Source organism: Numida meleagris, chromosome 2 (genome assembly GCF_002078875.1).
Source record: "Numida meleagris isolate 19003 breed g44 Domestic line chromosome 2, NumMel1.0, whole genome shotgun sequence".
Taxonomy (NCBI): Eukaryota; Metazoa; Chordata; class Aves; order Galliformes; family Numididae; genus Numida; species Numida meleagris.
The window spans coordinates 96,847,264-96,991,442 of NC_034410.1; the positions used below are offsets into that span (position 1 = coordinate 96,847,264).

The 144,179-nt window shown below is 42.2% G+C and overlaps 3 protein-coding genes across 4 annotated transcripts in view; 1 reads left to right on the plus strand and 2 right to left on the minus strand.

Annotated features, from left to right (window-relative positions):
• APCDD1 (APC down-regulated 1) lies at window positions 5,299-36,440 on the plus strand. Its single transcript, XM_021387691.1, has 5 exons — window positions 5,299-5,634; window positions 14,407-14,590; window positions 15,923-16,454; window positions 29,411-29,732; window positions 31,992-36,440. Exons 1-5 carry the CDS (start codon window positions 5,577-5,579, stop codon window positions 32,441-32,443), a joined length of 1,548 nt encoding a protein of 515 aa, XP_021243366.1. The 5' UTR covers window positions 5,299-5,576; the 3' UTR covers window positions 32,444-36,440.
• Window positions 44,561-72,572, minus strand: VAPA (VAMP associated protein A). The gene is made up of 6 exons (XM_021387343.1): window positions 72,231-72,572; window positions 56,214-56,366; window positions 50,675-50,778; window positions 48,965-49,045; window positions 46,350-46,526; window positions 44,561-45,355 (listed from the first exon to the last, which is right to left on the minus strand). The coding sequence occupies exons 1-6, from the start codon at window positions 72,304-72,306 to the stop codon at window positions 45,197-45,199; spliced, it is 750 nt and encodes a 249-aa protein (XP_021243018.1). The 5' UTR covers window positions 72,307-72,572; the 3' UTR covers window positions 44,561-45,196.
• The window catches only part of RAB31 (RAB31, member RAS oncogene family), a 58,052-nt gene continuing 2,724 nt past the window's right edge, over window positions 88,852-144,179 (minus strand). For both annotated transcript variants that reach the window (XM_021387669.1, XM_021387668.1), the window contains exons 2-7: window positions 122,250-122,329; window positions 119,285-119,366; window positions 108,559-108,630; window positions 107,038-107,144; window positions 102,980-103,089; window positions 88,852-93,201 (exon numbers count right to left, since the gene is read on the minus strand). In XM_021387669.1, coding sequence (XP_021243344.1) covers window positions 93,104-93,201; window positions 102,980-103,089; window positions 107,038-107,144; window positions 108,559-108,630; window positions 119,285-119,366; window positions 122,250-122,329 — 549 coding nt within the window. In that variant the 3' untranslated portion in view covers window positions 88,852-93,103. The remainder of the gene's footprint in view (window positions 93,202-102,979; window positions 103,090-107,037; window positions 107,145-108,558; window positions 108,631-119,284; window positions 119,367-122,249; window positions 122,330-144,179) is intronic.

Genomic DNA, 144,179 nt, shown 5'->3' on the forward strand with positions numbered 1-144,179 from the left:
CACTTTCTCTGCCAAGTGGAAAGGAAGACCATGGGCAGTGCTCTGCAAGGTATGGAAATCCCATTTCCCAAATGGCTTTTTATTAACCCAGAGAAGCATTGGCCCCAGAGGGACTACAAGAAGAATATAAACTAAGAAAGTGACTCCCAGGTGCTATACAGGAGCTAGCTGTTACTTGAAAGTCTCATGTAGGCCTGGCCAGTCACATTAATCCATTTTTCAGTTTGGAAATGAAATCTGTTTCTTTGGATAGTTTATAAAAAATTGCCAGAACTTCCATTTTCTCTGAGAAATTAATCAAAATAAAAGTTTAATTTTATTCTGAGAAAATATAAGCAGTAACGAACAACGCTCTACTTGTGTTTAAATTTTTCCAGAAGTTTTCTTTTGTCTTCAGAAATGGAAACAGCCACTGGTCCAATCAGTTGCACAACTCTGCAGAGCAAGAAGATATATGGAAAGCATTTTTGTCCAGACTGTAACAAATTTTCAATTGGTTAGTTTGGCCGTTGCATTTTTTTTTTAAGTCACAACATCAGAAAGCCACTGTGAGAACAATAGAACACATAATGTGTACAAAGGCATTTTTACCACACTGGTTTTTATGACATCTGAATGCCATGAATGAATGAAATCAGCAGTGCTGGGGAGAGTGAGAATGGCTTCTAGAGCATACCCGCGATTAATACCTTCAGCCCCCATTTTCCTTGCTTCCATATGAATACTGCCAGTGTACAAGCATTAGCTGTTCCAGCTGGCATTGCCAGCAGCCTCCTCTAGGGCAGGATTAAGCTCTCAGCACAGGCAAAGGAAAGACCCCTACTGGGTTCACTGGAGCTGCAGCAAGCTCCAAGGCTCTGGCTGCAGGAAGAGTCCCACAAAACTGTCTGTGCCCATAGTGAAGCAATTCTAAACAGAGAAGTTGTGCCTTGGCTCTGAACAATCCAATCACAAGCACATTTCAAGTGCCAGCAACAAGTGAAGATGCAAAGAGGGGAGTGTGTTTGAGTCCTTTGCTTCTTTCTTTGATTTCACTCTGAGGTATTGTCCGAGCTCTGCAGGGTCTGCTCTTCATGTTTTGTTTTTTTTTTCACATTCTTATTACCACAACTTTACAAACTGCTCTAGGAAAATTGAAAAAAACCTGCTTCAGATAGCCACATTTTTGTGATTTTTGTGAAATCGGTGCTCTCTCAAGCAAGCCTCTTCTAGCAAATGGATTTTGAGCGGTGCGCATGTGCATAAGCGCATGTCTCTGCATGTATATAAAAAATTAAAAATATATATTTTAAAAGGAGGAAAAAAGACTATGAAGACCACAAGACCTTCATTTTCACTGCCTGGACTATATCTCCTGAGCCTATTTCTAGCTAACAGACCTTCAGTGTGTATATTGTATCTTATAAGACTAAAACACAATAATTCCCAAAGCACACCTCTCAGGCACTGTGCCTACCTAAACAAGGAGGAGCAACAGAGCACAGACCTCTGAGGCAACCTGCACCACCTCACAGATGAGACTCACCCTCAGAGCCACAGTTTGCAGGTGAGCATCACCACAGGTTCAGGCCTGAGAAACTAAAACCAGACTCAGTGTCCTTAAAAATAATTGTTATGTTCCACAGGCTCCATTGAAGATCAAGCAGCCAAAGGGGAAATGTGAAACACTCTGCACAACTTCATGACCAAACATTTAGAAATTACTGCCAAAGGCTCTGTCAGTTCCTTTTGTTAACAAAGAATGAGAAGAAAAAAAACAACAACAAGCAGGTTATACATATTATTCAAAAACATAAAAATAATAGATGCAGTAACTGATAGCTCCTGTTATATCCGACAAACTGTAAGTTCTTCAGTCCAGCTTGAATGAAGAAACAAAGCAACTGACATTTGTTTTGCACTGTAGAACAGTTTAACTTCTCCCTCAAACAGCTGAAGCCAAAATCAGACGTCATATAGTGTATTTTTACGTATCAGACAAACTCTTGGCTGATCTTGTGGATTCCAACTTGAGCTGGGCATGTAGCAAAACCTCCAAATCTCCAAATCTTCACTTGTTCTGATGAACTTGTCATGGACAATCCACAAACAGAAACCTCACAGACTTCTGATTCCTTGTCAATCAGTCACTCCACTCCTTTCCAATAAATTTTTACATTCCACTCTTTTGCCACATTCAAAAGAACATACTGTCTTTCAAAAAACATAATTTAGCCATCAGCTAGTTGCAGTTGTGGCACTGCCAAAGTTATTACAGAGTGAAAGAGTGCTACTCCATTCCATTTTTCTCCATAGCATAAAGCATCCCACTCGTGGCCCCCATTCTTTCCCATCGTGTCTCTGCTTTAAATGTCTTTCACCACAAGACTGGCATTGGCTGTCAGCTAATCAGTCTGAGCCTGAGCTAGACAAGTGCCAAGCTGATCAGTCTAGGTCCTTGAAGTGTCATGCAACAAGCCCAGCAAATAAGTTTTCTTCCTATTTTAATACTTTCGTAGAGAGCCTCAGCCCCAAAGTACATTTTCCATCAGGTTAGTTTCCTAAATGACCACTTTCTGTGCAAATTCTGCTCACTTCCTTTTTTTAAATGCTTTTGCCTCTATGATACTTTCGAAAATACAGAACCACAGATTCATTAAGGTTAGAAAAGACCTTTAAGATCATTTAGTCCAACTGTCAGTGTGAGATGTCTTTGTAAATGATCTTACTTTATACCCACATTAAGCACATACCCTGCCCCAGGAGCCCAAGTTCACAAAGTCATGGTTGGATTGGTTAATATAATTTTTAATGGGCATGGATGTGACATGCTGCTTAGATCAAAGCGCAAGGAGCTGTTATTTGTCACTGCTTCCTGTTACAGCAATAGTAAATGCAGAAAACGGGCACAGTAATGAAACAAGTAGAATTAAGCTGGGCACACTTTCAAAAAAATATTGTGCATCAGTTTGAAAAATCCCATGTCCTTAAAATATCGCAAAATAAAAAAGGCTAGTAAAAGACAAAGTATAGTCTGTGTTGTTTTTGGAAAGTTCTACCGCGTCTGGGTCCACTGGGTATTGATTTCATTTCATTTCATTACCACATCTGAAGCTGTGCTGATAGTAAATCACAAGCAGGGCCTAATTTACAAAGTTGGCTGGTGGAGCAGAAAAGTTATTCCCTTTTCTGCTTATGAGAAGCTGTTGGTGATGCTGCTGGGGGGGATGTCCCTTCCCAGGGGACAAATCTCACACTTCTTGGACAGATGTTTTTTTGCACGCTCATCTTGCAGATCATTTTGTTGCTTGATTCAAAGATGGCAAAATAGGTTATGTCCACAGGAAAAAAGTCTCTCCTTTGACATGTTGCTATACTGATATCATTACACTTCAAAACTGCTCACTCTTCATTACTGGTCACAGTGGCGTTGGCTACCTCTTACATCCTGGGTGCACATTTCTGTTATCTCCTTCTGACTCATTGCTTCCTCAGGTGAGGCAGAAGGCTGGATACGTCAAGGGACCCTACAGGAACACATACATGGCTTTTCAGGGACATAAACCTATCAGTTAGCATTAGCAGAGGTCTTACATTAATAGAGCCTTCCTACACAGCTGCCAAACAAGTAAGACTCTTTGAGCTTGCTGCTTCTCAATAGGCAAGACATCACTAAAGCCACTACTCAGCCCAGCCACGGGGCAGCTCACTTTCCCTTGTGCACTATCTTCCACATGCCACAGAATCATAGAATGGCTTGGGTTGGAAGGGATCTCCAAGATCATCCAGTTTCAACCCCCATGCTGTGGGCAGGGTTGCCACCCACCAAATCAGGCAGTAGGTCAGAGTGCCCTGGGCCTCATCCATCCTGACTTTGAACACCTCCACAACTTCTCTGGGCAGCCTGTTCCAGCACCATGTGATATCATGTCCTGGTATCACTGGTCTGCAGCCCAGCATTATCTCACCCATGATTCTGGCAGAAGCTTCCCTTAGTGGAGGCAACCACCATGCACGTACATGAAGTCCTTCAGGGGTCCCCAAGACTCATAAACGCAGATGCTTGTACTGAATCTAAGTGAACATCACTGTCTTCTTTGGCCATTGGATCATTCCTCTCAACTGGTCATTGACCAGATATCCACCCACTACAGCCTTGTAGAGACCACCACCAAGTGCTCTGGAAACTGTCCCTTCTGGCCCGAAAAACATTTGTTTGAACGAACGAGTGTAACCCTGAGAATCCAAAGCACCAGAGCTCGCATTCTGACTCACCACTTACTTGTTTCTGTCTCAGTTTCCTCTCTGTATAAGCAAGGAAGATTAAATTTATTCTTCCTTCTCCAGGGAGTTGGAAAGAGTCATTATTCTTTGTATTTCTTTTTAATCACGCAGCGTGTAAACACTTTATCTTAAACCATTCAAAACTCAGTTATGTTGATTTTCTCAAAATTTTCCAATTTGTTACACATTCTTTGTCATGGGACGCTACAGCTGAGCCTACAGATGCAAACAAAAACTAGAAAATACGATGTTTGTGAGCAGTGGGCAGTATAAAATAAAGGCCTGCACTCAAACTCAAGCACAAGTTGTTAACACGCACAAGTCTAAGAACATGTGTTTCTATGACCAGGACCTCAGTGGCTGAGGTCCCTGGGTTTGCTCAGCCCAAAGCAGAGGAGCTGAGGGGAGGGCTCATGGCGGCTGCAGCTCCTCACAGGGAGCGGAGGGGCAGCGCTGAGCTCTGCTCTCTGGTGGCAGCGACGGGGCGCGAGGGAACGGCATGGAGCTGTGTCAGGGGAGGGGCAGCTGGGGGTTAGGGAAAGGACCTGCACCAGCGGGCGGTGGGCATGGAACAGGATGCCCAGTGGTCATGGCCCCAAGCTGCCCGAGTTCAAGGAGCGTTTGGACACTGCTCTCAGTCATGGGGTTTGGATTTTCGGTGTTCTGTGTGGAGCCGGGAGTTGGACTCGATGGTCCTTGTGGGTCCAACTCACGACTGTTACGGCCATGGGAAAACGCGCGGAGTGCAACATCAAAGGCGGTAACTCAGACGCCTGCTCTTTAAAACGTCTAATTTAAGTGAAGAAACGCGACCCAAGGGTTTCCTCTCCTCGAGTTCTGTCCCCCTGCCCACGAAGGCGCACAGCCGCTCCATACCTGTGGAGAACCACATGGCAACACTCAGACCGCCCCACGCATCCTCCCGCGCCCCGACCCGCCCCCACCCGGCGGCGGGCACCCCACGGGCCGCCCCTCCAGCCCGCCCTCCTCCCCTCCCGGCGGCGGTAGCGCGGGAGTCCCCACCTCCCGACCCCTCCTCCTCCCGCTGGAAGGGGAAATATGAAGCGGAGCCGCCGCCGCGCTTCGCGGATACGAGTGCGGACGCGTCAAGAGGCGCGGGGGGCCTGGAGCACCGAGCGGAGCCGGAGCTCAGGAGTGGAGGACGGGTTCTCCGAGGACAGGCGGCGTGCCCTGGCCGGGCTGCCGCCCCGCCAGTCGCCCGCCCCCTAGCGCCGGCCATGGGCTGCCCGGCGCGGCGCTGAGCACGGCACGGCCCGCGGTGCGTGGTGGCGGCCCCGGCACGGAGCGCGGAGATGTCCGTCCCGTACGGCAGCCTGATGCGGTACCTGTTCCCGGCCCTGCTGCTGCACGGTGAGTGCGGGGAGCCCGGCGGCTCCGCGGGTGGGGACGGGGCGCGGGTGGTGCTCTCGTCCTGCGGCGTGGGTCCGGCTGAGGGGTAGGAGCGCGGCCACGCAGACCTCGCCCGCTCCGCCTCGTTGGTGCCAGCCCTGGATAAAACTTCGGAGCAGCAGGGTGCAGGTGAAACCATAGGGCGAGCAGCCGTGCCTCTGTCCTGCTCGGCTGGACACCTTTACGTGCCCGGCTTTAGGACGGAGCGGCTGGATGGGCAGCTGGCACAGCCATGCGTCGGGCGTTGCCGAGCGAAGGTCCGACCCTGCCAGACCCTGCTTCACCTGCGGCCGAGGAGGAGGTTTGTGGCCGGGAGGTGCTCACTGTGGCGTTTGCCGGCGCAGGGCACCGGAGGCTCGGGGTGTCACTGCCCGCCGTTCTGCTAAGCCATGGACTGACATGTATCCAAAACCCCAAGCAGGCAAAAGTTCGGTGCCTAGTGTATTTAAACTTGTGTGTGCTGCATGCAGCGTGTACATCCAGCTCGTTTGTCTAGAATCACGATGTTCTTCAAGAGCGACTTCTGAAAGGGAGGCTATTTAGTTAGCTGCTTCAGTATGTCTAACATTTGGCAGCCAGATTTGAGAAATCCGGGCGAGATATCGTTCTCCAAGAGTGACTCAAGCTCCTCAAGTCACAGCATCGTTTCAAAGCACGTTCTTAACTCGAGAGTACTTTGTAGCATCCAGACTTCTTCCGTTAAGTTTCCTAGGACCCTGATCTGGCTTGTAAAAAGAGGAATTTGCTTTAGCTGTTAGAATGCAAGTAACCTACATGGATTCAGGGTGAGATCTGTAAGTGGGGATAAGGGTTTCAGAGCTATTCCTGGGATTGATTTTGTGGAGCAGAGATTGCCTCTCTCTGTGTTTGTACAAGTGCTAAGCACACAGATGGTATTCGATAAATAATAAAGAGCATGGACTTCTGATTGTGTATTTTGTTTTGAGAGACAAAGAGCAAGAGACCCTGTTCCCCAGGAGGGGGCTTTATACCCTTCTTACAGCTCAGCAATGAAATCCAGAGAGAGCATAAATGTGTTTAGTTAAGCCAGACCCGCTGGGACGCCAAAGGTGTTTCTTAAAACTCTTGTGATCTGAGATGTAAGAGTGAAAATGGGAGGCTTGGAGTTAGAGGGTAAGGAGAGGAGGTGTAATTACAGGGTTGGACTGCCCAGCTCATCTGCTTGGAATTACAGAGCAGTGCTGAACCCTGGCTGGAGCGGGAAACAAATCAAGGCTGATGATCAGATCAAAACAGCAGCTGCCAAAAGAGCACGAAGTAGGAAAATAGTCTATTTTTTTCCATCTGTGGTTACATTTCACCAAATAAAGTGTACCTATATTCTTGCAGAACGATGCAGCTCGGTGGCTTGTGTGTAAACATCTACACCTCAGCAAAGTAGCAGTGACAGTTCGGATCTGAGCTTTGAGTGTGGGGAAATTGCCACCCTTAAAAGCTTGAAAATGCCGTCAGTGTCACCCGGTGGGTTGAAGTTCAGCCAGTCTGAATGTGCTTACCCTGTTAGCTTTAACTTGGCCTGGAGCTTTCTGTGTGTGCCGTGGAATCAGTAGAAGCATCCTTCAGCCAGTGGCCAGCCCGAGCTGGTGATGTGTAAGAACAACCAGCGGTCCCAGGGGATCGCACCGTTAAGCCTCTTTACACCATGTCATGTTGTCTTCAACTTTTCTAGTGCACCTGGCAAATTAAGAGTTAAAAGTGAGTGAGAGGGTGTGCGTGTGTGTATTTAGGATTTAAAGCTTTATAAAGCAAGTTAGAATGTCCTGTAAGACTAAAGCTTATGCTTTCATTATGTTAAGAAATGCCTACTTTAACGTCGCTGAATTACTATTTGGAAAAACTTGTGTTTCTTAGTCAAAATAAAACCTGTACAATGTCATAAGAGGTTTGCAGCTGGAAGTTGTCCATTATCGCTGTTTTCTTTGCTTAGAGAGAAAGCCACAGAAGTTTCAGATGTCAAAAGCTAAGATCGTTCAGCTCCAAAAGACCTGATTAGTAAGAGTCACCTCCAAGAGGGTTCAAAATAAATATGGCTAATTACTTTTGGAAATGTAAACTTTTTTTTTTTTTTTACAAGTACAGATGCTAAGAAGAAACCTCAGCTTATTTCTGATTATGTTACCGCTAGAATAGTGAATTAGAAACCCTAACTAAAATGATTTGTTGATAACATCGTGGAAGTAGCCCTAATAAAGATGATGAAGACAGGACTGCTGGGCTTTTCAAAGCAAAACTGTTTATGCTTTTAAAAGTTAACTGGCAATGAACTTAAATTAGTGTTTAATTTCAAAACCTGTTTATGGAAAATAAGTAAGTGTATACGATGTAAATACCCATATCTGTAAAATGGACCAAAATTGCACTCCATGCTGGAGGCATGTGAGATCTGTTCCCTCTGGAACATGCTTCATTTGGAAATCTGGAAGACAATGAATAAAAGCGGAAAAGAGGGAGTTAGCAAGCAGAGCTAGACTCAGTCTTATTAACAATCTCATCAGCGTAAATTCAATTTCACGCATGTCTGTAGCTTGGCTGTGGGCTTGCAATGATAGGAGTTGGTGGTGGTGAGCAGTCTTTGCGCTCCGTAGTATGTGTAGGAGACAGGCTGGCAAGCGATGGAGCCCAAAACTGATATACAGCATGCTGATGGCAAGTATGCTCAGCAGTTTAGATCAGTAGTGTTTTATTTATGGACGCAGTGCTCTAAGTAGGGTTGCTGGAGGGTGCGATGGCCCATGGCAAGCTGGTTAGCGCTGTCTTTGCGCGGACGCGAGGCCCACCTGAACAAACAGCCACGCCGTGTGTGGAGGACGAGCCATGGCCTGCAGGCCGCACGGCAGTGTGCAGATGTCTGTGATGGAGACCAGATGTCGGCTTCAAAGGGGGTGAGACCCAACTACTGTCGAGATTGGATTGCACTTCAGCACAGGGCTGCCCCGTGTGGAGGTGGGCTTTAATTAACCCTTTGCGACTCTGGCAGAAAGCACGCCCACTGGGCAGAGGTGGCTTTGCTCTTGGCGTCGGGGGCTGCGGGGATCCGAACTGACAGCCATGCCCATGCTTAGCAGGGCTTCCCAACTGCACAGCTGGTCAGTGCTGGGTCCTCTGATCTCCAAGCAAGGACAGAGCTGTAAGATAGCAGAGAGTCTAAGCCTGGGGCAGCTAGCCTTGAGGAGCTTCTTTCTAGCTCTCCCATCTAAGGACACTTTATCTTCCTCCAGGCCCTTTCACGCTCTGCAGTGCTTGTTTCCCTCTGTGGGGGTGTGAGGCTCTTTGGCAGCTGTGCCTGAAAACCCTGCATGCACAGGAACATCAGCGGATACCTGTTAAGGGAAGTCATTGTCCTGTCTGCTTTTATGACCAGGAAATTCAGCTTTCCTTTCCCGGCCCCTTTGTTCACAGCTGCTAATTTAGGTCCCAATCCTTTGAGGACCGTTTGAAGTTCCGAGCACGGAGAAAACACTGGTAAACACAGACAGTGGCTTGGTAACAGGACATTATATTCCCCACTGTAATTACACAAGTTTGCACTGCAGCCGAATGCCTGTCACGGGCATTATCTAGCACTCTCCCACATCAAGAAAGAGAGTAATCCAAATGTGTATTTATTTAATTGTGCAGGGCGACTGCCCAGATAAGAACTATAAACTTAATCCTGCCAATTATCCTTTATCTGTGGTAAAGTTTTTAAAGTTTCAAACAAGTTCAAACTTGAAAAGGGCTTGGAGCAGAGCTGCAGCCTGAGTGTTCAAATGTCATCATGTGTTTTGCACTTGGACTACCACTTGAGATTGTTTTAATTTGTAACAGAATGGTGCTCTTCTGGACTTAAACTGCTATAAACGAAAGACCAAATGGTTCCTCCTGAGCAGTCCCAATCTAAATCCAGTTTTTAGTCCTACTTTTTGTTAACATTTATTCTCCTGTTAAGCCAAAGGTGAGCCTGCTGAAGGTGTAGTAGCTTTGAGCCCATGTTTTGAAGTGCTCCATTTGGCCATATTTGAAGCCGTGGCTTCCATTCTGGTAGAGGTGTTTGTTAATTAAATTGATTTAAATCTAAACAGTTTAACCTTTAAGATTATTCGAGCTCTACTTTTGCAATCTTGCAAAGTTGAGAACAAAATTTGCCTGTGGTGTCTAGATATGAATTAAAAGATTAGAATTTGTGCTCAAGCACATTACTTATCATTATTGATGGTGCAATTGTACATTATTTGCATACTATTTTTCCAAAAACTGAGCCATTGAGAGTTTTTCACAGAAATGTTTGTGAAGAGCTTTTTGTGAGCAACTTTTGAAACACATTTGGGTAACCAGCTGCCAGCAGATTGCCCTTTCAAGATCGGTATTTTACTTGCAGCTATGTGCAGAAATCTTTGAAGAACTTGAAAGTAACCCATCTTCCCTTCCAATTATTTTTATCTGCAGTGGTTGTTCCCACATCAGATAGAGGTTTATGGGTGAACCCCGAGCCTGAAGCCCTCACCTTATCAGCACCTGGTGTAGTGGGTGCTGCCAGCTATGCATTCTCACCTGGCAGCTGCCCACACCTTGCTTTCCCACTCCAATGGGTGTTGGATCTACCTCTCTAACAGTTGATCTGTGGGGCACTGAAGGGGATTCCCAGCTGGGAGACAGAGCTGCAGCACCTTGTGTACTGTCTTCAATGCAAACTTTGGTGCTAAAGCTGTATTGCAGTCTGCACTGCTAGATCTTGATTATGAAAGTGAAGCTGGTTATCAATGCATCAAAAATGCATTTGTTGTTCTTTGTTTTGTTTTTCTAGGAGGCATTTTTAATGGGCTCTGGAATTTTCTTTTTTCAGTTGGACTTGCTGCTGTGAATAGGCAGCCACTATTGGGAGGGTGATACAATCTTATGGCCTATGATCATGGTGTAGCTACAGGAAGCGTTAACCAGAGGCTTCACAGAAGTATTACCATTAGCCTCATGCAAAGAATGGGTTTTATTTGAAGTCTGTCACACTTTTGAGTGATTACATGGTGGACTGTCTTTTTTTAAGAATGTGCAAGATTCTTTCGTATCACATCAAAAAATTAAAAGTAAGTGTCAGACATTGAGTCTGAAATATGTGGCTTATCATAGAGGTTCTGGAGCCTATCGTCTGTCAGTGTTATAGGGAATTGCAGAGCTGGATCCCTCTGAATGAAAGCAGTGGCTCCAAGTATGTTGCAACCATGCTTGGGCTCCAAAGTGGGCTTTTAAGAGCCGTGAAATTCTTTTCCCAGTTTTGTGAAAGCACATTTTAATTGTAAGCCTTCCAGCAAGCAGTGTCCAACTTTGAACATCGCCAAATGGATCTTTTACAACGAATGCCATCATCCCCACGAGGCCTCAGTTTTGCAGAACACTTCAGTGTACACTGCCAAAGGGAAGCAGGGGACACTGTGCTGCTTTGAATTATCCACGGTGTGGAAATGCACAGAAGACAGTGTTCGGCTTCATGCCCTCCACAGAAAGTACATCACCAGCCTTTGTTAGGGATCTTTAGGTACCACAAGGGAAGTTAGGGCACCTTTGACTGGAATTCATACAAGCATATGTTGTTATAAACAAAAGCGTTGAAATTATGACTCAGTGAGGAAGAAGGCTGTGCTAAATTAAGTATTTCCTTGCCTCAGCAACACAAACATTAAAAAGTGTAGTGAGCAAGGTAAGGGTCCCATCATTGCCTTTTAATCTTACACCATAATCTGCATTCTGATAGTGAGGTCCAATGTATGGGATGCTGCCTGACAAGTGTGCATCTTCTACATCTCTTCCTCCATCTCTACGGTCTTTCTTATGTTCTCATGCTTGTCTTGACTTAACTTCTTCCCATCATCATTTGTCACAGTTTGATGGATGAATCATGAGCACACGCTTGCTTCTCAGATACAGATCTCTGTGGCTGACAATGCAAATCTCCCATCCACTGGGTACAGTTTGTTGTTTGGAAGACAGAACTACATCCAGCCGTACTTCCAGGGAGTGCTAGAGGCCAACTTACTTTTAAGCAATATCAAAAAGACACTGCATAAAGTCATACAAAGTTTCACTCCTTTTCAGAAACCCCTTCTTTTCACCATTTCCTCCAGGGAATAATTGGCAATGGATAATGCGGTTACTGCATCTTTTCTTTGGCTTTGTACATATACAAGATGGTATCCTTCTGCAGGAAGATTTTTGCTTGGAGAAATTAAATGCCCAAATGTGTTTAAATGAATAAATCATTCATTTTCAAGCGCATCTGTATTCATGAATCGTATGACATGTATTATGGAAAGCACAACAGCCTACAAGCAAAGTGCATGATACATATGCCTTGGAAAAAGTCACTTGAACCATTTCAAAACCTCCTCTTAATGGCAGATTTCAAATGCTTAACAACTCCAGGCAAAAATGTAAATTTTCAAAGGCTTTTTCAATGTGAGATAATTTCTTTGCAGAAGACACCCTGATAGCTGTGTTTCTGTTGAAAGAGTTAGTAGTGACGTCTCCAGCATCCAGTGGGTACCTTGCAGGAAGTATCCTTTCTGACACAAAAGAGCCATGGATAGGAGCACTCCATTAAATAGAACGTGCTGAGGTTTTTGGGTGTGTAGAGATGTAGGGATAGGAAAACTTGTTAAAGGAGAGGGTCTCAAACATTAGCTGTGGTTCATAACAACAGAAATAAGTGTATGGTAAATTCCACTGGACCTGGCCAAACTTGTTCTTCTGGCAGTGTGAGGGCCTATGACATCAACCCCATGCCCACAAGGTTTCAGATAAACCTGATAAGCTCAAGTTTTTGAGAGCTGAGTTCTGTTCCAGGTGAGCTGGGCTGCCAAGAGATGCAGAGGGGCTGGCTTAGGGCCAGGAGGCTACATCCATGAAAGACTGAACCTATCTACTAAATCCTGCCTCTCAAAAGATTGTCAGCTTCAGGAGAGCATCATCCTGGTGTGGTCATACTGCTTTGGAAGTGGCCCTGCCATTTCTTGCTTCAAAACAACTGTTGTTTGGTGCACAAGTGAGACTGCTCAGCCCTGTAGAAAGGCCTGAGAAGGCTGGCTTTCAGAAAGAAAAAAATACTGAGCCTCTGAAAGTCCTTTAAGTGCATCTCAGATGGCATGCTCAAATATCAAAGCATCTCTCGTATTTATTACCCTTTAGAAAGGAAGGCCATAAATTCTCATTCAGCAGGAAGAATTATTTGTAAACTGCAACAAAGCTGCTAGATCTTCTAATAAAGACCGTGAAGTTGTATCCGTTAATCTCATTAAATCTTAAGATCATTCAGCGATAAGTACTGTTTACATTCGAGTATTTATAGTCATGTTTCTGATCACTTTTTACTCTGCCTACTGGAAAACTCCTTGCCTTTGTTCAACATAGAAATTGCTCTTTTTAAATGGGTGACATGTATTTGTATTTCTAGCAGTGCCATTTTCCCAGGTGTTAACCCAAGTTTATTCCAGAAGACGTAAAACCTAGTCAACACCGTGAGTCACTGACACAGTTTTCTTTTAGCAATAGGAAATGGCAAAGCTTGGAAATGGCATCTATCTGAAAATGAATAATGCTGATTTTCTTGTATATGCATGGTGGGACTGAGCACAGCCTTAAAAGTGGGCTGAATGACAGACCTTACATTTAGAGGCTGCTCTTCATGCTTCATGTTTTGATGACTGACCGGCGGAATACAGAGCAGGGTCTAGTTTGGTGGCTTGGGCTGCATAGGGTGATCCAGAAAAGCCCAGTTCCAGAGCCGAGTTCGGCAGGAAAGTCATCAGAAGAGAGGGGACAAACCCTAGCCCTTACCCCTGGGAGCACGTGTCATTGAGCCTTCCCTCTCCCCAGAGAGCCAGACTGGCTTCGAGGGCACACCCCGTATTCTTTTCCTAGCCCAGAGGTCCTTAAATTCCTTTTGGCAAAGTATTAACGGTTTCCCACCCGTTATGTAAGTTTCATGTTTTTCACCTCTTAACCTCTAGATGTATGCTTTTCTTTTGATCCATGTTTTCCAACATATCTAAGAGCGCTCGGTGCCTAAAAGAGTAAAGATGCATTCCTCCTCAAGCTACATATTCATTTTGTCCAATTAATATTGTGTAGAAAGATCGCTGGTGGGTTTTGTATGCATACATTACTAGAAACCAAAATTACTGTGTGATGGAGACAAAATTAGCTTTTGAAATTCCTTTTCCCCTTTAAAATAAAAATAGCAGAATCTGCCTCTAATTGACCACCTCAGTCATCACAGAGGCTTCCTGTGTGCAGAGGCTTTGCTTTTAAGATCTGTTTTCCCTTGGCTTTCAAGAGTAGTCTTTGTTTGCAAGTTTAGTATAGAAGCGTTCAAATTAGAAGGGGGCTGAAACCACAGAGTTTATGTCCAGATCTGGATGCAGCTTTCTGAGAGTTCCAAGGCCCAGGTTTCTGATTGTCCTGACCAGAGATTAAAGAGGTGTCTGTAAAATTTAGCTCTAGAGCCACATCACTGGGTGTAGAAATGCAGCACTTCAGTTCAAGCCCTTGTAGAGTTACAGAGAAGAAGAGCATTGCGTATTTTTTTTTCATTTTTCAAATGAGACAAGAAATGTAACCTCTTCTTTCCCAGACACATAACATAATGAACAAGTGTCATTCATCACAAGATGTTCACAACCACCTTTATCATGTTGAAGGCTCTCTTACTAGGATCTCTGGATGATTTCTGCTTTTCTATTGCAGGGCTGGGAGAAGGTTCTGCTCTTCTTCATCCGGACAGCAGGTCCCACCCCCGCTCCTTAGAGAAAAGCGCGTGGAGGGCTTTCAAGGAGTCACAATGTCATCACATGCTGAAACACCTCCACAATGGGGCCCGCATCACTGTGCAGATGCCTCCCAATATAGAGGGACACTGGGTCTCTACCGGGTAAGGAAAGATCAAATGAGGTGTTTTGAGTGGTGTGTGTGGAAGAGGAAAGGGGAAGGAAGTGAAGAAGGAAGGGTGAAAATTCCCACTTTAACAAGCAGGGGAACTACTTTCTTTAATATGGTGATGCTCCAAATTCCAAATGCTTTATATGTATATATGTATAAAAGAAGAAGGAGCTGTGTTATGTACATAGGAATAGCATACTATAAAACTGTCTTGATGAATCAATTTGTAGTCTGGATTTTAAACAGCACGCTGTGAAATATCTTTAAATCTCTTTTTGAATAGAAAAGAGACCATCGAGTTGCCAAAATGCTTATTCAAATGTAACATTATACTATCTTAGACTGCATGCATTAGATCCATTGAATGGATCCTTACTTTCAGAGTGTTTGTCTAGCACAAGTTTTTTTTAGCAAAAGAAATTAAGAAGCTGTATTTCATCAGTTCTGTTTCTCTCCATACGTGATAACTTTTAATTCAGAGAGCTATTTTGCTTGCATGTCTCAGCAGGCAGTAGTCACCCATTTATTTCAAGTGAGTTGTAGAAGGAGAATCTTGGGCTTTTTAATAGAAAAGTATTTACATTAAGCAGTGCAGTTAACAAAAGAGGGGAACAAGTTTGAAGGTACAAAAGGACTTTCTAGAGAAACTGGAATTTAACTGCTATTTACACCTTCAGTAAAAAAGAAAAAGAATCATTCTTCATTAACAAACCTCAGTACTGCATGGTCTAAATTCAAGCCAAGCAGGAGTTTTGCATTAACTGTCAGAAGTCTGCATTAACTGCCACCCCTCTTGAAACGTTGAGCGGGAAAGCTGAGGATGAGATCCTGCAGGTCCTCTGCAGACCAGACTGGGCAGCGCACTACAGTGAAGCCTTTGCAGCAGCTGCAGAAACCAGTTCCTTGTGCTGTTCTGTGGATATTTGGCATTTCACTTTCCGATGTTATCAGTCCTTTTGCTAAATCTACCACGCAAAAGAGAAGAATAGATCTTTAATAAGCTGCGACTGTTTTCATAAAATCAGTCACGTGGTAGTCTTTAGACAAAAAGGAAAAGCAAAATATGACTCAAAGTATTTAAATCTACAGCGAGTAAACCCGTAGGTAGATACAATCACCACAAAGCAGTATACTACTGTAATAGCAGAGGAAATTCTTGGTAAGTTGGCAGATCATAGTTACCTAGTTCCTATTTACTTCAGAGAGACATGAGTACCCAGATATTTCCATACCCACGCAGTGTTGCTCATTCTTGTCACCTGTAGTGTACGTGATGTGCCACCTTGCTAAAATTTTGTTTCTGTCACTTTTTGCCTTCCCACAGCTGTGAAGTCAGAGCAGGCCCAGAGTTCATCACAAGATCTTACAGATTCTATCACAATAATACATTTAAAGCCTATCAGTTTTACTATGGTGGCAATCGCTGCACTAACCCCATCTACACATTAGTTATACGTGGCAAAATTCGTCTCCGCCAAGCATCCTGGATCATCCGAGGGGGTACTGAAGCTGATTATCAGCTGCGCAACGTACAGATCATATGCCACAGTGAAGCAGTAGCCAAAAAGCTAAGTGAGTTGGTGAACAATACATGTCCTGGATTTATACCAGAAGATAGTCCCTGGGAGCAGGATGTGAGCTATGATTTGCTCAGAGAAGAGAATGGCTGTGAATGCACCAAGGCTCTGAATTTTGCCATGCATGAACTGCAGCTGATCCGCGTGGAGAAGCAGTATCTGCATCACAATTTAGATCACCTCGTGGAGGAGCTATTTCTTGGAGACATTCATACTGACGCTACCCAGAGGAGATACTACCGACCCTCCAGTTACCAGCCTCCTCTTCAAAATGCCAAGGTATGTATGTGTATATGCCATCTTGTTAGGATACTAGTGACAAAGCTCATGTTATTCAGCTCTTCTGAATCAGCGTACTAGTGTAATCTAAAATGCAGATGTGGTTCTAAAATAAGAGATGGGTGGTGGCTTTGCAGATGATGCAGTCAATTACAAAAAGATCACAGAGCATATTTCATGAAAATAGTAACTCTTTTGTGGTTTATGAGACCGCATCAAATGCATGATAACTGATGAACTAAGGCCAATAAAGGCCACTCTGAGTCTGAAAATGGTATTGAAGACCTCCTGCAGAGGTGACAGTTGCTGGCTGGGACTGTGGTTGAAGGCTAGCAGCAGAGAAGAAAGGAAGTTTGATACAGGACTGAGAAAGGGCTAGAGAAACAGGCATCAGTGGATGCTTGTATAGCTGCAGGAGTGTCAGGGAGAGAGGAAATCAGATTGTATCAACATATGGAATTTGGGTGATCCATAATCTGAAGAGAAAAAGAGGAAATTGGAAAGCAGAGACATGAAAGGGACAGCATGAAGGGAAAAAAAGCAGATGGACTGTGCAGGTCATGGATCCAGAAGCAGACGCACACATTAATGAAATGAGAAACAGGTGAATTTAGAATGGGTCTCTAATTCCATTTGATAATTCAGTTTTCAAAGGGGCTTCAAAATGCCTTCAGCTTCATTGGGAACTGATCAACTCATGGTAAATTAAATAAAAATCAAACAGGAAGAGTAGACATTGATGGCCTGTAGCAGGAGGTCTGTCTGTACATCTTTCCTGGTGACATTTCAAAGGAACACAGCAATTGAAACCACATTGCAGGCTGCAGTTGTGATCAGTATGTTCCAGCTAGATACTGCTGCAGGATCACTTCCAGCTAATGAGTTATCACCATTTTTAATCATCTCACTGTGTGACTGGTTCAAACAGCAGCTACAACTTATCAGCAATAGCAGGAAACACAACAGGGGAAATGAGAGTTTCAGTGAGAAAGCCTTGGCTCTCCCTTCCATTCAAAGCCACTCTGTCCACCCTGTGTCTACCTCTTCTGAATATCAAACTGCAGTAGTTCAGGACTTTACATGATCTGTCTGTGATCATTTTAAAAGCTTGTCCTGGTGATAATTTCAATCCCCAGCCAGCTATGCCTCCATACAAAGACTGCTGTTACTTCTTTCATTCTTATGTTGTCTTCAAGTGACATGGGACAAATTTGCTTCTTGTTTATAAACATACATCTTCTTAAAATGGAGAGTATCAGCAGCAGCAGACGAACCACAGAACATTCCTCATCACAAGTGCTGGATTCAGCAGTTTTAATTGTCTTAAATTAATTCAAGCTAACACATCTACTTTGCTCATTTGGGATTGAAGGGTCTTTCCTAAATCTGTGCCTTGAAAGAGATGTGTAGGGTCAGATTATCTGACACCAGCTACATTACATCTGTTCAGTAAATATGGTAGATCTTTTTCTGGCCACATGGAACAGAGACAAAAATCTTGATTTAATCCACCCAGCTGATTATATTTTCAGATCTATCTGTTCAAGTTTAGTTATCCTGTTAGGGTCTGATAGATGACACAGTAAATGCCAACATTTCCACCATTTTGATGGTGGTAAATGCCACCATTCCACCAAAACAATCAGGTGTACTGTCAGCTGGCTTTATGAAAATAAGACTTTGGCCACGTCAGAGTACTGTTAGGAGACGCTACTGACGGTTTTCCTGCCTGCCTCTTGTACTATCATAGCATCACTTTTTGCCTTTAAAATACATCGCTTCTAAAGTGTAATGCACAAATTAAAAGGATTAAATCTTGCATAAGAAGGTCTGTTTCTCAAGCCACGTTAACTATATAAATCGAAAAGGCTTTGCAGATATCTGAGAGCACTGAAGCACTCATTTACACTCACAAAGCCCATTATCTCAGGCATGATATGATCCATTCTGACGTCAGTGAATGACATTATGTGGAAGGTAAGAGCAGTCTCAATCGATGAGCTGTGGCAGCATGGAGGGAGCCTGTCTGAGCCCCCCCTGCATGCGTTTAGCTCACAGCCCCACGTGTCATGGTGGGCAGATCTTGTCCTGAGGTATGTGTGCACTGAAATCAGTGACAACCTGTGATGTGGATCCCAGAGGAGGCTCCCGTACTATATGTTTACAAGAACCAGGGGAGTAGAAGGGCATACAAGCCAAGTTGTCCATTGGTATTCATGAAGTGCAGTGCTTCCAAATAAGACTTTTGGTAGCCAGATCTTGGCAGGGGCTGAATCTTGAGGCTGAATTTATGACACTGGAATGCCATTCATAAGAGTTCTATTTATTGGCTACAGGAAGTGCTGTTACTGTAGAAAGCAAAAGTTAACTCTGAGTACACCAAAATGCACAAGAATTCCATCTCTCCATGACATAAATTTCATAAAGTTTCATAAACGGAGGCCCCAGGTCCTGACTTTCTGACCTCTTTGTCCAGTTCTAACTTCTGGCAAGTTACTTGGCCTCTGTTCTTCCTCAAGGCTTTGTTTGGACAGCCTGGTAGGCTCCTGCAACATACAGTATTATATGGTGAGAATCTGGATTGCTGGGACAACAGTCTCAGCTGGAGCCTTCAGCTGCAGAGCACGAGAAGGCTGAAAATGGACTAAGTGTCCCACAGCGTGCATTCTCTTCTTAATTTTGGTGGGTTCATCTTGTTCAGATTTGATGTGAAATTTGTTTTGTCTCAAGAGAAGTTGGACTTGCTGGTAGTAGACATTCAGCATGGCACAAATAACACATATCCCTAAAAATGAGCCTTTATATTAGCTGCTTTGAAGGACTTCTGAGTTTTGGCCTGTACTTACCCATGAAGTTCCCTATGCCAACAGGTCCTCAGCCTGGCTGTGGGACTTAGTGTTTGCTGGATGGAGAAAGAATAGTAACAGAGATGCTTTTTTTTTTTTTTTTTTTTTTTAAAGCACAGGCAAACATACTGCTGGAAGGTTATAACCCTTCTTCTTTGAACTCCTTTCCTTTTCTAATTGTTGCTCCACTGGGACCCAGCTGAAAATGAGTTTAAATGCTAAATTGAGTTTAAAACTACAAGTCACAGACTCCTCTGGAAACTGGACACCATGAATAAATAGAAACGTTAAATCAACTTGTTTTTTTAAGGTTTTTGCAGTCATACCAAGAGGTTGGGGAGGCCAGGAAATTACTTCTGAAGTGAATCAGGTGTATTGTGTGGAATCTTTCATTTAAGGCTTTTTTCATTTCCTTTTTATTTATTTTTATTTCATACTTATAATAAAGACCTGCCTAAAATAAGTTAAGAGGATTCACATTTTGAGTTAAATTTATAGTTAAGCCTCTATACAGAAGAAAGTTCCACCCTGCTCAAGAGTTTACACAGCCTGTAAGTTGGATGCGGTAGCCACATTCATTACTTATGTGGTTGAAATGAATGGTAATTAAAAGCAAATGATTGCTGGATATGCTAGGAATGCCAAAGCCACATGATCAGGACTTTAAACAAATAGAATTGGACCTTCTCCAAACTCCTGCAGTGATTTCACCACAGGGTGGTAAATCAAAAGGGCTGTCCAAAAACCAGACAGCTTTATGCTGAGCTACAAATCTGAATAATTTCACAGATTACCGTATCTCAAGTGTTCATATAAAATCAGGGAGCTTTTAAAAATATCTAATATGTCATCTCCTAAAGCTTTACAAATGCTCTGAGATAAGAGCATACCTTAAACAAATTCCTCTTGTAAAATACATGGAAGTTCCTAAGAGCAGCTGATTAATAGATCGCTATATAGATTTATCTTAGCAGTCCTCCAGCCTCGCTCAAGGTAGGAATTAGAGCTTGCTGATGAAGTGGGCTGAATGTCTTTGATGTGCCTTGATGTAGGGAGTTTAGAAAGGGATTCGTGCTAGTGCACGCTCAGGCTCCTTAGCCAGCAGGAGAGCACGCTGGTGGAAGGGGCAGGGTGGTGGAACTGCTTGGCACTCATCGCTTGTGTTTTACAAAAATACACAGATGAGGGCAACACCAAGCCTGGCTGCCTGGTCATAAAATCACACCTTATTTGCAAATTCATACAAGTACTTGTAGGGAAGGAAGGCTTGAATGCAGTATTCGTTCAAAGTGCGTGCCTAAAATCCTGGGAATGTTAACAACAGCAGTACTGGGATGCTGATTTCATATCTAATTGCCTCAGAAATAGAGTTTTGTAAACAAAGAACTCCTTGTGCTGTTTTATCATCTGACTAACAGGAAAGATCAGACCGTGGCTGTGAGGCCAGGTCATTCTGGTTAGATCATTATTTAGGACTAAGGCTGGAGTGGTCTGGAACATCACAAGAGTCCTAAAACATGCTAGAATAACCTTCCTCCTGCCTTTGCCATGCTCAAACATTTACTGGCCCCACACTCTCAGTAAGATTTTCCCATGGAAAAGCAATCCCAAGTTGTCAATTCTCTCTGACAAGTTTATTCACTGTTGGAAGCTGCCTTTGCAGCTAATGCAGATTCCACATATGGAGGCTGGTGCTTGGGTTTTGCATTAGCCAGGGGGTGAAAGAACAAAGTGCTCAAGATTTTTTGAGCTTTTGAAAAATTGGTGTTCATCTCTTTGAAACTCAGTTACTTCAGCTGTAGGGGAATGTGATGTACTGGAGAAGCTCCCAGGCGAGTGCAAGCATAAGTTAATAGATGTTAAACATGTGAAGTGCCTCCGAGAAGTAGGCAAAAGACTATCTCAACCAAAAAGTGTAATTTTGGAGGACAAAAATCCTATGTTTGCCAGAGCAGTGCCACCAGACTTCTGGATTAAGCCAGCACTTGAAGGGTTTCGTTTGTTAATTATTACTGGCAAAAGACTCTTAGGGAAATCATGAGGGGAGCGAAGAAAGAATATCAGAGAATGTTCAGATAGGTTAATTCCAGGTTTATGAAAAGCAACAGTGTGTATGATGCACTTCAGAGATAAGAGAAGCAATGAGCTTCTAGCTAAACCTTCCAGAGCTGTGTTGCTTTCGAAACCATATTCCTGTTCACAGATCACTGTCTGTTCTTTAACTGCAGTAAAAGTCTGCTCCAGCACAAATACAGCACCACAGAGAAAAATTAACTGTTTAAGCTTGCAAAATAAAAGAAGGCCCTTCAGCAAATATATCTAACCTACTGACACCCTGCTTCTTGTTGGCATCTAATCGCAATTACTTTATCTTTTGTAAGCAGCAGTGGAGGACTCGCTGGTGATATTGCTGCGCAGTTCAGAGGCTTACGTATGTTGCTTTTTAAAGGCATAACATGGCTTAACTTTGGAGTATCTGTTCCTGAAGATGGACGTTCAAAATGTTGCTTCATGTTTTCCAGGAATTTTTTTTGATACTTCCCAAAATATTCATGTCACTATAAATTAGTATCATCTCAGTGGGACAGAGGACACGCAAGTAAATTTGTCTCAAAGAAAGCCATTTTTATCTTTGTTCCCATCTTTTGCGTAGACTAAAGACTTTATACCAGAAAGGAGCAAGCAGAGGACTCTCGTTTTTCATTTTGGTTGTATTTCAGTTTTATGCAGGGTTGTGCAATGGAATCGACGCGATAGATCAGACAGCTGTGTAGTGATAGTGCCTTCAGATTCCTTCGCTATCTTTCTCTTCATGGGAGCAGTTAATAAAGGCTGTTCCTCAATATCTGAAAATATACGGTAATCATTTGTAGATAAGTCCCAGTGTATCTCCACCCTCCTTCCTGCATGCAGCTCTTCTGTTCCCCACCAAAAGAAATCCCAAACTGACAGCCCTGCAAAGGAGTTACCGCTCTCCCCAGCATTTCATTTGCTTCAAGATTTTTTAATTAAAGTTTTAAATCTTTGTTATTCTCCATTCCCTTTGGCAGGCTGAATTATAACTGTGTCAACTGTGCTTTTCAACTCCCCAAAGACAGTCTAATGCACGTTCGCCAACTTAGCTTCATATGAGGTCATGGAAAGCCTGCAAATTATCACTTTTGTGGTAGAGGGAGATTGCAGCCATTTGTTAAAGTGCTGTCCTGATCTGCAATTATCTAGAGCGGTGGAGGAGTGGAGCTTGATACTACACTGAACAATTTGTAGAAGTGTCCTTTGGGTGGACTCGGCTCCTTGGCAGTGTCTTTTCTGAATTTTTACTTGAATTGGTACCTTCTCCTAGCTGATGTTTTCCACGGGTTTCCATTTGTATTCATCTCGGGAGTGTGCAGTGACACCAGAATCTGGCCCTAGCATCTCAGGTGGTGAGGCTGAAGGCATCCTGGCCAGGCATGCCTCATTCTGATCCTATGGGCACCCTAGCCAGGCATGCCTTGTTCCAGTTCCGTATGTCCTGTCAGCATTCAGTGAGAGATCAATGCTAAGCATTTTCTTTCCTTTCTTCTTCAGTACTTTTCCTCATGGTAAGGATCAGCCCTAACAAGGAAGCACCCAACACGAGAGCAACATGAACTTTTGGATATCTGGAGCCTAGGCTGCCCCAGTTACTGGTTAGGAGCATATTCACTTTGCTGTGGGGCTTGTGCTAGCCCTTGCCACCCACAATACAGAGTAGATGCAACTCATCCTTTTCCAACCATGAACAAGACTGTGCATCGGTAACCAACGCAAATCAGTGCCGGCTAAAGGTGGTTTTGTGCCAGCTGGGAACCTTGGTCTTCCAAACAAGTTTTCCATGTTACACCTGCACAGATGTGGGTAATAAAACAGCAGGAGCAGAGTGTTGTGGAAATATTTTTAATGTCAGTACGTGACTTGCTAGGGTAGGATACAAAAATCTGAAATACGTGACTCCACAGGGTATTGTCACTGAGCAGGACAGATGACAGCAGCCCCAGCAGACAGAACAGACCCAGGTGGCAGTGCTATAGGAGAAGGGAGGGATGGGTGCACTTAGAGTAGCCACACTGAATATCTGAGTTTGAACAAAAACTGAAAGTTGAAAGGCCCCAAGAGAGATGCTGCAGAAAGAAGCTACAGCTCTGCCAAGGACTTCAGGGTTGGGCTTTGGTTTGACACTAGCATTACTGGGAGGGAAGAGGAGGGTGAGGAGTCCAAAGGTGGCAGAGCCAACCACAAAGAATACATACTGCAGCAGAACTGATGCTGGAATCTTCTAACCAAGTTACAGGATAGGAAGGATGTGCTCACTATGCAGTGGCTTCAGCTAAAAAGAGAAGGTGAGATGATTTCACAAATTCCTTTGGGAAACTGCTATGTAATTTCTTATAAGTTTAAAGACCTTGCAAATGCAGAACTGCTACTGAGAAAACCGCTTGGGTTCACCACTTCTTAAAGTGTTGGCTGCTTTTCTTTTTTTTTGAAGTGAGCTCCAAATAACACCAGCCTCTTGTCTCTCATAGTACCAGGCCTATTGAAAAAGTTGCCATACTTTTGGATGGTTTAGGAGCTTGCTGTAACGCATCACTGCCTTCTAGGCCTTTGTCTTAATGTATCTGGTCTGGTAAAATATCAACCATTTGCTATTACAAATGATGACACAGAGAACTTGTCAGAAAATGGTCAAAATCTTCATTAAAAATATCCAGAAAGCCCCTAAAAATGTTTCTCTCATTTTTTTTCAAATAGACACTCACTTATCACTGAAAAACATGAATACCAGAAAAACAGTTTTGCTTTGTTTCTCTCTTCCTCCAGACTGCGTATATTCATTTTTCCATGTCATTTCAGTAATAATCTAATGAAAAATATCAAATTATTTTTTTCAATCTTTTCTGCTAAGAATGCACCGCATTCTACAGGGCAAAGGTTGAGTTATAGATGGAGCTGTTTCAGACAACAGTGCTTTTAAATTTTTTGATTGAGATGCAGACACATTTTCAGCATAAAAAGTATAAATGGGTAGAGGAGAGAGCAAATATGTTTAAACAGGGTGTTCAGCTGAAAATAACTACATTTTCAACCTCCTCTTTCCTTTTAGTGCTTGTTTGTTTGGTCCCTAAATACAACTTGAAATACCTCCTGCAGGTCCTCTCCTTCATATTAAGCACTGAGTTCAGCTTCTGCTTTAATAGTAAGGGAAGGGTTTGGTCCATAGGTTTCTTGGACAACAACAGGGTTGGAATACAAAGGTGTTCAAACAAAACTGGAACACCTTCCAGAAAGATCTTTCTACGTGCTATTCAAATTCCATTTTACCATTGCAGAGAGCGCATCAGGGTTGTGTGATATTTTTTTTTTTCGTCCTGGACTGCGACGAATACTATGAATTAATGAGAGGAGGGTTAGTCCTAGGTAGCCATAGAATCACATGGAATTTAAAGAGAAAAGATATGTTGAGAAGGTTTGTGTTTCCAGCTATCCACAGCAATTGGGAAAAAGATCAAGTAACCTCATCCTTGTTTGCTCTTTTTTTATTAGAAACCTCCCTCCTTGGCTTCCAGAGCAGCCTGGCCCTGTTACCACTTCAGCTGAGGCAGCAGGAGAGAGGGATAAGGAAAAACGTTGGTGGAAATTTTCAGGTCATAAACTGTTTTCTCCCCAAGTACAAGAACTGAGTTTCCAGCCAGAGATTTGTGCTCCTTTCAACCCACGTGGCCTCATGGATTAATTCATAAGTTGGCTTCAGAGAAGCACCCAGGAGGATGAGGAGTTGGGCCTGCACAGATCAGCTCCAGGAGCTGCATGGAGGCACCTTCCCTCTGCCCTTTAGTGGGCAGCAGCTATTTCATGGGCTGTTCCTTTTAGCAAGACCCCAGTGTTAGAAATACTGTGCTGTACACCTAGGATATTCCAAACATAAAACAGATGTTCATCTTGTCCACTGATCACTTTATTGCTTTCTAGTTTATGTCCTGCCTAAATGAGCTTTTTATTGAGTGTACTTAATCGTGTTTGGACTCAAATGTCCTCTGCCTCTGTTCCATATTTTCTTTGAACGTCTGTTTTTAGAGATTAATCTTTCCTGAGACAAGTGGAAAGGGAGTGATTTGTAAGGCTTTAGCCAGTGTAATTAAGAGCCAAGAGCAGCTGACCAGAAAAAAGCAACAGTGAAAAATACAGTCAATTGATAAGCATAAATTACATGTAATTAAATCCAATTGTCTCATAAGAAAACCAGATCTTTCTTGTGTCTTGGACAAAAATTGTACTGAGGGGTTTTACATGTGGCATGTTCTTCCACTGAGAAGTCTGTAACTCCGTGGAAGATAGTACCAGAGTGAAAAAGGTTTACACAGGCTTAGGTTCAAGCACTAATCTCAGAGAAGCAGTGCGTTCAGGGTACAGCCTGATGAGATACCTGAACCACTCCGGTGTCTCACTGATTTGAAGGGGACACTGCTGCTTCCCCTCCTCACCTCTCCAGCCTCTCCCTGCTTCTGTCCTTTTTGTTGCAGCCTCAGCCCCATCATTCAGGTGCATTTCCAGTAACTAAAAGGTAGGCAGGATGAACCTTTATTAGTGGTGCAGCCAGCCAGGCCTTCACAGCTGGTGCAGTCCTTGGAAATTAAAAGTTATCATAGTTCAGGATACAGACCACTGTGGTCAAAGAACTACAGAGTAGTATTTGTACTGCTAGACTTCACGTTGATTTCTTTGAGGTACCCTGGACCTTCCCTGTGTTTGTCCAAGGAATCCCCTCCACGCACAGCAGTAGCATCAGGAGTGCCATGTATTCCCATTGCATGAGTTCTGCAAGTTTGAGGAAATAACTCCTCCTTATGCCTCAGGACATAACCTCAGTCCTGATAAGGAGGAAGGAACTGCTCACGGTTGTGTATTTGCGTTACGGAGCTCCATGAGCCGCCTTCTACCTGCTGTACTGCTTTCCACAGCCAAGAGACATCACAGGGGACCAAGCAGCTGCACGTAGGACTCATCTGCATCTTCTACGCCCTCTCTGTGATGGAGAAGACATGAAACAGTGATAGTACTCTCTGCCCAGTATCAGAGCCTTGGCTCGTAATTCAAATGGATATTAGTGTTGCAGGGGAGAGACAGAACCTAAACTCGTTGCTCCAGAAATGGCAAAAGGAATATTTATGCTTGGTGGTCCTTCCTGGTTGAAAGTTTCCTTCTTGTCCATGCACTAGATTTGAGAAGCAACAGAGAAATTCCACAAACATCCAAGAGTGACCAGGAAGACAAGAGGAAGGGTTTCTTTTTTTCTTCAGATTTTGACCAAGGGCAACAGAAACACTTGTTCCTGTAATGCTGTCTTTTCCCCATCTTCTTGCTTTCCTTCATGCTGGTGGGACAGTCACAGCAATGAAGTTACTGTGCGGTTTATTAGCTTTTATGGTATTAGAGAGCTGTAACATTCATCTGCTCCACTGTGGGACAGCAACAGTGGAGGAACAAGTATGAGGTAGGCACCTGGCTTGGCTCACTTTAGGTGTCTGTGCAAGGACACAGGCAAATTTTGTAGTTCTGTGAAACCAGACCACTTTCTAAAGAAAGAGACTTGACAGCCTCTAAAGGAAGGTGGAGTTCAACAGATCAGTTTGGTTAAGTCCCAGACAAGGTGGCAGATTAAACCTGGTGAGTCTACTATAGACAAAGTGAAAGGAGGACACCAGGCTTCTGTCAGATTGTGCTTGAAATTTGTTCAAGCTACGTACAATTTTAATTATTTATTTACTTAAGGCACCTAAAATTTCTGCCTACTTTCGGACAGCTCACAGTCTTTAACCTCCTACCAGTCCTAATGTCAAACAGAAAAGCTCTGTTTATTTGTACGAACTGAGATCAAGTCACATGGGAAAGCCACACAAGAAACCCGTAGCAAGATAGAAAGCCAGATGGAATCTTGATTCCCTTCTTGACGATTAGTAAACGCAAATTAAAACTTGCAGTTTCAGATTCTAACACCCCAGTTTCACAGTCTTTGTGCATTACCTGTGTTTCCAGTGTCCAGGAGAACTATATATTTTGCACCAACCTCTGCTTTTAGTTACAATGCCACAAAACCATGCTAACTTCACCAGTTCCAGTTCAACTTACTGTAACGCTATAATGTAATGAAAAGTACAGCGATAGTAGCGGAGGGGCAAAGTCCTTTGCTACAGCAAATGAGGACAAGCCCAAATGCAGCAGCCATGGACACAGAAACAAAGGAAGAAAGCTGCTTACCTTCAGAAGGCCTCAGGTAGGCAGGGACCTGCAGCAAGATTCCCTTGCTTCCACTGCCAACCCTTAAATGAGCTGTGGGAAGGAGTGGATCCTGGCTCCAACCCTTCTAGTCACTCAGGTGCAATGCATGCACCTGAGCACCTCTGGGTAGGCCCTGCCTTCCCACCAGGTGCTCAACCACTGATTCAGGCCATGACTTAGCATTTCTGCTACACTTAGTTAAATATTTTTTGTACTCATGGTCCTTCTATCTGTTTGCAGATGCTGAAACATGAATTTTAAAATTACTTAGCAGGCTCCACAAAGGGAAAGAATGATCCACTTCAGTAATATAGTGACAGGTGGCTCCCAGACAACCATGTAGATTTGGGTGGAAAGACCCTATGGAGGCCAGCAAGTCCAGCCTTCTCCTCAGAGCTGGTCTGTGGGCCAACTCTGGTTCAGGTGAACCTGGCCTACACCATTTAACAGGCACAGCTGTCCAGAGAAGCTGTGGTGTCTCATCCCTGGAGGCGCTCAAGGCCAGGTTGGATGGGGCCCTGGGCAGCTAAGCTGGTGGGTGGCAGCCCTGCCCATGGCACGGGGTTGGGACTGGGTGGGCTCTGAGATCCCTTCCAACCCAAGATTCTATGATTTCTTGTCATTTTGTACACAGACCATTAGTCTACATCCCAGTGAAGCAAGCAGCAGACTTTTATTGATTTTTACTGACAAACATACACACTATTTAATATGTATAAGAATGATGTATTGCCTGAGTCGTGTGTTGATTCTCTGAAGCTACCTATGGTCATATTATTGTGTTATGTGTAACTGTGGATCCTAAGTTGTGCCACGAGCTGAAGATAGCAAATGGAGAAATGCTGACTCCATAATGGCATATGTGGACCTTAAAGTATTAGTGATGATTTTGAGCATCTGTATAATGGGAGGAGCTCAGAGAGATCACAGAGGAGAGCTGGAAAAGGACATGAAGAAAAAGTGTTTGTTCTGTACACAACTCATTCCCCAGTGGCTGCTCAAACTGCCGAGGTGATGTGAGGAAACCTACCAGGTCGCGTTCCTGTGCCAGGGCAGAGTGGGCAGCACTTCTGAGAGGCCCTGTCTGCACGTTGTGAAACACCCTCAGCTCTCACGGACATGGCTGAAAACTGGGACACTTGGCTCCCAGAGGCTTGTGCTCAGCAGAACGGTTCAGCAGCGAGCCTTCATCGAGCCTGACAGACACTGCAAACCCTACTATTGCTGGAAGGAGCCATAAAGCGTTCACTGTGTTCAGCGACACTAGGCCGTATCTGCTTCCTGGAGCGCCACAGGCTCTGTGCAGGCTCACTCACATCTCCCTATCCATGCTGCTGTCAGCGGGGTCATGTGCCTGACACAGAGAGGAAAAGAGGCTGCAGTTGGGACTTTGCTAGATAGGCAAAGGGAACACCTCACAAGCTGGTGCTTGAGCTCAGGAAAGCTGACAAGGCCTAAAATAGCAGGTGGCTCTTCTCCCAGGCTGCTGCCCAAGTGAAAAGCACACTAAGGACAAACGTGTCCATCTGCAGTGCCAAAGCTAACAACTGATGCAAAGAGCTGAACAAGGTAATCATTTCTAACATGAGATTCGTCGGGTTCCTGCCATAGTTAAGTTACAGTCTGACCACATCATGTGTGACATGAAGGATACAGTCAGCCTTTACTAGATTCCATCAAAAGCTGAACTAAAATATTCACTTTAGATGTGAGAATTAATCTCTTAATTCCACTCCTGCTTGAAACAAATGCCCTGGTTATCTGCCCTTGTTTGCAGATAGCACCTGATGAGATTTCCTCTGTGCTTTCTTTCAGAACCATGACCGCACATGCATCGCATGCAGAATCATCTACCGCTCAGATGAGCACCACCCACCCATCCTGCCCCCCAAGGCGGACCTGACCATCGGGCTGCACGGCGAGTGGGTGAGCCAGCGCTGTGAGGTGCGGCCAGAGGTCCTCTTCCTCACGCGGCACTTCATCTTCCACGACAACAACAACACCTGGGAGGGCCACTACTACCACTACTCCGACCCCATCTGCAAGCATCCCACCTTCACCATCTATGCCAAGGGCCGCTACAGCCGAGGAGTGCACTCAGCCAAAGTGATGGGCGGAACAGAGTTTGTCTTCAAAGGTAGGGTGGGGGCAGAGGTGGCCACGTAGTTGGGGACGCAGAGCAGAGCTTGCTCACCGCAGCTGGATGACTAATGACTTCATTCTGTTGTTATTCTTGGGAGTGTTCTATGATTATTCTTGGGAGTTACTTAATGGGAGGCTCTTTTGGAAGGCCTTCTGTGAGCACCCAGCCAAACTGTGTAGCTGCATGGCATTTTGTGCCACTGAGGCCATACTCATTTGAGGCAAAATACTGAGATCTCTAAGTAAGACACAATAAAGTAAGACTTTGTGTCACTACCTGTTGGAGTCCAGCAGCCAGATGTCAAGCATCTAAGCAAAACTCTCGAGATTAGATCCGTGTCCTCGGGCTCCTCAGTAGACAGAAAAGAAAGGGCCTTCTGAAGGCATTTCAGGTCATAAGTGGTATAAATAATTTTCTGGGAAGACAGATATAGCAGCGTGTGTTGTTTCATCAGCTTCCAAGGGGGCCTAGAGCAAGCAGGGATGTCTTCAAAGCCAGCTTTGATTAATCCCATCGCAGTGCAGACTAGATGTATCTAAGTGAACCCCCTCAAGTACTCCAGGAAGCGACACTCAGTGGTGGCACTTTCCAGGTCCCTGCGGCTGAAAAGTCATCTCACACCAACAGCCTCATGGCAGCCTGCTCAGAAAGAGCTCAGTGGTTTTAACCACTTACACAAACAAACATCTCCAAAACACAAAATCCTTCCATAGCACCAGCCTCAGCAGAGCATGTGAAAACCCCGAGCACGCTGCAGGCTCCTCTCCTCCTTTCAGTTACTATGTGAGAAGCATATAGCTTCCTGCATGTCTTCAGTTTAGGAAAGTAGTTAGTTATAAGAAAGGATTTACTCATCTAGGATTTCCATAGGATGCAGGATATCTTTGCCTGTCAGAGCTTTTGCTCTTCTTAGTTGTATGCAACATGTTCCAGCTCAGCTCCTAGTTTTTGCTTGAATTTCAGGTTTATAATATGCCAGGTTACTTCACAGATCAAGGTCACTAATTTTGTTCTGGTAAAACTTTCAGGTTGCTCTCTTATCTCTTATGCACACTTGAACTATTACCATCAAGTGTTGAGCCACTGAGTCAAATATCTGCTTATGAAACCTCAGAATAAAATTCCCAACAAGTATAAAATGATATGTACATTGTTAACGGCCTGCAAAAGAATCTGGGAGTTTGGTGTGTTTGGAAGTATGAGGGTTGGTTATTCGCTTCTGGTTTGGTCAGCAGCAATCCATTCAGAATTTTTTTCTTGATACAGTACTAAAAGCACACAAAGTATAACTTCTGCTCAGCTTCCATAGGCCCATTCAGTTTGGCTTTTCCCAGCTTTTTAAACTCAGCTGAAGAATAAAGTGAAGAAGCTGCAATATTTCTGTTTGATATTGCAGCCTCCGCTTATATAAAAATAAAGTCCCCATCATTCAGAAATACTTAAGTCATGAAAAAAGAACAGGTAATATATAGAGAATGCGGTATTTTACAAATTTTCCAATTGGAAATTATTAATTCCTTAGCTTTAGATATGTTTCAAAATGATACATGTAGGTTATAAGTAGCCCTCCTTCTTGTTTAATAGGGATGTTAAAAAAATGCAAGTAGAGTTTTCTCATTTCCTCTTTAATGCATCTCAACTAGGCTTTATCTGGGAAGGATTGCCTGGAATTTATGTAAAGCTCTGCTCAATCTCTGGCTGAGATATGGAGCCATCAGGTTTTTTCCAGCTGAATTTTTGTGTGCGTGTGCATTCTCTGCAAGAAGTAATTACACCAAAGGTGTATAAAGATGCGAATAGATTTGTTGGCTACACCTGCAATGTAAAAAAAATGATTTAAGGAAGAACAAACAGAGATTCAGAGCTGCTGTAACTCCTGTTAGTTAGCTTAAAGGACAAGCCAACATAAATTCAGGAAGCACTGGTACCTACACAGAGATGTATTCAAAATAGCCTTATCCCCATGCTTTCTAAATGCATTAAGCGACACATCTGACTTGATCCCTCCGTGACATCACTAGCATTAGTCATTAAAAACAGAGACAAAAGGGTCAGTTTCTGAAGGATTGTGCAGTTTCCTTTCCTCAGTGACCGCAGCAGGCATTGATCAAATGCTAAGGTTGTGCCTGCAGAGGACATGGAGCGTGCTGCGCAGTGCAGGCAGTCGAAAGGGTCACAAGGCCGATGTCAGCGTGTCCCCTTCGCTTTCACCTCTGTCCCTCTGCTAACAGGTCCTCTCTTCCTTGCTCACAGTGAACCACATGAAGGTCACGCCGATGGATGTGTCCACGGCCTCTCTACTCAACGTCTTCAATGGGAACGAGTGTGGAGCGCAGGGCTCCTGGCAAGTCGGGGTGCAGCAAGACGTCACCCACACCAACGGCTGCATCGCGCTTGGCATCCGCCTGCCTCACACCGAGTACGAAATCTTCAAGATGGAGCAGGACGCCAGGGGCAGGTACTTGCTGTACAACGGCCAGCGACCCAGCGATGGGTCCAGCCCCGACCGACCGGAAAAGAGAGCCACGTCCTACCAGATGCCTTTAATTCAGTGCGCTTCATCCGTACCCAGATCTGAAGAGTCACCAGAGGAGAATAAAATACGGCTGTATAGCAGCAGGGCACCAGCAAAACATCCCAGCGCCCCAGCTCTTGCTTTGGTGTTGTTTATTTGTACTGTGTCATATTGGGACATTCTCAGCTAGAAGTGAAAAAACTATTTTTCATGACTACAAAGCCAGGATTCCACAGACTGAGGGTTGTTTTTCTTCAGAAAGAAAGGGACGTTTATTTTCTTGATGCACTTGAATGCCTGAGAACTGTTGTTCTTTTCCTTATTTCCCCCCTCCTTGAATCATGAACGGCACTCGTTTGATGTTTGTGCTTTGAACTTCATCCAGTCTGATCCCTGGCCTGACATGACTGCACAAAAGTAATTGCACTTTAGGACTGCAGACTTCTGGGGGGCGGGAGGGGGTCTCCTTTTCTTTTTTTTTGTTTAACTGCTGGGGTGAACATTGTGATCCTGCTTCGTTGTCTTAGCCATTTTACCGTTGTCGTACTGCTCTGCCCAACGCTTGGTTTGTCATCAAAATTTTAACTCCATGGAACAAATTGGTGACAGTGGCTTCCTTTTGGCTTCAGGATTCTGGTAGAGATGTGTATACAGGATGGAAACCCACACAGATTTACCTGGTCGTGATCTCACAGCTCAACACAGAAGGAAACAGCAAATCAACCGCCCTCCATTGAGATAGTGCCGAATGGTCGATATCTCAAATTAAAAGATATCCCAAGTAATTTAAACTATTTTACAGTCATCACATTGTAAAAATAACCAGTGGTTTAATGCTTTCTCATTCAATTTTGTTAGCTGCGTAATTGCATCAACACTTCCTTATGTATCTAGCAAGTGGTTACAACCAAGTCCCTTTCAAGCCAGACAGAAGAAGCATTTTTTCTGTCAGATATACGCAGCATGAGTAAGTTGCTGATAAAAGTCTGCAGTGACGTGCTCCGTTGCCATATTGATGAGGCCTTATATACCCCATGTGCAGTGTTTGTACCTTGGGTGCTGTATCAGCCAGGTGGATGAATGAAAGCAGCAGGTCTAATGTCATGCAGCCCTACTTAGCCACCTGGTTACAGTGATGTAAGTGGCCTTAATAGGAACAAGTGATGGGTCTCAGCAGCAAGCCCACCATGGGCCCCAGTTCTGCCTTTACTTCAGAGAGCAAGAACGCAGCAGGAAGCAGACCCTCGTTGTCTGATGGATGGAGGCCAGCCCTGCCTTACCAGAGCAAAGAGCAGGAGTCGCACGAATGCTGCCACCGCCTCCCCCCTTTTCTCCTTGCTAGACGGTCCCAACATGCACTGTGGTTTCACCGAGCTTGAACCCACATTGGTTTGGGCAGTCACTGCTGACAGAGTTGGATAGGCAGAGCCCTTGGATGATGTGTTCCATCAGCAGCGGCCTGCCCCGAAACCCGCAGATTTCCCCTGTGGTCAGTACATCCTCATGTACATACTGACACGAGTGGAAGGAGAGAGGGTGAGGGAGATGTTTAGGGCCAGGAAGGAGGTACAGTTCGTGGATGAACCATGTTCCCCACATTAATGGGGAGTAACTGAGGACATGGCTCAGCCTTGAGGCCTTTACTGTGTGAGTGTGCTGGCTCCCAGGAGGAAACGTGAGAGATACAGGGAGTGAGGTCACAGCTCTCAGCTGCCCAGTCCTGTGCTACAGGAGGAAGAACCCTCTAATGGGTCATTCCCAGAGTCACAGGAAAGGCCCATGCTGAATAAAGCTTTCAGCTTTACGTAGGTGAATCTCCATGCTGTATGCTAGAGCTAAAGCATGCTTTGGAAACAGTGATAACGTGGGCCTTCCTGGCCGAACAAGCAGGAAAAAGCCATCCAGGCAGCAGATGGCCATACTCAGGCTCGCTGCCTCCTCACAGAGCGTGCCTTCTGCACAGCTTGTTTCAAGCTGGCGTCAGCCTTTGGCAGGGATTTCCACAGAGTGGGAACAAAGTCCGCTCACCCGATTTTCAGGCAGCACGAGGAGACACAACCACAGGCTCTCGCTGCCAGATCAGTCACATCTTTCACACTTGTTCTCAGGCATGAAAAACTGCAGAAAGCCCATGAATAGCTCAGGAGTCGGAATCAGAGCCCAGGATGGCTCAGCAGTGCTCATCCACACACCTGATACCAGATTCTCCTTCAGCCTGATGGAAGGAGCTGAAAGCCAGCAAGTCAAGCCCTAAGAACCGGAAGGGAGCTTGGTTTTCTCGTAATAGACCTCACTCTTGCAGTCAGCAGATTTCCACCAGCACGTCTCCAGATGAATTAGTGAGCTATTACAAGATCTCAGACACATCTCTTCAAATAGTGGCTTAGCCTCTCATTTCTGTTTAAGACATAGCTGCATGAGTGAGCTCCTGTTAGCTCTTACTTGTAAAGATGTGCCTGATGTGGCATTCCTCCAGCCGCACGAGACAAGCTTCTTTCACCACCAACCATTGCCATGTTAGGTGGTCTCATCTCTGGAAAATACAAATATCCGGGAGCTGTTAAACTCTGATCCTTCCGAATGTACATGCCACACACAGCTGAGTCCTGGCTGAAACCCACCCGTCCTGGTAAGGCAGGACTGAACCCAGTGCCAAGGAGCCAACCCATAGCACTATGTTCTGTATTCACCAGGGCAGTGGGCCACAACTGATTACTGCTTTAATTGCTTAATGTCAGGAGTATTACAATAGTCTCTCAAGAGAACTTCAAGCTCAGAGGGTAGATTTAGTTTAGACTTAAGGAAATAATCTTTTGGCGTGAGGGTGGTGAGGCAATGGAATAGGTTGCCCAGAGATGTGGAGGATGCCTGGAGACTTTCAAGGTGAGGCTGGATCAGGCCTTGGGAACCTGATGTAGCTGTGGTGTCCCTGTTCATTGCAGGGGAGTTGGACTAGATGGCCTTTCAAGGTCCCTTCCAACTCTAAGGATTCTGTGATTCTATAACTACCTGTCCTTACCTCAAAAAAGCACATTCACATCTGAACTACAACAGTTAAATCCTTGTTATGAAGCATGGGCTTGCAAAGATCCAGGTTTGCCAAGACATGGGGCTACGCTAAACACAAATGTGACACAATTTGTGCAAACTGTGCAAGAAAGGCATTTTCTTTCCCTATTATTTAGAGATGGTTAAAAAGGAAGCACTAGAAAAAGACCTTCATAATGGCACTGCAAATAATCAAATTCTGGTTTATTTTGGCACTGGATACAATGGCTCTTCTGGTTTATTTGTATTGCTGACTTGAAGCGTAATTCTGTGATCTGGGTTCTTTGCATGTGCTGCACCTTCCCCCCTCCTTGGGCCTATATTTTCCCTTTATTTTGTTGTTAGAAAACAGAAGCCAAGTTGGACACAGTTATGTCACCCTTCAGAGCGCATGGTTTATTTGTCAGTCCCTGTGCTCTGCGAGAGTTCTGCTTGGTTACAGGCACAGAACTAGGCGCTGAGCTCCCCTGATCTTCCCATTTCATCAGGCACTACATTAACCACCACACGGCCTGTGCATTTGTGATACAATATATTCCATTCATTTTATTCCTCCGGCCTGACCTCATGTGCTGGCAGCCCTGACTGCTAAAGGAGTTAAGCTGCCAGTGCCTTAGCAGCAAACTGAGCAACTTATCCCATCCTGAAGCTCAGAAGCTTTAATGTGAAACAATGGATGATGGCGTGCTCATTGATCACCAAGAGAGGTGAACGCTCCCTTCCCCTTAGTGCCACGGTGATGCCCTACTCAAGGACCACCTGGCAGGACCAATCTGAAGAAGCTCTTAGGCAAACTCTTTGAAGATGTTCTGTTTTTAAAAAAGGATAAAAGGGATGGAAACACTTTACCACGTCTTCCTGCTCTGTTTCTGTACCGTTTACACATTGCGCCTGCTGCCCTGGGGTAGAATGTCGTCTTGATGAGCAGAGGTCTGCAGTTTAAGATGTAGTGTCTGTTTTGCTGAGTTGGAGTGTGCTTGCTTCAAGTGCAGGATTTAAAAGAAAAAATCTTTATATTTTTGTAAAGCTATAGAAGGTATTTTTCTTCTCAACTCTATGTTCCAGATTAAACTGCCGGGGAAGTTTTAGCACTTGTTGAACTATTGGTTGAAATAAAAAAAGCCTAATTGAAAAATGAAGGATTCCTTTGCATCCTATGCGTGTCAGTGGTCTGTTGGTTCTCCACCTGTAAAGGATGATACCTGGCTCAGGATGCAGCAGCCAAAATCCCTCCATTCGGGGATCTCTGCAGAGAGAAGCCCCTTTCTTCCTGCCTTTGGTTGCAAACATGACACTGGCAGCAGCCCTAGTGAATGCAGCCGGGATGCCCCAGGTCTCACAGCACATCTTTGTGCTTTGTGAGTGAGGCGAGCTGCGCAGGCTGGAAGCACACCACGAGCAACAACAGCCACGGCACATGAGGTCGGGGCAGCAGCATATCCGTGCAAAGGGTGTGGTTGCCACAGAAAGAAAACATTTTTCAGAAGGGATCTGTGAGCAGATGAAACGGCGTTACTATGCTGTTCGTGTGCCTCACTCTAAGGGCTAGAGCCCAGGGGAGGGAGCAGAAAGGATGCTTTATTAAGGAGAAAAAAGTCCAAAATGATCCAAGAATGGAAAGCAAGGCACGGGATAACAAAAACATCTTTCTTCGGTGCTGCACCACTCCATTGCAACCTCACTTTCATAAAGAGAAGAGGTGCAACAAAGCCAATGGGACTTCCACCAGCAGCTTCAGAAGGTTTGCATCTGAGAAATGACTCAGGATGTTTGGAACCATGACAGCAGATTGCTGCATGATGAGGCTACACATCAGGAAGCATGCCCGCAATTACAAGGCAATGCAAAGGCAGCAGCCAGAGTCTAAGAGTAGGGGCCTTCCTCTCCCTCTTTTGTGTGGCGAGGCAAAGCTGTGGGCTGTGAATCCAAGGCTAAGTGTGTTCCACATGGCATAAATTACCCCTCCTGACACAAAAATGAAGGGTAGGCATTAAAACATAGCACCACTCATTCTGAATTTTATTGTTTGATTCCTTTTCCATATTTTTCCCCTCTGAGAAGTATTTTCCAAGAGGTCTTCGCTTCTCTCTAGCGCTCAGTGTTAATTTAAAAGAAAATTACTATTTGCTGCACGCAGTAAATAATCATAGAATCATTAAGTTTGGAAAAGCCCTCTAAGATCATCTAGTCCAGCTGTCAGCCCACCACCACCATGCCCACTAACCACATCCTCAGTGCCACATCCACACGGTTCTTGAACACCTCCAGGGACAGAGCCCAAAACTGAACACAGTAGTTGAGGTAAAGAAAGCAAATTTCTTGTCAGGCAGAAATAAACACGGCTGAGAGGAATCAAACCACAAGTATCCTCATTAGCTAAGGGAACACTGATTATCTAAGCTGACACTGCTCCCACAGCCCTTTCCCATGGGAACCACACAGCCCTTCCCAAGTCTTTCTGTTGGAAAATAAAGCTGCACAAGGTAGCATCACTTTCAAATAAAGAAAAAGCTGATGGTTTGAGCTGTTTGGAATTGCATCTCCTGGTCTCTTGTCGCTGTCCGTCCCTCTCTGTCGCTCTGCCCTCATGAGGCCCTGTCTGGAGCACTGCATGAAGACCTGGGGCCCCCAGCGCAAGAAGGATGTGGAACCGTTGGAGCAGGTCCAGAGGAGGGCCATGAAGATGCTCGGAGGGCTGTAGCATCTCTCCTGGTGAAGAAAGGCTGAGGGAGCTGGGCTTGTTGGGCCTGGAGAACAGAAGGCTCTGGGGAGACCTCATTGTGGCCTTGCAGTGCTTGAAGGGGGCTTATAGCAGGAGGGGGTCACCTTTTTACACCGTCTGATAGCGATAGGACAAGGGGAAATGGCGTTGAAATAAAATAAGAGAGGTTTAGGCTAGATGTTAGGAGGAAATTCTCCACACAGAGGGCGGTGAGGCGCTGGCACAGCTGCCCAGAGAAGCTGTGGGTGCCCCATCCCTGGAGGCACTCAAGGCCAGGTTGGATGGGGCCCTGGGCAGCTGAGCTGGTTGGGGGCAGCCCTGCCCACGGCAGGGGGTGGGACTGGGTAGGCTTTATGGTCCCTTCCAGCCCAAGCCATTCTGTGATTCTATGATTAATTCCATCACTAACTCAAATTCTGCAACTCCACAGAAAAAGCACGGGCCCAGATCCGTGACTAGAGCATGCTAGACCGATGTGATGGATTTCTTTACATCGAAGCCCAGCTCCCAGATCACGTTTCCCTCAGCACCTAACGGAAAACTGAATTAGATCACAAGGCCGCCCAGCCCTTATCTGCACCGAGCGCCCCACGCGGTGCCGCTGCGCCCGGCCCTGCCGTGCCCGCAGCCCGCGCTGCTTCCCGCCGGGTGGGCGGTAAGAGCACACTGCCACCTGGCGGCCACTACTGAACTGTCAGGATTGCTTCAACGTATTCCGTCCATCCAAGTGTACGGAGACATAAATGGCAACCGACAAATCCGTGCGTGTTATGTATCTATGCATGCATGCATACAGCTTACATGTGAGGACGCTGCTCATGGAATTACCAGCATTTTTAATGAGAAACATCACACATTCACTAGGAGTGCCCCAAGAGACACACAAAGTCCCAAAGAGGTGATACATGCTACAAATGTTACTGAATTTTGACAAACGCTCAATTTGACATATTAGCCTATTATTGGCTCACCTTATGTATTATAAAAGCAAGTGCTTTCCATTTCCCTGATTCCGTGCAGGGCAAGAAGATAACTGAGATCGGGAGGCAGCCGTATGCATACCGCAGGTTACAAAAAACATTCACCTTTGGCTGCTTCACCTCTAGTTCTACAAACGCAACTTCTGAACAGCACTAGGAACAGGCTCCTAACACCACACTTCCCTTTCTCCTAACATCACAGCTCGGAGAGACACTTTGAGCTGCTCCTGTTCCTGGAGAAGACCTGGGAAAAGGAAGCCATCGGTAGAGCTGCTCTGAAACAGCCTTGCTCTTCTCATGACTCCCTCTTCCGACCACCCGGCCTCCTCTCACATGACACCAGCCACTCCTGAGCTCCCACTTGAATAGGAGGCACCTGTCCCACATCTCATCTTTTCAAAGTTCCAAACTAACCTGAGGTGATTAAGAAGGCAATCAAGGCAAATTAGCTACTGCGTGAGCTTTCATCTTCTATGAAGCACTCTTCCATTATCAAAGCTGCACTCATTAGCAGCTCAGGTGAGAGCATTTGACCCAGGTTCAGGTCTTGTTTTCTGTCAGCTCTTCTCCTGAGCTTTCCCAAAGCGTGGTTCTATGAACCACAGACTGTCCTGCATGATGATTTAAAGCAATACCTCAAACGCTACAGAACAGAGCATCATCTTCATCCATCAAGGTAGTTACTAAATCCTCATCATCACTGCTTTTTAAGCCAGCCTTCAGACCAGCGCAGAAGTGTACTGCAGTCTGAAAAGCTGTTGTAACAGCGAGGCACTCCCTAGTTTCAAGAGAACACGTAACAGTGGATCTAACCTCTAAGAGCCTCCTACTGCTGCAGCACCTTTGCCTGCAGGTTTGGGTTTGAAGAGGGTTTGACACTTCTGGAAGAAGCGCCTCCAAAAATCAAAGGACAGTTTTATCACCTGTACTTGGACTATCAACACAGCAATGGAAAAATAATTCGCCACTCCTAAGTGCAGAGCAAGCCATACCATCACCATGGTGGTTGTATAGGTTTAGGACTATTTATTTTCTTCTACGTGACAAGTTTGAACAGCACCAACTCCACAAAAACCTTTTGCTATGCACTCATACGTTCTAATACTGCCAACGCAACGTGCCCAAATGTTTAGGTGGGTTTTAGTTTTGTTGGCTTTATTATTATTCCTGTTAGGTTTGGGGTATTTCTTGGTTTTGGTGCTGTCTTTAGTAAGGTCAGGCTGTAATGTGAGTGAATACAATCCACCATTAAACACCTCTCATAAAGGCATTCTCTGCCTAACATATAGCTTCAGGAACAGGAAAGCAACAGCTAGTTGTTGGAGGTGGTGCTCTAAAAGCCTATGAAAGACTTCCATGCAACATAAAGTAGCATTTTGGAAACCCAGCAAAATTAAATAAATGAAAATTTTAGAAAAAAAAACAATTGGACAACGACCAAGGAAGTTTTGATGATAAACAAGATGGAGGTATGGTAGAGAACAGAGGTTGTGCCTCAGTCACCCCTTCCCAACCAACTGTTCCGACGCTTGTGCCTCAATCTCCCCATCTCTAAAATCAGGATGAGCCAGCCTTACTGACGAACACTGCCATTTAATTACTGCCTGGACACTGACCACCAGGGACAATCTGAATTCACCTATGCTCTCCAACCTACACAAACACCATCAGAAAGATACATTTACAAGAACATCCTGAAGGTTATTTCCAAACTAAAGTTTTTGGTTCTTTGTATAACATGGATGATAAGAAGACTAATAAAAGTCACACTGCCTTTTTCTTATACACAAGATTAGAAGGTAAGAATAACTATTTCAGTCACTTTTGAATTAGTTTTTCACTTAAGCGTCTTGAGCTGAGACTCCCTAGCTATTATCATTCATAGCTGTCTGTCTCATGCCGCTGTGCCTGGATACCGTAACACCCCTTCAAACTTATCTAAAGGAAAGGGAGGGGGATGAAGAGCATTCTGCTGCTGCCAGAAACAGAAGGAGCTACTGTACACACCGGGATTCAATACGCTGCTGGCAGCGTTAGCAGCATTACATAAACTGGTACCAAGCTTTAAATAAAATGCTACTGCAGCATGGCAGGGGAGATGCTCGCATCACCGTTTAAATGCAACAATTTGTTAAACATGAAAAAAATCTGGATTTCATCCGAATCAGTTCCCAAGTGCAGATCACCACACAAACGCATGAACCTTTGTCCTGGCAAGGGAGGAAGAAGCACTAATAGTTTTGCACAGGAATTCATTTCTACACAGCCACTTGTCATCCTTTTTTCCCCTCTAAATGACACTACCACTACTTACGCAATCCCACCACAATCAGCACACAAAAACAAAAGCATGACAGACCAACTGCAATTATATACTTGGTTACATTACTTGATTGCCCTGGAGAGGAAGTTCAGACAGGGAATAAAGAAATCAGTCTCATTTGTCATTCCTAGAGGAGCCCGATCCCTTGTGAAAACTGTCTGGTGTTTAACTCCCCCATCTTGGCCAACATCTAAGACCCCAGAACAAGGCTGCCACAGAGGACCAAGCCCAGCAAGGGCAGAGTCTCCATGGCAGCAGGGGTGTGCACTAGCCCAGGATGTAGCTTCCAGCACACAGTCTGCAATGACACTCACCTGATACCTGGCCATTCACAGAAATGGGGCTAAAAAGACACGATGCAGAATTCGAACCCACCCATAAACACTTAAAGCTGGACATGACAGTATCAATCTTTATGAGGGCTGCTCTGTAACCACAAAGACCTTTCAACTCTTGCAAGACTGAAGCAAGAGTTTGCACTGGCAAGTCTGCTCACAGACGCTTGTGACTCCAAACAGGAAAAAAAAGATAACTCTTTGTCATGATGACTATTGTAAATCAGGCAAGTCATCAGCACCCGCAGTGCTGGGCAGATTGACTGCAGCACCCAATCTCCATGCAGGGCAGTCAGACTGCCCGTAAGGTGGTCCTAGACACAGACCTACATGCACCTACTCGGTACCCTAAAGCCTGCAAAATATAAGCATTCGGGGAGAAGTTTCAAAATAAAAAAGGACACTACTATGTTTTTAATGGTTTATTAACACTTCAGCTTTTAATATCTTTGAAGAAGGCCTGAAAAATAAGTTTTGCTTATTGACTTTGTCTTTCCCCCTTTGCAAGATGTCACCTTCCACCTCCTCCCTCCACCCCTTCTCCTCCCAAGAGGGTAATGACATTTCAAGCTAATGTTTGGTTGCTTCTCAAATGGAAATCAGTTTCAATCAGCAGAAAACATGCAAGCCTGAACAACAGACTCTAAAAGTCTAACAGCTTTTAGAGAATGAGTAGAACTGCACAAATAAACTGTGCATTGATGCAAATAACTTTTTTAAAATGAACTTCATACATATACACATTTTTTTTAATGTGGATTAAATTTGGTGCCCAGAATTACTACAGAAGTTTTATTTTCTATTTAACAAGGCTTCTTCTTCACCTGAACAATCACATTACCCTTTTGTAAAGTGGTAAGATCAGAAAAGCTTTAAATACTACTTTGATACTGTATACTTGCTCCATCTTGTCCTTCTGAAAAGCCAAAATGGGACATGTGTTGTATATTTAACTGAAGTTGCACATTTAGCCTCATATGACTTCATGGGCACTGTCACCTGACCTTATCGTTAGGAGCAGCGGAGGCCATTTCCCCATGCTTACATACGCAAGTAAGCAGGCAGACAAAGTAAGAAGTTCTAACCATTTCAGGAACAAACACAAACAATTTAATCCATATTACATAATTCACTGAATACAGTTGATCTCATCCAAAGTGACTCCTGAGAGCAAAATAGTTTTAGCATTACATTTTATATACAGCTATGCAGGGATTACTGGAAACCGTGACAGTCTCCTTATACCATCAGTAAGTACACTGGTTACAAGACCGCTGCACACTTTCACTTTGAAGACATTACTCAAACCATGACCAAGTTCTATGACCACCTGTTTTGTATTTATGAAAATAATTCATTTCCATCTTATTCTACCATTGTTTATACCTCATTACTGCTGCCAGACATCAAAACCTCAGTTGGCCGCATTGAGCGACGACTCCTTTTTCTGCTCTCAAGTCCTGAAAGCTACCCTTGAAAACCTCTACACACTATGCTGTAAATATTTTGAGATCTCCAGGGAATGTTTTTTTCCTTCTCTGCAGGAATGACTGCTCTGTCTCAGGCAAACTACATCCTGCACACTTATTGCCTTCGTTACGTTCAACATACTTAGTCTGGAACAGGCTATGGAAGTCTGATGCGTTAATGTTCTATTTAAAGAAAAAAAAAACTGGGAGAATTACACTATTTCAAACCAGCAGAACCAAAATAATCAAGACCTTAACAGTGTTTCCAGTCACTGGGATGGAAGGCGACTTGAATGCAGATACTGGAACAAGTAATTGGAAACATCTGTGCTTGCATGCTTAAGTGAAAAGATAAACAGTATTTGTATTTTCTTCATCATCTTCCTTGCACGTATGCAAGATTTTATAAAAAGTATATCACAGACAGCAATGACAAAACATGACGTAATTATAGTTTTCTTTAAAAAAAAAAAAGCACTAGAAATCAAAAGGCAACCAAGATAACATACATCTTCTCTAGAACATTTTTCTCAGCTACGTAACGTGTGCATATACCAAGGTCTAACACACTTAGCTGCACCACATCAAGTCAAGCTGTCCAAAAGCATACACAGTTTCACTTAAAGGAATATATCCCTTCCATAATTTTTCAGTTTACAAGTAATTCCCCGTATTGGATTATGCTTAGTTAAATGTACAGCTATTTCGTTCCATTACTACTGATTGTTTTAGGACATATTCGAAGATGAGGCAAGACATAAGATTAAGTGCAGGGAAGCATTTTAGACCCCCAGAATGCATTCTTTAAAACGTAGCTACACATGGTTAACATGAGTAAGTCTGCCAAGAGTTGCATAAAATGACTTGTTTTCAAGAAGTGAGCAACTAAGGCTCACTCAGCAAATACCAACTCTTCTGCATCACGGAATTCATTATGGGTGTCTGAATCACTCAAATTGCATTTCTGATTATCTACTAAAATGGAATTATAAACCCAGTAAGTTGGTACGTTTGAATTAAGCACCCTTACGAAATCAAAGGAGAATAATGTTGACTCCTGAAAGACACCCAAAAAATCCAAGGATGGAGCAGAAGGTTGATTATTACACTCTTGCACACTGCAAGCAAATTGTTGATACACTGATAACATTCATGTCTGGTATTTGTACCTGCTGGATACCCAAATTATTCTGTCCCAAAACAAGTTTGATAATTATCCTCTCTGTAGCTGAAAGCAGCCAGAATTTTTTTTTTTTTAAACAAACAGAATGGAGACCCTTTTTTTTTTCCTCTTCCCAAGCTTCTATTACAACAGTCTAAGCCAGAGACTTATGCAAATAAACTTCGAAGTCTGATACAAGTAGCAAATTGCCACGAACAATGAACTTGTTATGAATCCCCCTCTAAAAGTATGACACACACAAACAGGCTACCCAGCAGAAAATCTGTTAACAATTTTATTTCTTTTGTTATGTTAAATATTATGGGACAGGATTGTAAGGATGAAGAACTCTCAACAATGCCTCACGAGGGATAAGAAAGAAATTCTGCCATGATATTAGCAAAGTAAGGTAAGGAGAAAATTTACACAGTAAGAGGCACCATTTTCCCCAGAATACCTCTTGTCATATTCCTGAATGAGTGGGATTAGCAATCTAATAAATCATTTTTCAAGAGGTAATAGCAACAGATAAAATTTTAAAGGATTATTAAAATAACATTTACAAGACTCTGAACAATTTTTTGAACTCTTATTAAAACCACAGAAAGAAAGAACAATTCTTTATTTATGAATTTCCATAAAGGACTGACTGTGCAACTGACACCTGCTATTGATGACTTAATGTACAATTTTGTCCAGTAGCCGAACAGTTTGTCTTTTTAGATTGTGTTTTCTAACCGTGCGAGATCATTAAAGGCAAAGCCTGTTATGATGCTGTACACAAAAATGGTCACTTGGGCCATACTACCAATGAAGTGGTAGGTAAACAAATCTTTTTCTGGCCAAGGAAAAAAAAAAAAAAAAACAGAAGCTGCATTTTGCATGCTTCTCTCACTCATTCTTTCTACAAGATGAATTTCCCTAGAAAGAATCCAATGAAAATGGCTGCAATTACAACAAGAAGTGATGGAAGAGAATTAGAGCCATTATCTCTGAGGGCCAAAGCTGTGGGTGATCCAGATTTATCCGAGTGTGCCACCTTTCTGAGCCTCAAGCCTTCATCCTGAGAGGAGAAAAAGATATATAGAGATGAAAAAAACAATACGAAAACATTTTTTTTTTTTTTTTTTTTTTTTTACAATTTTATATAACCTAACTCAAAGGTCAAATTTACTGGTGAACATTTAAATAAAGATAGTAATTTGAAAAGTAACATTATAGCACACTAAACCCACAGAGCAAACGGTGACATTTCAAGTACAGATAGGTAATTCACTAGTCTGCCCATGCTCTGCTTAAGAAAGATTCTAAAATTCTTGCTGGGCAAATAAAGAATCCTATTTTTACTTACCATGTACGAATTAAACAGCAGTAATTCCTTACTGTTAAAAAGAAACATCTGCTTTGTATTCTATTTCTCAAAGTGTTCAAACGGCAGCAGAATTACACGTAAAGAAACATCATTATTTTAGGGATCATTAAAAGGCGACAACTGCCTATAAAATTTTCAGATACCCAAAACCAAATACACAGAAAAGTCACAAAGTCACCTATCAATTAGTTACAAATTACTGAAAGCGCACCTTTACAAGAGGGTACTGGAAAGCAACATTTGCTCACCTCCTCTGGTGAATCAGTTGTCCTTATTCATTAACAATCTGAGATGCTGTGTTACTGATTCGGATCTCATTTACTCATTCTTATGGATGAATAACAAAATGTTATTGTATTAAATTTATTCGCTTGTATTAAAAGCGAATAAGACTAAATCTGAGATGTACAAAGTAGCTAGGGCCACCTTAAGTAGGCCTATATTCACTGCATTTTGAGTAAGCAAACAGCATAGCTCCAGTATCTCATCCGCGACAATCTTGAAGTCTCAATCACAGAGAAGCATGAAGTATACGGGACAGTAAAATTACACTGCAAATCAATCTCAGCATTCCAGCAATTGTACCTAATTTCCAGAATACACATTTCTAAGCCTAATCACAAACCAGACTTCTCAATCAAGACGCATGGAATCATTTCAATATATGCGAGGAAGCAGAACTTACTCTCAGGTGCCGATTTTCTTCCGACAGCTTCATAACCTCTGTCTGAAGTCTTTTGCACTCTTCCACTAGCTTCCTCGTTTCAGTATCATTAAGTGAAACGCTATGTGGTTTTGGCATCGGTCCATCCTGCTTAGATGTATTCTGTACTGGAGCGGGTTTGCTTGCATCTATATCGTTCTACAAATATTAAGAATGACTTGAGAATTTTACTTACCTAGAGAAAAATTATCCACAGCTTAAAACTGAAACACAATCCAGCTACTAACACAGACAGTTATATTTACAGTACTCTGAATAAAAGACTTCTGTTACTGGTTCAGTTCTGATTAGTGAAAGTATTAAAAAGCAAGAGAAGAATGAACTGTTTACATTCCGTGCTAAATGCCACTGAGACAAAAATCGAACACTTAAGCTGCTTCACACTGACTCAGCAGGCACCAAAAAAAGTAACACAGTAACAGAAAATGCACCAAACAACAGTAATTTTCCTACCAAGTTCAACTAAGTGGAAAAGAAGAATTTTTTTTTTTCCCCTCTTCCACTCAGAGGGCAGTGAGGCACTGGCACAGCTGCCCAGAGAAGCTGTGGGTGCCCCATCCCTGGAGGCGCTCAAGGCCTGGTTGGATGGGGCCCTGGGCAGCTGAGCTGGTGGGGGCAGCCCTGCCCACGGCACAAGGTGGGACTGGGTGGGCTCTGAGGTCCCTTCCAACCCAAGACATCCTATGGTTCCATAAGGGAACAGCACAAAGCTGTGCTGAAGTTCAGACTGGGCAATAGACTCATATTAAAATTCAAGCTACACTGTCTACTAGATAAACTACCGAGCTATGTCATCCCTTAGACCACATATTGCATGGGAAGCAGTCCAACCTGAACGTGACAGAAAATCCACTAAAAGGTAACATATCTATCATATCTATATACTATCAACTTTTTTTTTCTTTTTTTGCTAACAGCACTTATTTGGCCTACAGCATCTACTTGCATTTTAAATCTTCAGCAACGCAGCCACAGGCAGCGTAAGAGACATACCCTGCTATTCTACACAGGTACTCCTAACTGGATTTAAAAAGACCAGCCTATTTTTACCATGAGTAAGCAGAGAAGAACTTGGAGCTTTTTTTTTTTTTTTTGATTCATTAGGTAAACTGAGTTCCCTTCGTAGTACTGAAACTTCAGCAGGGACCTACCTCATAAAGCAAACCTCCTTCCACTGCTTTCTAACCTCCCTGACTGGTTCCCTTATGTCAATCTCCAGGCTGTGACCAGCAGGCATCTGAAGAAAGTGGCAGCCGACTGGAGCAAAGTACTTGCACCCTGGTGTAGGTGTATCCTGAGGTGGCATGTAAGCCTTACCCTCAGGTCCTGGAGGATTTCTCATGGCAAGGTTTAAGTGAGTGGCTAAATCAACTGCTAAAACATTGGGTTTTGCAACCTCATGCTGCTACTCAGAGAAGTATAATTATGTGCAGCCTATACTATGAAGGTACCACATTAAAGGAAGTATAAATGTATTTAGTACTACTCAGTAAATGACACCTTAGATATAACTAAGAGGCACACACAGGCAACTTGCACAGCTGAATAAAGGCCCACATCTTCAGTTACCCTTTACCCAAAAAACATGGATTTCCCCCAACACACCTTACAGACTACAGTACAAACTGAACAGTGTGAAAGCTAAAGCCATGAAGTGAATAAGGTTGTTAACAGAAATCCTGCTTCAGCACTCTACCTCACGATGCTAAAAGCAGCACCAAAAAAAAAATTAAGAGGTAAGTAAGTAGGAATGTGCAGTATTAAGATTCCATAAATCAGAAGAATGAGGGTAGAAAAGCATTAATGTGTAAGAACTTCAGTCATATTCCAAAAAGCTAGATAACTGACAGTTAACTGTTATTCCAAACATCAGGTGACACAAAACAGACACCTTCAATCCACATACAATGAAATTGTCATCTCCTATACAAATAGAATTGATTTTGTTTGAAGTCAGAAGCATTAAGGAGGTTTTAGGGGTTTTTTTTTCATCTGGATTATCTGTCTGTACCACTACCTTAAACGATGCACTTAAGGCTCCCAGAGCACATATTCATTTCTAAACAGTACTTCCTTTCCTCATTCAGATGAATTAGAAAGAGAATTTTTAAAACTGAAAAGCATTTAATACTTCAAAAAGCAAATGATTCAATTTGCTTTTCCCTGTACGCAGTACTGAAGACTCAGTTTTCATCTGACAGCAATATAATGCTAAAGTCAGTCAGTAATAAGAATAAGGAAAGGATAATTTTTTTTGCATGAAGCAATTTGAAATTATGGTACCATGGCAAATTATATACAGTAGAAGACAACATTAATTTGTTTGCATTACAACGTGCAGACCATGCACAAAGAATATCAGTATTCATCCTGAAATTTAATATAGTTCACCCCATATATTGTTATTCAGTGTGAGGCCCCGTCCTCCTTTTCATTTAATTTAGTAGAGATTCCAAAAATCCATTTCACCAACAAATCAAATAGCTTTACAAAAAAAAAGTTTCAAACAAATTTCTGTAGGATCCTAACAGTCAGTGTATGACAGTTTTTTTTTTTTCCCCTCTTTTCTTACTTACCAGTTTATCGTTTTCATTGGGCATTTCGAACACACATCTCAATTTGGAATCCATTAACTCATCAGGTTTTGCTTCTTTCCACTAAAACGAGTAATATATAGTTATTTAATAACCCACTCACACAAAAATCTGAACAGCTCATAAGCCTGCTCTTAGAGCTTCCCTGTAACTCTTACAAAGCTGAATACTATCCTTGCCCTAGCTGAAATTTTCAGATTTCCTTTTGAACATTTTTTGTCCACCTTTGTCTACTACAAAAGTACTAAAAGCTAGACACGGTTAAACTTAAGTCTGGAAATGGAGTCAAGTGAACTGAATGTCAAGAGGATCCACAGATTTGTAGGGCCCAGCAAGAGGGACAGCAGGACGGTTTCCATAGCACAATCAGAAACAGAGTATCACTTGAGTCGGTCTATCACTGCTCGGTGTATGTGCTCCTCATATTCTATCTTGGAAGCACCTATTTTAAATAAATTACTCAAAGACGCTTTTAGCGATTCTATACTTAGCTCCAGAGTAAATTTCTTTAGTTCTCTTTTGTCACTGGCATTAATTGCACGCTAACTCATAACTATAATTACTAATTTTCTGCCAGACTTGTTCCTCAGTATTCGATACTTCAACTCGCTGAGAAAGCCGTTATTTGAAAGGTACTTCTAAAAAGGATTTTTATATTCTCACCAAATGCTTGATGCTTCACTTCTCACGCATAACCAAGAGCTATCAGAGCATATTAAGAAGAAGTAAACCAGACAACAAGGAGGAGAGATGTTATTTTTGTAGCTACACGTCTCAAAAGCTTAACAAAAACTTCTCCACTGTTTCCAGTGGAGAGAAATGCCACAATAGTCTCCCCCTTCATATATAAGGGAAGAGAGCCTAAGCCTGCAGAGGTTTAGTGGATGTTAGTGATTCATAAACCTTCTATCTTTACTTTGTCTACCCTCTCCTCCTCCACCTTCAGTGAACACGGAACTGTGTAAATCACCACGTGAACTCAGGGAAGTCTTTAGAAACAGAAGCCTGTGCATCGTTCCCCTGGAGCCTGATATATATGATTATGGGAGCCCATGTATGCTCTAAAGGCCACGTTCTGACAACTGAAGGCTAACCTTCCAATTGCTTCTAAGGTGTCCTTCTGAACTAACAAGCACAAACCTAGCTCTGTTCTTTCTAGATCTTTCATCAGACCAGTCCCACCCAAAAACTGAATACATGACTTGTTCTATTAATAAGGAAAATAAATCTATCATTTGTGCTGTATTTAGCCACTTGGTGTATTTGAGAGACAGAACAGTCCTGCAAATGTTTCAGTTCCTAAGAATACCATTCAAGTTTTCAGACAAGCAGTTCTTAGCCCAAATGCACCCATTTCACATGGCTCCAGGCTTGCTGCTTGCATACACCCTTGATTCCTTCAAATACAACCCGTTTATTCCCTTCCAATGAGCTATATCAGATACAATGCAACAGTAACTTAACATTGAACTGACATTACCTTTAATTTACAACTACTTCAATTCAACCACTCCAATATGTAAGTTCTGAGAATTGAGCTTCTATTTAATATTAAAAACCCTGAATCCACTTATCAGAGGGCGTTCAATTCTCCAAAAATACAACATTTGGAAAACATGATTCACTTAAACTTAAGACTGATTTAAAAAAAAAAAAAAAACAAGCTTATCATCCTATCCCATTTTTACTTACCACTGCCTCCATATCTGAAATATTTGGTGGTGCATAGATTGTTTGTACCATAAACTTGTGTTTACTCTTCTCATTTGGGTCATAGTCAAAAGGCTGCAGCATTACTGTTCAAAAGAATAAAATAAAACATTTAACTATGTGATCTAATCACTGTAAAAAAAATGCTATATACTTTAGATTCTCACTGAACAGACTCATTGAAAACACTATAGATACACACTGTAGCAACAAGTGATGAGAGGAAACACCTTAATAGTGTAGCTTTAAAGATTATTTCTCCACCTACTATAACAAGAAGACATTCAATGTACAAGTAAGAACAAATACACCCTGTAAGACAGAGCAAACAAACACCACAGGACTTTTCTTTGAAATAAACACACTTTATGACTGAGTGAATGCAAGGTAAAAGAACTCTGGCAGACTTCACGACATCTACCCAAGGAGGAAAGGGAAGAGAACCTACATTAGGCTGACCACCAACCAGTAGGAGAAGCTCAACTGACTTCTAAAGGCATACTTACTAATCTCAGCTAGGAGCAAAACTGCTAAAATACTTCATTCAAAACACAATTACTGAAAGACGTAATGCTGCCAAAAGCTTTAAATTTTAATAATTCATTGTAGAAGAGTTTCAACTTCAATTCTTAAAAGATGAAGTGATTAGTTAGAGAATAATTAGACAACACATTTTATTCAGGTTTTGACACTCTTAACCTTAAGTCCAGTAATAGCTAACGTTTGCCTAAAAGCACTCCAGAATCCATATATGCATTTGAATTCTATATTTTATCAGTAGAGAAAAAGGGATGAAATTCAAAGCCAAGCTCTGTAAAGGCAGTTGTAAGTGAAACATTAAATACTTAATACCCTCTCTTTGTATTTATCTGATGCATTTCACCTCTGCCTTTTCAGCCTTTAACACAGCCTAATGCAGATTTAAAAAAAAAAAAAAATCAGCAACCACCTTCCTGAATAAAACCAGACATTTTTGACACAAGCCAATTTGTGCTACAAGTACCAGAGATAGAATATACAAGAAGGGGTATTTTTGTGACAGGACAATTTCTGAATGACAGCTTTCTAAAGTTGGAAATTCTGTTGGTCGAGAATGGAAATGCCCATTTCAAAGTTATTATTCTGAAGTATACACAAATTCAGTGGAAAAATAAATAACATCAACATAACAATATTAATTATCTCCATTATTACTATACCGCTACAATATTTTTAAAGGAATGCTTCAATTACAGGAGTACAGAATCTTCATCCATCCAAACTACACAAAGCCATTAGGAGGCTGGTTTTCTGTTAGTGACGGTGGTTTTGTTTAAAAAACAGCCCAGAGTGGTTGTCAGGTCACTCTGGTACCATTATTTTTGTGGTTTCTTTAGTCCAAAGCGACTGAAAAGCACAGGTCTATAAAACAGACAAGGAGAGCAGAATGTTACAGGATATACTTGCCTACCCACAGGTGTAACGGGCCCGGTATAGGGACGGGCAGAAATATCTGAACACACAAGGTTTGTCATAGTAGCACTGGAGGACTAACGAAGTAGAAGGATGAATACATGGCCAGCACAGTCTACCTCCAATCTACTTCCACAGAGCAGATCATTATCTTTCATGAGTTGATTCAATCCAGACAGGAGCCCAGGACAAGAAAAACTTTAAGTATCTGCATATGCATGCACACACGTGCACTCTTCCAACTTTCTACCAGAGGATGATGATCCAGAGTGAACTGTAAAGGTAAATTATTTGACAGTGCACATGCACTTCTGTTTCACTGAAAGTAAATTCAAGTTTAGTGCATCTTCATGTAAAACTAAGAGAAACGCAAGTAATTTCAGATAAAATGAATTATACCTACGGAGTCCTATCAAGAGCAATCTGTACTGTTAGCTATTTTACAGCAATGAAAAAGCCAGAGTAGAAATATCCGTTTAGCTAGAAAAACACACTGTAGACTCTGAACAAGCTTCCCATATGTTCTCAAGAAGTTCAGTCAGAAGATTTCGATACTGTTATAATTGCATTGTTGGAAATTGTATTTCCCACAAGTCTAAATCTTCACTGGATGAACAGTTCAACACCCCTGCTTTCACACAAAGCAAATTCTTCACAGTAGAATTGAATAGCGTAAGTTTATAAAACAGTAAGTACAATATCAAAGTGATTAACTTTGTCTCTCCAAATTCACTAGTCCATATGAAGTTACTTCTAAATTTAATCATACTGCCACCTAATTTTAGACCCTACGTACTGGTTACGTGTTGCAGATGTTTGCTGCTGGGTGGTTATTTGATATTTTTCCCTGTTGAATGCTGCATACAGCATAATCAAAGGACAATTAAATAATCTATCACTGTATCTAGCAATCTGAATTAAAATAAAGCAGTTAAAGGAACTGTGGTATTTGACATGCTTTCAAACAATCCTGTTTTGAAAGGTTTCAAGTCAGAGTTCCTTAATCGTTGGTCTTACTTTGGTACAAAACATCAATGATTAAACTAAAGGCTTCTTCCAAATATGGATGCTATAGCAATTTATCTCTAAGAATTTTTCTATCAACAGACTACGGAAAGCACGTAGTACTCTTCCTTTCACCAAGGGAAGAGATGGAATACCTTGAAAAATAGCAAAGCCAGCTTCCACCACCTGAGAACTGGCAAAATCCTTGGACAGTTAGTTAAATAACTTTGTACTCTCTGACCACCAGGTAAGAGCTGAAAGCAAGACTGAATTGAAAGCCAACAGAGAAAGAGTCCATGAATTCAGAGAGCTATTAAAAGCTATGTTAGGCTTTGAATAACCACAGAAAACCTCATGAATACACGAAGCCGCAATTTTCAGCACATTCTTGGAATCCACAAACAGCTCCCACATCAGCTCGAGGAGAATTACAACGAATTGTTATGAAAGCCAGCCTCTTGTTAGCAAGGTGGTAATGTTTCCTACATTGGATGGCTTTATTTCCACAGGATACATCTTACAAGAGCCTGAAAACCAGAAGGAAGAACAGCAACAAGTAACAGTACCAAGCTGTGAAGGAAGAACAGTAACATTGTATAACTTGGAAAGAAAAATCAACAGGAAGCAACTAGCAGAGATGATACAATAATAAGCAGATAATTTAGCTCATGGAAGTAAAGGAAAAGTCATTCAGATAATAGTAAAGAGAAGCACGTCTCAATGACTTAGTATTTTTGAAAAAATGTATAAACCTTGTTGAAAATGGTTACCTACTCATTCACCCTTGAATGACACATAAAATGTCCGTAGACTTCATTAAAATGACATTTAAATCACATTTCCAATCATAAATTTTTAAACTCCCTTGACTCTGAATCAGCTGATGTATTTATATGGGCTAAAGTCAGCTAACACTGTCAACATTTACTTTTGAACGTAGAGCTTCAGACCATGGTATCCTACATGGAGTTCTCTCTGCCCAACAATGGGAGAGAAATCTATTTTTAATGACATGAACAATGAGTCAGCACTGAAAACACTTAGTAGAGAGATGCAAGAGATAAAGTGGGTCACTAGAAAAAAAAAAAAACCACTCTCTGCGCACTTGGCCTACCAAGTGACCCAAGAGAAATTATATGCCTAACAACAAAACACAACAACAACAAAAAACAGCAGTAAAAAAAAAGCCTTCATTCTGAAAAGTAGCTGTTACTAAGTATCTGTGTCTTGGAGGTACTGTAGCTGAATAACCGCATGAGATTCCAGCAACACAGAAAAAACAGTATTCACTGAGATGCAAAATGGAAAGTCAACCGGCTTTGATGCTCTATGATACTGTTTCCCTTTATTAGCCAACCTGAAGCTGAAAAACAGATAAAGCAGTCTCTCTTTTGAAAAAGGACATTCAATGAATTGATTGACTGAAAGAATTAAAAGGATGACTCAGAATAATGGAAAGGTTTGGGTTGGAAAGGACCTTAAAGATCATCCAGTTCCAGCCTCCCTAGTGCAAGCAAAGGCACTTTCCATTGGACTAGGCTGCCTAAAGCCCCAACCATCCTGGCCTTTGACATCTCCAAGAAGAGGAGCTTCGCTAGGCAAGCTGTAACTACAAGGCAGAACTATGAAATCATCAGATACTGCAGGATCACAGGAAAAAAAACCTTCATATCAGATGGTTCTCCCATCTAGCAATCAAATACGTAATTAAGACAAATTACTGAGAGTCAAAGTTAAGACGGAAAATAAAGTAAGCTTTTGACTATCCAAATTTTGAAACAATTTTTCAGTAAAATAATCTTTTATCCACAAAACACTGAACTGTCCACAGCAATACTAAAGTTTTAAAAGGTCACTTTCTATGGATCATTGATATTAGATTGGAAAACTGATGACTCTGCTAGAAGGAAAGTTACTTTTAACGTTTAATTCCATCAAAATTTAAAGTTTTCCTGAGTTATTCCTTGCAATTTTTGAACATACACCTCAAGCCAGTTCCCCAGCTGCTTTTCAATTTCCCCAAGAGTATAAGGGGACACTTATGAGCCTGAAAAGCTCTGAGGATTCCTCCATGTTTCCTTTTTTGTTTTGCTATAGATTTTCAAGGCTGCTACAAAAATCAATTTTCTAGATTTAGAAGATCTAGGAGCTCATACCTGTATTACTTTTATCTCTACAACTTACAAGACCACAAGCTATCTACAGGAGACTTACTTCCCTCCAAGCTGGGAAATATGATGGGTCTGCATCCCTTCTCCCCTCTTACAGCCATTGGTTTGAAAACTCTTACTCAGAAAATTACTAACTCACAAAAACTGGGAGAATAACCTACCAAAACCATTTACTGAGTCACAAGGCCAATACCTACTCTTTTTTCATTTTCTTGTGAATGACAGAGTCCAATCTCATACAGATTTAGACCATTACATGTCCAACTATCAAAATACTGCTGATTGTCAGTACAAAGTATGCAAGTCAAACCTAGGTAGAGCTTCATGGAGGGGGTGAGGGGAAGAGTATCGTGTGGCATCAATGCTCACAATGCTGAGGAGTAAGGATCCTATGTAACATATGCTATTTATTACACACTTCTACGAAACAACAGAGTTCAGACAACAGGGACCAGTACAATGAAAACAACTATTCCACAGCTGTGAATGTTTGGGGTTTTTTTTTTAATGCAATGAGCTGCCAAGTAACAAACTTGAAACACATCAGAGCAGTCAAGTAATATTCCACTTCAAGATATAAACATGAATACAGTAGTTTGAAGTAAAGGTATTGCTAATGTCACTGTCCGTTTCCCACTTTCTTCCTTCCTTTACACACAGAGAGCTGCAGGTAAATATGATAAATGGCAAATATTTCTGGCACAGTGCATTTTCATGCATCATCGCAGGTTTACATCATCAAAAGTCGATATTTGCACTAATGAAGGGAAAGAGTTTTATTTTTAAGTATCCTTTTTAAAAAGCTGGCGTACTTACAACAGCCTCCGAGATCACCATTAGAAAACTTGATTAAAGGTCTAAAAAGCATACAACCTGCAACTATTTGATTTTACCTGAAACAATTACAGATGCTCCCGGGTCAATAATTCCACTGTTTGGCCTCACACAGTATCGACGAGGCGCCGTGGTCTTCACTTTGAAGCATACTTTTTTATCTGATGGATTTCGTAACTTAAGATTTGTGGTTACTACATCTGTAAAGGGACCTGAAAATAAAGAAATAAAAAGGTTGTTTTTTTAAATGCGCATGTATCCGTGAAAAGGAAATCTGCTTATACAGTACAAATTAATCTTAATTTAATGTAATTTGAAGGCAATAAGTTTCTAAAAACCGGTTAAATCATACATCTGTTAAGCACATAAACCATTACACGCAAAGCATACTCTATCATCTAAGTTACAATAAGATGTATTACAGCAATGAAGAAATAAATAGTATGATTGATTCAAGCTGCTGGTGCAAGCAGTTCATATATACACACATAGATTTTTTTTAAACAGAGCAGTCATTAAGTTAATTTCATCAAAGCTTTCTTAACATTTTAGGTACCTGGAAGGTAATGGTCAAATGCTAAACTAAGTTTTGCTGGATTTTTCTTTAGGGATAGGATAGGGATGCGTACTTTAAATGTTTGGAAGAGTTCCAAAGACAGTAAACACTATGATACTGAAACAGACTAACTGTGCTTGACATTTCAATTTCTGTTAGATTTCTGAGTTCCTACAGACTTGACAGAAGCACATAAACCTTATTATTTAAATTCAAAGCAGGCAAGGAAGATGATATTCTGTTTATTCATATATTCTAACAAATTCACGGGAAAGAAACTAATTGCCAGATTCGCCTATCCGACGCAGTATACTGACTGCATTAAACCATCAAGATAGGAATTGATTCTACGGTTGGATTGCACAACAGCGGCATAATTTCAATATTAAGCCATAAAAGCCCTTCTTCCAGAAGAGTTCACCTCCATTTGATGCCATGCAGCAAGAGCAAGAAAGGTTCAGTGTTCTGAGCGGTGCCCATCATCTGAAAGCGTGAATGCACAGGCACTGAAGGAATATAACTTAGAAAATGGAATTCCGAATGAACATGAAATTTATCCAATATTATTTCACGCGCACATTAACTTTCAAGAAGCCTAACTATTCTTTAGAAATTACAAATGCAATCACTACAAACTGTAGTCATTTCACCACTATTGAAATTGCAACAACAGCTATTCCATTTACAAAAAAAACCTTCTACTACACAGAATTAAAATTATACGTTTTTATACAAGTTATAAGCTACAACAAAACCACCAACTGCACGAGGTAATGCAAGTCGATTCTCTTTCAGACACAGTATTCCACAGAGGTCTCAGGACTACTCTGAAGAAAGTGGTAAGACTAGCAAGCATGTTATTACACTAGAGGGCTCACTATCCGACCAAAGTTTGTATTTTGATCACCCTCTTTCAGTCCAAATCCTTGATTGTGAAAGAGTACTAAACACAGCCTTGATAGAAAACAACAGGATACAAGTCAATGAAGACTAGAATTGGGACTGAGAACCAGAATAGGGAGCCATAATTGAAAACACACGCGAACTAGTTAAAATTCAAGACTTTTTTTTTTTGAGAAAATAGGACCAAATTGGTATTACTTGTCTGAAAAAATAATTTCTAGTCTGTCTTTATATGGTAGAGGAAAATAATCACCCCCTTAATCCACTCAAACTTGGCATAGGACCCATGAGGAAGGTTTACAGAACGACTTCAAAGTTTCCTGCCTCTTGCCCCTTGACAGCCCTAGCAGGATCCAGTTGCATTTGCTCACAGAGTCTCATCTAAAAATAACTTCCATAACACACAGCACAAGCTGAAGTAAAATCAGGTATCCGAATCATCCTCTGAGACTGGTGATACACTCAGAGAAGACCAACCACTTCTTTTTTGAGCTATATAAACATTATTAAGGACATAATTCTCAGTTTTATTTATAGCCACGTAGGCAGTGCCTTTGCAGGGCCCAGCAGCATACAACACCTCAAATTTGGCTGGCTTTTTTGTGTTGGTTTTTTCTTCCGTTTTGTTTTGTTGGACTGTTAATTGTAACTCTAGACAAGCTCTACAGAAGCTATATAAAATCTCTCAAGACTCAAAACCATCAGATTTAATAAACAACTCATAAGGAACTTCTGTACCAACAGAAAACAAGAACAAAATAAGACTAACTTTCACTGTTCCTGCAGCACCCAGCTATTTAGTTCAGTGACAGCACTGATCTTGAGCATAGGCATAGGTGCAGACCTTCCTGACACAAGGATCATCAGTCAGAAGAAAATATCTATTAACATTCTGAGGAGCACCATATTCTAAATTAGAATGGCATATCCTTCAAATAATAAATGACACAATAGCAAAAGATTCAGGAGTTTCCAATCACACAAACATATATATCGCTAATCCTGGGAACGGGAAAATAAATGACTGGCTGACACTAGCAGCCCGAGCACAAGAGCTTAAATCATGACAGCTCCTCAAGAAAAGCAAGAGAACGGAGGGGAGAAGAGATGGGAGCATTGAAACAATGGACTCTGGGATCTGCAACTAGGGTTTCCAGAATAAGATCTTCAACACATACTGATATAACTGTCATGTATGATGACAAGACGTCATGGCTTTTTAAACCTGTAATTTCAATCTAACAGCTCCTGGGAATCAGTTAAAGGGAACAGGGAGTTAAGAAACCCATTTGGCAGTATGCAGCCAAGACACCAGTTACAGCATCTTTCCAGAATAAAAACTGTGAGAGTGCCAGGCTATTCCAACTGTTGTGAAAGGTGCAGAGACAATTCATGCCAAGATTTTTCCTGTCTTTTCGACTTAAAACGGCCTTAGAAAGGAATGACAGACGCTGCCTACGCTCAGAGAAACTAGAGATCTCCAAAAACATGATACACTGAATTTCCATTCCAGCAATCATAACCGTGCAGCCGCCGCAACACTAATGCCGAGGTTGCCTCTGGCAACCACATATCTTGGACAACCGCAACTAGCAAGCGGGAAGAAATGACACAGATTCTGCAGAGCCAGCTTCCACTGCTGAAATGCTGTCCCAAGTTTTCTGGCTTGCCACAACCTTGCCAGTTACACTGCAGTAGAACCTAGAGATGATGTATTATTGGACAAGTAGGATCTGTACAATGGTCTTTTGGGATCAGTGTTGTCATATTTCCTCTTTAAATTCAGGTCTTCTGAGCAGCAAGTCATCCTTCTGCCTGGCAAAGTCAAACATAAGGGAGAAAAGTATGACATGAATACGCTTTCTGGAGTGTGAAGGAAGAGCTGAAAGGAACCTCCTCAGTTCATGATACCTATGGGAAGGTCAGAGATTGATTACAGCCAGCATCTACTCATTGACAGTACAGAGCAAATGAACTGAAAACATTTTTTAGAGGGAGAGAGGTTTGATTATTAGATGTTCAATTCAAAATCAGACTACCTATCCATAACATACACGAAGACCCCATCACAGAGCATCAACTCCAAAATTATATAAAAATTTATCACTGTATAAAATCAGAGCTGCTATCTTGTAGAGTTCTACAAAATCAGGTACACATTATTAAAAGGTTGGACAGTACCTTATATGAAACAGCTTAAATGCAAGTAGATCGTTCTCTTTAAGACAGTGAACTTCAAAAAGCTAACATCCAAGCCGACTGCACACCAAAGGTACTTCATCTCAAGCATGGAACTGAAGTTTATTTAGGCAGTAAACTGGCACGTTAAGTTAATTTATCAGAATCAAGAAAGTACACAAACCAGCAAAAAGATTCCAAGCTCCTTAAAAGTGGGTAAGTTGCAGTATTAAATTCAAACATTGTTTTTACAACATGCTCAAAGTGGGATGGTGTTTTTCCACAGCTGCTTCATCGCAATTCAAAATCTGGGAGCACACAATATACCCAGAAGACTTCAAGGTTATCTCCTCCAAAACAAACTCAGGCAGGGTAATTCTGTTCTGCATACAATAGTCAGATTGGGTGGGCAAATCATTTACTGCACTTAACGTCTGCAGTACTAATGCAAGAGAAAGTAGTACTGCATTAGGCAATACTTTGCCTGATGCAGCCCAGAATACCACTATGCTTCTTTGTGGCAAGAGCACACTGAAGGCTCACATTCAACTTGAAGTCCACCAGGACCCCCAGCTCCATTCCTGCAAAGCTGTGCAACTCAGCATTTCCCCTCGCTGAACTTCAGGAGGTTTCTATCCACGCATTTCTCCAGCCTGACCGGGTCCCCCTGGATGGCAGCATGATCCCCGGTCTATCAGTCTATCAGAGTTTTGTGTCATCTGCAAACTTACCAAGGGTGCACCCTGCTCTATGATCCAGATCATTAATGAAGTTGTTAAACAGGACCAAACCCAGTGTCGACCCCTGTGGTACACCATGAGTTACTCTCCTCCTGCGAGACTTTGCACCACTGACCACTACTCTCTGGGTCCAGCCACTCAGCCTCTTTCTTATCCACCTCCCAGTCTGCTCATCCAGACCCATTCATCAACAGCTTTTCTGTAAGGATCTCATGAAAGGTGGTGTCAAAATCCTCAATGAAGTCAAGGCAGAAGGCATCCACTGTTCTCTCCTCATCTACGAGGCCAGCCACTTCATCATAGAAGCTAACCAATTGGCCAAGCCTGACTTCCCCTTGGTGAATCCATGCTGACTACTCCTGAGGACTCTCTTGCCCTTCATGTGCCTAGAAGTGCTTTCTAGGATTAGCCTTTCTTTCACCTTCCCAAGGATCAAGGTGAGGCTGACTGGCCTGGAGTCCCCGGGTCCTCCTTCTTGCCCTTCTTGAAATAGGAGTGACATTTGCTTTCCTCCAGTATTCCGGCACTTCTCTCAATCACCACCTCAATTAAGGATTATAAAGAGTGGCTTCACAATAACACCTGCCAGCTCCCTCAGCACTCACCCAAGGGTGCATTCCATCTGGGCCCATGGACTTAAGTAGGTCACAGTTAGCTTAAGTACTGCCTGACCTGATCTTCTACAATGATGGGTGCTTCTTCCTCATTCCAGATTTTTTCCTTGGTCTCTGGGACATAGGATTCCAGGAGGCCAGTGTTGCTAATGAAGACTGAGGCAAAGGTGTTAAGCACTCAGCCTTCTAGATGTCCTATGTAACCAAGTTCCACATCTCCTTCAGCAGTAGGCACATATTTCCCTTTTGTCACTGAAGTTCTTAAAGAAGCCCTTCTTGTTGGTCTTGACATCCCTGCCCCAGTTCAACTCCATTTGGGCTTTAACTTTCCTAACCTAATCTCTGCACGCTTGGACAGCAACACTGGATTCCTCCCAGGTCTCTGTCCCTTGTTTCTACCCTCTGCATGCTTTTGTCTGCTGTCCTCTTGCTAGAACGGACTGCTCGTGAGCTAGAAGATGATCCTGGATGTTAAGGAGTTTACCAAATCATCAGTAAACACGTGCTCCTACATCTGAGATAAATATCAAAACCAGAAGAACTTCCACAGATTTGCTGCCCTTTTAAAAAGTTGCATCAGAGCAACAAAAAAAGCTCTGTTAAAAGAATGAGTTGGATATATTATGAAGTATGCCACACTCATAATGCACTGATATTGTGTGCAATGCACCAATAGATATCAAGGAGACTACATATTAAGTTTTCTTTTTAAACAGGAGGAAACATCCACTATGATACATCAATTGTCTTCCTAAATACGAATACTGATTGAAATAGGTAGCCAAGTTAAAAACCAGAGTTATTTCACAAAGGACCCAAAATTCATTCTACAAGCTTCTTACAGCCAGAGACTCCAGCTTTCCTTCAGTGTACCCTACCAAGAACACAGCTTTCCCAATCACCTTCAGATTTTTCCTCTCAAGTTTATCCAACTATTTTTAAAAGCCCTTAGAAACATTTCTATTCTACCTTATACTACAGAAATATATTTATTAATTAAAAAAAATAAAGAACAACAAACTGCCAGCACTAAGCTGCAACTTGCATTTTACTAGCAAGCAAACATTGTTCAATACTGAAAAAAACAAAGGTAGGATGTCTACAAGTGGAAGACCAGTGTTTAGTAGTGATTCAGACTACCCTGACTGATAAGAAACCTCACTAATCTTAAAATATATACAAGATTTAAGCACTTAATGGCTTCAAATTTAATTTTACAATACTTTCTGGAAAAAAAAAAAATAGGTGACACAGTTGGCACAAATAAAAAAAGAACAAGAGGAATGTTATTTCTATCAACTAGTCTTAAGCAATTAATATTCAAATTTTTGTAAAAAACAATCTGAAGAGAATCCATAACATCCACTGCCAATGAATATCGCTCACCTATCTCCTGAAATATCAAAAACGTGATTATTGAAATATCCTATAAACTCAGCTCGAAGAAGAATTCCAGCTGCCACAGATCACCTTTGTTAAAAAAAAATGTCATGGTCTACACAAATCACAATAGCTTATACTTCATGAACTGGTACTTCAACACTGTAAGTCTGAATGATCAGGAATAATCAGTAGATGAAGTTGCAAGATTAGTATCTACAAATAGTCACTGCTCTCAAGTATATATCCATATGTCAGAGCAATAATACAGAATCTCTCTTCTTATTCTATCCTAGCACTTGAGAAATAGCTCTTAATTTCATCATCAATTTGCACGTAGATGTCCTAACGCAAAAAAATCTTAACAATCTGGTAAGCCTCAACACGCACAGCTCCAAGAGGCTCGTTCCAGGCTAGCACTGCTTATCATGGGAAGCATCAGATTTTTATCCGTGCTACTCACAGCGACATGCTGTCAGCATCCACACTGATAGTCTGTCCGCCAAAGATTTTCCTTGAAAAAAGCTGAGACAATGCCCATTTTTAATCCTAAAAGAGTTCGTTTTTCCTCAGTCAAAGGGGCAAGCAGAGCTGTATGGCTTGAGAGCAGTGCTTGTACAGACGCTGACCTGCATGCTCCTACTGACAGCTGGTATAAGAGAAATGGGAACTGAAACCTTTTGACTCCCGTTCAGTGCAGAAAAGAGAAGAATACAGTACAGCAGCATTTCAAGCCAGACAAAACAAACATTTTTTCCCCCCTCATATTTTTCTTTCTGGATCAGAATTTCATATTTACTCCAGCTTGCTCCTGGCATGTTAGTGGCCAAGAACCACAGGAGAAACACAATAAGCATCTGTTTCACGGGTAAAGTGGAGCCAGAGACGATTTCCATGAATTCTGATAAATAGAACATTATCTAACTTTATATACTGGGTAAAATACAGACTAACAGGAGATTGTCCTGAAGCTAAATATGGACAAAGGTTTCTTTAGTTTCCACAACAAGCACTATTAATAACACGCAATAACTTCATCCAAGGATATTAATGCTATATTTACTTTAAGCTCCAAAATCTAGCACTCACATGGCTATTTTCTTACATTTTTCCTATCGACAGAGTGCCATTACTGAAGGAATGTCATGTTACTAGTGACAAAGGCAAGTTCGTCTTAACCCCACATTACTGTGAATTCTCTGCTTGGAATTTAGCTCTCTGGTTATCCTGTTATCTTGCCTAATATACACTAAGCATACTAAAATTGGTAGCTCAGAATTCTACTAGGATAAAGTCTTAAGAATCTAACGACAGCATTATTCATCCCAAAGCACCCTCTCTGATGAAATAACAGCAGTATAAATATTTTATTACTGATCACCAAGAGTATTTTAGACAGCAAATGACACCCAAAGTCCTGAAACAACCAGAAATACATATAAGCACTCTTTCAGTACATACTGAATAAGTGGCTAATATGGTATATGGGCTATGATATCAACTCCTCCCGCTGGTGCAACTGTTCTCTTTACTTGGAGGGGGTAGGAAAACTAATTTGGTAATTACAGGCTCTTAGACTTCAAAGAATATTAGCAGACTTGAACAACAGAGCTAGTTAACTAAGTAACTTCCTCCTTTCTTCTTCTTGTAAACTTTTTTTTTAATATATTTTAACCTCCTGTAGCTTATAACAGGTTTCAGTGATGCTGAAAAGCCCAGATCTGCTGTTTAAAATTCAAGAATACAGCAGATCAGCTATAAAACTTCCAATTTGATGCACCTGCCTGATCTGAATTGCAACATTCCAGATACTCTCCAAGCTATAAAGCTGTAAGCAGAATGTGTCTAATTATCTTAGCTGACAGCTGCAGTAGCATGCAGCACTCTGTGCAAAGACTAATTTCCTTGAAGATCCGACCCAAACCTGCGTGCTTTTCCAAGTGTGCGTCCCAAAGAACTGGACATCACACGTCAAACATTAAACTGAACACCAGAACCCATCTGACTTTCACCAGTTTCCTTGCGAGCAGCATCCCAACAGCCTAACAAGGTGTAGTGGAACTGTTAGGTCAGGGCTTGAGCTGGTGATAGAGTACTTGGTGAAGGGTGTGCCTGGCCCAGGGAGCACAGGCACATCATCTGCATCTGTGCTCTCCACATACCCAGAACGGGTAGACTCAAAGTGGAACCACACTGGGCTCATATAAGTGCCAGCCACCGAAGGGAGAGCAGCTCTTTGGCCTAGGCTGCTTCCTGAGAAGGAGTGCTGCATGGCCAGAGAGCCCCTTCATCAGGGGGGTGAATTCAGCTCTTCTTTCTGCACACGACTATGAGCTTATCTGCAAATACTTTGTCTGGTATTGCCAAGAACCTGCCAGAAGCAGTTTCGCTCCTTCATGAGCAGAACACAAGGTAACTTAAAAATAAATGAATTTCACACAAAGGACATACAGCTTCTGCAACTGGCACGCAATGCAGAGCCTCCATCTAAAGAGGCTTATATATCAGACATCAATATATTCTACAGACAGATGTAACTAACACTGCACCACCTCCAGAAGCAGAGGTCTCTAGCTCCCAGATCTCTGAAGCTGAGTATGCCACATCCCACAGTTACTCAGGAAAACAAACATCTGCTTTACAGCATGCTTGCTCACCACTCCCTCCCTCTGACAGGATCACGAGCTCCATTCCCTCACTGCCTTCCCTTCTCAGTAGTAAGCTGAGCTAATGCAACCACTCTCTCCAGGAAGCAGCTTACTTCTCCAGAAGTAGTAGGAGTTCTAATGCAAGCCCTAACAGCCCTCACTTCCTAACAGGGAAGCGAGCAAATATCTCACACATGTCTGAAATAAAAACCCCAAACCATTTTTATTGTCACTGGGTCTACAAGGCTTAGTGGCCATTTTCAATTAAGTCCTATGAATTCTAATAACTGTATTTACTTCACATATGGAGCAGTTACTCCTATGTGTACAATTTTTTATTTTCCAAACATCTCTTCTTAAAAAGAAGAAAAAACACTGAACACAACCAAATGCTGCATACAGAATCATAGAATCGTTTGAGTTGGAAGGGACCTTTAATGGTCATCTAGTCCAACTTCCACATCACTCCTTTTACAACGTTAGTTCAGATTGACACATTCAGATTTAAAATTCAGACTGCTTCTAATGATCTAAACACACTCAAAGCCACTTGATGCCAATCCATTTTTGTACCAGTCCTACCCTTCAGCCTATATAGTCATTACTCCAGTGCCTACTTACTCTGATATAGATAGTAATCAGCTCCTCTTTCAGTCTTCACTTTGCTAAGACAAACAAGCCATGCTATTCTACTTCGTTGACATTAATAACTTTTCCTTTCTACCATCCCCAGTTAGGTTTATTCCCTCTGACTAGCCGCTGCTAGGGATGTATTACCAAAAAAAAAAAAAAACTTCCCTTAGGCCATAACTACAGCCTCATTTTTGCCCGTTTTGGAGACTTGTCATGCTCATAATAAGCCTATGACTAAGTACTAGTCTCTAGTCTTACTCCTTCTTCATCACTTCCACCTAAAATGAGAAAGCATCATAGCATCAGATCTCTTACTGGCACACACAGAATACACAATTTTCTCTCTCATCCTATGTCCTAACCTCACAACAGCAGCGAGCTCCACAAGCACAATCCCATTCACACCATGGTCAGAAGGGAATATACTGAAGATCCTAAGCCAAGTTCAAACATGAAAGACCCATCCTTTGGAAATATCTTTATTAAGCTTCCAAGAGCCCAACAGTTGCGCTGTGATTTATTTTATAGCTTGTTCCTTCCCCACCTTAATGCTTGCCCACTAAGCTTTACCTGCAGTTACTGGTTTTGCAGGTACCTCTGTATGAAGTCATTTAATGACACCTAGTACATCCAACGGTCAGGTCAGTTTTCATCTGGGTATGGGACACATAGAAGACACCAAAGGAGAGGCAGAGAGTGGGCAGGAAGTCTTACGCCAGACTGGCACTCTACCCAGGATGCTCACGCCGCATTTTATTCCATTTACCTTCAAGTCTTTAATTATTTTTTCCTCCAAGGCTATGCATACTATTTAGGTCAGATCTACGCAAGCACTGAAGTGTCAAATTAAGCATTACCCCATGTGAAACCACATTTTGAGAAACATAGGAGTGACTGAAGTGACTATCGCTTAAAAATTCAGGCAAGCCACTATTTCTCTTTTTCTTCTTTCTCTGTATTATTAAAAAGCAAGTACATGAAGTCCTATAGCAGGTTAATCTTTAGCAAAGTGCCTCAGCTATCAAGACTCTTTTCTTATGGAAAGAAAATGAAAAAATCTTTATTTTAATTCACAGGGCCACATTTCTATTAAATACCTTAAAACCATAACATAAAACATGACATCTGCATTGCCCAATAATTTTCAAAGCAATTAAATATACGTACACTATTCAACAACACACTGGAGGGCAGGAGGCCAGGATCACAATGCATCAGATAAAATCTTACTACCCAAAGGAAAATAAAGTGACTGGGGTTTTAACTTGTGCTTTTGTATTTTTATTTTCAACAACACTTCATCATAAATTACCTTATTAGTCATTTTACTGTTTTGGTTTTCTTAAGCAATTAGCTTATATAGACCTATTTGGCTCATCTCACAATAAAAGCCTTACAATTTAACAACATTACAGTGGGAAATATAACACTTATCTAATTATTCAGTCATTTTTTTTCCATCCTACATATAGCAAGTTCTCCCTAGCAGTCTTTTTCAATTTGAATTAATGGCTTGTAAGCTAAACATGCAACAAAAACCTGGGTGACAGGCTTCTTCCAGAGACAAACTTGGTCAGAAAGTAGCACAGACTCACAAACCACAGCCAAGACAAAGCAGGAACAACTCGCAATATTGCAACAGACAGTCTGTGCACTACATATTCAGTTCTATTATCTAATGCATAAAACACCTCCTCCTGTTCAAGGTAACGTTCTATTCTTCAACTAGCCCTTCAGCAACAGACACAGTACAGTGTTTTTATAATACTGATATAACGTAGTGATTTAGAACACTTACTTGGGCTATCAGCAAGCAGAATGAGAGGGCACTTCATACAATGACAATGTAACGGTGAAGCTTTTCTACTGATGGGTACACTGCAAGTATAGGTCGTCAGGCCTGGAGAGCAGATCTCACTTTACTGAAGGTGCAATAGTGAGTCCTATGAACTGAAGGGGAAGGACAAAACATCCCAGTCTGTACTGCGGCATTCTTCTTTCATCGCAGGAAATAACTCCAGTACCAAGTTTTATCCAACACCTACCAGTACACACGCCCTCACCTGGATCAACACAAACCCTGCTCATCAGGCACTCTGAAATGCAGTCTTAACACTGTGGCAGAAACCTAAACATGAACCACCTCTTAAAGGACAACTGGTAAAATACAGGAAAAAAAAAAAAAACACTCTTCCTTTTTCTTCCTCAGCACATCCTCACTGATCAGTTGGTGCCTTAAGATTCACTTATACTCAACTTGAAAAAAAAAAATACTAACAAATATTGCATTTGAGCCAGAAAACAATGGAGAGAAACACAAGATGATTAAACAATGCCAGGAAATCACTGGATTTAAAAGAAAAGTCAAAGACTCTTGCTGAATATTCAATCATTCTATAAGATATTCCATCTTTGTCATTATACAATACTCACACACACAAAAAATATCAACTTGTGGCTTTCTGGTGCTTCAGAATTATTCACCTGTGCTAGTAATCACTTACAATCATTTTGCCCCCTCTGTACTCCCATTGTTTAGTTCCAAAAACATTCTGGAATGAAGACACCAGAAACTGACATTCCAACCTCTTTTTTTTTTTTCCCCCTTTTCTAAATAAACCTATCTTAGAAAGCTGGGGCATCACAAACGTACTGGTACTTGGAATAGAGTGAAAATAGGCTTAAAATGTGATCTGATCCAGACACACACAAATAAGGCAGCAAGATCGCAGTTAAGGAGTTCAAATCCTGCACTGCGAAGACACCCTGGGCCAATTCTGACAGCGGATCTTGAGGGCAGGGGACAGATTTAACATGGAGCTATTTTTACCTTTCAATTCCACCTTTGCGATTTGCAGCACCGCACACCCTGTGGCTTTCGCTGCTACCAACAGAGGGGTAATGATTACAAAATAATCGACAGCATTAGTTTTGTATTATTTCAAGGGAAACCTGCATTTCAGAAGGAGCTGTGATATTCAAGCGAAGTGCTGTTTGCCTTACCTGGAAAGAGTTGTTTGAATATACGCCAGCTGACAGGCAATTTTAATACACTAACAATCCTAGAGTATGAATCAGATTAATAATGGGAAATTAAGTACTGCGTTCTACAGAGCTCTTCTAGTAACTCAAACCACAGAAGTGAGTATTTTACTGCACGGTGGCATTCACAAAAGTTGATTTTAGGCTGCTTACTTGCCCATTTATTTGTGGCCTCAATAAAACAAAAAGAAATGGAAACACTCTTTTGAGACCTTTACAAAGGTGGCAGAGCGGGATTTCACACGCTTGCAAGCAACAACTTCCATAAAGGATGTCTATGTAGACTATTCATACATCTTTATAACATCTGATATGATTGCTCGTCAGACACCTCTGAAGCACGTGAAATACAAATTCTGAATACTACCTACTAATCTTCCTAGGCTCATCAAATCAACGAGTCTTGATTTTCAATTACATGTTGCAAAAGCTGGTCTTATGACTGATGTAAAGATCTGGAGAATGTTTTTTAAAAAAAAGGACCACCTTCCAAGAACAACCTAAATGCAAGTGACTTGCAATTACATAATTGGCTTCTTGGATTTAAGGAAGACCAGCTGAGTTTCCATTACAAAACTAGAAAGCTTTGATTTGAAAACTTCAAGCGCTGCCACTTAACTACACAACTGTTAAGCAGCTAAAAAAGATTTTTTTAAAAAGTATTTACTCACAAGAAACCAATTCCAAATTACCATAATCTTCCTTAAACTGGAGCTACAGACAATGACTATATGTATGAGTCATGTGAAAGGACCCTAAGAAGAGAGAGAAGAGGAGAAACACCAAGTAGCTAATTTGAAAGGTGGAACACAGTCCAATTCTCCCTGTCTGGTCCTAACCAAACCCAAGGTTCAGACTGGAAGAGCTAAACCAAATGCATTAGGCTAAAGCACAGCAGAAAGCTAACCTGTGAGTGCAATGTGGCTGAAGACCTGGATACAATGGCTATGAGTCAAATTCTCAGTGCTCAGTAGTGAGTCTCTGAAAGCAAAATCATACAGGGTATCCACTACCTCTTAGTTTCATCCCTTCTAAGAACAATTTTTTCCCCTTGACACATTTGCACAACATTCTGAAATACATTTATTTGTCTTGTGATTCCCCTTAGGTGTCCCCAATGGCCCCACAATCCAATGAAATGTAGCTATTACAGCAGCAGAAGGAATCACCCAATGCCAACACGCTATCAATGGCTTGCTAGGAACGCCAGGTACTACAAGAACAGGATTCTAATCTTTCTGTCACCAAAGCAAACACAGCGTGCTAACCACCATGGGACAAGTTCTTAGACTCCTTTTGAACAGTGTAGAATACAATTCAGCACGTGCTTTTGCTGACTGAGTAGCGACCAAGAAGAGCTTCATCAGACAATGATGAATTTTAAGTGTCGTTAAGCGTTCCTCAGTTAAGTCCTACCTACTCTTTAAGACCTTGTTTGCAAAAGGGCATATTAACACATTTCACTGCTGCCCTAAAACTCAGCAAATTCACTACAAGTCACTCTATGAGACAAGAAAACCTATAGAGCTATTTGTTCTGTTCCGATGGTTGGACATAAACCGGATCTCTGTTACATACACATCAACAGTATTAGGATAATACCACCAATAATGGATAACTACCCCAGTAAATAACCAACTATGCTGAAAAAAAAAAACTTTTTTTTTTTTGAACAATCATATGATTTTCCTACATCTAAGTTACACTTAGAAATTCTGAGTCATGCACTCTCTTAGTAACCAATTATTTTTTAAAGATAATACTCAGTATTCTCTTCTGCCAACACTGTACTCTTTTGTGCAACACTTCAGAACTGAATGACTGTCTGTGGCCCACAGACCTTCCTGAAGACCTCAGAACAATAGGCAGTTGGAAAATATTTACTGTGAAAGCACTCAGTGCTCTTTAAATAGGTAGCTCTTGCTGTAGTGTATTACAGTAATAATACAGTAATACAGAGTGCTTGCCATGGTGTCCCACTGCAGTTCCATTATGCTTCAGACTTTGGGTTTGCTCAGTCTGCTCTACAGACATTTTCCTACTATACACATGAGCCTGAAACCAAACTTTATGCCTAATAAACACATTTTGTAAGCACACATGACAACACTGATTACTGTCTGACAATGGTTTCATCCTGACAATTTCTACATCTAGTACTTACTGTGTTCCTTGTAACCAACAGTGTTTCAAATCACACAAACACAGCTTGCTTCCAGCTTGAAGACAATGCAAGATGCAAGAGCTTTAATGCATTTTCCTGCAACCTGCTCTTGCAAGAGTGCAGCGCTTTGAAACCTGGACGCAGACATTCTAACGCAATAAAGAAGTGGTGAAAAAAAACAAGTTCCCACTGTGGTTTTGGCCATACCTTTGGATGTGCAATTTAAAAACTGCAGCTATCAGGAAGTTAAGATGCATGATCCAACAGGACTGGGTCTTTTAGTTGATTTGATGGATCTCCATAACACGTAAAGCTTGAGAAAAACGCTTTGATAAAGCAGACTTCAGTCTTACTGCTAGGAGCCTGGCACTGGGGGAAACAGTGTTTGTCTCTGATATGAACATCAACCTGCTCCAGTTGAACAGATCTTTATGTGGTCAGAGCAGGATGCCCTATCCCCCTAAAACAATGAAAAATGAGCCTAATAAAAACAAAACACCGACACTTATAGGATTATGCAAGTACAAGCGCTGACATCAGTCGCAAAAAGTAAGATGTAAGCTGAGAGTATGAGCAAGAACTCCTTATTCCAGCACGTTTGCTTTTGCTGTTGTTGTGTTTGGTTCTTTTTAATACATACACCTTTCAAGGGTCACTCTGGAGGCGCCTCCCTTTTCACAACTATCCCATTCGCGATTGGTGAAGAGGGGATAACACCCCACACGCCAACAGCACCGGCCGGAGCCCCTTCTGACAGCAGCACACCCGATGCACTGGAACATCCCAAAAGTGACATGCCCGAAGCCGCCTCAATCTGGGGACCGCCCGCCCCTACCTGCAGCGGACAACACCGGCGGAGCTGACAGGAGGGCCGCTGCCCGGCACCCCGCCGCGGGGACGCGCGCAGGGCAGGGGGCGGCCGGAGCCGCGCTGCCGGCAGAGCGGGCGCGGCGCCCGCCGGGGGCCGGGCCGCGGCGCTGCCGGGGCCGCGGACGCGCCGGAGCCGCCGCGGGATCGCAAGATGGCGGCGGCCGAGCCCGCTCCCCGCCTCGGCGGCGCCCCCCCCGCCGCCCCCACCCCGGCGCCGGCGGCCTCCTCGAGGGACCCGGGCGGGCAGGGCCCGGCCCCGCGGCGCAGAAAGGGGGGAGGCTCCCCGCGGCGGCCGGGAGAAGCGGGACGCCCCCCGCCCCGCCCGCCCCGCTGCCCGCTGCCCCTCACCTTTGAATTTGAGGTCGGTGGGCGGATCGAGCACCAGGATCTGCTCGTGCTTCGCCAGAGCCCCGGCGGCCGCCATCTCGCTCGCTCGCTACGGCGGGAGGAGGAGAGGGGGAGGGTGGGAGGAGGAGGGGGAGGAGGAGGAGAAGGAGGAGGAGGAAGAGAGGGAGGGGCGGGACAGGCAGCCCGGGCGGCGGCGCCGCTCCCCTGTCCCTCGCGGCGGATAGGGGCCGCTCTGCAGCCCCGGCACCGCTCGCTTTCCACCTCGCGCCAGAGGCTCAACGGCCCCCGGCAACGCCGGCCCTCCGCGGACACGAGGGCGGTGGCGACAGCGACGGAGGCGGCAGTCGCCGGGCCTGCTTTGCGCATGCGCTCACGCGCCGGCTTTCTCGCTCCCCCCCCCCCGCCGGTTGACAGCCCTCACGGCCGCCCCACGCCAGAGCCGAGCGGGAAGAAGCAGCTCCTCCGCGCTCCGGGAAGAGGCTGTGGGAGCGGCGCGCATGCGCCGCGGGAGGAACTACAGCTCCCAGCCTGCCGCGCAGGGGGCGGGAGGGCAACGCGGCGGGCGGGAGGCCGCGGTGCATGCTGGGGGGTGTAGTCTTTCTGGGTGCCTGGGGGACGCTGAGGAGGAAGTGGGGCGCCTCGCCGGGCTTCTCGCCTTCCCGAAACCAGAGGCAGGCTGGGGTAGTGCGACTTCGTGCCCTTCCTGGTGTCTCAGTCTTGTTTCAGTAAAGCTGTCGGAGGGAGGGTGAGCGTGGGGTGATAGGCCTGGGTGGTGCCATTTGGAGAGACGGAAGGGCAAATTGGGCAAAGAGTACAGAAATACCCAGGGTTGGTGACAGCTCTGACCTGAGACTGGGGTACCACAGACGAGCTTTGAGATATCGAGGATTAACTCCTCATTCCCACCAGGCACTCGCACCCACCTTGGGATGGCTGCCATCCTGCTCTAAGGCAGCTCCAGTGCCTTTGGGAGGCTGCTCTGAGGTGAAGAGTTTCACCTTTAAAGCAGGCAAAGCATAGCCTAGAACATCACCAAAAGCCATCCTGGATCAGGAAACTTATTTGATCGAAGGCTTAGGGACTCTATGGCAAGAGCTACTGAGCTCTTGCCAAATCTAAAGTCTTTAATAGTAGAACGGAATGAGAGATGTTTGCCATCCCTCTTACTTCCACTTTTTGTCAGTGTTTTTACCACAGACCTTACCATTAATTCTGTATTTTCAAGTGGGTGGTACATCCTTGGGTATTTTGAAAGAGGAAAAACAAATTGCCAGATCCACCTGAAACTTGATGATTCTGATCCCCTAAGACTAACTTTGTAAAAATCTGGCCCTAAGATACGTAATTAAGTTTGTATTCATGCAAGGTTGGAGTACAGGGGATGGAACTGGTGTCAAAATGATTAAAATCATGTTTATTTTTCTTCTCTGGCAGTCTGGTGTAGGTATGCTAAGAACATGTATGGAAACATAACAACCCACTTGAAAAATATGTCCAAATAACGCATCAATTAAAATAACTTAGAATCACTGAGGTTGGAAAAGACCATGAAGACCATCTAGTCCAACAGTGAACCCATCACCACCATGCCCACTAACCATGTCCCTCAGTGCCACATCCACACAGTTCTCGAACACCTCCAGAGACAGTGACTCCACCACCTCCCAGGGCAGCCTGTTCGAATGCCTCACTGCTCTTTCTGAGAAGAAATTTTACTAATATCCAATCCAAACATCCCCAGTGCAACTTAAGGCCATTAAAACTTGAATGTTTTACCTTCAAATTCATCTATCCACCGTAACAGTTATGGACTGCATCATTTCCTTGGTGAAAGAAAGGGCTTTGAGTCCATTACATAGGGGAGGCCTGCTGAGCAATTTGGGTGCAGGCTCTGCCTGGGCTTCAGCAGGGCCTTCACCCCCTATTTTGGCTATCTGCCTCTGCTCCAGGCCTGCACACATCGTTCTTTCAGCACTCTTCTCCATGCCCCTCTTGCCAAGAGCAAATACCAATATGAGCTTTAATATCATCACTGACTGAAGAAGAAATGTGAGAAGCACTGTAGAAAAGCACTTTGGAGTACTTCTATGTAATTGGAATTGGCTTCGGTAGGTGGAGTTTGGTGGCATATCTGTGAAAACATTGCTAGTAGGTCTTTAGCTATCCTGGCTGTAGTTTTCCTGCTATGTACTTATTTTATGATACCTGTAAAACAACATTGGAAATTGCTACCTTTTGTTTATTTACAGTGCATTATTTAAAGTTATTCTTACCTTTGGACTCTGGAAGGAAAACAGTGTTTTTTAATATCACTGTATTTTTTCTTCTTCTGTTATTATGAGCACTTACTCTATAACCTCCATGCTTTCTCAATTTCTGTTCATGAATCCACCAAAGATTAAGCCACAACATATATTTATTTGAAGCAATAATTCAGCTCCAGAATTATCTGGTAATAATGTACCTGAAGAATTTCAGGGTCTCATTTTTCAAAGAATTGAGACATGAGGAGCTGCTGCAAAACTCTAAATGCCTCCAAAGATTCTGTCCTTTCTCTTTTAAATGGGCTATAAAATAATAGAAAGAAGTACAAATTCAAGGGAAGCTTCCTCTATGTGAATTTAGAGGGCAAAAATATCTTTGTTTTTCTAAGTCTTTTATACATCTTCTATATATGAAACATCTCTTATATAAGAAAATCTGAGGAGAACCAGAAGTTAGGATCTATTGAATATGGCAACAGGTCTTCCAGGTTTTCCCATGCATGGTTTTCAGTGCAGACACCTTGTTTTAGATAGTTGCACATTAGATGTAAGTGAACATCTGTGGATGTGGATGTGTGCAGGCTGGAGGAAGACTGAGTTCATCCTTATCACCTGCATATTGAGAGGCAGTTAATGAATGGTAGGCCATGGCCTCAAGTACAGTCTTGCCCATGAGAAGAGCGTCACAGCGTCCCTGAGGCTGGAAAGGACCCAGGAGGGCTGTAGTTCAGTTTCTGGCTCAAAGCAGGGTCAAAACTGAATTCAGGCCAGGTAGCTGTTGGTTTTGTCCTGTGGGATCATTAAAACCTCAGAGGACAGAGGTTTCACAGCCTCCCGGGTAGCCTGGCTCAGTGCATGAATCTGTTTGGTGTGTATTTTATGGTAATTGCCAATTAGTACATAAACACTAAATGAGTGCATTAATGATAATGCATGAACATGTTTTTTTTAATGTAGTTGTTTGAATATATTTTCAACCTTAATGAGGCATTCATCTGTTTTATTGCATTTAATATAATTTCTGATCTAACGCTTTTATTTCACCTAAGCTAATGCTATTTTTTATATTAAACAAAGCCCATGCTGTTGATTGGCAATATCTGGCAACCTTCTCCAACATCTGATTCATTTCACTTGAACACCTCAGCGCACAGTTCTGGAATGAAATCTTGTCTCTGTTGCAGTCTATAGCAAACCTCTCATCAATTTCAGTGAGATGTCATTCCAGAAGCATCTCTAGTATCTTTATCACTGCTTGCAGGCAGCTAACATTTGCTTAATCTGAGGTTAACATTTGTCCTGTGTGTTTGTAGATCTTAATGTTTATTCACACTGTGAATTCAGCATAATTATTATTATAGTATCTCAGTTTGGAGATTGCTTGACATTTCTTAGAGCTGTTTGCTATTAAATGTTAAATGAGCTTTCTTTATACCTGAGAAATATCGATGTAGGCTCGGTTTCATAATACTTTTTTCCACTGTTTATTATTCAGGTAGTTTATTCAGTCCCGCCAACTCTGAACTTGAAAATGTCTTGCAATAAAACAATATCATGACTTGCTTTGCAATTCCTTGGTGTTATTAAGATTGTCAGAAAAAGCAACCAAGTGCCACGTTACTTGTCATGTTAATGGAAAAACTCTCAGTCTCACTCACTGAAGTAACATACGTATCCCGTACTGCCAAGTCAATGAATATTGCAAAGCAAAGCTATATAGGTGAAAGTCTGTTTTAATTTCTCTTTAAGGAAATATCTGGCCTCTTGGTGCTGCAATTTATCTTCTGAAACACAAAACTATTCATAGCATACACATAGATTACAGCAGGCTGTAGTCATAATTTACTTGGCAGCTAATGAGTTCCATATATAATTTGAGGCCTATTTGTTATGTTGTAAATCAAAGGTAAAATTACAACCCATACCTTTCTGATGATTTATGGCTGTATTCAAATGGTACCACAGGCTAGAAATGTAGATCTTAACTGAGTATCATCAAGTTTGTTCGACTACAATGTATTTCTCTACCTAATGAGGTTATTCTAAAAACATACAATGCGTATTGAATATGCAAGTGGAGAAAAACTAATAACACAACAGCATTCTGATACATCACTGTGGAGAAAATTTTTTTATACATGTCATAACATGAAAATGTTTAATCGTTACTCATGTAGGAACAAGATAGAAGTGTTATTTTGCCTTTGCAGTTTAAAGTGTCATTTAAAGAACTGAATGAGTCCTGAGCCAATTTTAGATGTGCTAAGGACCATTAGTCCCTTGGTAAAGGACAAAGTTGTAGAGGAAATGGATTTTTGAATATTGTTTTCAAGAATTGGTTCTTAAAGTCCACATACATTCACGATGTAATGAGACAATGAATATGCAAAATGTAGAATATGTAACGTGTTGGTGGTTGTTTGCTGATGTTGCATTTCTAAAATGCACAAACTGTGCTGAAAAGTAGCCAAAAATAAAATATGCGTAGATAAGCATATAAATCTAAGTACATAGTTGAAAATCCCTTTTTACCGAGAGTAAAACTGTATTAAATTGCAGTTTCAATCTGAGAAGAAATCCTGCAGAAACAGCACGATGGTGTCCTATGGTCGTTGCATCTCTTTTCTACTTTGGTATTCTTGCAAACAAAACCATGGTGTTTCTCAGTCTGTTTTGAGAACTCATCTGGCAATGGAGATTCAAATTTTGCCTTTCATTTACTCTGTTAACACACACAGCAATTCAGTGATGCTAATTCTGCATCTCCTGAGGGACCCCAAAAAGCCCTCAAGTTACATCTTCAAATTGTGCCTAGGTTCTGTTCTAATGGGTCACGAGGTAAATATGAGCAAATAACTTATTAATGTGCGAAAGACAAGCATTGTACTGAGACTGTACACGACACACAATTTCCCTCTACTGAACACTGCACTGAAGTGCCGTGTCCGGTTTTGGGTGCTGTCCTTCAGAAAAGATGTGGAGTGCCTGGAACAGGCTGTCCAGAGAGTTTGTGAAGTCTCCTTCTCTGGGGATATTCAAGACCCACATGGACACCTTCCTCTGTGACCTGCTCTGGGGAACCTGCTTCAGCAGAGGGTTGGGCTGTGTGATATCCAGAGGCCCCTTCCAACCCCTACAATTCTGTGATTCTGTGAACTGAAGGGAGGCCAGAAGAGAGCGGCGGTAATGGCTGAGGTCCAGAAAACAGGCAGATTGAATTGTAAGAATAGACTGAAAAACTGAGGCTGTTTTTCCTAAGGAAGACATGATTGAGCCAAGCAGTGATAATAGTTTTCAAACATATTAGAAGCTAATGCAAAGAGGAAGAAAACTGTCTGCTCTCACTTTCTTTGGCTAGGGCAGGAAGTCATGGGTGTTGGCTGGAGCAAAGAACTTCTTAACAGTAAGAATAGTTAACTGCCTGGAGGGGCAATCCATGGAGTTCCAGTCAGCGACCTCCAACAACAGGTTAGACATCTGTTGAGAGGTATGGATTGAGCCAATCTGCCTTGAGATGTGACCTCTGAAGTCCTTTTCAACGCTATGATTCTCCCTTTGTATAAATCCCAGTGTGCTCAGAGATTAAACTGATCATTTGCAGTGGAATTGTACGTTCCCTAAGGTCTGAGCCACGGTACATTAAAATCAGGGGAAATTCTTCCAGTGCCTTTAATAAGCATTGGATCAGGCCCTAATTGAGTGTGTAATTTGGAGTTGAGTATGGAATTTGGTCGACAATTCTGTTAATGGTATTTGCAAATGAGAAGAATCCAACTCCTTTTCCCAGGGTACATTAGTTTGCAATGGTTACAAGAGAAAGTAAACACATGCTGAACAACCAGTACTTTATTTTTCACACAGAACTGAGTAGAGATGACTAAAGACAAAGACAAGAAGAAGATCTCTGGGGAAAATTTAGCAACTTTTCTCAAGGAAGAACATTTTAGACAGCTATTTTTACATCAATTAAGACAGAAGAAGATTGCAAAAAGCTATGTTAACAACACTTTAAAAATAAATAGATATCATAGATGTGAGAATGTTAAATGTTTGTCTCTGCTGAAAGATCAAGTTAGCAGAGAGCCTGAAAATGGGCAGAGGAAAAGAAGGGGAGACCTGGAAAAATTCAGGCTGTCGGTGGATTCAATTGCTTGCATAGTGACTGACAAGGAAGGATCTGCTCCCCTGCAGCCTGTTACCAAACTGCATAAAGATGTAAATGACCAACTAAATCACAAGCGCTTATGCCAACAACAGCTCTGCTTCTGCAGTTGCACGTGTTTATATCCACTGAAATCCAGAGGAATTCTCAAATGCATAAACTTAAGGGTTTGCAGCTTTGCAGCATCACAGCTTGTGTGCCGCTCTGCCTTCATGGGCTTCACCAAGACCCTGGAAATGCTTTCTCTTTCACCCTCGAGTTGAGGCAGACAAGGGCTCACAGCACTCTTGGAACACATGCCAGAAGCTAAGGTTACTGACACATGGTTAATACGCAAACAAAAGATCTTTGCTCTTGATTAATTCATTGTATCTAGAAGTAAAGATGCAAGGTTTCTAGCATCACCTCCTCATTCCAGTTTGTTGCAAATATCTTCTGTGGCTGCACAAAAGCTTAAGCATCCTACCTGAAATGTTTACTTACTTTGCATTCAAGGAGTAAAAAGTCTGCATAATATTCTTGATGGCATCTTTGACTGCGAAATACTGAATTATTTATGGCTTAATTGTAAAAATGATACCCACAAGAAGCTGTTTAGTTGCAATATGCAAGTGATACACCACACAGACAGGAACGTGTATTTCAGCCTTTGTTCTGTTATGTCAGTGGATCAGCTAAACCCAGGTAGGAACAGTTTGCAGAGGTGGAAAGGGAATACGGCATTTTCACAGAATCACAGAATCATTAAGGTTGGGAAAGACCTCTAAGATCACCCAGTCCAACCACCAGCCCATCACCACCATGCCCACTGACCACATCCCTCAGTGCCTCATCCACAAGGTCCTTGAAACCTCCAGTGAGAGTGACGTCACCACCTCCATGGGCAACCTGTTCCAGTGCCTCACCATTCTTTCAGAGCAGAAAATTTTCCTAATATCCAACCTGAATCTCCCCTGGCACCACTTAAGTCAATTCCTTCTCATCCTAAAATTGCCATATCCTCCAGGACATAGCTAGGGGTTAAAAAGCCCGCAGAAAGCACCATGTAGCAAAAGATGCCCTGCGTTGGATTCTCCCCATGTGGGACCTTTCCAGCATCAGCTCACCCGCCACCACCAGCCAGCAACCTGCCACGCTGTGCACTGTCCCCTGATGGTCCCCTTCCCTGGGAGCAACCGAACCCCTTCTGCCCTGAACCTGCCTGTGTTGTGGGCACTGCTCACCACTTGCTACCATGAATATTCACCATTCTGCTTTTTAAAGGAAAACACATTATAGTGGATTGAGACCATCCCGTTCCCCCTCCACCACCCTGAACCTACATCTGTCCTATTTTGCTGCTTTCCTCCCCTTCCCTCTTTCCCAGTCTCTATTGCTCTGGAAGCTTCCCCTCCTATTCCTTCACCTTCAAGTGAAGCAGATGCTTTTTCTCCTTCTTTGTCCTTAGTACAAGGCTCTTTTCAGGGGTGTGCAAGGAAAGGACAAGGGACAGCAGGCAAAAACTGCAACAGAGAAGTGCCATAAAAGCATCAGGAAGACCTTTCTTACTGTGAGGGTGATGGAGCACTGGAGCAGGCTGCCCAGAGAGGTTGTGGAGTCTCCTTCTCTGGAAGCATTCAAGACCCGCCTGGATGCCTACCTGTGCAACCTGCTGTAAGGAACTGCGTTAGCAGGGAGGTGGACTGGATGATCTCCAGAGGTCTCTTTCAACCCCTACAATTCTGTCATTCTTCTGTGAAGGTGCAATCTAATAGAAATTAATACTGATTTAACAGAAAAACAGACCTCCACCACAAACCTGGAATGTGTTTTTTGTGTGCGTGTGTGCCAGGCCATTCCTTGCTTTTTTTCTTTCCCCAAGTAAGGCAAATAGAAATAAGGAAAATGTGAATTGATAGTGTCCATTCAATCCACTGGACCAGCACCAGAGACTTCAGATTGATGCAAGCTCCGCCATCAGCAGATAGGGAATAGCATCTCATCCACATGGAAACTCATGGTATTTTTAGATACTGACTGTCAGCTTAAGATCTGAAGAACGGTGCTAAAAATCTTTATGTTGTTGTGTTCTCATCGTTGTTTCCTTTCCATTTCCAGCAATTTTTGTGTCATTTGCAAAGTTACCAGCAAAGATGTTGTTTCCTTCCAGATCACTGATAAAGACATCGGATGGCAATGGGTCCTTTGAAGCCGTTAATAACCCATTAGAAGAGAGTAGAAACATGCTGATATAGCTGCTAATTGGTTCTGAGAGCATGTGATGCAGGTAAATTGATTTTGTGTAGTACTGATTTTTTTTTAACCAGATTGTCATGCAGGACTACATCAAATACCTTAAAGTAATCCATGCCTTAAATCAATCTATCTACCTTAAGCAGCTGCATCTTAGTCTCATTTCTTGTGGTTTGAAAGCACCTATTCTAGATTAAAAATCTATTGATTAACGTTACATATGCTTTTATCTGTGAATTAATACCCATTTGCTTCCCATATCTGTCTTGATAGTATTTTGCCACGGTTTGTGTCATGCTTGTAATTATCAGAACCTGTCATATTTATTCTTTACAGTGCGCCGCATTCACTGTTTATCCTTTTCCCCTGTGCACCAGTATTTGTTCAGAATGAATATGAATGGCTCAAAGAGCATCTCCACCAGTTTTTGTAATACTCTTGGGAGCATTCAACCCTGAAGATTTAACTGTGTTTTGCTTTCACTGATGAACATTCTCTCACACATACAGTGAAAGAGAAGTTCATATCACTTCATTATGGTAACAGAAAAAAATCCAGCTTTTCAAAGTAGCATAGTAAAAACTCTGCCTTCTTATACAGAAACTATTCCTGAGGTGCATATCTAAGTTTCACTCACATTAGAGGCAAAAAAAGAAATTACTGTGTTTGGCTCTTGTTAGCTATTCAGAGACAATACAGTCGTGAGGGAAAGAGCTGAGCTGGATTTCGGCTTATGCATCATTAATGAATCTTTTAAGTAAGTTAAGATGCAGGATGTTCAATCTCAGAGGTGGCGAAGCAAAAAAGATCACTCTGTAGTCCATTTTCCTATTTCAAGCTGAGTTTCCTAGGCTGGCACGTAATCTTCAGCAAATCTTAGCAGGTGTCCTCTGGATGGTTTTGATGGACAGTAAAACAAGGAATTGAATCATTACATTTTTACCAAGTCCAGTTTTAAATCTGAGAATTATAGAATCATAGAATCATAGAATTAGCAAGGTTGGAAAAGACCTACAAGATCATCCAGTCCAACTATCCACCTACCACCAATAACCCCACTAAACCATGTCTCTCAACGCTATATCTAAATGTTTCTTGAACACAATTAGACTCTTCCCTAAAAGCTTTAGGTCATGAGTTTGGGAAAGCCTGCGTGTGCCAGTGACATCATGCGTGATGTTTCTTCCCCATTCTTTTCCCTCCCTCTGTACTTATTGAAAAGTGAAATGAGGTTTTAAATATTATATTTTCTGCTTTTTAGAAGGTGAATTGGACAGAGAATTTGGGACAACTCACTGGGCCCAATTTTAACAGATTTCAGTAACTTCTCATCACAAAAGATGGAGGGACTGCGGGCTTCTGGCCATGATGTTGCAACTAACCAGACTTCAGAGCTGTTTCGGTCCAGATAATATAGATGGATGCATCCTTAAACCCAAGTAGAAGTAGTTCACTTGATGGGATGACCACACGATGTCTCACTACTTTCCTATAAACTAGTAGAACAGTAGAGTTTACCCAAGCTGAGCTTAATCAAGATGCTGGCTCATTTTCAGTTTCACTGTCTGTCTTACCTTCATACAGCTTAAGTAGCCAATAAAATGCAAGACTTGACTTCATTTTGTCATCAGCAGATTACAGCTGACATCATGAGGAAATGAAATGTTTGCAGTTGCCTCACAGGAAAACTTAGAAATGCACAAAAATGCCCATGACACTCTTGTACGTGGCAACACCAAGGCCAGCTCTGATGGAAGTGACGGGGTCATCATGGAGGCCTGACAGCGCTCTAACTTAGCATACACACCAACCTCAGTCCTCAGAGCCTCAGAGGCCTGACTCGCAGTTGCTCTTACTCAGAGGCCTCATAGAAGGAGGGCAGGTTAAGAGAGGACAGATGCATAAACTGGAGGCATTCACCTTGGTGGGAGAAAAGTAAGTTTGCACCACATCCTAGTCAGTCAAAATCTCAGGCTCCATCAACCAGTGTTGTGTACAAAGTACGTAAAATGACAAAGTAATTGACATCCTGTGACATAACGGTCCTGTTTAAAATTACAGGTGACAACAAAATTTGAGAGAAAATTCCTGCATTACCTCATCACACACTTTCTACGGCATGGGTATGTATAAGATCAGATAGGCCACTTAGCTTCAAACTTGCTTACATTTCCAGTATGACCCAAAGATACCAGAAGGCAGTCACAAATTCCCGAATTCTAATTGCTTGCCTGTGGCTGGCTTAAAATGTACATCGTAATTATCTAAATTCCAGGATTTAGTTGTCATGCCTTGGAGCACCTGCTAAGAGGAAGGACAATTTCCAGCGCTGGTTTAAAACATCAGGGAGCACAATGCCTTTCCTCAAACATCCTGAGGAGTGGGAGTCTCTCACCGGAATTCTGGCACTGCTTCACAGAGAAATGAAGCATTCTTCAAAAGCAGACCTGTCAGAAGGCAGCCTGAATAACTCCAGGCTCTCCCACAGTACCAGAAACATGTGCTGAGTCATCTTGCCAAATTGCATGGTAACCACTTTCCCAGAGCTCTGAAACCCGTAGCTCCCGGACATCCTCATCTCCCTGTCACTGATGTGGTATGAAACACTTCTCAGATGAATGCTCTCTTTCTAATCTGGTCATCAGTTCTGGCCCTGTAATTTTTCAGACCGTATCTATCCACACAAGGAAGGGTGCAATTTTCTGCCGTGGCATGCATCTTTCACTGGCGTGTGATTTGCAGCAAGATGAGGTGAAGTGTCTGAAAGGCATGCCCACTGACATCAAGGTAACTTGATGACTCAAGTCTGGTGGATTTTCTAAGACATCAGTTCCCTCCTGGGAAAAGTAAAATAAAATAATCCTCCATTTTATATTCCAGTGATGGATGCTTTGTTGTTGTATAGCCTTTATACTCCCAGCAGCAGGTACTGAAGAACATACTACCTGCTGTGGTTAAATCACTCAATGCAAATCTACTTGGATATGTTTGTCACCACCTCATCCTTTCTTCCACAGCCTTCTCTGGAATGATTTGCCCTTTTCATGCAAAACAACCCATCAAGGCGAGACATCTTTTAGTCAGAATCAAGCTTCCTGAAAAGCTAAACCATGCAGGGAGAATGGCTACATAAGTGCTTGACAATGTGTTCACCAAAGGCATTAGTCCAAGGCTCCTACTTGCTAACCTATCTGTCATGGACTACGTGAATGAGCGTCATCTTTTATGCAATGGGCTTTGTACTCTGTACATTCAGGCATAAACACAGACAAAGATATAGTATTATTTTTTACAGGTAGAGTGTTTAGCCACCTGAGGCACTCTTCGTCTTGCATTTGTTTATGCTCATTTATGGACCAGGGTTCTTAAGTAACAATGGAGTTAATAAGATTGTGCTGTGAAATGCGTGTATATGCCCTTTGACCATTTATGATGTGATAACACTTTTAAATTTCCATTTCAGATATCTCTTTTGTTCCTTGTCTGTCACCTCAGTGGGGTTGTGACCAACCTCCAAGAGTATCTTCCAGGCTAGGATATCGTTACGTTGTTTCCTCCTTCTTTCCTCTTCACTATTTTATTGCCAACGTGACATTCTGGCTTTGTTCTCATTTCAAGAAAACTAATTCCTCTTCAAAAATGTTGGCGTCTAAAAAGGAATATCTACCTACAAGGGCTGTTCTAAAAGTAATGCCTCCTATGTTATTATGTTGGTCCACAACACCAGAGGCAGATGGTGGTATATGGCAGTATGAATCCAAAACTGCTGAGAAACAGAGTCACCTCCATTAGAAACGTCAGCGGCTGATAAGACTTCTGTCCTTCCGTTCTGTGGTGGTGGGGTGGAGAACTGGTCAGGTGCCAATAGGCGGTTCAGGTTGCCACCTTGAAAGCAAATTTTCCCTGAGAATTGAGAATGAGTGTGGTAAATCTCAGAGGACAAATGGTATCTCTGAAAGGAGTGGCGCCAGGAAAGCATTCTTATTTTGATTCCTGAATGTCCCAAGAAATAGCACAGAAAACCTATGCATTTATTTTGAACATCCCTTCTGAGGGCTCTTAGGAGATTCCTACCGCACATGTTAAGCTTTTTTTGGTAAAGATCTACAGTGCAAACCTGTACCATATAGTGAGTGATGAACATGGAGAGTAACTTGGATAGGTGGTAGTAATTCTCTGTTTGCTGATGACTTCATTTTTTGCAGAGCTGTCGTACTGAAAAAGGGATTTTGAAATGCACGGTGTTACCCAGGCTGCATCCATTGCTCTTTGGTGCTAAACTGCTATGAAATTTCCCAGCTTGTATTTGTCAGCACAGCAGCCTGGTTCTTTGAAGACAACAAGAAGTAGGGATTTCTTTTATAAGGTGCTTAACCTACATTTCAACCCTATTAAACAAGCAAAGAGAAACCGGTACCGTCCTCTTATTCATTTCTTACTTACTTGCTAAGTCAGTAACAGCAGTGCTATCGCCTGCCCACCAAATCATGCTGGACTGTCAAACAGGAAGAAACACGATGTTCATTTTCCTCAAGGGCATCTCTTAGGCATGTGAGCTGACTTCCTTATTGATTGCCACTTGTCAATATGTAATTGGAAGCCGAGTGATTGCTTCTCTCGCTGTCTGCCACAGAGCATTCCTCCAGAGCTCTCTGCTTGTTGGAGAGGAATAGGGATTCAGTTGTTAGGTATTTATCCTCTTATTTCAACATGTATTTTAATATACTAAAGGGAGCAGAAATGGCATTGACTAAAGTAAAATTACTGTGCATTGAAAGGATTTCAGTGGATGTGTGGTTTTGTTTCCTGAAATACCCGGATTGTGGGAATGAGAAAGGTTGAGTTTTTCATCACAAATTAGGTGTGTCTTAAAGAAATGTTCAAAGGTGGTCAGAAAGATCAGGCTCGGCTTAGCCAGGAGCTTTTGAGAAACAATGTCAGTACCTTTCAAAGAAAGTATATTTGTTTGCAGTACTTCAGGGAGTCTCAGAAATAAGAGGGACCGGAGTAATGTAACAGCCAGGAAAAAAAAAAAAACAACAAATCCTTCCCAAGCTGATAAATTTTTAATTCCTAACCAGAAGCCTCAAAATTCTTTTCCACACCCCAGTGCTTGACTTTTATGCACTGAATAATGACATCTTATTAAACACTTGTTAATTGCGGTGATGCTAAATGCAAGTTAGCACAGGTCGATTGCACTTCCAGTTCTGCCAGCGTGTTGTCCCCAAGCTTTCACAATCACCGTGTTACAAAACAATTTGAATAACGCTTCCACACTTTATCTGTTGAAAACACACCATTATGAATCCTAACATAATGAGCATGTCCTCATATTTCTACAGAACATGTTGCCATGATAAGTGCTAATACAAACCAATCCCTATCAGGGCACACTCGGTAGTAGCAGAATTATGCAAATACAGACATTTTGCGGCAAGGATTCTTCTTGCAGAGCTTAATGCAGAGAAGAGAAAACCATCTGAAATCGATTTTTCAGACATGCTGTGTTATGCTGCATTATGCTATGACTTATTCCTTCTCATCTTAACCTGCTAAATGCGGTCAACTATTGGTTTTACAGTTTCTGCTGAAGAGTTTTATTTTGGGACAGTGAAAGAGCAAACTATGTTCTATCAAACAATGAAATCGGCACTGGCACAAATGCTAAATAGATCTAATCCAAAGGAGATCTTATTAATGGTCAAGAACACCATCACACATGAATGCATCCCATTGTGGAAGCTGAGTCCTCAGGGAGCAACCCACACCAATTAGCGGAGGCATCGGCACAAACACTTCCAGCCACTCCGTCCTCCCATGCATGTCTCAGTGCTTTTGAGAAAATTACTCTGTAGCCTCTTGTAAAACAACATCAAGGAGGGAAAGAAAAATCTTGCAGCTTTCTGTTTTCCTTTCAGGGAAAAGAGAGGTTTCACAATCTGATCGCAGCCTAAACAGTCTTACAGCTTAGCTGAGGGGGCGGAAGCATGAAGGAGATACACAGACTATTTCATCAGACTTTCTGTCCTCATTTCAGACGAGTGCTCAAGAGATCACAGCAGGGCGTCCTACGATGCTCTGCAGAAAGACCGAAGCTGTATTAGGGAAGTTTTTGAAGCCATAACATCAAATGATTTTCCCTAAGTACCCAGAGACACAATCTCCAGTCTTCAAAAGGGAAGCAGAGAGGTTTATTTCCCAACCAATTGTGCTGCTCCCCTCTTATGGCAAAATAAAGCTGCAAATTAACACAAAACACTACAAGAACATGCTTCCGAGCCACGTGAAACATCCCACTGATAATACCAGGAGGCAGATGTCAGAGGGCACAGCTCTCCACACTGAACGGAAAAACAGCCCTCACCTCTGACTCTCCACCACACCGAGAATAATTGCAAGGGGCTTCTTAGGCTTTCCTTGAATTATGTACAGAATCCCATCACGTCCGAGGCAGGCAGGGCCCTCTGGGTCCCCCTGTCCCAGCCCCGCTGCAGCAGTGCCACCCAGAGCAGGGTGCCCAGGCCCACGGCCAGGCGGCTTCTGGAGACCTCCAAGGAGGAGACCCCACAGGCTCTGGGCAGCCTGTGCCAGTGCTCCGTCACCTGCACAGCACAGAAGTGCTCCTGGTGTTCAGAGGGAACCTCCTGTGCTCCAGTTTGTGCCCATGGCCTCTTGTGCTGGCACTGGGCACCTCTGGAAAGAGCCTGGCTCCATTCTCCTTGTGCCCTCCCTTCAGGTATTTCTGCACATTGATGAGATCCCCTTGAGCCTCCCCTTTTCTAGCTGAGCAACCCAGCTCCCTGAGCCTTTCCTCACAGCAGAGGGACTCCTTCATCTTCATGGCCCTACGCTGGACTTTTTCTAGTAAGCCCACATCCTTCTTGTACTGGGTGACCCAAAACTGGAACCAGTACTTCAGATACAGCCTCGCCTGTTCTGCGTAGAGAAGGATCGCTTCTGAGCTGCTGGCAATGCTCTGATGCAGCCAAGAATACTGCCAGCCTTCTCAGCAGCAAGGGCATGCTGCTGGCTCCTGTTCAGTTTGGCATCTGTGCCACCTTTTCCACTTTATGGTTACAGATCTGGCTTAAATTTTTAGTTTTGAAAAGCTGGAAATCAATACATCATTTTTCAATGTGATGATGAATGCTTTAAAGTGGGGAACGGATCCTGCTGAGTATCTTCAAGTAGGAAGTAAACTCACAGAGGCCCCTCTAAAATGCTGGTTTCTCCTTACAGAGATAAATGGTGGCTTTCATCACCTGGTAGTCTTTAGTCACCGTGTTCCCACCAGACACGTCATTCACAGGGCTTCTGACTGCGCTCCTCATGTGTTGGCGTACACTGAATTTATCAGGGTCACTGGAAAAGCTCTCCTCCAAAATCCCATTTTTCCTTAAAAATAATAATGTAAAACGTGTTTATATTCATAGTCCTCATCACTGTGGTAATCACGCTGAAGCTATGAATTGGGTCACACAGCAAAATCACAGTGAAGGCACAGACCCCTTGAAACAATAGTACCGGGAAGCACTACGTACTGCATGCTTTCGAAGGGAATGTTAAATCTCAACTCTTAAGGACAAACTCAAGAGTCATAAATAAGACATGAAATGTGCTGTCATAAATAAAAAGGTACAAAATAGAAAATTCCACAAGAGCCACATGCATTACATTTACTCTTCAAAGTGAGCGGTACCTCCAAGCTCATTTTTCCCGACAGCCACTGTTCCAAATTTCCCCACTGGGACGGGCCACCCTTCTAATGGGTTAAATCAAACAACGTTTAGCAAAGGGATTCTCACATTTTCTGCTTTTTCAAAGACCACCTGCACTTTGGGATCCTCCCAGAATGCATTCAGCTCTATGAGACCAGCTGTGCATGTTTCAAGCAGCGTTCTTTTAAATCCCTGTTAGGCAACCCACAGACTGGAAACAGCCATTTTTCAAGAGCAAATACTGAGAAAAATGGGACCTCTTTTGTTCTGCTTTATTGAAACCAGGCACCCTCAAATCAGAGGCATTCAAAACATTTATTAGCGTTAATCATTGTAGGTTAAATAAAACACAAAAAGTACGTCTTAGGGCAAAAATATTATTAGGTATGATACAATTAATATGTAAAACATAAGGTAAAGTATTAACAGATTGCAGCATCCCATACATGAAGCAAGTGGGTCCAGCCCAATCAAAGCCCTTACATAAACAAAACAGAGGAAGAGTACTTGGAAAGTGATTTTAAACTGACAGTTTACCACTGACTCTGGCTTAAATAATTAAGGATAGGATAGTAAACTACATCATCATTGTACTGAAAAGGTCTGAGTGTAGGAACAATGCTCTCGTTACATTATAATAATGCATAACATCATGTGCCATGAAGGATTACTGAGGAGACGAGGGACAATGGGTAACTTTTCTAGTTACTAATATATACCCATGGTATGTAGTAGCACTTCAGATAGACCTGCTATACCGTGAATAATCAGATTACTTTTTTTTAGTGTAACTTTAGCACATCTGAGTGCCAAATCTTGGACACTAATGACCTTTTCTAGATTTCTCAGCCTGCAAGACCAACTTTTCCACAGTATGCCATTTTCATGGATAAGAATAGCGTGTCAACAGTTGTACCTACGTCTATCTCCATCTTCTTGCTACCTTCAGCCCGCAGCTTTAACTTCATAAAGGTGAAATGATCACAAACAAAAAATGTACTTACAGAATACAATGTTCAGTATACGAGACCCAGACATAGTGACAAAATACACTACTTGTCAGCATAACAATATAAAACTGTACTTATATACACACTCATATGCAGAGCATATATGAAAACTAGTTCCTTCATCATCTTTTTTTTTTTTTTCCAAACTAGTTCACGACAAGCCGGAAAAGCGAGTCACCCGCAGCTGGAGGGTCACGGCCATGAGTCACGGTGCAAACAGACTCCACCAAGCACACCTGGCACCGCAGCGTGCTCCAGTCCTGCTGCCAGCTCACTTGAGAAAAGCAGTGTCCAACAGACCCAACACCAGCTGGCTGATGAGGAACTGCACGCCACTCTTATCATTCTCAGGAGAGCAGCGCAGCCACAGTTAAGTGCTCCCGTACAGTCATTCAGCTTTCAACCGGCCATTAACCAGTAGGGAACTATGATCACTGCTGAAAGTTTTGACTCAGAGATTGTTTGCTTCACTATTGTTTTTCTGGCTGCTTATGAAGGGTGGTGGTACTTACTTTCCAAACAACAAAGGCAACAAAAGAAAGCAAAAATTTTACACGTGAAGGTCACAATTTCTTAAACCAACCATTCTCCCACTGGAAGAGGCAGGCTTTGACAAACAGCAGACAACCAACATCATCGCTGAAGGCTGGCCTTATCTTCAAAGTAAATGCGACCTACTACACAGCACCATGCCTTGCTGTTTTTACACGAGACTCCAGAATTCTCTGCTGAAGCTCACCATGACCCCAGAGGTGCTCAGGGCCAGGTTGGATGGGGCCCTGGGCAGCTGAGCTGGTGGGTTGCAGCCCTGCCCACGGCAGGACTTGGGGCTGGGTTGCTTTTGAAGTCCCTTCCAACCCAAACCATTCTGTGACTCCGAGATTCTATGAATTTATTCAAGTGACTAAAAGAAGAATAAGGTGATAGAGATTTGGCCCACCTAACGCAAAAATACCATTGAGCCTACTTTGCTAGCATTTGAATTCTAAAATCTGCTAGAAATCCATTGTAATGATTTCCAATTTTACACTATTTAAATGTGTAACTCAAAAACCTGTTCTGAATCACAAGCAGCTCACTGGCAGCTGTAAGAACCGGCTGATTAAGACAATATCTGTTCCATACAGATCCCCATTAAAGGCCAGTTCTAGCAGAAACTGAGCGTACACAGGGTACTTGCAGAACTGTCTTACAAAGCCTTCCGCCATCTCAACTAGGGTTAATGAGATTTGAGATGCCACATTAAGAAAAGACAGATGCCATACAGACTTATGAAAAGTTAAAAATCGGTTATGCATAGCTACATAGAGCTAAATTTCCTAACAGCTTTAAAGATGTAGGTTCCACCTCACCTTGTTTTCTTGGTAACAGGTCTAGCCTTTCACAGATGGGTCACAGATCCCACCAATACCATTAATCTGTGTTGGTGATCAGTTCCTACTACTTTAGGCCAGGGTAACCTCTCTTGCACTCCTGTAGTTGCTTGGGCTTCCCAGGCAGACTCACTTACATGGGGATGGAATGTAAGGAAATGCTCTATTTTGCTTTATTGGGTTCCAGCCTTTAAGCCCAAACCACTTTGGAACAGAACTGTCATTCTTCCAAGAGCCTCATGGAGATGTCTTGGATGGTCCCTACAGGAGCCTTACCAACTATCAACTGTGATGATTGCTGAATTTTCATGTGAACAATGATGGATTGTCAGCAGAAAGTTGCTGCAATTCAGCAGTGGCACGGATCAGCACAGGCGACAAAACTGAAAGGTCACCCTAAATATCCTTTCTGTTGGGAACTCGCATGTCTATGCTTACAAATTTTCAGGTGTGAGTGCTTTCAAAGGAATCCAAAACATCTGAGAGGATATTAGGTGAAAAACCAACGCAGTTTAGGTTCTTAGATAAAATGAGGTGGGAAACAGCCCAGCTGATATTAACTATTTAAGCCCCCCAAAGAAAAGGAAATAATCCCAGTCAGTATATCCAGCTCTGGTTCAAGCACTAATAACTAGTGCCATTTTATCAAAGCAACCATACAACCTAGCAAGAAAGTCTGTGTTTATGCATAAACACGAAGCCCAGCTCTTGCGTACCTGTTTATGATTTATAACAGTAAGTTATTTTCCTGTTGTTTTTTTTTTTCATAAGGCCCCCAGAAAAGGTGCAGAGAGGTCAATTTTCCCAGAAAGAGAGCAAATCAATGTTGGGCTGTGGTTTTAAAGCCTGTATTCCTTGCCCTGGTTTAGATTTCCAATTGAACTGATAAAAAAGAGAAATCAGTCACACGTATTTGTAAGAGATGAAAGTGAAGAACGCAATTTTACATTATTTCTATTTCATAGCCATCCACAGGATTTATTTTTCTACACTGTATTTTCAAATAAGCTTCAAAGGCATCACGCAGTGGATCCTCCATATTGCATCCCCACGTCGCTGAAGAGACTATTCTACAAATGAACAGAATTGCATTTGTAAGGAAACGCTCTATTTTGCTTTATTAGATTCCAGCCTTTAAGCCCAAGCCATTTTCGCACAGAGCTGTCATTCTTCCAACAGCCTTGCAGAGATGTCTTGGAGTGAGCCACGGAAAGGGTCCTCCTGAGCCACCGGGGCAGCGTGGCACTCTCTTTTAGAAATAAAAGAAGTAGGATTGTTAAGCTGAGAGAACTTTAGCCTGGGACACAGATTCGGAAGAAGCTTGGTAAGTAACAGAGATTAAACCGGTATTTGTGTTTTTAACAATTTCAGCGATTAATGAAGCGTATGTCCTGGAAAGGAAATCATTTCAGGCAAAGTGCAGTGGCTGCTACTTCAGTTCTTTCTGGAGCAGTGGGAATTGTGTGGGGTTCAGCAGCCTCCTTCGTGAGAATTCCTTCTTTCACATGCACAGCTCCTCCTGACACAGATGTTGACTTGTAGCCTGAACAAACTGCACTTGCTCATCCTTCGGATCCATTTTTCTAATTAGCAAATTCAGTTCAATTCTTGCTGGTATTTACTGAAAGCATAAGATGAAGTTACAGCTCTAGAAAAATATAGAAGCAGGGTCCAGCTAATAAGGCAGAGAAACTGTGAGCCAAAACTCAGCTTTTATGGGTTTTCGCACCCTAATATTACATAGAAAACTCTAAAAACATGCCAAGTTCACTTTGTGATGTAAAAAGAGATTTTTTTGGTAGCAAATCTAGAATTTATATAAAAGGTTCTTTTTATTAAAAAAAAAAAAGACAGTCATCAGCTGAAACAGAGGATCAGAATACTTTGACACTGTAATTTTGACAGGATAGAGAGGATTTTCCAAGTAGGTTTTACAAAATCCCTTTGAAGTAAAGCTTTGTGCTTCCAGTCCTTGTGTTACTACTCACGAGAAGTATTGAAATTACTGCTTTCAAGATAAGGAGCCACGTCACTGAGATCACGAAGTCCTTTCTCCATGAAAGGAGTAAATGGCGCTGTTTTTCAAGTAAATCTCAAAAGATCAAGTTGGGTCAGCAGCACCGCCTACCCGTCTGTGAAGTCTGCCTTCCAAGTTTGATTGCTCCATTGTTACCATTTTCATGAGGATCTAAGGGTGGAATTTGCTGACCTGAAATACACGAGGAGACAGTTAATTCAATTTTCCCGATGCGGTAACAACACAGGCAGATAATAGTTATGGTGATTTAGCTTGCATAAGAATTACATCTGTAAAATTTAGACAGAAAAGCAGCATCTTCTCCGTGCCTTAAATCTTTTTCCCTTGCATCTTGCTTATGCAAGAAGAGTGTTTTCACATTTTAATATATGCAGATAAAATATGTCTATCAAGAAAGTATTAAGGACATTGAAATTGTTATACATGTATTTCAAAAAGGGATATCTTACTGAGAGCTGAAATACTAAGATGCAGAAAATTCTCAGCTTTCTCCTAGTTGCACTTAAATGTGAATGGTGCTAGTTTAATGAGATCTTGACATTCCTAAATTTGCATGGCATTCAGTCGTTGTATGCTAGAATTCTACAAAGCCCTGTAATTACACACATGCTGCCTACACTTGGAAAAGAAAAACAAATCTGTTCTTCTCACTGAATTTCTCCATCCTTTGAGGGGCACCTATGTCTCCACAGTTGACAGCACTCATTAATTAACAGCATCCCTCCCCAACTCTCACTACTTCATCATCTTATGGGGTGATTATTTTAAGCATTTGAAAGACTGTCAGCCAGAGCTCTCTCCCCGGGGAAGAAGCGCTGCTTCACACCTCTCCCTTGTGTGCCTCTTCAGTACTGTTCCATCCTTGGTCTTATTGGCTTACCTACTCACAGACAACGTAACATGCGCTCAATAATCAGAATTATGTGAGAGATAACAAGATCCTCCCAGGTCCACTCTATGCTTTCTCTCTCGTCAGGCCTGGCTTTTCCATTCCTCTCACCAAGTGATCTGTTTTGTCAGTTTCTTAGAGAGTTTGCAGTCATAACTTACTTTCTCATTGCCTTGTGGACCTGCAGGATTTTTTTTTTCCTGAAGCTGAGTCTACTTTCTATGAATTATTCCTGTTTTTACTTCTACCTGTGTTAAATAATGAGTTAAAGTGTTTAACATTTGCTACATGCCACTTCCAGTGGCAATAATCATAATTCAGGTCAGTCTCGAGAGTACAGATTTCCCCATCCTCTGCTGTATCCATTCACAGCTGTCTCCTTCTGATTGCTCTATGAATTATATTTGTATGTTGAAATTTGGGTCCTGCAAAAAACCTGAGGGTGATAACAATGAATTAAAAGCATTCAGGTAGAATCCAATCCCAACGAAATCAAACAGCAAAGTTTCATTTGAAAAACTTGTCCTGAAATTACCTTTGGTCAAATCCACCAAAATTTCACTTATCTTATTCAATCATTTCTGTACAGGTATATTAGACAGCAGAAGTATGATTTTTGAAGCAGATAATCTTGGATGTCTGTACAACTGAATGAGAGGGCAAAAATTTGCCATATTACCAAGCAAAAGTACTGTATTCAGTCTCAAACCGCGAGAAACAGGCATCTTGAGGGCTTAAGCATGTCTAAGCACTGACATTACAATGCTGCACACTACTTTAGGCCACTAACATAGCAGCTTTACACCCTGCTTACGAACGTGAAGTCTCACCATAATAAGTGCCCTTCAAAAGTTAAAAAAAAAAAAAAGAATAGATAGTCAGAGACATTACATGCATCAGTTCTGTTTGAGACAGAGTCTACTAATTCTTAAAAAAAAAAAAACTCTGTAGAAGATGGAGAACGTGTCACCCATAAGATGTTTTCCATGAAAGTAAGGCTACCATTTTAGAAATACACTTACCATTTCTAAAGCAGTTTGACCCCAGTACCAGCAAAAATAAAACCCTGGCCATTTGTCTCTGAGCACAACATAGCCAAAAATAGTTAGATTCTAGGGACATGGTTTCCATACGATACCATTAAACAAATAGCGACTAAACAATGTGTTCTTCCAACGGTAAGTTTGGAAGAAAGCTTGCACTGGCAAACTAGCTTAACTTTTATTTTTAAAAGCCCACATTGAACAATATACCTCTATTTGTTTCTCATTCAGCATTTCACAGTTCTTATGAGCTCCAAGTCTCTCCTATAGCACTTCAATGTGTACGCAAAGGAGGAGGTAAGCTTCTTTGGAGCAAAAACATTGCAGGTTTCAAGGTCGGAGAGCACTTTGTCCAGTTCAGAACATGGTACCATACAGGTAGTTAAGAATCAACCTGGTTCATTTCATTTCTCAAAATGATTAAGAAAATCCAAAGCAAGGATAACAACTACAAAGAATAAAGAGAAAAATCTCCAGACACAGTGTTTGCTGATTCGTTATTCCAGCCTTTGATCTTAAGTACTGTTTGTCATTAACCAGTCGTGTTTTTTGTTGTTTCGTTAATCCCCCTTGAATTCAACATAAGAAAATACAGTTTTGAACAGCTTAGAAGTTTACAAGTTTGAGATTTCTTTTTAATAGGTGAGTTTTTTCTCCCTATTTCTTTTATCACCAGATTTCTTAAGTCATTGAATGAAATCATTTTAATTCCAGTAATGGGATTTATCCCTGCTGAGGGAACTTGTACCATCTGATGTGCAGCCGATGGGTAGCTCTACTGGAACATAACACTCTCAATACAGAGCAATGAATCCAGGTAGTAAGAAAATAACTACAGCTGTCTCTCAACCACATTGCAACAGGGAAAGGTTCAAGCACCAACAGCACACCAAGCACACCAAGGATTAGCAGAGAAATGCTGAGCCTTCATCTGTATCTGGTGCTTGTGAAACACCTCAATCACTATTGCTAAAGGGACTGTGATCATCTTGTAATTCAGCTATTGACAAATATAGCGTCTATATTGCTGACATCAGTGCAATCCAGCTGGCACTGAGTCAGAATCAACAGAGCTCATAAAATGAATTTTAAAAAGTGTATAGTCATTGGAGAAGTATTTTTCACTGTCATACGCGGCCTCTGTTCCAGAGGAATAAAAGGTACACACATATGAGATAACCTATAACGTTGTTAAGTTATGCTATTTTTTTCAGGCAGTTGACACCAGGTAGGAGCAGCAGTGCCCCATCATTCAGCCCAACAGTTCTCCTACTTAAAAAATAAGTAGATTAAGACAATTCCTCTTCAGATCAAGGACTGCTCTGTTAAGATGGAGCTGGCTCAAAAATTCCATAGGAGACAGAAGAGTGCTGTTGCTTAACTTCATAAGCTAGACAATGAATAGAATACCCTTTCTACATTTTTACAGAGCAGGAAAGAGACAGCCACCTTGCCATTTGACAAAAAAAAATACCAAGAACATGCTTTCCAATACCAAGAACCAGACAAAATGGATCATCACACAGAAAAAAATAGATGTGCATACATGAATCTAAGAATTCTGGAGCTGAACTGGTGAAATGGGAAATTTAAGGACATGTTATTAAATCATTCTGTTAGAGAAGGTGTAAAGCTCCATATGGCTCCCGTCGCTGACATTTCCATGGAGCAAAGCCTACTGACGCTGATTTAAAGTTAGATCTTTTCACCTACATTAATGATGTAATTAAATATTTTTAATTAACTTCACTAACATTTAGAGCATGTTTCATATATCATTTTACGCAAAACTGTTTGTAAACATTCACCTCTATGCATCTGTGTGGTGGTGCTGGGCTCCTCCATGAGCTCATTCTAGTAAGCACATAATGTAAAATAAACATCACAAGAGACTGCTCAAAGGTAGGATTAGAGAAACATCAAGTTCTGAAGTGAAACATGCAGGTTAACAGGTGGGAAGCATTACACCCATTGCATCTCCCCCCTTCTGGCATGCTTGAGTTGGGCTGAGGCAGTCCGGAATGAAGGTCAGGGTCTTCTTGATGCCTGGCTGAATTCCAGCTCTTGCTATTAAATCTGAGATTTGTAATGCTAAGAGTTTAATTGGCACTCTGGGAATTGTGGTTCTGAGAGCGCCAGAGGCAAAGGGATTGAGAAATGAGAGGGAGGGAGGGACAAGAGGTAAACAAAATAGGAAGGGAGAAAAAGAAAACTGGAGCAGGAAGCAAGAGAGACAAGAGGGACCGGGTGACGGCTCTGCAAACAGAACTGACGAGAGGCAGACTGGGATTGCTCTGTTGCAGCTGGAAGCCTGATGCATCATCACAGTAACAAAATCTGCTCTCTTTGTTCCTTTTTGAATGCAGTGCTCCAGTTGCAAGTGTTGAACAGATTGTCATTTAGTGTGTGCAGCAGAAAGGGAAGTGGATGTGATCAGCCTTAGCGAGCACAGGCAGGTGATGAAATTCAAGTTCGAAAGGAGTGCAGTACTATTACCTGACAAAACTACCGTTTTGCTAAGGGGCAAGACATCCTCTTGCTACACTGGGGCTTTCCTTGCATTTCTCTCATCTATTCTCTTTTTGGAAATCGGTTACAGCTTGCAGAGGAAGGGGAAATTTTCACTGGGATGTGAAATCCATCTCACTTGGCTCCAAAGTAGCAGCCACAGCTTTCTGACAACATGCTTGCTGAGAAGACCTGCACTGAATCAAGCAGCAATGCAACAGTTAAGCAATGGCCAAAATCCCTTCCTAAAAATGCTAGCTGTATCACAGCAAGGTCAACTTGCAAAGTGTTGCTTTCTGTAACCCACATTACAAAGCACAGCTACCAGGGAAGGGATATCAGGATCAAGCAGGCACATCTTACCCAACACGTCAGGTATGTGCATGTATGACCTTTTGTGCACTTGTAGGACTTAGGACAGTCATGCTTCTTATCTCCCCAAATCCTTTCACATCCTCTGAAACCAGTTTCACCGGTATTTTAGAATTTCCTCATGTGGGTTATAAAATCTGGCCCAGCAGTCAGTCTCTGGTTTCCCTTTCTTCTCCATAGATGCAGTGAAGCAGAATTCTCCCAAGTGACAGCTGACTGCTGTTTACTTCGTGTATTAAATTTTCATGCAAGGTAGCACATATTTACGATAAAAGGATATTGCGTAATTAAACACAGTTATGTTGCAATTATTTTAGTACTTCTAGCAACTCCAACAACAACAAAAATCTTTTAAGCAAAAGCACAGAATTGCAACATTGAAGTTTTTGCTAGGTGAAACAGCAATACAACTACACTTTGCTCATGTAATCAAAATATAAAGAAAGATGACCAATCTTAAATGTATCAATTTAAATAACAGTATGCCTAATGGCTTTGATTACTCAGAGCTCCAATCTTGATCTGAGGTAATTAACGTTGGGTTGTTCTGGTTCACTGTCTGGTTCATGTAGAAGAGCTCTTCTACTGTTGGAGGAAAACCACAACCTCACAAATTTAGAGTAGTCCAAAGGTGAGTAAATTTTGCTTCACTAATTAAAAATTGGAAAGCAAGATGAGAAATAATCCTAGAATACAGCAAGCATAAAGTGTAAAGAATATAATTTCAAACCTAGGTTAGCTAGGGCAATGTTTTTCCATTTTATTCAGAACATTAACACCTCCTCCTACAAAAATTCAGTTATGAGCTTGGGTTCATAGCAAATCACATGCTAGAAGTGGTACATTAATTGCCTTGTAGCACAAGTGTACTTGATTTGCTTAATGTCTATTACAGACCTCTCTAAAGCAGCTCACAGACCTCTGCAAATCAGCAGATAACAGGATGAAAATCACATTAAGCTCTCAAATTGTCCACCTGCTATTCCATCCATGGTAAGGCCATCTGAGTCCGGGGCAAACATCAAGTGTCTGCTGGAAGGGATCCACACTGTCCCACAGACAAACAAGTCACACACTCCTCTGCAGTTTGTTGAGTAGATAACTGGTTAAACTGTAAACCCTACAAGTTTTTTTTGTTTTGGTTTTAATTTCCCAGTACTTCTAGGAAATGAATATTTGGGTTACATTAAATATTCAGTATACCTGCTGCTGGCAAGGCATCAGAAAGTCAATAGCTTAATATATTTGTAACTGAGCATTTACCACATGAAAGCTTGTATCTGGAGACAGAAACTCCCTGCTCTAATTAGCAAGCCTGGTCTAGGAAGAGCTTTCTTATACAGAGATTGCTAAACATAAGCCTGTCTCATTCTCTTGGTAGCAGCATCAGTAAGGCCAAATGTGATAATAGCTCTTCACAAGCTCTCTGCAGAGCAATTCTGATCATCTCATTCCTCAACATCTTTCTTGCCCTTCACAGAAGATGCAGAAATGCTTCAACCTCGGTTCCTTTGGTAGCACAGCGGCCCCCAGTATTTGCCAGACTTCAAGAAACAATGTGCATTCAGCATTTATTTGTTGCCTAAGCACATGTTTATTACCTATTTCATTTGGTAGGCATTCTCCTATTTGCCCTGTAGCTGCTTACCTTTGGACCTGCGGAGGCAGAGGGCTGTTAACCCAGGAGGCATGGCCTCAGCTCCACTGCGTACAGAGGTTGGGTTTGTGCAATCTTCTGCTTCCTATCTGGGGCACCTCCGCACTCAGATAACAGGCAATATGCACACATCGAAGAGAAACAGCTGGGTGTGTACAAGACTCAAATAATGTAACTGGGGCTTATTTTATTTGTTAATTTTATTTGTTAAATGACCAGGTGTCTGAGAATTACGAGGGCGTGATTGCTACTAAATTACAGTACACCTGGGGAAGCTTGTTTAGTCATTTAAAACCAGATGCATAAGCTGCCTTCACAGGCACAATCAGCGGTCAGAGTATTAAAACCCCATAAACAGAAGGGATGAGACAGACCCGGCATGACTCAATGCACATTCACAACCTTACCAATATTTTTAATGCATTCCTGGCATTTTTGCTGTTGCTGGGAGTCAGTACCAGTGACAAGCTCCCAGAAGCTACTGGGGCTACAATTCTCCTAAGGCTGGGAACAAAAAATACTAATAGTAATTGCTTGCATAGACACTTACCTATTCAAAAAATAACAAACAAAACCAACCCAACTACTGGAATGCACATCACTAAGACATACCTCAAAGGTATCAAATCATAAGAGACTTATTAAAAAAACACTTCTAAAAATAATGTAATACAATAACTTCAGAAATTAAGTGACCTATCTATAACCTCTATGATTTTGTCAAGATTTATCTGGTTGCCAGCAAAACAAGCCAGTTTTCACTTCACTTTCCACTTCACTTTCCACCTCCTCTATATCATTGTTTCAGTTGAACTAGATGATCCTAGTGGTGCTTTCCAACCTTAATGACTCTATTATGTAATTTTTTCCTGTTATACTGTTTTGCTCCATTCACAGTATTTTCCCTAGAAAAGAGACAGTTGTCAGCCACTCTAGGAAAGAGAAATGATTAGAATATCCTGTATTCTACCCTTTCTGTCCTCTGCAACTATTTCAAGATTTTTAAAGGGAGGAGTTCTTCACACACAGTGGAATCTCCTCTTAAACCTAGGCTGCAAAACAGGCAATACACAAAGAGAGTCTACCTACAAAAGCCACTGTAAGCAAAAGTTGCTGCCTCTTTGCCAAGAGTCTGGGAAGCAGCACCCAGACCTTCTACAGAAGGACAATGAGAAAAAAAAGACAGAAACTCCAAGGTAATGTGAAAACAAAACCAAAGTACAACCTATCCGACAGCACATGAATAAAATTGTCAGCAGGGTTGGAGACGTGGCCACAGGGAGACTTTATATACAGAAAACACAAATGCTGACATTGCGATTTTGGGGCCAAAGTCAGATTTTTTTGGAAGCCGCAGCCTGATCACTGCAGCCCTAAATACTGAAGTGGTCTACGACATCAGAAAGTTATCCATACCTTTTGCCCAGTCTTTATCATAGCAAGTCATTCTCTTGCTGGTTAAGTACTTTTCACATGGTTTTCACTGTATTTCTGTAAACACATACTACTAAATCTCTCCTTTCTCTCCTTTCAGCACTCGATAAGGTCATGAGTACATTCAGTGAGACCTAATATTTCTATATATAGAAATAATTGCCTGTGGTATTAAGCGCAGTTGCCTGCTTATCTAGTTCATACTAAATTCAATTTAGCTGATTTTCCTCATCTAATATATCCATTATTAGGGGCAGCACACACTGCCAGATGCAGTGCTGCCTATCAAAGACAGAAACTAATTAGCTAATTATGTGGCAAGGATGAGTTCCTCTGCTAGAACATTCACAACTATTAGACACAGGCAATCAAGTAGACTATCTCAAGGAAGAACTGCTTCCTCCAGACAGCCATGTTACACATTCATACTTTTTAGAAGGAGGTAAGAAAAAGGTAGCGTACTCTAGGAATATCCGTTCTCGTTAACTGTTTCAAATACAACCCACACAAGCAAAGCAATTCTTGAGCAGGCTGCGTCTCAAGCAAAACACAGTAGATAACACGAGCTGATTATGATTGAAAGGAGCATTAGGAGTCATCTATCTTGACTTTAGCAAGGCTTTCAACATGTTATCCTACAGTATCCTGATACACCCAGGTTGGGATGTTATAGCCTAGACAGGCAGACTACTAACTGCATGAAAAGTCATCAGACTTAAGGTCACTGGTTAACAGTATCTACCTGTAAGCCAGCTTCAAGTGGAGCAATTCAGGTATCTAGTATAATATATTTTACCAGCAGCCTAAAGGAGAAAAAAAAATATGCACACACTTCACGCTTGCAGACAATACCAAACTCACAAGTCAATACACTCAAGAGCAGGGCTGCTGTCAGAGGGTGTTAGGCTGGAGGGAGGAGTGGCCTAACAAGAGTCTTATGTGATTCAGAAAGGACAAATGCCAAGTCCTGCAAGTGGGGAGGAAGAGCCCCCGGATACAAGACATGTTGGGGAATGGCTGCCCAGGGAGACTTCTTCCAAAAAGGACCAGAGGGCAGGCACTATGCTGAACACAAGCAAGCAGTACACCCTAGCAGCAAAAATGGCCAACAGCATCCTGAGTCATTCCAACAACACTCAAGCCAGTAGATCATGTCAAGCAGTTAGCTCCTTTCTAGACAGTGTACTGCCTGCTAAATAACACATCCAGTCTGGAGCACCATGATACAAGAAAAACGTTGACAGACTGGTGTGGCAGTAGCCATGAATTGAACCAAGAAAGGTTCTGACTTGATATGGAGTTGAGAGGGGAGAGGAGGACATGCCATTGGGAGGATTATTTAAGTACTGGACTCAGCTGCCTGGAGAGGCTGTGGAACCTCTATTCTTGGGCCCAGCTGGAAAAAGATCCTAGTAACCTGGTCTAAATTCACCAGCAGGCCTGCTCTGAGCAAGACGTGGGACTGAAGGTCTTCCAAGGTCCCCTCCAACTCACAAGATCCTGTGATTCACCCCCACTTTCAGCCAGAGACCAGACCTGGAATACCTAGAACAATAACTGAACAAGACATTTTTTCTATCATTGTGAGGAATGTCAGTCTCCTCTTGTTTATAAGATCTGGAGAGAAAATACCGTTTTCAAATGGATTCTACTGCGACAACTATTTTCTACTTATCAGAGCCCTCCAGGCACACTTTTTAAATGTTTAAGCTTTTATCAACATGATGATAAGATCAGTGTTATCTCCTCTATAGCAGACTTGGTCTGAAACAGAAGATGACCAGATGAGGATTTAGACACAGATTTAAAAAGGAAGAGGCTTACCCTGTATCTACAATGTGTACTATGTTTTGCTCTAGAATATTCTAAGTCACTCTTAGTTTACATCTGTATAAACACCAGTCACACCACTGGCCCAGTGCATTTCTTTAAGTTCACGGGAAATAATCTTTTAGATCCAAAACAGATGACTACAGTCAGAAGCCCTCTAAACAATCACTGTTAAAAATAAATATATACATTTTATTTGCAAGTTAATTTACTTACTTATTCCTTGAAAGAGTTCTTCAATGTTAACAGCATTCTTTGCACTGGTTTCAACAACAATTGCACCTATAGATTCTGCATATTCTTTGGCATCCTTCATAGGTACCTCCCTATAAAAAAATAGACAAAAAACAGTTTTTCAAAAAATAATTTAATTTTTTAAAAACTATATCAGTTTCCAAGTTGTATTTGCTCAAATGTTTATCTCAGAATGATTAAAATGTGTTGATAAACTATGGTTTGGTTTCTGCTTTCACCTTGGCCCACATTGGTAACAACTAAATAAATCAAGACAGCCAGATCCAAGGTATGAAAGACCACTGTAAGCTTTACAAAATAATTTGTATCAAAGAGCTCTGGGTTTTTCTTTCCCTGAGCGTGTGTGTAGTAATCTTAGGAAGGCAATCAGTTCCTTGTTCAAATTAACCATTTTGATCACATACTCAATTCCCTTCAAGATCTCATTGCAGTGAGTTCTTATAAACAAGATTATCACATCAGTGCTGTGGGTTTAAGCGCACCAAATATCTCCAGGCACAGCTATTCCCCATCATCCTCCAAAATAGCTTCACTTTCATGCTCTTTTTTCTTTCTTAAACATATTTGACACGATTACAATTCACATCTCAGGTTGTCACAGATGCCTGCCTACCTGAACTTTTCCTAACAGAAACACACTTAAAAAGTGTTGCAGCTGAATGCTGTCAGTCTGCTACAACCCATACATTAAATAAGTTTGAAGGTTCCTGCCGTGAAGTACTGAAATCTCAAAACATGCCCTAGTCAGAAAAGCATTACTACGTTCCTTTTCCCTGCCAAAGAAGTGTCGTCTTTTTCTTGTTTTGTCAGTTAATCAAACTTAAAGCATCAGAATTCCACCAATGACTGACTTGCAGATTTGTTGACCTGCTGTTGAATCCATGCCTGGAAAGAAGTGAGTTAATTGAATGGCAATCTCATTTGTTTGTTCTTTAAACTTGACCTTGATAAGAAAAGTACTGAACACAAGAGAAAGACCTACAACTCTGATGGACCAGCCACTCAGCAGCACTGCCCTCACCGAGTATTCAGTCTATATAGTGTATGGCTGCTGCGGAAGAAAACAGTAATAGCACCACGTGTCTAAGTGCCTCAAATGCACAATAAAGAAATACAGACTCTGAAAGAAATACGAAAGCCATTTATTCCAGAAGCATTGGCAAGAACCATTTCAGAATACAGTTCACTGAGAGGAAAGAAACCAATCTGTGCCATGTCACCGAAGTGGCACCATTCTAAAATCACTGGGGCAATGTCCTTATTTTGCATCCAGCACTTCATATGTGAAGAGTTGGTAAATGCAGTTTACAACGCACAAAACGTCTCTGCTTCAGACACACAGCAAGCCCCACTGCTGACGCTGTATCTACTTGAGCCAGCTGGCAAAGCTCAATCTTACTGTGTCCTTCACTGTCTGCAACCACTTCTCTTCCTATCTTTGAGCAACAGAAAGTGAATGCTGACACATGAACGCATGCTGGAACAGCAGGCTGCCAGTATTGTTTTTCTTCCAGTTGTTCAATACATCAACTGGTGTGTTTTGTGCAGCTTTACTGTTGCCTGCTGCATACCCTGAATTTGCCTCAACACCTTCACCACACCACAGCGATGTACTAATCCAGAGACTCCTAATGCAATTTCTTCCCACTACGAGTGCCTCACACCTTAACACAAGGTACCTAAGTGGGAACACAGTAATGTAATTTCCCAGTTCACAGAGGTATATTATTTTAGCAGGTCAGCTGTTCATGGGAAAGACAGAGAGGCAGAATAATTGCCTGATTTATTACAAATGGTTTCAAAAAAAATAAACTTCGGTAACAGTATCTAGATCCAGAGCTTGCTTTCATTACTCACTATTTATTATGTGTATTTCTACTGCAGAAGGTTCAGAGAAGGCAGCATTCCCCTCAATAATTCTGAAATGGCACCTTGGCCTTCATTATGAAAGGTACTACCACCTGTGGATGGCCATAGAGTTACAAAAAATGGAGCTTAACTACATAATATAATACTCAAACCACACTGAAGGCAAAATTTCAGTGTAGTTATGTAACATGGTCCTGTAATTTGGACAGGAAAGCAAACTTAGGAATTCCAGAAAAAATTAAAACAGCAGTAAGTGAAAGTATTCCAAGGAAGTGCCACAAAACTTGTCAGCTCTCTGACAACATTTCTAAAGCAAGTCTATAAAATTCCAAGGACGCAGGCAGTAAGCATGCCATCCATGGCGGAACTGCTACATACATCAAATGGAGTTATCACCAAAATGGAGTGAAGACCAAAGCAGGAAATTCAGCTGAATTCTCTAAGTAAGGACATGGCACTTTCCCGTGAACGTGATTTGTTAGGAAGGTGCACCATATTTTTACAGAAGTAAACACTACTCAGCTACTGTTATGACTACTGGCTTCTGTAATGTTCAAAAATATTTTCAACGTTTACAACATTTTATTCAATTCCCAGCTCCTGCTTTTGAAATTTTTTCCATGACCTACAAAAGGAAGTGACTATTACTTAAAAGCATACCACATATTCAACAGTACTATACTTAACAGTAATTATAACAAAGATAGAGATTTATATTAATAAAATTGTTTGTCTAGCAGTATAAAATCTTTCAGCATGGGGGGAAGAAGTTTACTTCAGCAGTGCCAAGAACTGCTGATAACCTATTAACAACACTGAGAAAAGCAGCACGACTTCTGACTGACCCAAATCCATCTGGCAGATCACACAGTTTTTAGACTCTAAATGAGGAGAGTAACATGGTCAATAATTAGAAGAAACAGTGCCAGCCTTTCACCAAAGGAAAATAATAACTTCTCATTACTCCCATTCGTCCCTCCTTGTATTGTTTCCTACAGTCATAGAGACGGCAGAATAAAATCAGCTAGAACCTGTTCAGCCAGTCCTCTTTTTTTTTTCCTATTCGTGTTTGTCTGTAAAGCAGCTGTTTCTCTAATTCCCAACAAAACACCTGCCAGAAGTTCCACAAAAGCAAGATGCCAAAAATGCATACAAACAGCAGCTTTTGCATGCTGCACTCATTTTTAAGTTCTCTGCAGCCAAAGACGTATCTCCAATGATTAGAAATACAATGTGATAAATCGGTGACACATTTCACCTATAAGCATTTTTATTGAAGTCACTTTTAAGTGAAAGTAGCCAGAGGATAGATACAGCTGCATGTATTGCAGAAATTATCAGAGTTCTGGAAAAACTGAAAACGTAAGATGCATGAGACTCTGCTCTCTAATTGTCCACTAAAAATCTTTTTAAAGGGGCATGACTGGGTGACTTTAGAAAGAGAAAAGGATAGGGGATACAGAAAAAAACAACTGAAATGAAAAAAACCTCAAAACTTTTCATAATTATGCCAGGGAGAATCAACAAAATGAATAAGATCCGTTAGTTCATTGAGGACAATGAGCACCATGCAAGCACCAAGACATTTCGTGCATGGAAGAGCTGTAGTAGCCAAGCAGGCCAGAAGTTAGCTGATCAGCTGAGGAAAACTTGGTGGGAAAAATCACAAACACTACACGAGGACCCACAGTACTCTCACAACATTTCTGCAATGCAGGTTTTTCTTTACATTCCCACATTATCCTGTTTCGGGTGGAACATATTTTAAAGCTTACTGCCATGGCAATTGCTACCAAAAGGGAGGGACTGGTGGCTGTGGATGCATTTGCAATTAGTGCCATTTGTGATGACCTCTAAGCTTGTTATCCTTGATATTGTTTCATTCCAATGATTCGATAGCTAGAGGGTGTAGATTCTACAAATACAGAAGAAGGACAGTAAAAAAGGAGTTTTAAAAAGTGCATAATTCAAGCTAAGCTATTTCTGGTGAGGTTGCAGATTGGTAGGAACACTGGTGTTTTCAGGAAAAGACTTGATACAGCTGACCAAGATGATACACTACCTCACAGCAAAGCAAACTGGATACCTGAAGGAAGAAACTGCAATCAAAGACACCACAATCAAAGCAAGAACAAAAATGGATGCATTACCTGATATCAGAAAGATCACATTTGTTTCCAGCGATGGCCATTACAATGTTTTCTGGACCATGTTCTTTTAGTTCTTTCACCCATTTCTTCAAAGTATGAAATGAATCCTAAGTCAAAGAAATGATAAAAGCCTAGTTGCCATTGATGTATTTACTAATCTTTTTTTCAAGTCAAAGGAATACAGCTTTGGCAATATTAATGCAATAATAATTTCATAGCTTATAAGGCCAAAAGAAGATTGCTGGATCTAGGCAGCCTGCTTTTCAAACTCCAAGTCATAAGACTGCCCCAAATTAATTCTTCCTTGAACTTGTACTTTCTCCCTCCCCCTCCCCCAAGTAGTACTGAATGTTTTTCTTAAATCTTCATTGATGAAGAAACTGCCACAGCTCTTCTTTTAAGTTTGTTTTGCATCTGATTTCCTTCATTTTTAATGTAAGCTTCATTTGTCCCATTTCAACTTCCGCCTTGGCTTGTCTCAATCACTGTCATGTTTTCAGAACTGTCCAGGAGAGCTTTCAGTGACCCCTTTCTGCCCTTCACCCACCCACACCTCTACAGTCCCAAATCTGTGACCTGGTAAACCCCAATTTACTCATTAGTAAATCTAAGAGAGAGGTGACAATTCAGCTGGTTTTTTTTTCCCCCCTCCAAGTACAAAATTCACTTTCTGATTCCACCTACCTCTTAGTAGCAAGTTTTCCTATTTCAGCACACTAATGAACTAATAGCATTAAAATCGCTTCTGTTCCTAGAAATATTAATTTTAACGCATGGTTGAAATTATTACTGAAATTCAAACTGAGCTCTTAAGGATATTAAAAGCTATTTTCCCCCAGTAGATGAGCATAAAAGTTTGGTCCAAGCCAGTGAGGGTTGTATCAGCATCTCTGCAGATGGAGGGCACCATCAGCCATTTGGGAAAAAACACCCATTGTACTCTAACAGTAAACCCTGAAGATACTGAGCATCAAGAAGTGAAATACATATCCCCTTTTCCACTCCTATTTTCCCCTCTTCAGTTTCCGAGCTGTTCCACATACATTTGGAAAAAGGCTGGCAAAATCAAGTTCTGTTCTTACAACACATTACAAGATTAACCATCAGCCAATTAAGCTACGAATAAGCATCAGTCAAGCGTAATTCATTTTTCCTCATATCTTCTTGGCAAATTAGCCAAGGGGAAAAGTGCCACTGTGCTACAGTAGCCACCATTCTCAGCCACAGGTGATGGGAAAGGAATGGTATTGCAGGCTACCACCCTGCAGCTTAGACAGGGAAATTGAAGTTATCCAACATGCAGCCTCCAACCTTTTGTCTGGACAAAGTCTAAACATCACAGCAGAAGCTGATATTTATTTCTTCATGCAGGCAGACACCTCCATCCAATCTGCACAAACTACAGAAGCATATAAACCCTACTAGCGTTAACATAGAACTACTTCTAAAGTTGCAAGTTTTATCCCAAACTGGGCTGCACAACTAGAGAAGTAGGCAAAAAAACTGAGCCAAAAGTCTTACCTGTTTGGTGATATCATAAACTATCACAGCTGCTGCTGAACCTCTGTAGTACATTGGAGCCAAGGAATGAAACTGTTAAAACATACCCCCCCCAGAAAAAATAAAACACCATGAATAAATCAGAATTATCACAGTTTGTCAGATCACAAAGACGTGTCATGGCTGGACTACAGATCCTCATCCACTACAGACCAGGCCTCTGTAGCAGTTGTCAGTCTCTAATTTTCCTTTAATCCCACCAAATTAATGAGTCAGTCCTCCTTTTTCTCCTGATGCTCTTCATCCTGCTGGATTTATGTAATCAGCACTATAGGCTCTATGCAGCTTTTCCATTACAGTGCATAGACTGAGAAGTTTTGACATGAAGTTCCCCTACTTTTGCAGGCCTCACCTGACAGCACATATACCCGGTAAGCTGGCAAACCCCAACATTTTGTTCTCAAGTTTTAACAGACTGAATTCAGCTTGGGGTTGAGGTTTACAATAACACTGCAAATCAGATAAATGACTCGTTAGAAAACTATGAGCACCAGTCATTTCTAGATATCCCATACTGTAAGTGTGAAAAACATGAGTCCTTGCCATTTGAAGCTGAAGTTACTCTTCAGCTTTTCGTCTCAAGTCAGACATCCTTTAAAAAAAGCCAGCGAGCAATAAATATTATTGTAACAACAGCTTGCCAATCAACAGCATAATTTTCATAATTGATCATGACTAAGCGGCTGATAGAGAATTCCAGCTTATAATTACACAGAGAAAGGAAGTCAACAAGTTTTATTGCTGATTCACCTAAAGCTATTCTTAAGCAAACCAAAAATAAGCTGTCTCAGAAAACACACTTAGGTTCACTGAGCCATTTTGAATACTTTTATGTGTAAAGAAAGGGATCTGTAAAAGCTGCACAGAAAACTGCAGCCAGTAACTAAGGCCAGCTCCTAAATCAGCTTTGTTTTTAGGGCAGGGTATGACTTCCAGTGCATGGTGCCTTTGCACAGGTCCATCTCCTACATCACAAACCTCTGCAGATTCACAAGACAGATCTTTGCCTCAAAATTGTACCACCAGGCTGAGCACTTAGACCTAGGCAGCCCAGGAACGCAGGCTCCATGTTTCACACTACTTCACATGCAACACAAGAAGGAAGTTATCTGTAAGAATCTGAGTCCAGGCCATTTGCCAGTGTGTAAGCTGTTCATCACAGACCACACTCCCAGCCCAAGGCTGGTGCTTTCCCTTACCAAGAGGAAGGATGTGAGCACAGTGAGCATGACAGATGGCCAAGGGCTAAAGTGCACTTGGGGAGCAATGCAGGTGGAATCACTCATTAATAGGAGAAAACAGCAGGAAAGAGGGGTGAGGAAAGGACAGCGGAATCAGTTGAGAAGCCAGGTCTGAAGGAAACAGATCAGCCAAGATCCTGAGGGAGTTGGGTAGATGCCCATCTGCTGGGCTTTTAGACTGTGGCATCACTCCTTGCACACTTAATGCAGTAGATGCTTTCCAGAATTTTTATACCTCCAGATCACTACAGAAATCTCCAGTGTGCTGTATTAAAGTTCCCTGAAAACTGGGGGGGGAGCGTAATGGTGGGAGTTTGATCTGATCTTCCACTGCTCACACATGCCCATTCCAGTCTGTAAACTTCTGGGGAAAAGGTGACATTTCCTACACATACCGATGTGGTTTTAATCTAGGTGACAAGGTATTCACAAATTTCCAAAGAGCTCTCAGAAAGCAGTAATCACACTTCACAGGAGCCATGCAGTTAAAGCTCCCATGCTTCAAATTCCTCCAACACTGGCCCAGAAGGTACACTGGGAAGCTGTACTGCTTCTTGGGAATTTCAGCCCGTTTTCTTTTGAACAGGTGACAAGAACACTTCCCATAATGCTGTTTCACTGAAGAATATTGCCAGTGTTAGCACCAGAAATTTGAAAACATGCAGAAAAGCAGGCATCTTTCACAGGATTCTGAACAAGAAGATTTTAAATGGAACCAGGATGCAACCTACCAATTTTTTGGCAGGGTTAAGTTTTAGCTGGATTCCTAAACCAGTTTGTTGTGCATCAGGTATCCCCCTTTTGGCTGAGCCAAAAGGAAGGTGTAGGAATGCATGGCAGAGAAGGAGGAGGAAGGAAAGGAACACTAGACGCCAGACCGACATTGGTTTAGATCACACTCAAGTAGTTCTACGCTTGCAAAACTGCTTTGTGCACATCTCTCTGTGGGTATAGCCTATTTCTACAATTGGATTCACCCCCCCCCCCCCCATAATCACACTAAGGTTAGAAAACACCACTAAGATCATTTAGTCCAACCACTGACCCATCACCACCATGTCCACTAACCCATGTCCCTGGTACAACAAGGAGGTAAGAAGCAAAAGCAAGAAAAACCTCTTTTGCAACCTTTTGGGAGAATAATTAATCACTTCAACAGTGTGTTGCATTCCAGTAGCAGCAAGGCCAGATTAAGTCAGCTGAGCCCTTCCTTGTGTCGAGAAACAGAAACTGGCACACAGAGGTGCAGCACGCAGGAGGAATGCAGTTCCTCTGCTGCTTAAGATAAAGTTATCTGTTCAAATATTCCAGTTCCTTATAAGCTTGCAAAGAGGGTGGGCAAGACAACAGCATGAGAATTCAGAAAGGCAACTGCTTATGAAAGGCACTGAAGATCAGAATAGCTGTTGGTAAAGAACGTGTGACTTCCCTGCCCTACAGTGCTGAAAATCTATTTACTTGCTCAACTGGCAGGACAGTTATTTCCTCTTCCATTACTTTAATGTAATAATTTAGCTATAAGGCATTTTGAGAAAATATGTCATCCATATTTGGACATTTGTTTGTTTTAAATGTTATGACAGATTTCATCCAGGATATAAGTTCATATTCCTATTTGGATAAACCTGACACTCAGGATCTCATATTTTACATTGGCAAAAGTGACCAAAAATGGGATTTCAATGCACCTTAATGCTATTTCCTAAAGTCTGTGAAGGAAAAAACCAACAAAGTACACTAGAAACGGCTACCATCAGTTATTACAGTACAGAATAACTATCAAATAAAACCAAAATTATATTCCCTTTGTCATTACTTTCATAGTCTAATATGAAGCATCATGATATACTGTGTCCCAGTCATAAGAAATCACTGCTGTTCTCAATAAAAAAAGAAAAATTATGTTTGCAGCACTGAATAAATCAACAAGCATTGAAAAAAAATTGTAACTGGGAATAATTTTCATCAACTAATAACAGACTCTCTTAACAAATGTGTTTTATCAGCATTGATTTTCAAAGGTTACAAACAAAGCAGTAAAAATATTAAGCAAATAACTAGGCTTATTGAATGCTTTTTTTCCCCAACTCTTTCTTTTTTTAGTTTCACCGCCCAAAAGCAAAGTCGTCTTGAACATTTTTCTGGCCTAATTACCTGGGAAAAAAAAAAAAAGAGTCATGCAAAATTAATTAAAGAGATAGAAAATACTAATGTGCACATTTCTCACCTGCCAAGGACCAAATGTGGGACAGAAGCCCCAAAACAAGTGTCACGCAAAAAAAGCAGCTCACAAAATTTAATCTCATGGGATTAGCTTCCGTATTAGAAAATTACAAAGCCTATAACCTTGATTTTTACAGCTCAGTATTTCTGTATCCAGAAATTCCCAAGAAAATTAAGAGAAACAGGAGCAGATCAGGATTTGGAATGAGAACAACCCTGCTTCAGAAGAAGAGCCACCTGAAGGCTACAGACTGTGACTACTCAAATTCTGAATACCTAGCTTGAATGACTAAAATTCAAAAATTCAAGCATCGACACTTCCCTTTACCTGAAAGATCAATACCGAGCGGTCTTTTGCTTTGCCAGTCTGCTAAACCAGGCTTTTTCAGTCCAAAGATGAGGTCTAACACCGGTGTCCCTTCTGGGGACTGGGAACACCTCCTGCCTGCACGATGAGTAAACCATCCTTAGTAGCTCACCCAACAGGGAAATTCAGAAGTCCTGTACCTCTCATTTAGCAACCACGAAAACGTTGCCAATTTGCACCAGAGTGCCAAGGTAGCACATAGGAAATATGATCAATATCCATCACACAGTACCTCAAAAAGCTTTTGTAGGGTTTGGTAACAACTTGTGAGGCTGAGGTCACTGATACATCCAATACAACAGTTACACTGTAGGGGCATGTTCCAATTCAACAGCCATAACCAGGATAAATGGGCCATTCAAAATATAAGCAAGGAACCTATTTTACCACAGACATATCAAAGAACAAAATTCATAACTTGAGTAGTTTTGGGCAGTCTTTCTGACTCTTTCCCTTAGAGCAAGTCACATAAATATCGATGAGAAGCTCAGCTGGTATCAGAGTACCTTTGCATTCACACTGCTCTACCAATGCATTCCCTTTGCACTTGTGGTTCACCATCTTCCCTCTCTAAGGAAGAAGCAGTGAGGCCAAGCGTGTGTTATGAAATTTCCCCTGAAATCAGGTCCCCTCTTTCTCTTGGAATTTGACTAGAGAGAGCCCAACCCTCACAACTGTACAGCCCTGCGCTATAAACTCAGTCTTACGCGGTACAAATGCAAGCTCAGCATAACCAAATTCCAGGAGCTCTGGGGGATTTTGCAACCCTAGACCTGGCCATCTCACTGAAGTCCTTGCAAAGGGCAGAAAATGGAAGCAAAAAGCTATTAAGGAATTCAGCACCTAGTTAAAAGCTCTGCAACTTTTTCCATGAAAGCCCTTCTGCTTGTACTTCCTGTATATCTCATTGTGGAGAGGGGTATATTTGGTTTTAGGAAATGCTTTTTACATTTCCGCTGTACTAACTGCGCAGAATGGGGAAGAAGAAAAACCCACAAAGTAGCTATATCGGAATACTTAGAAGAAAAAATTACGAAGGGAGCATAACATAAATCACACCCAAGCTGTGGCAGTGAAAGTCTCTTAACCATGTCTTGTGTAACATCGGTTTAGAAAGAAAAAGAGAGGCCAAATGAATATGAGAAAAAAAAAAAACTACCGTTCCTGCCTATTTATAACAAGGCTGACAAATCCTGCTGAAGACAGCTTGGCTTCACTCAGTCTGCCAGAACACCAAGGAGCAATAATTCATGTCTGCAGCTCTTTGCATCATCCTGGAGTGCTACACCCCAGCACTGGCTCACTGCCACACCAGGCTGCCTCCTCCGAACTCCACAAATAAAAAGGAAAAACAAAAACAGACAACACTCAGCCTCTCCTCTGGATTGCATCCTCGTCTGTAAAGAGCATCACTTGCTGCAGAAGGATTACAATTTTGCCCTTCTGCAGAGCAGTAAGGGTAAGGATGCACAGCACAGGCAGAACCAGTGTTCTACAGGTATTGCACAGCTCGCATCAAGGGCTAAATTCAGAGTGTATTTCCCACATGCTCTTTTCAAGTATCTGCAGGTGCGCATCAGCACAAAACTGCTGCAATCATTTGACTAGATTTCATTCCCATTTTTAAGAAGCTGCTCTCTGACTCTGATTACATACATAGCAACTGAGTGGCCAAGACCAAATCCCTTGGCTGCTCTCGATGTGTATAGCATGAGCCCACTGCAGCAGTCTGTGCACCATTAACAGCACGTATCTATGTGTATTTAGAAGCATTTAATGCCTTTTTAAAAAAAATCATCTTCAAGGCAGAATCTGCCAAGAAACAGAAAATCCCAAGTATGGAGAGAAGCAAAGGCAATGAACCGTAAGTGTCAAACAGATTATCCCGAAACATAAGCTTCTCACACAAACAGCAGCAAAGGGAGGGATAAAAAATTCCTGACATTCTCAGCTGGCAAAGAGTGAATGGAAAAATGTTATGCATGAATGCCACTACCAGATATGATTTAGCATTTTATAACCTTGAGTAGTTCTGGCTGCCATGATTCAAGATTGAGAGGAAAGCTTAGAAGTGTACAGGTTATCTCACATCATTGTTTCACAAAGGCTAGAAAAAGAAAAAGGAAAAAAAACATCAGTCAGATGCCACCTCTGTAAAGATACACAAGAAATCTCACGATCTGCAAGCTCAGTAAGCCGTGTAAGATACGTCTGTCTCTGACCTACAGGTCATTTTGCTAGTTAAATTGATGAAGGTTTACTAAGAAAAGGAGCGTTTTTCTCAGATATCTAAGAACTCCAGAAGTGAGGAGGGAAAAAAATGCCAGCGATTTAGGATAATCTTTTTGAAGATATTGGAAGTAAGTGAAAAACAAACCTTTTCAGTGTCACAGAAGCGAGCTGTGCTGAGCTCTTCTGAAGTTTACAGTCATTAAGCACAACTTGGAAAGGATACCACACCTAAACCATGGCTCAAGCACAGACTACACATGCTGCAAGATTGTTGAAGCTTGAGAAACATGTCTGCATGCACCAACTTAACCTTGCTTTATGTTCATCCTAATAATGGCAAAATTAATATATTCACTCACTAGTTCCAGTGCCATTTGTGCTCTTACACACACACACTGCCAAATCACCCTTTGACCTTTGCAGCACTTAGGCAGTAGCTCACCATGGGGATGACCTTACACCATGTATAGGAAACCATCTCCACACTGCAGACTACCATCACAGTATAAAGCCATAAAACAAAATTCAGGTGACGCCTTCACTGCAGAAGTAACTGAAGCCATTGATGCATGCTGTAACCTCCTCTCAGAATAGTCTGGTTTCAGTGGAAACATCCAGAAGTTTGGTGTTAGGTTGGTAAGGCACATGGCGCTAATAACTGCTGACCTGTCCCCATCTGAGACGGTGTCCACACAGTATAGCCAGCTCCAGCAACATGCTGAGTTCCAGGGTTTTGTTACTGGAGAGAAGTCACCTTGGGATGCAGGATGTCACCGCTGAACCAGTTGCTCGTGGTTTCGTGGTACCAACAGCAAGGCACCCTGCATTCCCTTGTCTTTAAAGAGCTGAAATCCACTACCTCAGTTTAGCTCCAACAGCTAATCTCCAGTTTAGGAAAAATGAGGCAAAGCAGCTCTCCTATCAAGGAACGCTTCCATATCTTACCTTGTGACACTGCCTTTAAATCACCAGAGCAACTACTGTCACTCACAAAAGAGGCAGCTATGAATTGCTACAGATATCTTTGCCAGTCTTTGCCTGGAAACTGAGCAGTTTAAAAAAAAAAAGTAAATCTGAAAAGGACAGAGATAAATTTTCCTGCCCCAGAAACATAGCCCTCAGGCTCCCTAACTATTTGCTATAGTATTCCTCAGCTAGCAAAATGGAAAGCTGGCAGCCACCCAAGGTATCCAGACAAAGCATTGTAATTAGAAGCTACTTAGGGCATCATGAACCAAAATATATGCTAATAAAAACATCATTAGGTAACTTGTGAAGAGTTTGTTCTGAAGGAAGGAAGTCTTTGCTAACAATAATTTAATTGTCAAGAATTTAAGTCCCGAAGTCCACATCAACAATTGAAATCTGATAAGGAAAAAGATGGAAGAAAAAATGACATTTGAAGAACAGAAAGGCAGAGGGAAGGTGACAGTCTGAAAAACAGAGTAAGTGAGCTCATTTGAAAACATAGCAACAGCATTCAATTGGGTCTGCAGAGACCAGCACTTAGACACAGACAGGCAGAGGGATTTTGTTAAGCGTGCTGCCTGTTTAAGGCTCTGCCTACCCAAGAAAGGGAAAAGAAGAAACAAGATAAAAGGATTAACAAAAGCTCTCTCCTTTTTTCCAATCAACTACAATGCATATTATCCACAGCAATGCTGTGGGAAAGCCACGTGCCCCCCAGTTCTCCTCTAGAAACAGTGCTGAGCATTTGTTCCCACCAACACTGCCACAGAAATGCTTTTGATTTCCACTTTCTGCTGTATTAAAGTCATTGTGCAGGAATGATATCTGCTCAGTACCTCCTGTAAAATGGCAACTGTAATTACTTCTTGATTCTGCCTATAATTCTAAGTGTCCTGACACAAAAGAAATAGAAGTATTTATGTAATATCCACACCAATTAGAAGTTACCTGCTCTTCATGATCAAGCTCTGACCAGTTAGCCCGCATATTCAGTTTCTTGAATAAACCCAGGTAATACTATAAGCTTTTAAAACCAATAGGGACCAACACTTTTAAAGGCTCGACAAGTGACACATGGGTATCTGAAAGTTGATTTAATGCCTCAAGGGGGTGCTGAGCACTTCCAGCTTGCTTCTTTCTCGTCTTCTTCTTCTTCTGAGCATGACTTTTTCAGAAAGAACCACATGAATTTCCAGGTTCTTCCAACTGCAAGAGGGTGGCCAGGAGGCACAGCACGCAGACACAGCAACAGCTGGCACAGCTGGGGGAAGTACAGTGTGCCCCATATCCAGAGTAAGTACACGTGCGTCCTATGCTTGGCCTTGCACTTTGGAGAACAAAGCCAAACGGACACAGTGTTCAAAGAGCAGGAAGTGCTGAACAGAGTTATCAGTAGGAGCACTGACGAAACTCCCAGACTTTATCACTGGAACATAAATACTCAACAAAACTACAGAGAACAAGGGAAGGGCAACAGCTCACAAAGCAGAAACACCACTTGGAATACATTTATTAGCACACTATTAAAAACAGCAGTCTGTGGTAGGTTGAAAACTTTGGGTCAACACTGCTATTCAGAGGATAATTAGAAATTGATAGGGCAGGAGACAGAAAAGAAAGAGCAAAATAATGAAGACAAAGTAATGAGAGTCTCAAATTAAAATGAGTAAGCTACCAAGAAGCACTGTGCGTTTACCTGTAAAACGGGGATGTTCCAGGACAACATGGACATCTTGGGAAACTCAACTGCCTTGCTAACAAGCCCTCAACACCCAACATTATTTATCACAGATTTCCTGACTCAAATGATGCATTAATTAGTTTCATAAATACTACTTGTTACTATTCATCTACTTTAAAAAAACTAATATTTCTGACATTAAGAATCCTAATCTGCTTTCTCATGCAGACTTAATATTTATACCTAAATTTCAATAACCAAGTTTCACACAAAGTACATAATGTGATGAGTGAACAACTGGCTGATGTTCTGTGCTCAGAGAGCTACAGTTAATGGGGTTACATCAGGCTGGTGGCCAGTCACTACTGGGGTCCTGCAGGGACTAGTGACAGCAACAGGACCCAAGGCAATGCCACTGAGCTGTGCCAGGGGAGGGTCAGGTTGGAGGCTGGAAAAGATTCTTCACCAGAGGGCGGTGGGCATGGACAGGCAGCCCGGGGCAGTGGTTGTGGTACTGAGCTGCCAGAGTCCAAGGAGCATTTGGATACTGCTCTCAGACACAGGGTTTGAATTTTGAGTGGTCTACGTGGAGCCAGGAACTGGACTCAATGAACCTTGTGAGTCTCTTCCAAGTCAGGATATTCTATGATTCTACATTTATGTGCCAAAGAGCTACAAGGGGGAAAAAAAAAAAAAAAAAGATGGGGCAGTGGAGAGAGGACAGAGAAAGAATAAGCAAGGAGAAGCAAACCACAGGAAAGAAAACTGAACCTTTACTACCTCTGGCCACTGAAACTTCACATGCACTCTTGCAATACCTAGTTCAGCTCCAGGCCATATAGAAATGGAACAAACAAGGTTCAAGGGAACATATGATGCCGTATTTCAATAATGTTTTTATGATCCCTGTTCCCATCACAAATAACATACTGAATTGCTGAGTCAACAGATTTCACTTGGCACATTTTATTTCACGCTACACATCGTAAACAATAGCATAAGTATTTCCTGCACTTAACTGGAAGAATCTTTATCGTCTGCAATTCAAGTGCCAGGTTTGGAGAACACAGCAGGATGCAGCACACTGACACTGCAGTTTGTACAAGCATCTCCCTTTACCTCACTCTATCATGAGTATAGCTACATTTTTCTAAGAACAGAAACAGTGTAATTTCACAAGAAAGTTTAAAGCATGCTTTCAAATATCTTTTAAAATACATGTTTTTCCATTTCTTTCAAATTTCTCAAGTCAAATGTGGGCATATATTAAGAGAACTCTGCAGCCAGCCTCTAATTAAATACCACTGCCATTAATCCTATTAAAAGAAACAAAAGATCAGACAGCCATATATATGCAATCAATGGGAATGATTGCCCAAGAATTCCATTATGGCTTTTTTGAAAAGCCAAAGGAAAAGCTATTTAATTTAAGCAATTCATTTGACAAAAAAGATACGAACTCTATCAGGTTCGAGTTGCCAGTGCTAGTTTCAAAAACATTAGCAGACACAACCTGCGCCCACATTCAGTGCCCCAGCTCAGGACAGCCTTGGAGTCAGCGCTAGCTCAGCCAAGCACCTTCCATTATTAATGAAAGCTGCCACACATGAGCTGGGGAATACAACACGGGGATTGCCTAGACCTCAGGCATGGCCCAAGCCATGGCAAGGCTGCCTTAAGTGATTAAAGCGTGGGCACAGGCAATGTCTGCAAAGCTTGATCATGAAACCAGAGCTGAAATCCACAGGTTCCTTTTAGGTCTGATGTATGGTCAGTTTGCCTCTGCACTTCCCCCAGATGCAAAATGGGAACATACTTAATAGCAATTGACAACCACCTGCTTTGCAGAGCCTCGTAAAGGTTCAGCAGATAAACACTTGCAAAGTCTTCTGAAGAGGAAAAGTTATTAAAAAAAGTGCACCAATGCATTAAAGAGATCATGATAACAAAAATATACTACAGAGTAATACTCACCCTCTCCTGGCCAGCTGTATCCCAGATCAGAAATTTATGAAGCTCATTCCCGCAAGGCACAGTTTTAGTCATGAAGGATGCTCTGAAAAGAAGAGAAGCCAGATATCATTTATAGCTAAGAGCAAGAAGCAACAGAAATTTGTAGTGTGAATGACACCAAATAAAAAACGACCGACTTTGGCCAGTTCTGCTTTGTTAGAATGCATGTAGGGCAACTCTAAAACCTTGATAAAATGCCTACAGGAGTGAAAGGCTCCCTTTACCAGACTAAGTATACAATACTTTATTTGTATTTTTCAAAAAGCAGAATGAGATTCTGAGATTCAGAAGGCTCATGTCCACAGGAACACAAATGCTCCTTCCACTCTCACTCAAATCCTGCCACCATCTGTCTCCATCTTCTTGGTGACACAGGCCTGAGAACGTCAATCAGCATCACATCAGGCAGGAAATGCACAAATTTTCAGTCAAATCTAGGAGGTTAGCCATGTGCACAGGTGATTTAAGCACTAGGGAACAAACAAGCCACCTGCTGAAATGCACATGGTAAACAAACTGAAAAAAGCTTTCCCCTCCTCAACTCCAAGGGGGAAGTCTCTGTAGGAAATATGATTTGCCTGTGGTTTCAGTGTGATTTCTCTTCTTTTATGAAAGAAGATTAAAGTTTCTTTACGCTTTTCCCATATTACAGCATTTGAATTGAAAGCTGGCCAGGAGAGACTGCCAAACTGGTAGATTCCCCTGCCCTCATCCCCATCCTACCTACACTCTACTGAACGATTTCTGCTGTGGGAACTTTTTTCCCCAGCTCATATAGATGCATTAGATAGGATGCACTGCCATTACAAAAGCATCAAACTACATCAAATGATGTAAGATTGAACAAAACATCTCTGAGAATGATATACAAGAGTTCCCCTTTACGGCCACCTGCAAATTCCTTGAATTTAACAATGCTGCATTTCATACAGAAATAGTAAGTAAGGAAAACAACAATAACAACAGCAGCAGCATTTTCTTTGGTTATTTTCAGGATGTGTGCTTTCAGATATCACCCTTCTTCTCTAGGTATTAAGCAACACTTTACAGTTCCAAAAACAGGGAATTCAGAGCCTCGGCAGCTACTGCCAATTGCAGGGACTGCGTATCTTAAAATACTGATTAATTTGGAGAAAATAACAAAAAGCTTATCCACAGTCGTCCTACACAGATGAGTACTAGCTACTGGATGCAAGCTAGTCTTTTAATCACATTTTAATCCTCAAATAGAAAAATATTTTTCCTGTTATCACAATTATGAAAATTAGAGGGATTTTTTAAATCAATTTGAGCAGAAGATACTTACTTAGCAACAACAACTACTTGGGGAAAAAGGCTGATGATGTAGGAACGAAGAACTACTCAAGCTCCCATCAATTCCTTCACTGCCAATAAGTGTCCTTCAGCCAGCAATGTTATTCATTACATGCTTCCTTGCTTCCCTCCTCTCTGCCTATTTTCCTGTATTTATTACATTTGAAAGTCCAGAATTGCCCTGGAACTTCAGGCAACATTCAGCTGGGACTCCTCATGCATTCAAAGGCATAGATTTTGAAGAAATCTTCCCACCCTCCAAACACGACTTAACAAACAAGACCAATCCTTCACAGAAGATTGAAAACAGCTGTAACACACAAGCAACATCAGCCTTTCCACCCAAGTTACTCCTTTCTGAACCCTGTATATTAGCTTTCTCTCCCATGAAAGATAAAGAATTTTCAAAATTCTCCTGATAAGGCTGGACTTGGCAGATTTGTCCCTAGGATGCTGAAAGAAAAGGTTTTCGGAATTAAAATCATCTGAAGGATCAGTATGTTTCTGATGGTCTGAAATCCAGACACTTGGCAGTTTTTAATGGAGAGCAGATGTGAATTAATTATACTCTGTTTAAATTGCATTATCCTGTCTTCCTCAAAGTAAGGACAATGTGATGCATTCCAAATCTGTGTGAAAGCACATCCACATCTGGGAACATGCATGTCAACACTGTGGTGCAGCCTGACAGCACACACAACATAGAAACATTAGCAGTTCCCCATGATTCTTCCGCCATCACTCAGCTGTGGGCTGTCCTGGTCATCGTACAGATCATAGCATGTTTGTGCAGTGGGATTTCATTTTTTTAAGCTCCAAGGATCAGATTTGATATCTCACTGACCAGTGGGAACTAAAGTGATTTTATCCTGAAGCTCTATGATCAATGCATCATCTCACATGGGCAGCTCTTGACAAAAAAAAAAAAAAGGAAAGTAAGAGACCTACGATGAGCTTAAGCTGGGTGAAGAAAAACAAAGTAAATTAAAAGGAGGACAGTAATAAATTATTCTTAGGATTATTTAGGTTTTGAGGACTCACTAGGAGCTTACAGCAAAAAGAGTACAAGGTCCTTTTTCTGTTTGCGTGAACAAAAATCTGAAATATCCCTATGCCTATACAAGCACGTAAAAGATCAGGGCTTTGGCCTTGAGTCTTCTGTGAAAACTGAAGTAACTAGCATTTACTTACACAGACTTCCTTTTCATTCTGGTACACAGAAAGGAAATAGCAGTACAGGTATCATTGTTATCCAGTCAGCTCATACACATGAGCTCTCTCTATATGAACATATATATATTTATATATAGACGTGTGTGTGTATAACATACTTAATACATACTCCGTGCAAAGGAAGTAACAGCCATGCACAATACAGTTAAATACAGAGTGGTCCTGGGCAGCTCCAGAAAGAGCTATATCAAGAGACACCAATCCCATGAGAAACGTGGCACAGCTCTGTCAGCCCCTTCATCAGAAAGCATACAGGCAAAGAAATATATACACACACAGTGGACACAAAAACACAGTGTTCAGAGCCTTGAAAGTAAAGAGCTCTATTGAGGGCAATTAGTGTATATATTCAAAAGAAGATATTACGCAGAGTACTCACCCAATAGTGGGACTGATATTGTGATCAAAGTGGTCCTGGACAAATCGACAAACAATGCTCGATTTCCCAACCCCAGTATCCTGAAAATAAAGAAGAGCGTTCAGTGAATTCAGGAGACCCTGAATACCTATATTTCATCTGAAGAAACAGTCTAATATTAATTTGTGAACATGAACTTCTCCGTACACTGGCAGCGCTAGCTTCACAGAAGGAATCCTTTCATGGTAAGAAGAAAAAGCATATATGGTAGGCAATTTGCAGAAGCTTCAGGTGCTTTTGAGAAGACAAGGAGCCCAGAGGGCCCTCTGTGCCAGCTGTGTTACCAGACTGGGGTGAAGCAGCACTCCTTGGAAGAGGACACAGCCCTTCCTCCATGCTCTCTAAATGGATGCAGCCCACTGTTTCTGTTTGAAGGAAAACCCTTACGGCCCCCCACAATCAGTAAGGAAAAATAAGAGCAGTGCAATACTGGAATCAAATGCAGAATCCCTTCCAGACAAGGGGTGAGAAGGGAAAAGAAGGAGAGAGAAGGGGAAGAGAGAGGGAAGCTTGACATTACTCAGAACTACAATTTTAGGTATTTAAGATATGAATGAGTTCCCCAAAAAGCAGCATTTTTCAGTTTCTCTCTGCTCTCCCAAGCAGCCTTTGTAGAAGAACATAAATTATACAGAGAGTTATAAAAGAAGAGGAACAGCTGTATCACCGTGTTTCCCCTATAAATGCAAAGAACCTCCTCAGAGACGAAGGCAATGCCAGGAAATCGATCCTGCCCTTTCCCAGACGTCAACAATGACTGCCCAGGGTCCAATCTAAGGCATTAAGAAGTCAATGGAAAGCTTTCTATTAACGTCATTAGAACTGACTGCAGAACCTCACCTGTATCCACATTTTTAAGACATTTGAGTAATTTACACCAATTTCTCAGAAAGTGCCAAGAGAAGACAGGACTACACATATAACTACAGTTAAAAAGAAAAAAAGCCTCGGACTTTCCTGTAATCAATTTTGCACTTTTTAAATATTCTTCTCAAATATAAAAAGAGTGCCAGTATTTAATTTCCTTCCCCCATGTTTAAATGAAACTGTATTGCCGCTGCAAGCAAAGTCTTTATGTACCGCACTTAGCAGAAAGCCATCGTTTCAACTCTCATATTTAATTCAAGGCTGTCCTTAGTCAGCTTAAAAGCCACAATAAGTGTTCATGCTGCACAGACAGTTGTTTATCTACTGTGTTCAATCAACAGAAAAAAATAGATCAAAACCAGTAAAAGTGTTTAAAGCCAGCCCCGCAGACTTTGATCAATAGCAGCAATGCATCCTGTTGCTTTTCCCAAATTTTGCCTTTGTTATTGATTCCAGCTGAGATCTCTATATAACCACTACATCAGGATGACACAACACATTATAAAAAAAAAAAGATAATCCTCTGTGCTGAAACTGAGAATCGAGTAATTATCTTGCATTTAAAAAGCTGTGGAGAAAACCAGAACTACCACCTACTGGATGTGAGGAATTACGTTTCCCTCTGATGGAGACAGTTTCTGCCACTGCATTCAAAACTAGACATTGGTTCCCGTGACCTGATGGCGTTCTAGTTTCATAAGAGTTTTTCCCTGCTCCTTCAATGGGTCACTAAGAAGGGCAACTGCAATTACATCCCTTGAGCAAGAGGAACTCTGTCTCTGGAGGGACCCTCAACATCTGCAAGCATGGACCAAAGCTCAGCTCAGCTTACTGGCAGCCCCAACCTCTTCAATTTTTGGTTGATAACTCTTACCACCATTTTGTTACCATTTTGGTAACTAATCTCCAGAAGTTTTTATTTCTCTCACAGCTAAAATTAAGTATGTGTCAGCCACGCCATTAGCCCTCAAATAACTTAAGAGCACCCTTAGACTTCGCTGCTGTGGTTGCTTTTCCAGTCCAGTTCTTATGTTTTCCTCCATATGTTGGTACACATGCAACATCAAATGCACAACAAGGAACAAAAATGTGACCTATATAAGAGGTTACAGCAGCAATGAGCTGAGTGGATTTGACAAGCTTCAGAAATTGAGAATATATCCTTAAGAGTACGTTGCACTTTAAGGAACAGATCCCGTAATTATTCCAAAGAATCCTTATCCATGTGAAATCCAAGGGTTTCCAGCATTGCATAATGTGCACATCATGATCAGGAGCGGACCACTCCATGGAAGGAACACCAAGCATGGAATATGCCTTTAGGAATTACTTTGAATCAGGGTGTTCTTGATGCATTTGCAGTGAGCAAGGATGGCATACACTCTCATTTACACTGTGAGAACAATTGGATGAGTCACTCACAAAAGCAATTTCATGTTTTTCCTTCCTTCTTCACAAGTCTCGTAGCACACTTAGAAAATTTCAGTTATAAACTGCACTGAGATAAGCAAAAGGGTTTGGAAGGAAGGAGTGGGAACACAACCCACAATAAGCAAACTGCTATTAGTTCACAAGAAGCAGCCACAACTTCAGAATCTTCCCCCAGCCTGCAAAACGTATATGGAGAATGGCTTGAGAGCAGCCCCAAGGAGAAGGATTTGGGAGTGTCAGTTGATGAAAGACTCAACATGAGCCAGCAATGTGTGCTTGCAGCCCAGAAGGCCAACTGTATCCTGGGCTGCATCAAGAGAAGTGTGACCAGCAGGTCGAGGGAGGTGATTCCACCCCTCTACTCTTGTGAGACCCCACCTGGAGTACTGCATCCGGTTCTGGGGCCCCCAACACAAGAAGGGCATGGAGCTGCTGGAGCAGCTCCAGAGGAGGGCCTCAAAGATGATCAGAGGGCTGGAGCACCTCCCCTATGAGGAAGGACAGAGAGCTGGGGCTCTTCAGCCTGGAGAAGGCTCCAAGGAGATCTGACAATGGCCTTCCAGTACCTGACGGGGGCCTACAGGAAAGCTGGGGAGGGACTTTTTATAAGGGCACATAGCAACAGGATGAGGGGAAATGTCTTAAACAGGAAGAGGAGAGATTTAGACTAGATATTAGAAAGAAATTCTTTACTATGAGGGTGGTGAGACACTGGAACAGGTTGCCCAGGGAGGCTGTGGGTGCCCCCCTCCCTGGAAGCATTCTGGGCCAGGCTGAATGGGGCTTCGAGCAACCTGGTCTAGAGGGAGGTGTCCCTGCCTATAGCAGGAGGGTTGGAATTAGATGATTTTAAAGGTCCCTTCCAACCATTCTATGATTTTATCATCTCAAGCAGTATCAGATGTTTCTGATAAACACAAGGAACCAATGCATGCATGATCAAATTTTGATTTTTTTTTTATGCCTAAAGCCTGAAAATGCATGCTCTCCTCCTCTAAAATCCCTCACTCATGGTTTCAGACATGAAGATTTAAGAGCACAGAGCAGTTCCCACCCACACCCCTGCTCACAGAGAGCTCCCCGGCTCCTCTTGGCTCCCATCTCTATAAAGGAGAAGAGGCTGCATTTCAAGCCAGCAGAACTACAGCAAGCTGGCAACTCATTTGCAGGCAAACAGAGATACTCATTTCTTTCAGCTGACCCACAGCAGCATAGAGGAAGATTAAAAAAAACACACCACAAAGTTCAATATGAGTAATATATGTAAAAAGAAAACTGTTTTCCCATTACAAATAGGCAGTTGCTATAATCCTCTGTCCACTGTTCCAGACGTGTGCGCCCTGGCAGGAAAAATCAGCTCTTCAATTTAAGTCTGGATGTCTCATTTATACCTTCACACCACTGTGGGACTCAGTCCTCCAAGCACTTTTCCACACGGCACAGAGCTACAGGACTCTGTAAACACATCCCTGGTTAGGACCTTATTCTTCAGCCTGACACATAACATCTTTTAATGGATTCAGATGGCTCAAATGCTATTGTGCTGAGCAAACTAAATCTTTCATGTAAATTCTTTCTACATCTGAAATGGAATAAGTGTTGAATTCACAAGAAATCCACGCATATTGTGACTGATGACTCAAGTGCAGCCCCATAATTAGGCACACTGCTGCAACAGCTATTTTGCTCTTGACGACACAGAATCCTTCTGTGCTATCTTAACACACATGGCTTTTTAATATATGTAAAATTAAATAAACCATTTAAAAATTCTTTTATGACACTAGGATTTAGGAAATGCAAAAAGAATACTATATGGTATTTCACGTGAGGAAACAGCATGCTAAAAACAAACATACTGAAGAAACTGCCTTCTGTCCTCTCCAGAAAAAAGAACATCTGGCTTGTAATTGTTACAGATCTCATGACTAACTTCCCATTTCAGCTTTAAAAGAGGGTTCAGATACCCTGGCGACGACGGGTGTGATAAAAATCTGCACTGAGAAGTAAAGGAGAACTGATCTCTACAAAAGGCAGATGAAACACAAGATTCCACTGGAAGGATGGAAGATTTCCCATCAACTCATTTAAATTCAGGACTTAATCCAAGGTATTTCAATTTGTATACATTTTTACAGATCGAAAGTGTCTGCTCCTTTAAATGTTTTGGTTGTTTTTTTGTAATAACTACGATTCATTGAGATGCGGCCTCAGTTAACTGGAGGAGTTGGACTGGATGATCTCCAGAGGTCCCTTCCAACCCCAGCTTCCAAGTGCATGCAGCAGAAACACCCACACTCAAATGCGGCCACCGAGGATCTTGTCAGCATACTTCTCAGTGAGATAACGCTGCCCTGTGTCATCTTACAGTTACAGAGAGACGGGAAAAGAAAAATAAAGGTCAGGTCAACATACAGAACAAGGGTACAGTCAAAGAGCTGTGCTGCTCTCACAGAAGAGGATTTGCTCAGAGAGGAAGCTGGCTGTTCCTTGTTATTTCAAAAGGAACAATTCCTGGCTCCCAGTCATATAGTCATGCCAATGGACCAATTTCTTGGCTGGTTTGTTACTAACTGGAAAAAAAACAGATGAGCTGGTTTATGCTCAAGATTTCCCAAGTTTTGTTACACTGTCTGACTCCTGCCAGCACCATCACAGATAGGAAGAAGAGGTCTTTGCTTTGCTGAGGGCAGAATTCCCATTGCTGAAGCAATTAAGATGTACAGATGAGAATGTTTGAGTTGGTATGAAGTTGCCAAAAGGGAGAAAACTGCCCTTATTATAAATACATGTAATATTTTTAATGCAAAAGGCAGCACTCAATCTCTGCAACTGGTCAGGCAAATCTGAGGTAGAAAGATGTGGTTTCAGCTTTTGGGAAAGAAAAAACCCACGCAGAGAGGCCTTTCATTCTAGTAGCTCTGTATAGCACAGCTGGTTCAGACTTGGCAGTTCAGCCACTGCACATTAAAATAGCCGTTCTTTCCACTGTCAGAATTGGCCATGATTTAGTTTCTGATTTACAGCTGAATCCCCCTGGCCCATTCCCATTAGCCACAGCAGGAGTTTGATGGAATTTGAAAATTCACAGCAGCATAATCACATCACAGTGCTGCTCGGTGGCTGGCATTTTATTAGCTATCATCAAACAGATAGCTAGGCCTGCACTCCCAAAAAGTGCTGGAGGAAAGCAGAAATGTGTGCTCAGCTCTGGTCAAGCCTGGTATCTTGGATGAATGTCACTCCTTGTGACAGACCTGGCATGCAGCACTGAGATACCCAGCCTGCATTTTTGCTGCTTGCACAGATGCCAGCTCTTAGCCAAAAGGTTTGAGTAAAGCTGAGCACAGGAATATTGCTGTCTTTAAGTTCCAATGCAAGGTAAAAATCCATGAAAACTGCTTCACAGTTTGCAGCCTGCTTTACTCCTCTACGCCTGCCATTAACATTTCAATCATTACTCAGAAGATCAGATGCAGGCAGCATTGCAATATTTTCCATGTCTTACTAATCCAGTTACAGCTGCTCTTTAAGGCTGTGGCTGGCAGCTTGAGGAGCATCTGAAACCAGCTCTGGATTTTTATCAACTGTATGAACGTACAAGGAAGAGTTATGCACAAGAGATTCCTGATCACAGTTTCCATGAATCCCTGAATCATCCTACCCAATAAACTTCTGCTCACCTTAAATACATCCCTTCTCCTTCCCTGAATTTGGGTATCGTTTACTTTTCTGAAGACACTACTATAAGAAATAATACCTTTCACAGGCCCCATGTCCAGAAACACCCCTAGGACTGAACTGAACCTGCTGAGCATGGGGCTAGCCCCAGCAAAGACACAGGCATCCACAGAGGGGTGGCCTCTAGGAAGAAGTGAGCAAAGCTTCTTGTTGGATTCAGTTTTTCCATCTGCAAGATGTATCAAGTAAGCAAACCCCACCACTATGAAAGCACATAAACGAAAAAGCAAGAGCAGGCCTCAGGCTGACACAGAAGCAGCCTCCCAGCTGCTTCAGAAACATAATACTGCCTGTGACTGTAAGCTGAACCAGGGGAGAGCAGGCTGAGGTGCTCTGAAGCTTTGCCTCTGCTGTCAGAAGAACGCGCTTCTCATTCAAGACATCTGATTTTTTTTAATTCCAGCTCTCTGTAAAGTTCTGTATTGTGAGAAATAGATTGTTTCCATGATGAGCAACCGGATTCTCAGAACACATCTTATTCTTCTTGGATTGCTGACAGCCACCTTCCAGAACAGCAGTGCTGAGCCATGGGCAGCCTGCTACCCAAAGTAGTCGCATGGCTTTCCTGCTCTGGAGCCCATTCCAGACAGGCCCTCTGCCAAGTGGTCTGTTCACCACCACCTTGAACTGACTTCATTCATTACCTCTGGAACTCTGAAGAGCTTGCAGAAGCCTGGCAATGTACTGTTGCAACAAGAGCTACAAGCAACATCAGGCACAGTCTCCTGCTACAAGGGATGTACTGGACTTGCTGCAATGGTTTGTGGGACACTTGATAGCAAAATAAATTCCTAAATGGAAGAACTGGAAATACAGTTTGCCTCCAGGACCGTTAACAAGCTATCATGCAGTTTCCCAAATAAAAGGCATTTGCCAAACGAACAGGAACACTACTGTTGAACACTGGAGCAGAATCACAGAATCATAAAGGTCAGAAAAGACCACTAAGATCATCAAATTCAACCATCAGCTCACCACCATGCCCACTAACCATGTCCCTCAGTGCCACATCTACAAGTTTCTTATGCCTCCAGGGATGGTGACTCCACCACCTCCCTGGGCAGCCCATTCCAATGGGATACCAGAGCTCCTCAGGATCCCAGAATACATTCAACTTGATGCAACTGTGTTTACAAGGGCAGGGTTACTCTGCAGCCTATCACTTTTTCCAAGTACAAAACACCACAGCTCTTCTGGTCCTCTCTCTATGTGAACTATTCAAGAACATTCCTGTCTGTATTGCATTTCTATTCTTCTCTAGAGTTGTAATACATAGTAACTTCAGCACCTGTTAAGTAAGTGGGCATACTACTCCCTCATCAAGTTAGGATGGTTTGTGTCAGTTCTCCTACGACAAATCACGCCTCCCCACACACATCACTTCTAATTGCTAGCATAATTTCAGGCCAACACAGATGTTGTGGAGCATGAAATAGCTGCAGAGTAAGGTGTTTTCCTCCGGTATGCTTTAGAATTAGATTAACTGCAATTCCCTCGCCAGGTAGGAAGCGGACTGCCTGCTTGCAGAGATGTTTCTCTATCCAAGCCAGGTCATCTTGTCATATTACAGCACAATTCCTCCACTCAGGTTCACAAGGACTACATTTGGCACAGGAATTTTTGGCTCTACTAGTCTCAACTCATTGGCTGTTAAATGAAAACAGGAATTACTTGATTTTACCTTGTAAGGGCATTATGAGGATTTAAATCAGAGAGAGCTGCAAAATGCTTAGATGCTACAGTGCTAAGGAACCTCTGAAGTGTCTGGAGAGTGAGTTTGTTTGGTATATGTATCCTCAATACTATCTGCATAACCCTAATAGCCATTTAAAAAAAAATAGAAATATCTGCTAGCCAGATAGTGCGTCATATACTCAGAGATAAGATAGCATTATCTGATCCCTTCTCTTTGTTCACTTGGCCACACTGGACAGCAAAATGCATACAGTGACTGCCAATTCTGCCTCTCCCTGGAGCTGGATGTCTCTACAGCCACCTCTCCTGCTCCCACCCAGCCCTCATAGCAAAACATCTGCCGCCAGGTTCTGGGCTGACGTACCAACATGATTATTCAGCATGTGGTTTCCTTCCGCATGCATCCTGCACACATCCTACTGCGGTAGGAAAGTTAGGCATGTACAGCTCCTCTGCTATCTGCTTTACTGGGAGCCAGCATACTCAGTCCTATTTGTTCTGCCATTTTGCAGATTTTCTCTGAAAGCTAGAAAAAAAACTTTTCATACATTCATTGTGACAGGTTCTCTCCCTTGCTCTCCACCAGGTCCTAAACTCAGTAATCTCAAGACAGAAAATCCTAACTTCCAAGTTTCAGATACAGCTTCAGTATTTTGTGGTATCCTTTCCTCTCTCACATAGAAAAATGCATTTCCTACACTCCCCCAAACCTGAACTGCAATATTAAGATCTCTCCATCTACCTACTTTTGTCAGAACCTTCAATACATACTATGGCCTCACCAAACTAGAAAGTACAAAAGCCAGGAACATTTTGCCATCTTATCAAAGGGATGTGCTTGGCCAGAGATGAGAGAGCAGCTAGTGTCTGTACAGGAGCTAACGTTAACAATAAATTCACTTTCCAAGAGCCATTCACATCTTTATACATGAAATATTTTATGAAACCAAAAACAAGTTCTCTTCTAAAGAGTTTAGAAGATTATTATTCTGCTATCCTAACAAAGGATCCAAATGTGGGGACTCAAGAGACTGTACATTATCACTTTGAAAGAAGACAAGACTCCGCTGGAAAGATGACCCAGTCAGAGCTATTTGTCCTTCATACAAAGTCCAGTGATTGAACTGGCATCAAAGCAGCAGGAAGGAACAAACCCTTGTTTAACACTGCACTAGCTGTGGGTGTGAGGACTATCAGTCACTTGAACTACCCACAATCCAGGAAATCACAAAGTGGCACATATGACTGCTGTACTCACTCAGAGCTTACAAACTCCTCTGCTCGTCAGCAACCTGCTGACTCCTTCCCCCCCTCCCTTACCCTAGAATTGGCATGCGACTACAAAGCAATCTTTATTTATAAAGAGGGTGGTAGAGGGAAAGGGAAACTAAGTCACTTCCTTCAAAGCTTTTTTTTTTTAAATAGCTCCAATATAGTAAAAACAAACCACGAGGCAAAACAAATGCAAATAACGAAGAAAACGGGGCCTGTGGGTCAGTATCAGAACCGTCTCAGCTCTTCTCTCTTCAGCTTGACTCTGTAGACACAACACTGTAGAATATATTAAAAAAATAACAAAATTAACACTGCAGTCAGTCTAGAGATTTAAAGCATGGGATCACTCAGTAATTTTTAAAGCTCATCTATTTCGGTCATAAAAACTCAAATCCATACTCTTAATTTAAATACTTTATGTCTAATCAATGCATCATACTGCAGTGTAAGCTAACCACACTGCCATGCTAGCATGAGGGTGGACAGCAGAAATAGTAGTGTTCAGTCATTATTAACATCATTTAGAAACTGCTTTGCCACATCAAACTTCCAGCTGACTCTCTGCATCTTCTCTTACATGTTTCCTTCCCCTCACAAGTTAACAAATTCAGCACAGTAGCTGAACCATCAAGAGAAATGGAGGATATTAAATTAAAATCAAAGAGCAGAATCTCAATCATTCAATTTCTTCTGCCCTCATCAGCATGTGGCAGGGAGTGCTGCAGAGGAAGAAGTGCTTAGCGTGGTGAAAAGGAAGACTGGAACCCGGTGTTTATTTGCATTCCTTCACCCGAAATTGTGATTTCTGGGGGCTCTGGCTAGTCACTTAAGATGCTGAATGTTTTACTTGAAACTGTAGAGGATGTTCAAAAGTGTGAACTCAAAAAATAAACACAGCAGCTAGGAGGAAGGTGGTGTCCATGTAGATGACTGATGGGATGAGAGGATGAAGCAAGAGGAGCAGCTTTCAAGAAGCAGTCACACCCAAATCTCCTTTGGAGTTGCAGCACATGGCAAGGTATCTACAAAATAAAAAAGTCCCCCCCAGATGCAAAGGGACCCGGTAGGAACCCAGTAGTGCAAAGGACACCTTTATTGAGACTTGCTCATGCTTTCCAGTACAGCAAAGCAGCTTTGGAGCATACCAGCATGGTGACAAGCTGGCAGAAGCAGTTCCATCCTCTGAGGACCACAAGGTCAAAGAAGCCACTGGCTGATGAAGTCACAGGGAACACCTCTGCTTCAAAGGGACTGCCTCAAGACAGATCCTATGACAAAGAGCAAAACCCCTTGACACTGCTTCCCATGAAGGAAGCTGCACCACAAAACCAAAGGCTGTAAAACACTTCTCCAAAGGCTGGAGGGCACTGCAATGCAAAGGAGGGCATTTATTTGGGAAATAGCACCACCTGGTGACTCCTGGTACTAAGGGAGGAGGGAATGAGACAACGTGGCCATAATAGGAAGAAAGAAGCGCTGGCTTAAATGCTCAAGTGAGTTGGGAAACAAGAGCCTAGGTAGGGAGGGATGAAGATGACCCAGTAGAGTTGCAAGAACTAGATACGTGGGACAGACAGACAGACGAGTGCCTGAGCACCTTCCCTCAGAAACATAGCCATCTCTCATTGCTGTTGTCACCAAGGGACCACTGCACAGCAATCAGCTGTGTGAACGTAGCAAGGGCATCTGGAAAGGTTCTCCATATCCCATGGATAAACTGCTGCATTAAACAAGATACTGCAAAGTACAATTGTTGAACAAAATATCAACCTGAGGGATTTTTACTTGCTCATTTTCAGGAGATCTGTGGCTGTAGGAATTTACAGAGCCTCTACCACCCAAATAAGATTCATGCTTTTTCACTATTTGCCCTCTACTCATCTCCAAATCATAGGATCCTCTTGACCAAAGCATAACAGAGAGAAGCAGGTAGATTTACCCTAACAGATGTCCTGAAAATAGTAAGAAAATGTAACATCTCACACTTTCATACACTGTTCCACCTCTTCGCTCTACCACCCTAGTTCACCTAACAGCCTCTCCCTGTTGCTGTTCTGCTGACTTCCCAGCTCAGCGCCACCACAGAGAGTCAAATATGATCATTTCCGTGTTTACCACTTCATCTTTCAGGTGAGGAAGTGAAAACAGAGTCCCAGTTTACCACTGGAAATTTCCTATGGTGGTGATCGCCATTCAACACCTCCCTCAGCTAAGAAGGAGCCAAGTGCGAGCCTAGAAGATCTCTTGAGCATGTGAGATCTCATCAGGGAGAAGCTATATAAAGCTGAAGTAAAACAAACGGGAAAAAAAGTCCTGTTCTAAAGCCTATGTATTTAACTGAGCATGATATCCAGCAACTCAAATTATTTTCTGGACAAACTTGGGAGACCTTTAACATTCACACACCGACATCCTTTTCCTACTTACTCTCCCTCTAAACATACATTTGATATACTGCTCTTCACACAGAAATTCCTATTAAAATACAGTAAACCTTTGTGAGTAACACCTGCTGAAGAATTCAGATAATTAGCCCTCAACTTGAAAAAAAGGGATAGGTGTACAAGTTACTGTACCTCCCATTTTCAATGATAGTAAGTGGTGATTGCAGGCTGTTCTCTCTACAGGCCACATGCACATTTACCAGCATAACAATCTGGTCAAATATCATTCATCATCATTGTGCAATGCAGTGATGAGAGAAACTAAACTCAGTTTTTAGACTAAAGACAAATAACCTGAGGCTTTCATAATTCAGTAAATACATTAGGCAACAGCATCCTAACAAATGTTTTTGAGTATAGTTTGGCAACAAAAAATGAGATGAAAATTCTGTGTTGTTCTTCCCAAAACAAATTCTTTTCTTAAGTGAACCTTCCCTGCACATGTTTGGAAAGTTTGAGCTGCTACAAATAACTGTATGACAAGGGGAAAGTCTTTGACCCAAATTGCTGTTTCACACAAGTCCAAGAGACCGCCTCTTCTGCTGACAAGTCCTACCACTAAAGCCACAATCTCAAAATACAGGCTTGTTAATATACCTTACTAAATAAAGAAAAAAAGGATATACTTTCCCCCTATAGAGGTATTTTCAAATCCTCCAGTTAGCCTGGAGTCAATAATCCAATCCAAGCATTTATAGTTTTGTATTACAGATTGCTCACAAATCCCAGTCTGGATAAAAACAGCTTGCTTTACTGCTCAAATACATTAGTTCAATTTCTCCTACTAAAAGAAGGCAGCAACTCTTATGCAATCAAATTTATGCACAGTTTGGTACAGTATTTGAGGAAATGGCTCTTGGTATTCAGCTTACTATTTCAGTAATATTTATATTGTCAAGCAGTTGCCTGGAAAATTTTTAAGAGGGCTGAATTCCCTTCAAGCTTGCCCATCCAAGCTCAGCAAGCAATGCTTAGACATTCCTCCCCCAGTTTGTTACCAGGTCACTTGCAACTTATTACTGTATTTAATATTTAAAGAGGAAGAAGAAAGCCACACATATTATGAGTGCTAGCTGAAACACCAGTTGAAACTTCAACTCTGGAGAAAAGACGACCTATCTTGCATCAGTGTGTGACAGTGAGGAAGGTGGCACAGTTTCAGGGTGCAGCTATATAAAGACATTTCCCCTAACAAATGGAAACCAGCGTCACAGCTGCAGATCTTTGTTTTGAGTTAGTGGAGTCCTAGCAAGTGACACAGTACCCAAGAACTACCAGAAGCAAAAAAAAAAAAAAACAACTTGCCCTCATACGCCTGCTCTGCCCCATGCTTCCCCCGCACATGTTGAAACCATGCCATCTGTGACAACCAACAGAATCTTTACATTGGCCAAATACCAGAACTCTGACAAAGTATCTCCATCTGCTTACCAGTTCTTTTCAAGCTGATGCACCCAGCATCTGTAAAGTCAGGAATCTCTCATGGTCAGCAGTCTAAAGGTTGCTCAGTTGGCAATGGCATCTCCTTTATCCAGGATGCCCATACAGTTCCCCATCCCACCCACGGTCTTTGGAAACCTTTATTTGTAACAAAGCATGCCTTCCCTCTGGGCATCAAGAGATGAGAGTTTAGTTAGAGATTTACTGAAATCTGCCATTATTTGTTACAAGTTAAATCCTTGAAATCAGGTGTTTTCATTTCCTAAATTGATGTGCAGGACTGGGAATGGACAATGGGATGTTTGCATAAACCTAAACATGTTAGGATTTTTTCAAACAATTATGTTTGGATCACTCAGATTAATTGTGGTTTCACCCTCATCTCATCTATTCTCTGGTCCTGAAGCTCTCCCTAATATGACAGACATCACCACTTACTTTAAATAGCGTCATATAAGGACCCACCTGGTGCATGTCCCTTTGTCACTCACAGAAGTAAACAGAAGAGATAATAGCAAGCACAGCATAGTAAAACCCAGGGCTGAGATTTTTACCTGTGGATTTATTGTGTGAGATGCTGTGAACTTACTGAGGGCAAAGCTATCTGCACCAAGCAGGATAATAAATCAAAGACTTCATCAGCAGAAGGCTGTATCCTTTAAGCAGCTGGTTTCCTGAATGTTTTCACATTCCACTGATTTTCAACTTGACATCTCCCAAAGCTGGTACCACTACTGCCATGGAATTCTGTTTTTTGTTGTTGTTGTTTTTTGGAAAAGCCCTTTAAATGAGCAGAAGCAGTTTTTGTTGCTGTTATCATTAATGCACCTTCCTCTCTCCACCACAAAAGTAACTAAGAGATAAGCATTTAACTTTTCTCTGCGAGTCAGTTATAAGTGCTGATAATCCTGGCCAACTTTTCCCACTTCTTCTCTCAGAAACTGCAATTCAACCACAACGGCCAAAAGCACACAAGCACAGCAACCCTCAGTTGAAAACACACAGGAACATTTCAAATGGCTGCGCTAAACCACAAAGTTCAGTATAAGCAGAACTTGGGAGACAAGAATAGCTGGGTACTGGTGCAGCCTGCATGCTCAGGACCATGCAGGATGGAGCCCACAGTTGCCACTGCCCACAGACAAAGCAGAATGACAGACAAAGGGACTCTGTATGATATCTCAAGCGGCCCATAAAAATCTTACTGGACTTTCCCTTTCAGCTACCCAACCTACACCGGGGGCATTCTTGACTAGCCAAAAGGTACTGCTCAATTTAATACAATATAAACAACAATTCTGTGGGTTCAGTGGGAAAAAAAATTTTTGAAACACAAATGAAACAAAGCTAACTAAGTCAAAGTTACATCTACCCAAAAAAAAAAAAAAGGAAACTGGAGGCTGAGATAAAGGAAGAAGTAGCTGGGTTTTTCACCCCACATTTTTTTGTTTGCTCTGCATGACTTTGTTTCCCTACTTCCAGCTTCTCTTTCCCTCACCCATTCTCAGATTTTACTGTCTGTGTTCCTCATTCTCCTCTGCCTAGTCCTTTACAACTCTTCTGGTCTACAAGCCCCCAACATTCTTCTCTCATGCATTACACCAGCCTAAAGGAAAACACAAACCTAGTCACAACATTCCCAATCAACTAAAATGCCTAGTCAACTAAAGCAGCGCCCTCCACAGTTTAGCATATCCTGAAAGCCAAGCAGAGGAAAAACTGAGCTACTGCATCTGCTTGTAATGTTAAAATAACACAGGTCTTGAGCCATTTCTGTCACTTCAGATACCTAATTAACACAGACTTTTTTCTGTTTATCCTCCACATAGCACTGCATTCAGCTATCTAAGCATGTGCAGAGCTTTAAGAATGGAAATCAATTCAGCCTGTTCAGCTAAGGCTGAAGGATGCACCCCAATATACTGCTGAAGAGAGATTAGCCCAGTGCTTTGAATTCAACGTGCTCTTCACAAGGTCTTCACTCAAATTAGGGCTTCTGTAACATTAATACTGATGAAAGATTATGTTACCTGGTTTTATAAAGCTGGCATTTTTGTTGCTTAAAACATGCTCCAGATGCTTGTCAAGTATGCTATTAAGGACACCTCGGAGGGGGAAAAAGACAAAATTTAGAAGATCATTAGCACAAATTATACTGTGTTGCAGGAGTCATAACAGTTCACGAGACTAAACTGGGACTAACTGCTTAATTTCTTCATTGATGTTCAAGCAAACAGACAAAAACAACACAAGATTTTTGCTGAATTGTCCACAAGAATGGTATTTTTAAAAAAGCTGACTTAAGGGATAAGGCTAGAGAAACCCTTGTTTGTAGGATAATCAGTTCTCGAGTGTGCTAACAGTAAGATTATCATCATAGTAATTGCAAAAGTTGAAATCAACATGGGATACACACCATGAAAGGCTTGTGGCCTGGGAGTGGTTGGAAGCTTCCAGTTCATATCACCTTTAACAAGATACACTGGAAGGGCTGATTTTCTGACACTTGAAATACACCTACTTATATTTAGTTCAGTTAAAAAAAAGGAGGAAAAGAACTTCCTATTCAATAAAAGGAATGCATTCTTTCTCACTTCCCAAATCCCTCCAGGAGTTAACCAGTTGACAGATTCATCCAGCCACAGTGAGGAAGTGTGCCTTTGTGCACTGCTAGCAGTGTCTGTCAGTCAGTGACAGTTCCCTTAAATTAACAAATGCTATCTTAAACAAACAATCATAATATTTGCTTCCACAGATGGTAGAAACTACTTGAGATTAAAGTTGTGACTGCACATGGACAAACACCTCAAATATCTCAGTTTCAATATGCTTCTAACTCCTGAACTACTAACCATAGTGATCATGTGTTTTCTCTCCTTTAAATCAAGAAGCTAAAAACACATTCAAGTCTCAAGGGCCAAACTGAGCCTAGGTATAATCCCACGCTGCATTCAAGTGAGTGCTCACTGGTATGATCTTCATATCATACCACAGAAGCCCAGTGATCTCCACTACAGCTGCCCTTCATTGGCATAACCAAATGTTGACCAAACACCTAAGGACTCCTCTTCTGCCACTGAATTCCCAGTATCTGAATCAAAAGGAAGAAAAAGGCATGTCTGAAGAATATACACAAGATACAAGAACATAAAGGAGATACAAGCTACCAACAGGGCTACAAAGATGGTGAAGGGCCCAGAGGGCAGGATGTATGAGGAGCATCTGAGGTCCCTCGGTTTGCTCAGCCCAGAGCTGAAGAGCTGAGGGGAGGCCTCATGGCAGCTGCAGCTCCTCACAGGGAGCAGAGGGGCAGCGCTGAGCTCTGCTCTCTAGTGACAGCGACGGGGCCAGAGGGAACAGCACAGGGCTGTGACATGGAGGTTGGTTGTTAGGAAGAGGTTCTCCACCTGAGGGTAGTGGTCAGGCCCCAGAACAGGCTCCCCAGAGCAGTGATCGTGGCACTGAGCTGATGAAGTTCAAGGAGCATTTGTACACTGCTCTCAGACATAGGGATTGAATTCTGGGTGGCCCTGTGTGGAGCCAGGAGTTGGACTCAATGATTCTTGTAAGCCTCTTCCAAGTCAGGATACTCTGTGGTTCTATGAGTCCATGACTACAAGCATAAGATAGAGAAGGTTAGAGTTACCCCAATGCATGTTGCTGGCCACCAGTAAGCATGGAAGGGTATGCGAGTGACTTCAGATCTGTCCCACCACTCTGCAACATAGCTTTGTTGGAGAATTGTTAGATCCCATCTATACTTGAGCTTTGTTGGTTCCAGAATGAAACAGGCAAAAATAAATCAAAATTAAGCCTACTTTAGGAAGCTCTTCTAACTCTGCCTCTGTAGACAGGCTCTAAAGTAAAGGAAAATCTGCCTCAGGCAATGCCAACTACAGGTAAGCCCATGCAGAAGGCTGATACTTATCATTCTAAAAGATCGCTCTGACAACGTTTATAGTCCACATCGGTTGTGCACAGCGGAGTAACCAGTCCAGCCGGGAGATTCAGTGACGTCAGCCACATCCTGTCACCCTGCTGACACGCAGGAAATGATCACTTCGGGACACGAAGCATTCAGGAGCTGGATCTCATGCACGTGTGCTTCCACGTGTTTCACAAACAAGACCTTACTCTGCTCAAAACAGAGAGCACAAGACCAAAAAGACTACCCTATCCTCCAAAAAAACATCAAAACCGCACACTAGAATTTATGTTTAAAAATAGCCACATGGAAATAAAAACATTTGTTCCACTGACTGCTGTTCAGCTTTCATTAGTGGCTCTGCAAGCCTGGAGACTGTAAATTATAACGCTGGCATTTGCTTACACAAGACAGTGTGCTGAAGCATCCCGTCGTTCATGTGCACTGACGGCTTGCAAAAGCTTCTGCTTTCCTGCCTGTGGTAGTGTCCAAACTTAGGGGCACAGCAAGCCCCGACAGGGAGCAGAGCACTGAGCTTGCTCTACCCAAACAACAAGCAGGGCATGATCCAATCAAGCAGCATGATTAGTGCTGAATGGAGGTGAAGGTTGTTTTTTTTTTTTTTGCAAATATCCAAAGGTAGTGAAAGAGGTGAAGGGGGCAGGGGGAAGTAGACTGGCTTAAACCTGCTGCAAAGTTGAGTAGGCTCAGCAGTTAGAAATACGCAGGGGAGACCTCATTGCTCTCTACAACTACAGCAGGGGCTGGTCTCTTCTCCTAGGTAACTAGTGTTAGGATAAGAGGTAATGAATGGCCTTAAGTCCCATTAGGGAGATTCAGGCTGGATATTAGGAAAAACATCTTCTCAGAATGGTGAGGCACAGGCTGCCCAGGGAGGTGGCAGAGTCACCATCCCTGGAGGTGCTCAAGAACTGTGTGGATGTGGCACTGAAGGACTTGGTTAGTGGGCATGGTGTGATGGGCTGATGGTTGGACTAGGTGATCTTAGTGGTCTTTTCCAGCCTTAATGATTTTATGTGTATATGGAGAAGAGTAGACTGAACTCATAGCAGCTTTCAAAGGGAAAGTCCATCAGAAAAAGAAACCTCAAGCAAATAGGAAGCTACCTTCCTTCGCCTCCTTCCTCAGAAGGCAGGGCCAGCTCTGGCCACAAAGTGGGGAGCTTCCACCACACACAGGGGGCTGCGGTCTCCATTCCCCTGCCAGCTGCTGTGGGCCTGGTTCCTACACCAGACCACAGACCTAAAGTGCCTGCGTAGCACACTGCCTATCTTACCCAGGCAAACACATTTGTTCCCTGCAGGAATCCAGTCAGGATCCAATGTGCCAATCAGGGTGAAAACTCCCTGTCTTCCACCAGCATTCCCTACCCTTTTGGAGGAATCTGTGGTTATCTACCTGCTGAGCATTGCCTGGCCTCAGAAACAGCTCTGGGAAACACAAGCAAAGGAACTACCACACCTCCAGACAGAGGTAGAGATGATGACCAAGAAGTCACACCACAATCTCACACTGCCCATTATCAGAGATTGAGATATGGTCATCGGAGCCAATAGCAAGAAACAAGCTGCCTCACACTCAGCTTGTTTTCTGAGAATATGGCATAGCCTGGAAATACATGCTCAAAAACCAGATCCTGTAGGGTCTTCCAACCTTGAAGACTGGGGAGGTGGTATTTGGAAGAGGGAGCAGAAGTGAAGCAAAAAGAAAAGGCAGATGCCTGAAATCACCTAGAGCAGAGCCTATGGTTGCCTCTCTGCAAATGCTCCTCACAACAAGGAGATGTAGAAATAATACTATTCATCCAACCTGTACACTTGCAGAGTCTACAGACTCCACATATTCTCATCAGATACAGTTTACCACTAGCAAAATTCACCAGCACTGTAATTTCTATACACATGCAAAAGCTCTGCAGATTCAGGGGTATTTGTCCGGGATCAGCACAGCTACTGCCTGTTCTGCCACTTCCCTAAATTGGATTTGAATTGCAATAAACAGTAACAACAAAGCAAGCTACTGCTGTAGAAACAAGTCTTACTATCAACACAAATCTCAGAAAACAGACTTTAAATGTAAATTAAAAAAACAGAACAAGTGTGTTTTTTCCCCCCTCCACATCTCTTGCACAGTTTGTGACTGCTTCACACGCTGCCTCAGCACTACTTGAGTAAGGAGGGTGAACACTGCACTCAGTCTTTAAAAAAATTGAGCTTACTACCAATTCAACTTCCTTATTTTGGTAGAAATAATTTGCTTTTCTCTGAATTACTGTGAAACAAGAAGTTTCACAGCTTTTCAGCCAATATTAGGAAAGCAAAAAGAGAGACAGAAGCTAGGAGCTGGGAAAGCCTGAAAAAGAAATAAATACAATTTGTCAGACAGCAAAATGACAGCCTACATGCGATTCATGGACAACAGCCACATCAGGATGGCAACATCTCATTAAACAAGCAAGTCAAAACCAGGGGATCAGAGCTGAGGAATGATGCACAGGTGATAGGAGCTGGTTGCATGCTGTCCTCTCCAACAGCAGACCACAGGGAATTCTTTTTCTGCCTAGTTTATTAGTGACTAAAAGCTTCCCATTTGGACACTTTGCAACTATTGAAAATAAAGCCTGTTTTCAGTTCTGCCTTCTGCTACTTCAGATCTCCTCCATAACCACCAGCCTGGTTGAGTTGCTGTACACGAAAGCAGAATTTGTCCTCCACATTTATCTTTCCCTAGAAAGATATTCAGGTTGTAACACAGTTTACTCATTTTTCTAAGCAATTCCACTCAAAATTTTGGAAGATTCAACAAAATAAATGTTTGGAAATACATCAGGAAAGCAGTAAGGCCAAGTTCAATATGAAAACTTGAATTCCATTCCTCCGCGGCTCTACATGATTAATGGTTTACCTACATATTTAGTGTCAGCACTGCAGAAACCTGATTGTGCCATTTAAACAAATCTTATAATTTAATAGGAAAAAATACAGAACATAATTGTTTATAGATACAAAAGGCATTTCTCACTTGCTATGTAATTTGATTTTTTGTGATTTTTTTCCCCTCTAAACAAAATAGCCTAGTGTTCTTCAGTGCCCTGGTAGACTGTTCTTTTGAATGGCAGGGTAAGGGAATGGAACATGGAAGCACCATGAGTTCACTTAAGTGAAGACTTCAGAGTACACTTCACCAGGTTTCCCAAGAAAACAGGACACATGCAGTCATACTAACACTGCATGCCTGGCCACCTGCCTTTCGGTTCCTCTATGAGTTAAAATCATTGCCCAGCTGAGCACACATTCTGATATGGGGCTAGAATTTCCAAGACTTGCAGCCACTTTTGTCTTCTGCACTACTCTGCAGCTCACATTTTAGAGTCAAATGAGAAATAAAACTGTCGACTTTTACAAACACTAACACAAACCAAAAGATTCTCAGTCATTCACATTCCATATAATTGCTACTTACAAGAGCGGGTACTTAAACTTCTTACTGGAAGGTCTAATGTGTCTATGAGTTCTGCTGAAGGAATTCGTTCTGCATCAAGCTCAATCCAGGTCCTTACATTATCATAACATCATGATAGGAAAAAGATTTTTATCCTCAAGAAAACTACTATTATTTTCTCAGTGACTTTAAATACCAAACAACTCTGTGCTCTGTTCCACACTCCACATAGACACCTCACACCAAGGTGCGGGACATCAACAAAGGTAACAAACTGTTCTCCATAGCTGGCCTTTGGGATCCAGTGGTGGAGAAACCCCCAAGGAGACCTCCTCCTCCACAGAGGAGATGGTACTCTACTTATAGGCTTCAGCTCACCAGCTGCAGGCAGCATTTGAAGACTATGCACTAGCAGAAAGCGTCTTCCAACAAGCAAGGAAGTAGAAACACAAACAAATTGATGAAAAAATGAAGTCTTATGCAAGGAGATTTAGGCGCTATGTTTGGAAAAAACTTTTTACAGTAAGCACATATAAGCTTTGGAAAATAGCCCTGGGGAGAACAGAAACCTTTGTCACAAGGTTTTAAAGCAAATATGTGTCAGGAAAGCTTTAAGTGGAGCTTTAGAATCAAGGAATGTCCTCTAAGTCTCTTCCAGTCCTAACTCCTCTGGTCCTGTGATGAACAGTCAGAACATAAAAATGTAGTAAACAAAACCCAAAAGGAAGGCAGCAATGGAAGTCACTTCAGATGATCATTGGCAAGCCACCTCCCAAAGCCTCTCTGAAGAGCTGTCAAAGTTTCCTTGGGAAGTGACAAAGACAAGAAATTTTGCCTCGGCCCTAGACCTGGAAACATCTGCCGTAGCTGCCACACACATCTATGTCAGGCCTTGGCAGAGGGCCACGAATCACTCCTCCACCTGCCTGAAAACTACATCAGCAGCCACAGCCCCATTAGGGCACCTGAATGCCATTCCCACCAGCCACACTTCAACACAGAAAGAGCATATTTGGCCCCTTCACCCCATGCTCCTTTGGTCCCTTGGGAGGGTTTCCACTCAGGACAGAAAAATCAGTCAGGCCAAATGGGAGCTGCAATTCACTTCCCCTACACCACAGCTAAATCTTGCTCAGCACCAGAAACCACTAACATGGGGACAACTGATGTGAACAAACATGTCAGAGTGAGAGGCCAGGAGGAATTCGGGGTGATGTGCCAGGGCTTGGAGCAGATGCTCAAGCAGTTGCTTGTACTATGATGAAGGCATTCCACAGGTGGATACATCACTACCCAGCAGCAGTAATTTACCAGGTGAAGTAGTTCCAGAGCAGGCTTGAGGCCACTTGCACAGCAGCATACTCAGGATAGCTATAAAATTCTATCTGCTTACTCTTCCACCTGAGGCCGTGAAGCAGCAAGCAATTAGGCAGGCATCCTGCTCCTACCAGCCCAGAAGCAGGCAGAAACCACCTCAATTCAAAAAACACTGCTTTCCCAGATCCATGTATAACCAAGATCTACAACCAACAAAGCCTGCCTTCCAAATGACTCACACATGGCTTGATTTGCCCCCAAATTCCCCTTCATCACTCTCTTGCAAGTGTTTTC

Excerpts from the sequence above, each read along its gene's own strand:
- APCDD1 (XM_021387691.1), top strand. The coding sequence starts at position 5,577 with ATGTCCGTCCCGTACGGCAGCCTGATGCGGTACCTGTTCCCGGCCCTG. Across the intron at positions 16,455-29,410 it reads CTCCTCTTCAAAATGCCAAG|AACCATGACCGCACATGCAT; the intron begins GTATGTATGTGT and ends GCTTTCTTTCAG. Across the intron at positions 29,733-31,991 it reads AACAGAGTTTGTCTTCAAAG|TGAACCACATGAAGGTCACG; the intron begins GTAGGGTGGGGG and ends CCTTGCTCACAG.
- VAPA (XM_021387343.1), bottom strand. The coding sequence starts at position 72,306 with ATGGCGGCCGCCGGGGCTCTGGCGAAGCACGAGCAGATCCTGGTGCTC. Across the intron at positions 49,046-50,674 it reads TTTCAGATATGGAGGCAGTG|TGGAAAGAAGCAAAACCTGA; the intron begins GTAAGTAAAAAT and ends TACTCGTTTTAG. Across the intron at positions 46,527-48,964 it reads CCAATGAAAACGATAAACTG|AACGATATAGATGCAAGCAA; the intron begins GTAAGTAAGAAA and ends TAATATTTGTAG.